This window comes from Carcharhinus amblyrhynchos, chromosome 14, assembly GCF_965287045.1.
Source record: "Carcharhinus amblyrhynchos chromosome 14, sCarAmb.v2.hapA, whole genome shotgun sequence".
Taxonomy (NCBI): domain Eukaryota; kingdom Metazoa; phylum Chordata; class Chondrichthyes; order Carcharhiniformes; family Carcharhinidae; genus Carcharhinus; species Carcharhinus amblyrhynchos.
The window spans coordinates 39,040,065-39,184,243 of NC_137337.1; the positions used below are offsets into that span (position 1 = coordinate 39,040,065).

Genomic DNA, 144,179 nt, shown 5'->3' on the forward strand with positions numbered 1-144,179 from the left:
TTTTCCCCACGAGCTCCGGTTTCCTCCCACAGTCCAAAGATGTGCAGGTTAGGTGGATTGCTATGCTAAATTGACTCTTGGTGTCAGAGGGAATAGCAGGATAAATGCTTGTGATTATGTGGAAAGGGCCTGAGTGGGATTGTTGATAGTGTAGGCTCAATGAGCCAAATGGTCTCCTTCTGTACTGTGGAGATTCAATGGCCAAAACTCTACCACCTCACCCACCTGATCCTGGGATGGGTGATGTTCCCAGAATGGAAATCTCCATTGGCCTTGGTAGGGGGAATGTAAAATCCCGCCCAATGACTCAGAGCTTTGTTTCTCTTATTTTGAATTAACTTCTTGATTCTATTAAGGACTAAGCAGTATTGATGAGTAGAAAAATTATTTGGAGCTAGGTAGGAAATAGCTTTGGCCACAAAACTGCTGAAATCTCCACTATTTTTATGACTTCAAGATAGTTCCTGTAGAGTCCAAGCCATGTAGATGTGGTGAATGACATTGGTATACAACACATGAGCACAGTAGTCCAATACGTTTCTGTTGATTCATAAGAAAGGAGAGAAATGTTGCTGTAGTGACATAAGCTTTATACCTTGCTTCACCTGAACTGTGAAGGGTCTAGCTGCAGGGATTATATTTTGCTGAGCTGGAGGAATCTTTGTTAATCCTCTAAAACTAACATTATGTTTTTGGCATTCATCTGCTTGCCTCAGAAAAACTATAATGTACATTAACGAATCAAACAAATTTTTCCCTGAATTAATTTTGAACTGCAAAACTCAAGTTGTACTTTAATTTGAACACGTCTTACCTTGTGTTTCAACTATGCGTGGTTTATTTTAATGACCACATGAAATATACACTTTGCATTCCAATGCATGCAGGTACATGTCAAATGGAATGCTACACATACTTGTCTTTCAGAAATATGGTCCAACACCCAGACAACAAATTATCCTGAATACCATTCTTGTGTGATGTAATTAAAGATGACATCCAAAGCTACTTGCAGAGAAAATAAGAATGCTGCTTATCAAGACTTTTCCTGGACTTTTAACATAGGTTTGTTATTTCCTCAGCTAGTACTATTTATTTTCACTAATACAATGTGAATTCTAATCCAGTTTATTATAGATGAGAGTGAAGACTGTTTAATGAAAACTATTGTTCAGTTAAGAATCCAATGGGTGGACTTGCCCAGATGTCAACCTCAACTGAAATGCTTGCTATATAGATTTCACCTTCCTCTTTCAGTGCTATAGTGAGAAAGACACTGTTTTCCATTACATTTATTGGCTTTGAGATAGAACTTGATATTGTTACTGTTCACCAATTATAAATGCAATTTATAATGCGGCACATGCTAAGAAACTAATTTTTCATATTAATCCAAATTGAAATCTGATGATTCATCTAGTCTCTATATTATAAAAGCATATAGAGGTACTTGAGAAATGTTGGATATTATTCCATAAATCTTTTAGTACTGAGAACTAATATCCACCAGGAAAGATTCAGATTGGGATTCTTTTCTCAAAAAAAAGCACACTGAAAGGACCTGATAGGGCTCTTTAAAAGCATGGCAGTGTTTAATATGGGTAGACATGGGGAGGCTATTTCCACTTGTGGGTGGTACAGGCTATAAATATAGGGCATTCACTAAAAAACCAATTCAGCAGAAACTTATTCACTTCGATATACTTGCCACCACAAGGGGTAGTTGAGGTGAATGGAAAGGCAGCTAGTTAGACCCGAGAGAAGGCATAGAAAGATATGTTGTTAGGGCTATGGCATAGACTTTTTAGGCTGGATGATCTCCTTCTGACTTGTAAGTTCTGCGTAATCTGTTAAAAATAACATCCATTATTATTTTTAACTCAGATCATTATCACAGCTGTTTAGTGCATATAAGCTATGTCCAGTGTACCTTTTGATTTGATTTAACTTTTACTATTGTCACATGTATTTACAATGAAAAGTATTGTTTCTTTGTGCTCTGCGCTCAAAACATATTGTTCATAAAGAAGGAATGGAGAGAGTGCAGAATGCAGTGTTACAGTCATAGCTAGGGTGTAGAAAAAGATCAACTTAATGCGAGGTAAGTCCATTCAAAAGTCTGACAGCAGCAAGGAAGAAGCTGCTCTTGAGTCGGTTGGTACTTGACCTCAGACTTTTGTATCTTTTTCCCGAAGGAAGAAGGTGGAAGAGAGAATGTCTGGTGTGCGTAGGGTCCTTAATTATACTGGCCGCTTTGCCGAGGCAGCGGGAAGTGGAGACAGAATCAACGGGTGGGAGGCTAGTTTTGCGTGATGGATTGGGCTACATTCATCACCGTTTGTAGTTCCTTGCGGTCTTAGCCAGAGCAAGAGCCACACCAAGCTATGATACACCCAGAAAGAATGCTTTCTATGGTGCATCTATAAAGGTATGTGAGAGTCATAGCTGACATGCTAAATTTCCTTAGTCTTCTAAGAAAGTAGAGGTATTGATGGGCTTTGTTAACTATAGTGTCAGCATGGGAGGACCAGGACAGCCTATTGGTGATTTAGACACCTAAAATCTTGAAGCTCTCGACTCTTTCTACTTCATCCGCATTGATGTAGACAGGGGCCTGTTCTTGTTTATGCTTCCTGAAGTCTTTGACAATCTCCTTCGTTTTGTTGACATTGAGGGAGAGATTATTACCTGACCATGTTTCTGTTGTTTCTCAACATTTATTAGTAATTTTCAATCTTTCATTATACATCATGACAATTTCCTGCTCCACAGATTGAGGTATTAAGGGATATCCAGGGAAATAGGACTTAAAGACATGTTAGCATAAACTTGAAATCAAAGTACAAGGTCTTCTGCAGTAATGAGGAATGGCTGCATTGTCAGATGTGCCCCTTTCTGGATGGGGCATCAAGCCAAGATCCTCAGGTGGACAGAAATCCGATGGCATTATTTTGAAGAAGCGCACGAGAGTCCTTGTTGGTGTCTCAAATGGCTGTGCCTTTCCTATGATACAATAGAGGCTACACTTTAAAGGATAGCCTGAGCTTTAAAATGCACAATTAGAATGCATGTTATTTTTCACTGAGGACTGAATCCACATTTTACTGGGAAACTATTTATGGAGCATTGATTCTACTTTTAATTTGAATAATTTATTTCATTTTAAAATAACAATGAAGGAAAATCTAATTAGTATGAATTCAGTATAAAATAAATACATTTTATTAAGTGACAGATGAAGGACTCGAACCAGTGTTATTGATTGTGACTGGGATCTCATTATACCGTAGTAGTTAAAATGATTGATTACGTGAGGATATATCTCATACAGTCATCCTCCAGATTCCAATACTTACTTTCATCAATAAGGCAATGTTTCTCAGTCTGAATGTTTAGATGTGTTATAACTAAATAGTGATTTTATTTTTCGCCTCTTGAAAAAATGAGCCAGAAACCTTCAACAAAACCTGATTTTAATGGTTTTGATGTGTTCTACATGAATCAGCAACTGCTCACACTATTGGATAAAGAAGTTGTCAACTTATATCCACAGTATAACAAATTTACTAATGTAAAAAAAACTTTATTATTTTTTGTATTCAAACAGAAATGGTTCCTGTCATACTAAATCATTTTTGGCCAGGTCCTTGTTTCCATAATATCAACTGCCATTGTACCAGTTTCCTTCCTTTGTTTCTATCAAGGTTATAAAATGATGGCTCGCCACTGCCTTTTCAAGGGCAATAACGGATGGGCAATAAATGCCCACATCCCAAGAAGGAATGAGAAGTATAAAAATAGTGTCTTATCCCTGGGCCCCAGGTGGTGTTTAAATGGGCTGCATGACTAGCTTTGTACTCAGCCTATTACTTCAGATGTACCCATTTGTACTTCTTAAACCAATATTTTGAAACAGCTGTCCAGAATACTCAGCTTTGGTGGTTATTTTTATATGGATAGTACATACTCCACAAGTAAACAGTACTTTTTAAGTAAAATGGAAATATTGAAGTAAATTTGCTGGCTGCTTCCAGGACTTGCATTTTGTTTTGCATACAGATAGCATATGATGTTACGGGATATTCACTAAAACTTCATTGCAAATAAATGAGACCACATTAGCTATGTAACATGAGGAAAATTATTATTCATCAAATTACTGTTTTGTTCAGAGGAACTAGGCTTTATTAAGCTTCTTTGATTTGACAGATGTTCCTTGTTTCTGATTTGAAAACATTAAATGTCACCACATTTGTGTGTTTTGTTAATATGCAATGTATTCACAAAAACTTTTCTTTGCTTCTGTCATCTAATGTTTATATTCTTAGATCATAAGACATAGAAGCAGAAATAGACCATTCAGCCCATCGAGTCTGAATGGCAGAGATCATGACTTATCAGGCATAATGATCCTCAATTTCACTTTCCTGCCATATCCTTATAACCATTGACATATTTTTAATCAGTAAGTGAATCAATCTTAGCCTTGAACATACTTAACAACCCAGCCCCTACAGTAAAAAATGTCACAGATTCAGTACGCACTTAGAGAAAGAATTCCTCCTCATCTCTGTCTTAAACAGGTGACCTCTTATACTGCGATTATTCCCTTTGGTCTGAGACTCTCCCACATGGGAAAGGGTCGTGAATGAAGCAAAGTCCATCACTCAAACTGGTCTCCCATCCATTGATACAGTCTGAACTTTCTGCTACCTCGGAAAAGCAGCCAGCATAATCAAGGACCCAACACATCCCAGGCATGCTCTCTTCCACCTTCTTCCATTGGGAAAAAGAAAAAAAAAGTATGAGGTCATATACCAACTCACTCAAAAACAGCTTCTTCCCTGCTGCCAACAGACTTTTGAATGGACCTACCTTGCATTAAGTTGGTCTTTCTCTATACCCATGACTGTAACACTATATTCTCCACTCTCTCCTTTTCTTCTCTATGTATGGTATGCTTTGACTGTATGGTGTGCAAGAAACAATACTTTTCATTGTATATTAATGCATGTGACAATAATAAATCAAATTAAATCAAACCACCACCAGCATCAACTCTGTCAAGCCCAATGAGTATTCTATATGCCTCATTAAGGTCACCTCTCATTCTTCTAAACTCCAATGAACACAGACCCAATCTACTCAACCTCTCCATAAAAAATTCCTGAGATCAACCTAGTGAACCTTTTCTGATTGCCACCAATGCTGTATACGTTTCCGTAGATATTCCAGATGCGGTCTAGCTAGTGCATTGTATAGTTTTAGCAAGACATTACTTTTTTCTTACTCCATTCTCTTTGAAATAAATGCCAACATTCCATTTGCCTTCCCTATTACCTACTGAACTGCATGCTGGCTTTTGTGATTTATGCATGAGGACTCCCAAAAACCCTCTGTGCTGCACTTTTCTGTAGTCTGATTCCATTTAAATAACATTCAGCTCCTTCGTTCTTCCTACCAAAATACATAGCACAACATTTTCCTACATTATATTCCATCTACCAAGTTTTTACCTACTCACTTAGTCCCTCTGTAGATTTTTTGGGCAGGATGTTACAACCTCGCTTAAGCGAGGCTCATAAAATCCCATCCAAGGCCAATGGAGAATTCCGTTCTGCAAGCCTTGCCCGCCCCAGCTTTTGTGTCATCACATGCCTTCCCACTTATTTTTGTGTCATCTGCAAACTTGGCAATGGTACAGTCAGTTCCCTTGTTCAAGTCATTAATATAAATAGTGAATAATTGTGGCCCCAACACTGATCCCTGTGGCACTCCACTAATTGCAGGTTGCCATCCTGAAAATGTTCCTCTTATCCCAAATCCCTGTTTGTTAGTCAATTCTATATCCATGATAAAAATCTACCTCAACAAAATGGGCTCTTAGTAGCCTTTGTGTGGTACCTTATTAAATGCTTTTTGAAAATCCAAGTGTATTACTCTGCTGTTTCCCCATTATTTATCTTGCTTGTTATCACCTTAATGCCTTTGAATAGACATTATTTCCCCTTTGTGAAGTTCTGCTTGATCATATCATGTATTTCTAAATGCCTTGCCAATACAATGTTTATAATGCACTCACATTTTATGTATGTCAATTTGCAAATAGTTCAGATTTGCAATATTTATGGTTTTTGACTATGCCTTGAACCAGTTTGCTATAATCTGTCCATGCCATGTAGTGATTGCTCGTTGACTATAATTACTCATGTACTATGATCATTCAACTTTAATTATTCATTTTTTGTACCTTTGAGTACTTCATTCCCAATCAAAAATCCAATTTGGCTCAACCAGAGTCCCCAAAGAGAGACGAAACAACCAACAAGATAGGCTATTCCTCTTGTCTTGGGCCCAATCAAACAGGATTCAAGCTGATAGGATGAGCATACACTGTCTTTCCTGGGTTTGATTTGAGCTCCATCTTAGCCAAAAGGCCAAGATGGCTAAAAATGCTTCAGGTGAAGTCTGAATGTAACCTCATTGGTTTAGATCAGGTGCAGGATCAAAGGCTGAGATCATTCTATTTTGGAGAAAAAAAGTAACAAATAGTTTTAAAATAACTGTCTTTTTCAAAATAGGGAGTAACACAATAAGCATAGTCTTGAATGAACAATCACATTTTTATAGTTATTGCTATCCTATTACCCGCGCAGGACACACAAATAGCTCTAGAAGTAACGTGAAAAACATTTTTCTTTCCAAAAAGGTTACTCATATACTCTGTGGAAATGGAATTTAATCATTCAAAGGGGTCCTCTATACAATTTGCTCTGCATCCCCTTTTTAAGACCTGGAGCCGAAGGGTGGATGCTGCGTTGCGATTGGCTGCGGGCTGGAAGCTGCGCGACCATTGGCTGCGGGGGGGAAAGTTGCGCGACCATTGGCTGCGGGGACCGGGCAATGCAATTGGCTAAGGAGTGGAACCTGCGCTGCAATTGGCTGCGGAGTGGGAGCTGCGCTGTGATTGGCTGCGGGGTTGGAGTTGCGCTGCGATTGGCTGCGGATTGGAGGGGTCGCCTCTGCAATAAAGTGAACGTCAGCCGGCGGCTGTGTGCTGTGTCTCTGCCTTTTGGCGACTGGGGAGGGGAAGGGAAGAGAGTGACAGAAGCTGAGAGCCGTTTCCACTGGCCGCCTGGTGAGTATGTGTCTGTGTGTGGAAAGGCTAAGCGGGGGTGGGGCGGCGGAGGGAAGCGAGTCAGACAGAGCCCATCCTGGGGGGTGGCAGAGTCGGCTTGGAGGGGAGGGGTAGGCCCGGAGCTGAGCCCGGGCCCTTGGTTAGGGAGTGGCTGTGATTTCATGTGGGGCCAGAGGCAGGCAGGCACCCACCCACCCACATTCACCCACTCACTCACCAGGCCTAGGGCTTTTAGTCAGCCCTGACTCGGATCGACGCTCCCTTCATTCCAATGGGAATTGGTTCTGAGGTTTGCGGGGAAGGCTGGTGTGCCGGGGTTTGTTTTTGGGGGAAGTGGCTGAAGTGTTTGCGGCGGTCTGAGAGGATCTGCCTCAGTGGACCGAGAGCTCTCTCTCTTTTCCCCCTACCCTCTCCCGTGTCTCCTGCACAGTTTTCCAGTTCACTTCGCCAGAAGTCGAGCTTCTGAGCACCACCCTGGAATAATACATGTTTTGGCACAGTGTGTATCTCTGCTCTCCTTCCTCGTCCATCTCGCTATGTACACCACACTCACGCAATACCCCTTTTCGCTCCAGCTCTGATTTGAGGAACTATGCAATTCTTCCTTTTTGGGCATCCTGGTGAATGTTTCTACAGTATTGGTGAGCTTGGAGGGATTCGTTGGACTATTGCAGTAAAATCAAAGTTTAAAAAAAAATTCGTTGCAATGCAGTGCACCAAGTCAGTTACCCTATACGAGTTCTTGATGGATGTTCGTTTGTACTTTTACCCAGATAGTAGTCATTTTTATGATCCTGGTTAGAGTGTGGAAACTGCTTGCTTCCTGCGGTACATTATAAACGAGCCTGGTCTTGTATTCACCTGATGTCAGCATATGCACTTCAAGGACTGATTGGTAGATAATGACCATAAATGAAAACTGTGTCCAATTTTCTTCGACCTAATGTAGGGATGCTGGGTTCTGATTTCCAGGAGAAGGAATGCTGAGCGTAGCAAGATGTTGAGGGAGCATAGATAGAGACTGTCGTCTTAGTATGGTGTCATTTGACTTTTTTGTCCAGTAGGTGGGGTAGAAGTTAGATTGGAAGATTTTGCATGCAGATTGATATATGGGGTGAGGTTAATTACACAGCAACATGATGTTACACAGCTTTTTGAGACAAATTGAAGACATGATAGACTGGTCAGGAAAGGGTCTGTGAAAGGTTTGTCGTATGAGGATTGGTTGAGGAGTTTGAGTGTATACTGGATGGAGTTTAGAAGGATGGGAGGGGGGAGAATCTAATTGAAACTTACAAAATACTGAGAGGCCTAGATTGAAAGGATGTGGACAGGATATTTCCACTAGTGGAAGAGACTAGAACTTGAGCACAACCTCAGAGCAAAGGGACGTTGCTTTAAAACTGAGATGAGGAGGAATCTCTTCAGTCAGAGGGTGGTGAATCTGTGGAACTCATTGCCAAACTCCAGCCTGGGCATTGAGTGTCTTTAAGACAGTTCAATAAGGGGATCAAGGGTTATAAGAGAAGGCAGGAGAATGGAGATGAAAATCATATCAGCCATGATTGAATGGTGGAGTAGACTTGAGCCAATGGCCTAATTCTGCTCCTATATCTTATGGAATTATGGTTTTATAGATTAAATCTAGGAATGTCCACATCTGGATTTTTCACTCACTGAATAAACTTAGTGAGCCATTTGTTTCTTTGCACATGTGTGGCTTTCTTTGTTGTGATCCTTGGAGTTTCATCATCTTCTGCTGCTTGATGTTTCTGGCTAGGCCACTGTGGCTTTCCATGCATAGATCTATTCTATTCATCTTAAAATGCAAATTATTGCTTGCAGACACAGTCAAGAATTATCCTGATATCAAGTAAGTTAGCAGTGACAGAGATTTTATATATGTTATTTAACATTGCCGTAAGATGCTTTGCACATGAAAGTCGATTCAGAAGCAGACTAAGCGATAGAGGGAGAGATTGTAGTGGTTGCTAGTCTGAACAAAAGTTAGGTTTAGAAAAGCTTACGGACTGCTGGGGTTCAGACAGGTAATTTGCAAGAGTGGGAGCATTCTTGGGCGAAGAGATGGTGAGGGGCACAAGGTTAGAAGGGTTGGAAAATGTCAGTGTTTTACGGCAGTTACAAAGCTTTTAAATCAAATTGAAGACAGGATAGAGCGGTGAGGTAAGGGGTTGCAGTTGATTAAGTCTGGGAAATTTGAAGGCATTAAGATGAACAGGAAATGTTGGAGTAAGTTGTGCTATAGAGAAGCCAGCGTGAGTTGATGAGAATGGAGCAAATTGGAAATTAAGGGAGGCAGTGGTATTGTCACTGGGTTAGTGATCCAGCGACCCAGTGCAAGATCTGGGGACCCAGGTTCAAATTCAATAAAAATTTGGAATGAAAAAATAGAACGATGGCCATGAAACCCTTGTCGATTGTTGAAGGAATCTACCATCCTTTCCTGGTCTGGCCTACATGTGACTCCAGATCATAGTATTGTGGTTGACTCAAATGCCCTCTGAAATAGAGGGCAGTTAGGGATGGGTGATGAATGCTGGCCCAACTAGAAAGTCCACATCTGTAAATTAGTTAAAAGAAAAAGTGGGATTTGGTTTAGGGCAAAGTAGAGCCAAAAAGATGAAAGAGGGATCAAGATTTTTGGCTTCAATGCTGTTGTTATAGAAGTGGATGGGACGTGGGATTTTAAAATGCTATTTAGGGCTGAACTGTGTAGTTCGGTATTGACAGGGAGTACAATTTGTGCTAGGGCTTAAAACAATGGTTTATGCCTTCTCGATTTAAGTTAGAGGAAACCGTTTCATCCGTGATTTGATGTCAGATAGGTAGTGAATGTTTTGTTGAGCTATTGTCACCATCCATTTTGAAGTTAAACTTATACCTTTTGTCACTATGGGACATGTTCACGAGGACCACAAAAAAGTCAAAGACAGAAACTGGGGATTCTGCAGTTGGCTGAATGGAAGTAGTTTGAATAACCAATGATAGTCTTTTTCTAAATGTATTTGTTGGTTGTGACTGACACCAGGAAGAATTCCTGGTTGTTTGGTGGCACTGAGTTTTCCTTGTAGTGTGGGACAGATGTGACGGGGTGAAAATAGTAGCCCCCTATTTCTGCACGTTATTGATCAACCAATTAAGTTTTTATAAACAGCTTTCATGTTCGTTTTTATCTAGATACTAACCCACAGTTCTTGGATTCCATTTTGTAATTTGCCATGGTGCTCAGCGGAAATTTATTCCGATGGTCAAAAAGGACAGTAGGAGGAGAGGTAATAAGCCGTGGATAACGAAGGAGGTGAAGGAAAGTGTTAAATTAAAAGCGGAGGAATTTAGAGTAGCTAAGAGTAGTGGGCGAGAAGAGGATTGGGAGAGGTTTAAATGTCAACAAAGATTGACAAAGAAGTTGATAAAGAAGGGTAGGAGAAACAATGAAGCTGGGCTAGCGCTTAATATAAAAAAGAGTAGCAAGAGTTTTTATAAATATATAAAAAGGAAGAGGCTGGCTAGGGTGAACGTTGGTCCTTTAGAGGATGAGAAAGGGGACCTGGTGGTAGGGGATGGGGATATGGCTAAGGTATTGAATAACTTTTGTTTCTGTCTTCACGGAGGAGGACGTGAATAATTTGCCGGGTGTTAGCGATGGAAAGGTGGTAGGACTGGAGGGTCTTAATGACATTACTGTTACTAGAGAGGCGGTGCTCGACAGACTGGAGGGGCTGATTGTGGACAAGTCCCCAGGACCGGATGGAATGCATCCGAGGGTTCTGAAAGAAATGGCGGAGGTGATAGTGGATGCCTTGGTGGTTATTTTCCAGACGTCGCTGGATTCCAGGGAAGTGCCGGAGGATTGGAAAACGGCTAATGTTACGCCGTTGTTTAAGAAGGGTGCCAGGCAAAAGGCGGGGAATTATAGGCCGGTTAGTTTAACGTCTGTGGTAGGTAAAATGTTAGAATCTGTCATTAAGGAGGAAATTGCGAGGCATCTTGAAGGGAATTGCTTGATAGAGCAGACGCAGCACGGTTTCATTAAAGGGAAGTCGTGTCTGACAAATTTACTGGAGTTCTATGAGGATGTGTCTAGGGCGGTGGATAGAGGAGAGCCGGTGGATGTGGTCTTTCTGGATTTTCAGAAGGCGTTTGACAAAGTACCTCACAAGAGGTTATTGCAGAAGGTCGAGGGACATGGAGTTGGGGGTAGGGTGTTAGCGTGGATAGAGGATTGGTTGTCAAATAGGAGGCAGAGAGTGGGGGTCAACGGGTGCTATTCGGATTGGCGGATGGTGACTAGTGGAGTGCCCCAGGGGTCGGTGCTGGGGCCTCAGCTTTTTACCATTTATATAGATGATCTGGAGGAGGGAACTGAGTGTAGGGTATCGAAATTTGCTGATGACACCAAGATTGGGGGAAAGGCAAATTGTGCGGAGGGTGTGGAGAGTCTGCAGAAGGATCTAGATAGGCTGGGCGAATGAGCCAGGAACTGGCAAATGGAATTTAATGTTGGCAAGTGTGAGGTGGTCCACTTTGGTAGGAATAATGGTAGGAAGGACTATTACTTACGTGGCGAAAAACTGCAGCAGGCGACGGTGCAGAGGGACCTTGGGGTCCTTGTGCATGAGTCGCAAAAACTCAGCTTGCAGGTGCAGCAGGTGGCCAGGAAGGCGAATGGGATGCTGGCCTTCATAGCGAGGGGGATTGAATATAAAAGTAGGGAGGTCTTGCTGCTGCTGTATAGGGCATTGGTGAGGCCGCAGCTGGAGTACTGTGTGCAGTTTTGGGCGCCGCACCTGCGCAAAGATATTTTGGCCTTGGAGGGAGTGCAGAGGAGGTTTACTAGGCTGATACCGGAGTTGAGGGGGTTGAGCTATGAGGGGAGGCTGAATAAACTAGGCTTGTACTTGTTAGAGTTTAGAAGAATGAGGGGAGATCTCATTGAGACGTATAAAATGATGAATGGGATGGATAGGATAGAGGTGGAGAGACTCTTCCCGCTCAAAAAAGACAGTAGGACTAGGGGGCACAGCCTCAAGATAAAGGGGGGGCGGTTTAGAACGGAGTTGAGGAAGAACTTCTTCACTCAAAGGGTGGTGAATCTCTGGAATTCTCTGCCCGTTGAAGTGGTGGAGGCTACCTCGCTAAATATTTTTAAGACGCGGGTTGATGGGTTTTTGATAAGAGGGGATTAAGGGTTATGGGGAGAGGGCAGGAAAGTGGAACTGAGCCACGACGGATCAGTCATGATCTTATTGAATAGCGGGGCAGGCTCAAAGGGCTAGATGGCCTACTCCTGCTCCTATTTCTTATGTTCTTATGATTTGAATACACAAGGCTGTATGGGTGAAAGGGAATAAGTGAACGTATTACAGGCATGTGAGGCCGCGCCCCCCCCCCCCCCAAAAAAAAGAACTTTGTTTGCTTTCAGATTTCTCCGAGTACAAGGAGAGGAAGGAACAGTTGTGCCAAAAGACCTTTGACCTTTATCTCACTTACGTAAGGAGTAGATGTAAAGTTGAGATTAGGTGAATGATAGCAAGGAGGTGAATGTAGAAGCAAAGCATTCTAGAGAATGACAGATTTCAGTTGAAAGCATAATTGATTTTGAGCCTTCTAGGAAAAGAAATTGCCTAGTCTGGTTTTCATGACTTGAGTCTTGGTTGTGTCTTCAGTTGATTTCTGAATTGCCCAAACATTTGCTGCCGTTCAAGAAGGTAGAGTACCTATGCAGTCTGAAGCCATTGAATGCCAGTGTTACAAATGATGTTTACATTCCAATAATTTTTTTCAATTTTTACTTTGATTCCCACCCTCCATTCCACATAACACCTCCTTTCTCTAATTGAATTCTTGATATATTTACCAAAAGTAGTACCACAATTCAGATGTCCCTACAGCAATAGCTCCATATTTGAGACTTAAAAATTCAGTTTCTGCCAATCAAGTTAAATTCTGTGCAGTCATGTAACCAGCATTCAGTGATATTAATTGCGATCTTGGAAGTTGCACACTTGTTTGTGGATGTTATGAGGTGACCAGAGAGGTGGGAATTAAAATGGAGCATTTAAGCATTGGCAGCTTCTCATACAGTGGCATTTTTAAGTAGAGACAGTTGTCTCCTGATGTTTAGTTTCCCTTCCGCTACTAGAAGTGTTTTATTGTCATTGGCATTTAATCCAAATTAAATGCTGGGCTGGATTTTTGTAAATTTGGAAACTTTACTTAAAGGCATTACAAGTTTGGAAATCCGAATTCTTTTTGCTGCTCCTATAGATTACTTAGTTGAGTCCTTTTATCGTCATCTTGGCCTGTAAGATCTATCTTGCATCACATCTGTTTATTTTGACCAAGTAATCTGCCACTGTAAACTGACAGGTAAGCATACTTAACTCTATACTTTTCCTTTGTACAGTAAGAAGTCTCACAACACGATGTTAAAGTCCAGCAGGTTTATTTGGTGGTACAAGCCCCTCTCATCTGATGAAGGAGCAGTGCTCCGAAAGCGAATGACTTGTGCTACCAAATAAACCTGTTGGACTTTAACCTGGTGTTGTGTGACGACTTACTGTGTTTAGCCCAGTCCAGTGCTGGCATCGCCACATCATGGCCTTTCCTTTGTAACCAGTTTGCCTTTCCATCTGTAATCATAATCAGATGCTCTTTGTTGCATTAGTTAATGGAAAGATCAGTGATTCAAAGAAAGGACACCATGCTTGTTTTTTGGTTTGATTCAGGTGCATAGCAGAACAAACACTGACTTGTGAAATGGGAGACACTGACTTTGAATGTTGAATCTGAATTACAGCTTTGCAACTTGAGTAGGAGTTGGTTAGTTCAGTTGGCCAGAAGACTGGCATGTGGATCAGATTAGACACCAAAAGCACAGGGATCGATATCTCTGCCTGGATCTCCCCATCCTGGCTGTCTTGCTTGGTTAGTAGTAAAAATTCATGGCACCTTACATGATTTGGTGGATAATCACCATGGGCCTGTCTTTGGGCAGCAAACTCAAGAAAATCTTGTGACCACTGTTGTCCTTCTCTATGCACATGTGCACACACCACCATCATATGAATGATGGTTGCTTATCTGCAAATTGAAATGTCTGAATCTCTGCGTTAATTGACAGATACACCCTTTAGAGCAAGGGCAGTTAATTTACCATTGAGGAATTGGAATATACTGGATATTAATTGATTTGGTTTAGAGTAGTGGGGCTCTGGAATATAATACAGGTTGGCATGGAAGGTGCTGATTCACCAATGCAAGTATTGTAATCTTCATAATTGTTGGTTCTTGTGACTTCCTTGGCTACTTCCAGTGACTTGAGTGGAATTTTTCAGGATATATTTTATCCCTTGTTGATCCTGGGTTTTTCTCTTTTTCATTGGCCTTGACAGTATGGTAGCACAGTGGTTAGCACTGCTGCTTCACAGCTCCAGGGACTTGGGTTCGATTCCTGTCTTGGGTCACTGTCTGTGTGGAGTTTGCACATTCTCCTGGTGTCTGTGTGGGTTTCCTCCAGGTGGTCTGGTTTCCTCCCACATTCCAAAGATGTGCAGGTTAGGTTGATTGGCCATGCTAAAATTGCCCCTTAGTGTCCTGAGATGTGTGGGTTAGAGGGATTAGTGGGTAAAATACGTAGGGATGTGGGGGTAGGGCTTGTGGTAGGTGCAGACTCGATGGGCCGAATGGCCTCTTTCTGCACTGTAAGGTTTCTATGATTGACTTTTAAAGGGGTTGCAAGTAAAATTGCCAGTGCTAGAAATCACAAACCAAACAGCAAAAATGTGGAGTATACACAGCAGGCCTTACAGCTTCAGTAAAGAGAGACACAGGTTATTTTAGAGTACTTTAGCTGCTCAAATCAATGCTGCCCTCACGTGACTGAAACCTATTGAATTGAGTCCTGTTCAAAAGCATGTTCCTCCTTCGTGACTCACCGTTTGACGTTTCATGGAAACATAACCCCTGCGAGTGGCAGGACTTACTATAATCTGAGCATTTAGATGCAAAAATAGTTGGTTGACGTTTAACCTGGCTGCAGTAAGAATCCAAGAGTTGACAGTTTGATATAAGGATTCACGTTATTTCATGGTATTGTGTTTTAGAGCACCTGCCCGCTAAGCAGCCTGGTCATCTTTCTTGATGATGCATGAATTTTGTACTATTGAATATTAACCTCAGTAAGCCTCAAACATTACTGCATAGGTGTTTTTAGTATGGTGTTTCTATGAGGAACATACCATCATTGTGGTTGCCAGAATTTGATACATTTTACGAAATGAAATACCTGATTGCTGTGGCGTGATGAAAATTACCTGCAGTTTATTTCTGTGGTAATAAATTGGGCTGTGTGGATTTTAATGAGCATATGGAATTAATGAAATGTTTGCATCATATTTGTGAATCCAATTGTTCTTGTGCAAGATTATTTAAACTTTACTTTAAGCATGTATGTGGTGTGAGATATCATTGCCGTTGAGATACTTGATAAGTCAGCCTCGATGAAGGCTCCATTATAAAACGTCTTGGGTGGTTATACTACCTTGGTGCCTTTGTGTACTATATAAACAATCAGAATTGTTTATGCTGTTTAACAGATGGTCATAAGTTTGAGAATCTTTTGATAAGTGCCATGCTTAACTCTTGGGGCAAGTGCATTACAAATTGGCAGTCAAATCAAGCAGGGCAGGTGAATCTGGATTACAGATTTGTCAGGCAAGACAGTTAATTCAACCTACACATGCTATGGTGAGAATTTGAGAGTTGGCAATTAAGCCTGTGCTCACTCGCTATAAATGTATACAAATTCAATATTAATACATACAACTATAGTATGACTTTTAAACTCACTTCAAGTCCTATAGTTACTTACAGGAAGTGCTGGAGATGTATGTTTCTGAGGATCAGAAAAAGCCAATCACCAATAAAATCTGGATTAAGTTGAACATCGCAAATCTGATATTTGTTATTGAATGCGAGGATGTGGAATGAACAGCCAGATACTTATGGGACAGCTTTAATATAGATGGACAGTACAATAGTTGAGATTCACTATCTGAGAAAATGGAATAAAAATTACAAACAAATTGGAAATAGCTCCACTGTCTTGGGTTGAACAGCATCTATCATGCAAACCCGTCGGCAGACAGATGGGATCAAAGCTTGCAGGACTAGAGGGCATAGCCTCAAGATGGGGGGGGGGGGAGGGGGTAGCATACCTTGGAGTTGATGAGGAACTTCTTCACTCAAAGGGTGGTGAATCTCTGGAATTCTCTGCCCATTGAAGTGGTGGAGGCTACCTAGCTGAATATATTTAAGTCACGGGTAGATAGGTTTCTGATAGACAAGGGAATTAAGGGTTATGGAGAGAAAGTGGAGCTGATCCACTTCAGATCAGCCATGATCTTGTTGAATGACAGGGCAGGCTCAAAGGGCTTGATGGCCTACTCCTGCTCCTATTTCTTATGTTCTTAATTGAAGTTCTAAAAATTTAACTTTTTTAAATTCATTGTTTATGGTGAGTTGGAAGAATGTAGATGAAACAGAACCGAAAGGAAAGAGAATTTGCTATCAATAATAAATGGCTACAATCCTCTAATATCTTTGATCTTTCCTTTATGTCACAGTAATTCACGTTCAGTCAGCATCACTATATATGAACTACTTGCTAACGCTTCAAATTAAAAATGTTTAAATTACTCATGTCTTTGCCTCCTTATGAAAATTTGTTTTAACCATCCCACCCACTTTCTGATCATCTGAATATGACCTTCTGTATGGCCACCTTCACCTCATCATGCCTAGATGTTGCAATTGAAATTCCTTTTTAAACCCAACATCTTGATCCTTCCTTTTACAGACCTTTTCAAAAAATATCCACAGCTTTTTTTGCCATTTTTTTTCCTCTGAAATCCTTATCACATGCAACTTGGTATTGGATACTTAAATAAAACTGACCAAATATCCTCTAGTCATGATTACGTATACACATAGGATTAAGATTGGTTTTTGCAGGTTGAAGTTTGTTTTTTAACTTGTGAATAGTTTGTTGTTTGGTATCTTTGCTTGAAATATTGAAGTGGCTTTAATCTTTTCTGGATACTTCAGGGTTCAGGGTGTAATGGGTGCAATTCAGCTCACTGGCTATTGAGATGTAGGATGAGAGATTTGTCTGTTTGAACTTAAATTTATTGGGAAACAAAATAGTGTTGATGGGGAAGTGAAACAATTAAGCTCAGGATTAGTTATAGGCGAGATGCTAAAGGAGTTGCCATTTGGTGTTTTCAAAAAGCAACATTTTTAGCATTGTTCTCAGCAACTATCAGTACAGAATGAATCATCCAAAATAATGTGTGTGACTAGAGAGACCTTGCTTGCAAGACTTGATCAAACAAAAGATTTAAGCTGCATGCCACATTAGGTGTCAGATTCAAATTCTCTTGAATGCTGCAAGAAGTTCTTTAATATCTTGGGAGGGAAGAAGAAAATGTCTTTTGGAAAGTACAAGAATCCTTGTCACTACAAAAAAACTGACAAAATTGTGAAATGCTTGTCACTTTTAAAGGAAAGGGGCATTGTTTTAGAAGTTCAACAAAAACGATATGCCTGAAGCGCAGATTTCCTATCCTGTTTTGTCACTCTCTGAAATGAAGCATTTAAAATCTTGGATGATCTTCCATTCCCTTTTGGTTTTTCCCATGGCCTTGTGATCCAGAGACCCAGGGTAATGCTCTGGAGACTTGGATTTGAATCCCACCATGGCAGATGGTGAAATTTGAACAAAATAAAACACATCTGGATTTAAAAAGTCTCTCAGTAACCATGAAGCCATTGTCAATTGTTGTAAAAACCTGCCTAGTTAGAGAAGGAAATCTCTCATCCCTACCGGGTCTGGCCTATGTATGACTCCAGATCCACAGCATTGTGGATGAGTCAAATGTCCTATAGATTGGCCTAGCAAGCCACTTGTTTCGAAGGCAATTAGGGATGGGCAATAAATTGTGGTCCAGCCAGTGATACCCACATCCAAAGAATAAATAAACAAAAATGTTACATAGGCTCACCACTATGCTCCATATCAACCATCCTTTTTGGATTTGGGTGATTTTGCAGGCAGTTGCACTTATATTTGCTACTGTAGGCTGGAGACTGGCACTGAAACGTGTTGACTACATCAGTGGCTGAGTTGCACTTGAGCATCAGATTAGTGTCTGAAAATTCTTCATCAGCTCTTGCAATTTAAACTTCAGCATTGTACCAAGGCATCATGAATGTGTGTCGCAACGATCTAAAAGTTTCTGAATGACAAATGAAGAAACTTCGTTGATGTAGGAAGGTATAGGATCAAATCACAAGGCATTAAGTGCTTCTGAGATTCACAGTTGATATTGAAGATCATTATGCAACATTTAGGCCACAGAACGTGATTTCTTGAAAGTTTTCTGTTAATTTCTTTCAGCAGATTTGTAGGTGGACATTGATTCATTAATTGTCAATGATGATTATAAATAGGAGGGTTGTATAGCTTTTGCATAGGCAAGAAATTGAGAGAATGGTGATAATGAGCAAGATGTGGAATGTGATCATGGTGTGAATAGAGACAGCTCGTTTGCATCAGTGAAATAAATTGTAAGAGATTGGATAAAGTAACTAGCTTTTAAAGAATGTTCAGTTGGGTCTTTGAAATGCTTTAACATAGGCTTACAGGAACAAATGAGTCAGATAATACTCGACCTTCCAGCAAGAATTACTGAATCCTAACCACAAGTGGGAAGCTTGGTTTGCTATTTTCTTACAATCTATCTCGCTCACCCACCTGAAGTTTCTCCACTACAAGAATAGACATGAAGAAAAATTGTTACATCACCACAGCTTCCCTGACAGAAATTTGAACTGCACAGCTTTGGGCCCTTTCTGATCTTTATGGCTCAGAATGTAATGCTAGAGGACTTCAGTTTGGTCTTGCCATACTGTTTGCGGTCACTTTGGTAGTGTGTAGTGTGTGTAGTGTTCAACAGTCGCCACTGTTGAACATAGAGGTCCAGGTAGCATGCATTTGTGTTCAAGCATAAGCCAACAATCAATAGTGCAGTAAGAAAGCAGTCTGAGGTATTCTTCTCAGGCGGCCTGAAAAAAGTGTGCTTTACTACATGGGTAACCAGTTCACTCTGGTGAGAAGGTTAAACCCTGAATTTACAATTTGTCAATCAAAGCATATGTCACACTCGTTTCTCCTGATGCTCAAGTTTTTGATCATGCTAACTCTGATTTGACCTTTGTCAATACCACAGCATGTGATGAGTTCAAGATGGTAAGGTGAGTGTAGATGTCCTTGTTGAATGTTAGTCATTCATGGCTTTTCCCTCTTTAGTGCAGAGGACATTGGAAGAAGAAAAGGACCATTCATGTGTTGATTTATATAACTTTTAGTTTCTCTTTTCTGCTCTAGACCACCATTAGCACTGTTATTTATTCTTCTCTCCTACACCACCCAGCTCCACAACAAATGTACTAAGCGCACGGTGCTTCTCATGGTCAAATCAGACCCATAATTGTGAATAATCATAGGTACATTTATATTCTGCTACCCAAATAAAAAAGTGCAATTTGTATGTGTGAAATAAATTGAGGTGCTGTTTCAAACAAATTTAGAGCAGATCCAGGAATACTTTAAATCCCAAATCGGTTTATACTTCACCTCGTATGGAGTTCCTAAAGCTGGTTGTACTTGACCTTGAGGCTTATGTACCAGATGAATAGAGCTGAAATGTTGAAGCAGCTTTACCTTTTGCAAGTAATCCTCTTGGGAGTGTTTTGCTTGCTTTCAGAAACCTGTACTACTTGCCAGTCTTTTATTATATCTAAGATGGCATGTTGAAAGAAATTGTGGAAACTTACTGCTTGAGTCAGCAAACGTGGATTTTAAAAAAAATCTCCTATTCCAGATGGCTAACCTTTCAAAGCTCAATTTTTAAATTGTGCCCACACATTTTTATTTTAAAAAAGGTAAGCTAACATGCTTTAAATGTGGCTTCAAATTATTGAAAAAAATGAAACTTAACACATCATGGCAAACTGTTCTATTTGATTGATATGATGAGCAAAGCTGACCCAGGAAGACCCCATAGTTCTCGCTTCTCCTACTACAATGCCAAAGTTAGACCATCCAGCTAAATTTGCTTGAAGGAGAAATGTTGCAAGGTGAACCATTAAATCTGATGAATCCATTTTTTCCTCTTGCTCTCAGCAGTGTTTTGTTAACTTAAAGTGCTGAGGCCTATTTTTGTGTGAGTGCTGTACTTGATGTTGAGATTATGATATATACATGAATTTCTCGAGGGATAACAGATTTTTCAATTCCTAAATGGTCATCATTCAATTGATGAGGAATCCAATTTATTTGAGGTTTGATTTCACTACAACTATCTGCATGTTTAAGAAATTATTAATGAAATATCATTCACTTAAGAAAATGTAGTTTGATCTACTGATGGATCATTTTGCTCAGAATGGGAGGTATTGACTTTACTGTTTGTATATAATTGACCATTTCTTTTACATCTTTTCTATGGTATATATTTTCCACTTTTGACGTTTGACTAGATATGTCAGCCTGTTTCTTAGTGGATGTTAAGTGCTAGAGGTTGCAGGGAGGTCTGTTAAATTGCTTTGCATGGTAACGACAATGTATAGGAAAGCAGTATTTAGACTTGCATAATCTCATGAAGGTGACAGCAATCAAAACCAATTAAATCAAAGAAAAGCAAGATGGCCAGTTTTTATTTTTGGTATATTGGGGTAACGATGCATGTGCAATTGTTGAATAGCAGCATGGGAATCAGTAAGCATTCTAGTGCCTGAAGTCTACTGAGCTGTGTGAAGTTTGTTTATGAAACTTCGGTCTAATGAGGCACCTTTTAAACATGCTTACATACAGTATTTTGTAGTGAAATGATGCATGCAACTTAGAATAATTGCAGAGAATGATAGTGTGGGTAAACTGTTCTGTAAGAAAATGAAGTGTTATAACTTTCAATGAAATGGCTGCAGATTCTTCAAACAGTGGTACATTTGAACTGTTTGCCAGAATAATCCTGGAAAATGAAAGTCAAGGAATTCTCTGCATTGAAATCCTCAACAAAATCAAGATATGATGAGCAGAGCTGCCCATTCTCACTGATCACCCGGAAAGAACCAACTGTTCTCTTTTTCACCTACTGTCAAAGCATCGGATTGTTAAATTATTCTTTTATTTTGTCTCTGTTCTACCAAGAAGCTCATTCCATCTGTTGATTATGTTGTCAATTGGATTTTTGCCCATTTAACTGTCATGAATAACTTGTGTGGTATCTCAGCCATTCCATTGCCCTTGTCTACTGTATCAACATGACCTTTTCATTCAGTCTTTTTATTATGGTGACTTTGCCCTCTAATGTTTAGTAGGCTTTCTAGCCAATGGCTCCCTCTTGTTAGTGCCCAACACAATCTGATAAAGACTTTCATTGGCTGCTTATCTCTGTGCACTTACTATAAAAAATCTTCTTGCTACTGTACTGCTGCAAACCTGGTCTAACTGCACCATATTTTGCTATTTGTTTTATCCCTGTGTTTTCTTTTTCCATTCTTCCAACCCTGTACTGTGTCCTTCCTATGCAATACCGTTGGTGGCTGAGGCTTCAGCTATCTTGTCCAAAAGTACACACTTCCTCAACATACCGTATTGATGCTATTGATTTTTGTTGCCATTAGTCATGAATGTGCACGATAATCTATACTGAGCTACTTTGAAATAGTTTGCTGCTGGATGTGTAAGATGCCAGAGCTGTTAATTTGGATGAGTACTCGAAGAAAAACCTTTTCTGTGTAATGAATGTGCGCACCTCTGAATAACATACTTCCATTTTGGCCTCTGGATTTAATTTAAGATAACATGACCTGCATTCGGCTTTGGAGATTTTTAAGTATATGATTGGTAAAATTAGCCTTTTGCGGTTTACAAAACAAACTTGTCGCACGAGATGGTTCATTAGATTGCTTCCTGACGTTAAAAGGTTGTCTTGAGATTGTATATAATGAGACTGAGAGTTTAAAAGAACGAGTAGTCACATTGAAATGTTATTTCTTTTAGAATTTGATAGCATAGGTGCCTTGTTTGAATAGGCTGGAAAGTCCAAACTTGGTTAAGTGTCAGCCATTTAGCACAGAGATGCAGTAGAAGGTTGTGAATTCTTGGCATTCCTGACTCAAGAAGGCTGTGTTCACCCAGTTATGGAATATATTCCAAACTGAGATTGATTCAATGTTTTTGGACACTCTGGGTACAGGGAGAAGAAAGAAATTGCAATATAGGCCCAGAGTGTGGAGATGATGCCTTGTTATCCAACTTTGCTAATTCCTGTGAAGTACCTAACATTTTGTTAAGCATACACATTCCCATTCTAGTTGTAGTAGATGATCTGTGATCTTATTGACTGGCAGAGTGGGTTTGAGATATCAGATGGCCTATTCCTGCTCTTATTTCTTGTGACGTTCAGTCTTCCCTCACTGGGAGTTATCTGCAGAGTTCATTTATATTTTCTATCAATTATTTGTAGTTTTTTTCTGGTTTGTTTTCCTAACTTATTTAAAATTGGCACTTATTTAAAATTGTTATTGTTTTCATTGCTGAGCCAATTATTGGATTACACACAGCAGTGAACAATTTGAATCTCTGACTGGTACTAGAAAATCTAAAGCAAATACGTCCATTTAAATATCTCTTTGCAGAAGGAATAATTAATTCTGAGAGTCTGATCAATTAATTTTAACATAAGTTCAGTTACATGTATCCATAAATTGTTGTGGAAATGGTTCTCTCAACACTGATATTTAGACTTGATTAAAATGAAAATGCTTTTTGATGAGCATGAGTTTTAGCATAACTCCAATTTTTCATGAATTGGGATTGTAGTAACATTGTGATGAAGTAGGATTGATTGTATTATGTAAAGCTGAGTTAGAAGTGCACTCAACCACCCAGGACAAAACAGCCTTCCACCATCTTAAGCATTCATTCTGTCCAACACACAGCACACTGTGACAGCATGTGCACCTGCAGCAACGCAGCAAGGTTCCTTTGACAGTACCCTCCAAACCTTTGACTTATACCAGCTAGAAGGACAAAGGCAGCAAATGCTTTGAAATACCATTACCTGAAAATTCCTCTCCAAGCCTAATTTGGAACCATTATCACTATCCCTTTGCTGTCGTTGGGTCAATATCTGGAAACTGTTTGTAGCAGCACTGTGGTTGTACCTAAACCCCATGATCTGCAGTAGTTCAAGAAAGCCATTATCACCACCACCTCGAGGGCAATTGGGATGGGCCTCAGTAGTCTAGCCAGCAAGACCCAAATTATCTGAGCATAAAAAGGAGTTTACCACTTTACAAAACTTGCTGTGAAGAGGAACTTTAAAATGTGTGAACTGATGTGCTGTTTCACTGCTAGCTGCTGATCTGTTATGACAACAGATGTTATAGCTGAGCAAGCCAGTTGCCAGAATAAGGTCTGTCTCGCTGATTATAATTTTTTTATTGCATAGAATTCCCATAACACTTCTTAGAATTTTAAAAATTGGCAACAACCCCCTTAGGCTTTTAATAATAAAAATCCTGCATTATAATTGTTAATTAGTTAATTCAGAAGTCACCTGTTTTTTTTTTTGAAGACTCTTCTGGCTTAGCAATTCAAACTTGCCATAACCTCATTACAAATGTATCAACCTAACACCTTTTAATCTTTCATCTCTTGGCCCTCTCAGACAGCCTGTCGCCAGTAGCCTTCCTCTATTTAATTAACAGGCAAACAGCTTTCTTTACCTATACAGAATACCATTATTATCCCAAAAAAATCTCTCTCCACATCTTTTGCAAGCAAGGGTGAAGCTTAAGTAGTACTGTAGAATGAGGGAAATCTTCACTTACTATCATGAGCAAAAGATTAGAAATTAATTTGTGACTTCTTGGGAAGCAACGTTTTGAAAAAAATTTAAACAGCCTATTTAATATTGTATCCGAATAAGAATCTGTTTGCTCTCGATCTGTTCTCAAATGCTTTTTAGTGCAGCCCAAGTATACTTGTGAAGGTCATATTGGGCTACTAATTCTTGATAAATCAACAGAAGGTTTACTAATCTTAGTTCCTAAGAAATGCATGTAAATCTTGAACTTTTTTTAAAAATAGAAACTTTTTTCTTTTAGATATTGCAGGAGACATAGCCAGCAACCATGGAATTTTATGATTCGCAATACCTCCTCATCATCATCCCAGCAGTGGTGATTGCTATAATTTTTCTGTTCTTCTGGCTGTTTATGAAGGAAACATCATATGATGAAATACTTGCCAAACAAAAACGAGATGTAAAACTTGTTCCAGCAAAAGTTGACAAGAAAAAGAATGAAAAGAAAAAGAATAAGAAGAAAGAGAACCCCAATGGTAACTTGCATGAATCTGATTCAGAGAGTGCAGTGCGAGACTTGGATTTGATGGATACATTGACACCTGATGATGAACCATCCATTCATATTGTGTCGCCTGTAGTTGAAGTTCCAGCTGGATTAAAAGAGAGAAAGAAAAAAGACAAGAAAACATCAAAATCTGTGCCAGAAGAATCTTTTGGGAGGGATTTTGAAGGATCAAAATCTGCAATAAAGAAAAATGAATCCCTGCCAGTTGTCAAGCAGCCTACTCCTCCAGAAATGTCAAGTTCTAAAAGAAAGAGTGGACACAAGAAGCATAAGAATGGTACAGGTAAAAAAAAAAGTGATGTTGCTTTCATATTATCACCAGTTAAATTTGCAGCTTTCTATGTACGAAAGTCTTGTTTAGGATATTGGCTTTGTCTAATTGTGTATTAGTGTGATATTGCAATATATAGCAAATTATAGACTGAATTTGTGTACTTTGTCACAGCCATATAGAAGCAGCCTGCCTTTTCCTACTAAAAGCTGCCCCCTCTTCAAAAACCTACAAGTGAGGAGTGGTGGTTGCTAGAAAGAGAGCAAAGCATTTACTTGGGTATTTGTCTACCTGAATGTTAATTTGCTGTATATACTGATTTGCTTTGGGGTGTAGGGCAAATACTCTTTTTATGGTGTTGACCCAAATTTTGGTGTTGGCAACAAAAATATGGTACCCTCATTAAGGTGTAATGGGTTATGGTATCCCCATCTTGATATGTTTCATTCTGGCACCATTTATAGGGGATCTCTAGCATCTAGGAAAAGGGAAGTAATCAAGCAGGCTGAGCTGCTAATCTGGTTGACTGACTGGATAGATGACTAAAAGATGGTGCACAGGTACAAAAAAGTAACAATTAAGACTAATGGAATTTTTTTTTGCTTTATCTCTCAGGTATTGGATCTAGAAGTGAGGAATTATTTCATTTGTACAGAGCCTACATGCCAACTGAGCACTGGATTCAGTTTTAGCCAGTGAACTGTAGGTCGTTTCCTTTGGAAGGAGTACACCAGGGCTTCGTGTTAAATTGAGGATAATTTGTGTCCTTAGAGGAATTTAGAGGAATAAAGGATGGTCTGATTGAGATCTTTAAAATGCTAACAGAATTCAGTGGGTAGATGCAGAGAAACTACTTCCTGCAGCGAGAGAACCAAGAATAAGTGGGGTGGTTGGGGGGGAAACAATGTAAAATTCAACCTAAGCCATGTAGGAGTGAAATTGGGAATCTCACTTTTATCACACAAGACAGTGGAAGTTTGGAACTGTTATATCTCAAGCAGCAGCAGTTACTGGATTGTCTGAGAAAGATGGAGGTATTTTGGGGAAAAGATATGGAGAGGATAAATTTGAGTTGAAGGTGCTGATTTGATAAAATGGCAACAAGTTCAAGGAGCTGAATGCCCTGCTTTTGTATTGAAGACACAATGTAAAGATAGTCTGACCCAAAATGCTGCTTAACTTCAGTTATTTGTTTGTGCTAGGAGCATCACAAGGATGTGGATGAAAGGGAAGAGAACCACGGTATCTTTTCTCAAAAAAGAACATCTTTGGTTCAAGGAGCTGATTATTTCCTCTTTCAAATAATGTAATCAATGAAGATATTAATTGATATAAATGCCATTTGTATTTGCTTGTGTTTACAAGATTAAGACATTTTAAAACTTTGTGCTAATTTTGTCATCCATTACATCCAGTGGTGGCACAGTGGCTAGCGCTGCTGCCTCACTGCACCCAAGACGTGGGTTCAATTCTGGCCTTGGGTGACTGCCTGTGTGGAGTTTACATGTTCTCTCTGTATCTGCATGGGTTTCCTCTGGGTGCTCTGGTTTCCTACCATACTCCAAAGATGTGCAGGTTAGATAGATTGGCCATGCTAAATTGCCCCATAGTGTTAGTGGGATTAGCAGGGTAAATACATGGGGTTGAGAGGATAGGGCCTGGGTGGGATTGTTGCCAGTACAGGCTCAATGCTCTGAATGGCTGCCTCCTGCATTGTAGGGATTCTATGAATTTTACTTTGTCGTAAGATGTAACCTCAAACAGTCAACACATTCCTTGGATCTAAACAATTAATATTGATATGCCCAGTAGACCGCGAATTAGGTTGAGCTGATACCATTGGCTGACCTAGTCCAGTTGACCATTTACCTATTAGGGCAAAATTTTTGGCCACATCCACAAAACATGCGTCAGTGGTACCAATCACTGCTATGGTTCTTGACCTGTCAGAAATAATTGTTTTTACTGTAAATGAGCTTGGGCAAAAGTGTCAAGGGTAAATTTCATTTGTACCTCAGTTGGTCTGAATTTAGCAGGGGTAGAACATGATTTTCAGTTGTTTCTTTGCAGTGCCTGCATGATGGTACTTCCTCCATGCACTTGAATTGATATTTATGGAAGTACAAGGAAATGAGCAATTTAATAGGTTAAAGCAAAGTGTTACATTTTCAGTATTTGACAAATTCATGTTATGTCTGGTGTCCTCTTTAGTTAATATACCTACCCAAAGTACTAGTTCTGATGCACAAATTTGGAGTAGCTATGTGCAAACAGTGTTCCACACATTGCTAAAACCAGTAACCATGGTAAATGGTTGCATGGTAAAAATGGATTTTTCCAGGCATCTGTTTCTAAGATGTTTCATTTTGCATTGAGGTCTGCTGTTGAAGATGAGTAACAAAAGCAAAGTACGCTTGGAATTATATCGCCCTTTCTTCGCTGTCACTGGTTCAAAATCCTGAAATACACTCTAATGGCATTGTGGGTGTACTTGCACCTTGTGGACTGCAGTGGCTCGCCATCATTTTGAGGGCAATTGGGGACGGTGAACAAATGCTGACGTAGCCAGTAATGTCCAAATCACGTGAAAGAACAAAAAGGCAACTTCAAAAATTTTCTATTATCTATGGGGTGGCAGGCAAAAATGACAAGCTGCAGTGTATTTCATTGCAGGTTTAGAGGTGAGCAATAGTCTGTGTAAATCAGAACACTTGTAATGTAGACTGACTTTCCTAACTCTCGCAAATATCCAATGACAAGGGAAGTGTATTTTCAGTAGAAGCCCTTGTATCGTGGCACATCTTTTGATGAAGCTTGTTGTTAGTTGACTATTGAAAGAATGAATTTATCATATCCCTACAGTAAGGCTAATCTTATAACTTTTGCACTAAAAGCTGTGGACGTTATAAAAATGGGGAATTCTTGCCAGAAATCTTAGTTGTAGTAGTCTCTCCCTTCTGAATATTTTGGCCATGAAGAATGAAGCTTGGAATGAAAATATTCATATGAAGGGGCTAGATAGGGTAGAGGTAGAAAGATTCTTCCTGCTTAGAAAGGATAGCAGAACTAGAGGGCGCAGCCTCAAAATAAATTGGGGGGGGGGGGGGGGGGATGCAGTTAGAATGGAGTTGAGGAGGAACTTCTTCACTCAGAGTGGTGAATCTGTGGAATTCTCTGCCCACTGAAGCGGTGGAGGCTACCTCATTGAATATATTTAAGTCATGGGTGGATAGATTTCTGATCGACAAGGGAATTAAGGGTTATGGGGAGAAAACGGGAAAGTGGAACTGATTCACTTCAGATCAGCCACGATCTTATTGAATGGCGGGGCAGGCTCGAAAGGCTAGATGGCCTACTCCTCCTATTTCTTGTGTTCTTATATTCATGGTTTTGACCTGTGGATGAAATTTGTCCATACAATTCCTCAGTAAGGATGGTAAGCAGATGATAGTCCACCGATGATAGTGTAACTGCAGCATCGGATGGTGTGATTTTGCTTGACCCTGTACATCCTAACTCTAAGTGAAAGGTTTAATTTGAGCAAAAACCTTTAAACCTCATACTTACCATAGAGATTGAACAGTTTGTGTTGTACCACATTAGCTGCACCAATATTTGAGTGAATTCATTGATTTGATATCTTTGAGTTGAATTAAAAAAAATTTTGCTTTATTTTTAGCTGCTACTGTCTCTGAGCAGTTTGATAGCTACCAGATTTATCCAGACAGATTGGAAACTACTGCACATTTTGCAGAGCCGATTGGGGGTGTATCCTCTTTATGGAAACAGGACAGTAAGTTTTATTCAGAGCCAGGATGCTAGAATAAGAATTCATATACACGTCTGTTAGAAGAGTAACTTTGCAATTTTTAAGTACAATTTAATCTAATGAATTTCACATGTTAATTTGTTGCATACAACTGCTTATTTGCTTAAAATGTATTTTTCAGTTAGCTGTTTAGTTTCAAAGTAGTATCAAAAATGACAATCTGTGTGTACTAAAAATGAACCTATTTGAACTATTTTTGCGTACATTTTTGTCAGTTTTTGTATTTGTAAATCCCTTTTTAAAATAGAATTTTTTAAAGCCCAATGCACCTTTCAGTATTCTTAAGGGGTTGAATGCACCTAATGGAAGTGTGATAATTTTCCTCAATCTGGAAAGAAAATTAGATTACTGGATTGTGCAATATGGATTAAAATCCTAGGGTTGCTCTTCCAATTAATCATGTTAGCCAATCAATCAACAAACTTTGATTTGGTTTGTAGATATGAGGTGTATATATTCAAGGAATGCATCCTGGTAATCGTGACAGAAATAGGCCTTGATTCAAATCTAAACTTGAAACCTTTATGTGAGCCTTCCACATGATTCTTTTATGTATGTGGATGGTATTAGTGAGGGGAAGTTGAAGTTGCTAGTATCTGTAGTGCAGCAGTTTCAAGTATAGTGGCTTGGTCACGTGGATGAGGAAGGTCATTGGACCCCTCGGTTCTCTCCCCTTTTGTACCGACAACCAATTGCTGCTTAAATAATTTTGATTTTTGGTTCTATGACTGTGGAAATCCATTTCAAACCTCCATCGTTATTTTTGTGTAAAGAAGGAACTTTCATTAGTTTGAATCTGGTGTTCCTCTGTCCCACTCTCTTAACATTGTATTCTGGATTTACTTTTCCAATTTCTTATTACTCTAATCTCGGTGATTATCTCCTCTGTCACCACTATCCTGGTGTGGAGATGCTGGCATTGGACTGGAGTAAACACAGTGAGAAGTCTCACAGTACCAGGTTAAAGTCCAACAGGTTTATTTGGTAGCAAAAGCTACTAGCTTTCGGAACACTGGCTGCCCCTTCGTCAGGTGAGTGGGAGTTCTAATCGCAAACAGGGCATATAAAGATACAAACTCAATGTACAAAATAATGATTGGAATGCGATTCTTTACAGCTAATCAAGTCTTAAAACTACAGACAATGAGTGGAGAGAGTGTTAAACACAGGTTAAAGAGATATGTATTGCCTCCAGACAGGACAGTTGGTGAGATTTTGCAAGTCCAGGCAAGTCATGGGGGTTACAGATAGTGTGACATGAACCCAAGATCCCAGTTGAGGCCGTCCTCGTGTGGGGAACTTGGCTATCTGTCTCTGTTCAGTGACTCTGCGCTGTCTGCTGTGAAGGCCGCCTTGGAGAACGTTTACCTGAAGATCAGAGGTTGAGTACCCATGATTGCTGAAGTGTTCCCCAACAGGAAGAGAATAGTCTTGCATGGTGATTGTCGAGCAGTGTTCATTCATCCATTTTTGTAGTGTCTGCACAGTCTCCCCAATGTACCAGGCCTTGACATCCTTTCCTGCAGCATATTAAATAGACAACCTTGGCCAAATTGCAAGAGTGTGTACCATGTACCTGGTGGATGGTGTTGTCACATGAGATGATGGCATCTGTGTAGATCTGACACATCTTGCAGAGGTTGCTGTGGTAGGGTTGTGTGGTGTCGTGGTCACCATTCTTCTGAAGGCTGGGTAGTTTGCAACGGATAATGGTCTGTTTGAAGACAGGAAGTGGGAGCGTGGGGATGGTCTTGGCGAAATGAGCATCTTCGTCAATGACATGTTGAAGGCTCTAGAGAAGATGTCATAGCTTCTCTGCTCCAGGGAAGTACTGGGCGGCGAGGGATACTCTGTCCACCGTGTCCTGTGTTTATCTTCTGAGGAAGTCGGTGCAGTTTTTTTCGCTGTGGTGTGTTGGAACTGTTGATCGAGGAGTTGAGCACCATATCTTGCTCTTATGAGGGCATCTTTGTGTCTGGAGGTGTCTGTGGTGATCCTCTGCATCTGAGCAGATCCTGTGTATATGCAGGGCTTGTCTGTTGGGGATGCCTTCTTTGACATGTTTAGGTTGGAAGCTGGGGAAGTGGAGCATCATGAGGTTATCCATGGGCTTGCAGTACAATAATGTGCTGAGGTGGCCATTCTTAATGGAGATGCATGTGTCCAAGAATGCAACAGATTCCAGAGAGTAGTCCTTGGTGAGTCTGGGTGGGATGGAACTACTTGAGCTCATATAGTTGTTTCAGTGATTGTTCACCATGAGTCCAAAGGAAGGAAATGTCTTCAATGTATCTAGTGTATAGCATCAGTTGAAGCTTGTGTGCAGTGAAAAGGTCTTGTTCAAACCTGTGCATGAAGATGTTGGCATACTGAGGTGCGAATTTGGTTCCCATGGCTGTTCTGTGTGACTGGATGAAGAACTGGTTGAAGGTGAAGACATTGTGGTCCAGGATGAAGCAGATGAGTTGTAAAATTGCGTCTGGAAACTGGCAGTTGTCAGCGTTGAGTACTGAGGCAATTGCAGCAATGCTATTGTCGTGGGGTGTAGAGTGCTGAGGCATCAGTTGTGACAAGGAGTGCTCCTGGTTCAACCGCTCCATGTGTGCTGAGTTTCTGTGGGAAGTCCATAGTGTCATGGCAAAAGCTGGGGGTTCTTCATACAATGGGTTCCAGGATGCCCTTGGCGTAGCTAGAGAGGTTCTAGCACAGGGTCCCACCTGTGGGGAACGGCCATGGGGGACCAAATTTGCACCTCAATATGCCAACATCTTCATCTTGTTCACCACACAAGACCTTCAACCAATGCTATACACGATACAGTGATGACATTTTCTTCCTTTTGGAAGTGAACAATCATTGAAACAACTGTATGATGACATCAAGTTCCAACCCACCATCTGACTCACCATGGACTACTCTCCAGAATCTGTTGCATTCTTGGACACACGCATCTTCATCAAGGACGGTCAGCTCAGCACATCACTGTACCGCAAGCCCATGGATAACCTCATGATGCTCCACTTCTCCAGCTTCCACCCTAAAACATGCTAAAGAAGCCATCCCCTATGGACAAACCCTCCATATATGCAGGATCTGTTCAGATCAGGAGGATTGCCACAGACACCTCCCCAGATGCTGAAAGATGCCCTCCATAAGAATAGGATATGGTGCTCGACTCATTGGTTTGATGGTTCTGACAGGCCACAGCCAAAAATCAACTAATCTCAGAAGACAACCGCAGGATGCATTGGACAGAGTACCCTTCGTTCAGTACTTCCCTGGAGCAGAGAAGCTATGACATCTTCTCTGGAGCCTTCAACATGTCCATTGAAGACAAACATCTCGCCAAGGCCATCCCCACACCCCCGCTTCCTGCCTTCAACCAACCGCACAACCTCAAACAGACCATTGTCTGCAGCAAACTACCGAGCCTTCAGGAGAACAGTGACCATGACACCACACAACCCTGCCACAGTAACCTCTGCAAGACATACTGGATCATCTCATGAGAGCACCACCCACCAGGTACACAGTATGTACTCTTGCAACTCGGCCAACGTTGTCTACCTGATGCACAGCAGGAAAGGATGTCCCAAGGCATGGTACGTTGGGGAGACCATGCAGACGCTGTGACAATGGATGAATGTACTCTGCTCGACAATCACCACGCAAGACTGTTCTCTTCCTGTTGGGGAACACTTCAGTGGTCACGGGCATTCGGCCTCAGATCTTCGAGTAAGCATTCTCCAAGGCAGCCTTCATGACACAGTGCAGAATCACTGAGCAGAGACTGATAGCCAAGTTCTGCACACATGAAGACAGCCTCAACCAGGATCTTGGGTTCATGTCACACTATTTGTAACTCCCTGGACTTGCAAAATCTCTCTAACTGTTCTGTCTGGAGACAATACATATCTCTTTAACCTGTGCTTAACGCTCTCTCCACTCATTGTCTGTAGCTTTTAAGACTTGATTAGCTGTAAAGAATTGCATTCCAGTCATAATTCTGTAAATTGAGTTTGTGTCTTTTATATGCCCTGTTTGTGATTAGAACTCCCACTTACCTGATGAAGGGGTAGCTAGTGGTTTTGCTACTGAGTAAACCTGTTGGACTTTAACCTGGTGTTGTGAGTCTACTTACTGTGACCACCTATCCTGGTCAGCCAGGGATGGCACAGTAATTTGCACTGCTGCTTCTCAGCACCATGGACCTGGGTTTGATTCCAGCCTTGGGTGTGGAGTTTGCACATTCTCCTTGTGCCTGCATGGGGTTCTTTTGAATGCTCTGGTTTTGTCTTAAAGTCCAAAGATGTGTAGGTTGGGTGGATTGGCCATGCTAAATTGTCTCTTAATGTTGTAAGACCTGTAGGGGTCAGGGTAAATACTTCGTTATGGGGATAGGATAGGTTGGTGAGCCTAGGTATAGATGCTGTGTCGGACAATTGGTTTAACTTGGACTGAATAACCTCCATCTGCACTCTAGGGGTTCTATGGAAAAGCCCAAGGCTTTCCACTTTTAGCTTCATGTGTGGCTATTTCAGTATCATGTCAGCAGCTGCTATTTTAGCAGTATGTCAGTGGCTTATTTTTACATCTTGTGTGCAATACTTTATTCTTGCTTACATTATATTTCATCAGCCATCACCTCATTTGCATTTTGAAGCATTCTGAAGAAACTAGATCAGTAGCAAGAGATGAGAAGCCATTTTTGTTGATGAAATGACCAACTAATTTTTAACATTTTATGATAACTTCTGCTATTAAGTACTTGGAGCTATAGAAAAGACAAGACCGAGGCCATTCAGTCTGACTCTCCCGGCCAAAGAAGAAAGAAAAAGCAACTAGCTGCCCATTCTAATCCCATCTTCCAGCACCTGATGTGTAACATTGCAGGTTACAACACTTGGTGTAGATCCAGGTACCTTTTTAAAATTGAGGGTTTCTGCCTCCACCACCAAACCAAACTAGGCCTCCAACATTGTATGCCTTGTTGAAGAGTGATTTTCCTATTTTATGTCCACAAGCAGCCTTATAGGAAAACTATTCTGTTGGGTTAGAAAACTCTGTTCTGCATACCACTCAAATCAGCTGCCGTTGAGGTTATGTGGGATTATCATACCTCTCTGAAGTTTCTCTTGGTGTTCAAACGCATGTCAAAGGCTCATTATCAGCTGTAAACTTGAATATTTTTGTAGTTCAGAATAAAAAAAAAAGCACCATTTTCCTCTTGGATGTTGCAAATATAAAATTTGAATCCTTCAACTTTTCCAGATGGGCATGTATGGCCTAGTAATATTTTGACACTTCTTCATTTTGTTGCTATGGGACATTTTTCTAGTTGTAGCAAATATTTCAGATATGCCTGAATTTTTCCACATTGAAAAATGCATTAAAGGGAGAATTTTCAGGAGTTGATGAACTTTCAAGTTTGTGATTTAAATTTGAGATAGTGGAGTTTGCTTTGCATTCATTGTGTCTCATTTTTAGTGAATATTTTGTTGTCATTTCTGGAAAAAGGTCAATGATAGTAATGATTGGACATTTCAGATTGAAATCCAGTATCTAATTGATTTGCTGAGATTCTGGTGAGCAGTTCTTTGTTACCCTTATCCTACTTCATATTTTAAGATTTGCTTTACAATTGGATTCTTGCAGATGAGCCAGCCCAGGATGTTCGCAGTATCAAAGAACACGTTGAATCTGTTCAAACGGTTATCAAGAAACAAGAACCAGTGCTTCTGTTGGTGGAAGCTAAACCACACGAAAGTGGACTTGGGAAAAGAAAAACGGCACCTAAAAAACAAAGAGTAGAACCAGGTCAGTATTCTTGTGTTGGGTATTCTCTTTACTAAAAGAAAATCCACCATTTCAAAGAAATACATCAATTTCCACTTCTGTGTTGCAGTTTCAGCTTCAGTAGAGAATCTCCCATTGAAGTCCACAGTCTACGTTGCTTTAGATAATGCTGAGGGTGGTGGTCATGTTGAAAAGAGGGATATTGTGGTTGATGACAAAGGCCAAGTAATCAGCAGTGGAATGCAAAAGCCTGCTTCCAAGAAACAGAGGAATGAATATGATAAAGGTAATCTGCTATTCATTCTTGTATATTGGCAATGGCTGTAACAATTTCAATTCTTGAGTATGGAATAGTATTTTGGGTACATTGGATACTTTTGGAACAAAAGCTTGTCAGATACACTCCAGCCAACTCTAAGACAATTTATTTTACTGAATGTTGTCTCTGCTTTATCTAGTTACAAAAGTTGCAACAAATCATAAGCATACTATATAATAGTGGAGTCATTTTGGACTCTGGCCTTTAAGGGAGCAGTCGGGGCCCTGCATTAAATGATAATAGTGTTGGCTGTTAACCTGCAATCACTGAAGAGAAGAACGAAGTGTTGATTGGCTTTTTATGTTTAAATCTCTACGACATTGTTTGTAAATGGATTAATCCATGTCATTAACCAAATTGGAAATGATTTTCTGTAACCCTCTGGATCAGTTATTATAGTTGTCAAGCCAGCTGCCTGTAACAGAATATTGTAAATCATTTTGTGACTATCTTTACTACTACGGAAGTGCAAATGCAGTTGAGTTGTTTTTGACTTTAGCCAAGCTTTTCAACGTTTTAACTGTTTCAAGTTGTGCTTGTAATTTGGCTTCATGTTTGATTATTGCTTGTTGAGAGCTTTCAGTTGCTAAATATGGTCACCGAGAGACTTGTATGCTGATCTCAATCAATTTGCTTTAGTGAATAGATTTATGTTTGGGGAAGGGTCACAGTGCATTGAAGGACTGATGTATAGCAGTGATTTTTTTTTTCTTAGTGGTGTCTTTGTGGTGATTAAACCAGAGCTCTTGCTTTCATGCACCTAAGATTTGCTGGAAATATTTGAAAATTTTTTCTGTGTAGTAGGGTTGTGGATTTTGAATATCAGTGTACTGATGTGTAAAAATGTATGCACATGTGGGGTCCATGGACAGGATCTGTAAAGTAATCTAAACACTCAAAACTGGATCAAAATATTCTAAGGGATTGGCAGAATTGATACCATTTACAAACCAAATTTAAATATAAGGACATGTGCTTTGTCATGCAAAACATTTGTGGCAGCATTTCCTCATGATTTTTCATATTTTCTTAAATGATCAGGGGCAGTGTAGTGTAGTTCATAATCTTTGTACCTGGGCCCCAAAGGTCCTTTAGTAGGACCTGTATGTTAGCAGATTGTGTCAAGGACTCTCTATGCTGACACCTGGTGGCTTTGTACTGGAACTGCAAGTTGACTCTAGTGATGGGTTTGCATCTAAAATCACCCAACAGGAATTTAATATTGTACATTATCAATCACCGCACCGTGTCGTCAGTCAAGTAAATGTTGACACTTTTAGATGGGTTTCCCATTGGCAGCTTGAAATTGAACATTTTTTGTGTTTTGAGCAGGGATGATGTGACCCATTCATTGTTTCTGATATATTATGGATGACATTTTGATATTTAAAAATGAGAAATGATGAATATTGAGTAACCAGTGTGCTGCCTCACCTTGAGAGGTATTGTCTCCCTCAGATCAGTCGAGGTTGTTTTAGAGATCACCAAGTGAGCAATTTTTGCCATCACTATCATCTGTCATTTTGAAAAATGAAGAAAATTATCCTGGTGGTGTCAACATCAGTATCTCGATTCTAGTATCCCAACCATTTTGGATTACCTTTCTTTGCTCTGTTGGTTTTTATGTTATTTCAGTCTGCTATCTGTCTTTGAAAGGCAAAGTTGCAAGGGAATCATCCTGTGGAAAAGGGGGAGGGGGTGAGTTGCTTGCCATTTCAGACCTTTTACTTTTTATGAATTTGTGCATGTACCTTGTTGATCATTGTGTAGCCTAAAGGTGTTTGTTTTCATAACTTCCGTTTACTGTAGAGCACGGTATATTTCTGTGCTTTGTGAATGTGAGTCTTGCTGTTCCTAAGTCTAATTCCTACATGACAATCTTTTTTGCCCCTTTTAGAGGAGGTTATGTTGTCAGAATTATGTGTTATTTTAGAACATGAACAGATTTTCATATGTTCCCACGTACTTTCCACGCTGTGTTCATGGAGCTGAAATTGGTCACTCATGAGCATCGTGTTAGTAAAGAGGCTGTTGATTTGTACTTTTCTGTGTTAAGAACTGCCAGTACATCTCAGTCCAGATATGGGGCACTATGCCTAGAATTGCCATCATCTCAGGGTCTATGTAGTTTTCCTTGTTCTTTCATTTTAAACATTTTATCTTTCGCATATGGCATTCACTAGGCTGATACTGGAGATGAGGGGGTTAGACTGTGAAGAGAGACTAAATAGACTGGGTCTGTGCTCGTTGGAGTTTAGAAGGATGAGGGGGTATCTATAGAGACGTATAAGATAATGAAAGGGATGGATAGGGTAGAGGTAGAGAGATTCTTCCTGCTCAAAGGACAGCAGGACTAGAGGGCAAAGCCTCAAGATAAAGGCGGGGGGGGTGCAGTTTAGAACAGAGTTGATGAGAAACTTCTTCACTCAAAGGGTGGTGAATCTCTGGAATTCTCTGCCCATTGAAGTGGTGGAGGCTACCTCACTAAATATATTTAAGACACGGGTAGATAGGTTTTTGACAGACAATGGAATTGAAGGTTATGGGGAGAAAGCGGGAAAGTGGAACTGAGCCACTTCAGATCGGCCATGATCTTATTCAATGGCGGGGCAGGCTCGAAGGGCTAGATGGCCTACTCCTGCTCCTATTCCTTATGTTATGTTCATAAAGAACTAGTTCTTGTCACTGACCCAACAGCCAAGATCTGGACTTACTTAAACAGTTGAAAGTGTCCAATTGATTCTATGCAGTCATTGATCTGGATACCTGCTCCACAATCCCAAGATGGCAAATGCATTGTATCTACCCCCCACCCCCCCCTTTAAGATCTCAGTTCTCCATTTGACATTTCAGCCAAACTCACATCCCATTAAGCTTTCTCTGCCATGCTGAAGTATATTTATGGCATTATCTTGATTTCCTTTCTGGTCCGTTAGTGCTTAAAATGAAGCTTTGTCACAATTTAAAACATTATTCCAATGCAGAAGCACTATCTGATCACCTATTAGTCAATGAAAACTTGTAGGTTTTCTGCTTCACTTCTTCATGCCCTTGTTCCTAATCTGGCTGTTGCAAGTTAACAAATGGTGCACGGTGGCTGCAACCCACAATTGTCTCCTAGTTTCTGCTGGCACCAGTGCCACTATATGTGCAGACAAAAATCTATTTCATCTTTCATGTATTCACTCCATGTGGAAACTGGCAACAGGTATGTGCTGCCAGCTTCACCTGGCTATGTCAAATTTTGTTATGGTTCCACTAAGTGGATGGAAGGTTAACTTATCCTGGTAAATTGGAAATCAATGCATATTGGATTCTAAGCTTCAACAATTTTAACCACAACGTAACTGTGCTCTGCTGAATTTAATTTCTTGATGGCTATTGAGCACATTGGTGATGAAGAACACAGGCCAGTACCTTTTTCAGCTGGCTTGTGCTTTGCTGCCTTTCATTACTGACAGTCCTGTCAACAAAGTATTCCACTTACAAGTAGAAATGTGATGACTTTTTTTTTGCACTAGTTACAGAAGTTTAACCTACTGCCCACGTCTTAAAGTTCATTGTATTCTATTCTAATGTGAATTTGTAGTAGTTAGTGTTTTCAGTCATGGTCTTCAATGTGAATGTTTAATAAATGTAATTTCAAATGTTCAGTTAGTGTTTCAGGAGGTATACAATTGACTAAACGAACTTAAAACTGTGGTGCTGATTATACTTTCTTTTCAGAAAATGCAGATATCAAATTTAAGGATTTTCTCTCTTCTTTGAAAACTATGACATTCACTGAGGAGGAAGCTGTCCATGTTGTCGATATTCTGAAAGAGAAGGCTATGGTACTTCAAGATATTTGGCAGAAAGTAAGTGACTGACTTATTTTCTTGATAAAATTATTTTGGATGCAGTCGCCTAGCCAACAGTATCTACAGTTATTCTACTGTATCTAAGTTCCCCCTTGAATGGTTAGTGCTTTCACCTTCTCGGGAATTGCATGTTCACATGGTGGGAAATGCCTCTTCTCTGTCGTCTTTCCTAAACACACTCTACCTAAAATATTCCATTGCATGCTCAGTATTTAGCCACTGTTTCTTATAGTTCCTAACTGATACTCACTGTGACATCTTATTTCTGCTTCAACTGTGTGTATCTTACAGATTTACCTTCTTTATTCAGGTCCTTGTGTGTGCAGTTTTCTGATCTCCAGTAGTTTTGAATCCAGAAGCAGGCAGCACGGTGGCACAGTGGTTAGCACTGTTACCTCACAGCGCCAGGGACCCAGGTTCGATTCCTGTCTTGGGTCACCTGTCTGTGCAAAGTCTCTATGTTCTGCATGGGTTTCCTCTGGATGCTCCAGTTTCCTCCCACAATCTGAAAGACATGCTAGTTAGGTACATTGGTCATGCTATATTCTCCCTCAGTGTATCCAAATAGACACGAGTGGTGACTGGGGAATTTTACAGTAACTTCGTTGCAGTGTTAATGTAAGCCTACTTGTGACTAATAAATAAATTTTTAACTTTTGACTATCTTTCCCTTTTTACCTTTCGCAATCTGTCTCCTGATTCCTCCCTGTCGTCCTAGGGTATAACATTGTGGTTATTTTACTGCATCAATAATAAAGTGCTCCTGGAAATAAGTTTAAATCTCTCCAGGCCAGCTGGGGAGCTTAAAAATTCACTACTTAACTGAATTGTTGTTAAAGGGGCTTGAAAGGGTGGGAATATGTTTCCCTTGGGTGGAGAATCTAGAACATGCAGTCACATTGAATAAGAGAGAAGTTGTGAATATTTTGAATCTTCTACCCCAGGGATCTATAAATGCTTACTTGCTTTAGCATATTTAAGACAAAAAAACAGATTTTTGACTTTAATGGGTTATGGAATAGTGCAGAAAAGTGGAGTTGATCAGCTGTGATCTTGTTGAATGGCTGAGTAAGCTCAAAGACCTAAATGGCTGACTCTGACTCTTATTTCTTGCATTCTTCATGTTTTTCTCTTCTTAGCACCTGCCCTTCAGTCACATTGTGGGTTGTGATATTCAATCTAATGAAAATACTGAAATACAGTACGGCATGGACTTAGAACTGGAAGCAGCTAGTTACACAGGTCTCTCGTGGTAAGATGAAGCCCACGCTACTGATGTCTCTCGCGTGTGCTCATACCTGCTGAAGGCATCAGTAAATGCATTCAAATAGGAAGATGCTTACTATAACACTTCACCCCACTTAGTTTCAATCCCACTTAAGGAAAGAAATATAATGAAACTTGTCTCAACGATACATCAGCCTTTCATGAGTTTTGCAACCATACTGCAATCTGTGCAGTACCACTGGTGATCCAGTAGAAATTGGTAAGGTTTGTTTCAGTGGAGCTGGACTTGTGGATGCAGAAGTAGGTGGAGTACCTGTGTATGAATGTCCCTCATCCTCTCCTGGAGTAAAGTCCACTCAGTGCTCCTGTACAGTAGGAATCATTTCCTGTCGAATGTCCACAGCAGCATCTCTTTCCAGTGTTATCTAGAACTTCGTTTCCGAGTCATGGTGTAGATGAATGTGATCCTGATATCTGCGAATACCTCTTCCTTTGGTCAATTTCACTGCTAAAGATACTGCACCACTTGGGTTGAGAACTCCAAGAAACCACTGTTGGTTACTGCCAAAATTCCTTACACCAGCAGTCGTTTGGTTTGAAATGTCTCCTGCTTTTCCTGTCTCCTCCTCTCACTTTGACATCGGAATGCAGCAGATCCAGGTGAAACTTTGCTTCCTAGCTATCAATAATTCAGGTGGTGAGAGTCCTAATGTTTGTGGTGTGATACAGTACTGGAACAGAACCTTGCAGCTTGGTTTTCAAAGTATCATCTGCCATTCTCCTCAATCCTTCTTTCCATGTCTGAACAGATTGCTCTGCCAAATCATTTGAAGTTGGATTAAAAAGGCGCAGTACACACAACCTAATCCATTCCTTTGCATAAACTCTTGGAACAAATCTCACACGCAGAGGCTCCCGTGTCCACTTCTTTAATTTATTTCCCATTCACTGTAGCATAGGCTGTGTGTGTGCGCGTCCCTTACCCGCATTAAACATATAGTAAAAGTGCTCTTCCTTCTGCCTGTTCTGAGCTTTCCGGGTGATGTGCAGTTGAGAAGCTTTTTCACATTCCTATTTCCCTGCTCAGCTTTCGACTTGATCTTAGCACCCCTGTGTTTCTTAGCTAAATGACCTTTGTTGTTGCAGCAGTGACTAACAACATCCATAAATTTAAATGATTTGCATAATCTGTCCCTCCCTCACCTGAAACGTTCCATTGCTTTCACCTTTTTGCTTGCAGTCTCTTCCTTTACTTGATGCACAGCACTGGCTTGCACACCACCATAAGCCTTTTAAATATCTTTTGAGTTGCAGGCAGCTATTTCCATGTCCTGAGAAATTTCTAGAGTGGCCTTGAAAATCAGTGTGGCTTCTCCCAACTAACAACTTTGAATGCTGCCCTCTTTAATGCAGCAGATTAGTCTGTCCTGGTGCAACGCTGCTCCAAACTCTGTTCAGAGCTGAAGTAAAGTTAATGTTTTTTAGTCAGAGTAGGCTTACATTGACATTGCAATGGAGTTACTTGGAAATCCCCTAGTTGCCACACTCCGGTGCCTGTTTGGATACGCTGAGGGAGAATTTAGCAATGCACCTAACTAGCACATCTTTTGGACTGAGAGGAAACTGGTGCACCCAGTGGAAACCCATGCAGACTCTGCACAAACAATGACCCAAGCTGGGAACTGAACTTGAATCCCAGGCACTGAGACAGCAGTACTAAGCATTGTGCCACTAATTCACCAGAAAGTTAGATACAGACTGTTCCATATGGAACTTGAAACACTGGGCAATCACTGAGGGATTAGGATTGTGGCTCTTCTGAACAAGTGCTACTAAATTTGCAAATGAAATGTCCCCCAGTTTCTGTTGCTAAATTCCTCACTAGCTTGTAAGTCTTCCCCATGTGTGCGCACCACACCGTACGCCACACGTATGCATAAGGGGTTTTTAGCCTAGTTATTCATCTACCAAGAAAATGCTCAGTTCTTTTCCCCATTCTCTAATGGTCCTTCACAAAGCCAGAGTGCTATTTTTCAATGGTAAACACAAACTTGCTAAACAGAGCCCTCGACTGCCGCTCACATTGCAAACCCAGTTATTCACTCTGCAAATCTTTGCATTGCTGTGCTGAACATCATTTTTCTCAAGATGTGGTAGCTTGGTCAGAAAAAGGTAATGGGAAGCATTGTGATATTCAATCATCTTAAAAATACTGAAATACAGTACAGCATGGATTCAGAACTGGGGGCAGCAAGTTACGCAGGCCCCTCGTGGTAAGACTAAACCCGCAAAATCCTGCGCTACTGATTACATCACTCGCCTGTACTCGTATCCACGAAAACCATCAGTATATACGTTCAAATAGAAGATGTTAACCATAACACACTAATCATCCTGTTTATTTTGGATGACTCTTAATTGCTGCCTTTTTAACTTTGTTCCTAATTATGACTTAAAGTACAGCCTATCTCGCCTACAAGTCCAGCTTATGATAGTGTTCCCAGTGATTTCTGCTTTGTTCGTTTTTCCTTTTGCTGTAGGCATTAAATTAGAATTTGGATGATTTGTTTACGGCAGAATGACCTGGTGCACCTTGCTGAAGCTGGAGTCTGAGCTAGTTTGCTTTAAAATGTTGCTTAGTATTATGTGAAATGCCTATTTAAATTTTTTTTCAAGCGTTCTTTGAATTCTCGAATTCTCTCATTACGGCATCCAAACTTCACTTGGGCAGTCCCAATAACTTGGCCTGTGTGCCCTTTCCTGAACATTGGAAATATTTCTTCTGAGTAAAATTATTTATATACTGGATTTTAAGTACTTTGGTCCTTTTTTTTTTTACAGCTTACCTTGAAGTAGTAATTTGAACTTGTTTCATGTTTTTTTTTCTTAAATTCTTTAAGGAGAAATACAGCTAAAGAACAGAACTTTGTAATCTTGCCTCGTCGGATAAATGCTTTTACCTTTTGGAAATAGTCATGTTGCTGGCCACCAAACTCTGATGTATTTGTTGTTGACCAACGCTTGAACAAATTTTGACCCCACGTGGTCCACTGTTCTGGTTGTTGATGAATTTCAAAGAACATAGTTGATTTTGACTTCGTAGCAACTATAAAACTAGATTTTCAGTTCTCCAATTATTATTTCATATTGCTGTTTATTAATGGAAATGTTTTTGCCATTTTAATTTGGATGCAGTTGCGAAGTGAAGACATCTGCACAAGTAGTGTGACAGATGGGGGAAAAAAAAACTGAGTTGGACATATTTGTATTCAAGACATGAAAATGTTGGAAAAACTACAAAGGGCCTATGCAGTGGCTTTATTGAGCATTTAAAAGATGCTTACAAAAAAAAGCAAAATGCTGTGGATACTGAAAATTTATATAGTAAAAGCTAATAATGCTGGAAACATGGGTTGGATCGATTTTTGTCTGAAAGGCTGTGAACTTCAAGCGTTAATCTGGCTCTCTTGATGTTGCTTGACCTGCTGAGCATTTCCAGCATTTTGTTTTTGGTTATGATGTTTTGGTTTTGAGCATTTTATTTCGATTCACTGCAAAAGCATTGTTTGCATTTGTCATTTATGATGAGGGATATTCTTGATTTCATAATTTCTTGCAGCCTGGAATAAAATGTGATCCAGTTCCTGGGTTACAGCAACAGCTACAAGATAAAGAAAAGTTGCTTCAAGCTTTGCAAGATGAGGTTACTCTCTCAAATGAAAAGTGTAAGCAGTTGAACCAGGTAATACGTTTTGTTACTTAGCTATCACTAATACTTACAGAATTCATTATAAATTGCAGTAGAACATGGTTTTTTAAAAGCTGTGATCGTCTTAATTTCTTTATTTCCATTAGGAGTTAGTGACTGAAAAGCAGAAAGCCAATGTGGTTGAAACCAAGCTAAGGGAACAGCGCACTGCCCTTGAAAAAGAACTAGGGGCATTGCAGAACAAACTGCAAGTTAGCTACCAGGATCATATGAATGAAACTCAGATGCAGGTAATGCAAAAGAATCTGCTCCTCTTATAATCTGTAACCAATTGACCTGGTAAACACTTTTTTTTCCTGTTTATTTGTTATCACCACTGCTATTAACAGATGACCAGCTTTTTTAAGTGTGGGAGGCACAACACAGAAGAAAATATATAGAATCTGGGCTTTTTGCAGTTGGTGCAACAAATGTTCAATCCATTCTTTTATCCCAAGCAGAATTACAATTTCAATTTATTCCTCAATCATTTCTTTACTGTAAAATAGCTCAAATTAGTAACAGTAAACATCCGTTGATTCTAATGTGGTGGAGTTTATATTTTAAAGTGGTTTCATGATTTAAGAAACACGCATTTCACCATTTTCGCCTATCTTTCATGTAGAATTATTGTGCAGCATAAATTTGGAATATTGTCCTGGGACAGCTGGGGCAAAAATCCTTTGTTTATGTACATAGATCTAAAAGTTTGACTTTTGTAAGACATTCACTTGGGATTTTAAAATGAAAGTATACTTCAGTAATGAGGAGCTTAGCTTTTCACCCTTAACTTGAAAAGTAGGAACACATCTTTCCAAGATTAAAGACGAGGAATTGTTTATGGCATGTTTTAAGTGGCTGTTGGACTTTAAGTGAGCAGCGTGCTGAACTGTGCCTTTTAATAGGATGTTACAGCAAAGGTGGTCAGAAAAACAATCACTTAGACTTATTGACAAATCGTGTTTCAGCAAATTAATTGTGCATATCCTCACTGTTAGCTTTTAAAAAGTTAGCATTTGATTTGCTAATTTACACAAATTATTTAGCTTTATAGCCCTCAATGAATAGAATTATTCTGCTAATAGGGGTGGCCAGTGGTACTCAGATGGAGTTGCTGTGCCATCGTGGTAACCTGCTATAAACTTAATTATTGTAATGTACCTTTTTTTTCACTGCTACCAATAGTTACCAGTAAATGCTTGTATGTTGAATATTATAATTGCAGTTTAATCTAAAAACATAGCTTGGTCTTGAGAATTAATGATTTTGACCAATCATGTTGGATTATTTTTTTTCTGATGGCTTTACTCCAGTGCATCTGCAGCATTCTGTGGTGTTTGTAATTTGTGCAAAATCATGTACATATTTTTCATTCTGGACAGGTTTCAGATTCCAGAGGTGAAGAAAGAGTGCTAAGCCTTTGCACTACGCAGACCCCAAGGGGATATTTTTCCTAATACATAGTAAATGCTTAACCTTAGCAGTGCTACAAATGCTACCACTTTAACACAACTATAATTAGTCCAGTGAATTTAACACATTTTAATACTCCCCCAAACTATAACAGTTGGCATACAATAAAAACCATACAGTTCTGTATTTCAGTCTAAAATCTCCAGATCTGTTAAAATATGCATTTTTTGCACTCTTTGCAGCATACCTGTACCTAATCATCTTTATCACATTTTATTATTGAAAGATAGTGTTATCTTTTTATTATGGCTGGGGGAAGTTAATCTACAGATTAATTCTTTGAAAGCATTTTGAAAAAGTGTTCATGGGATGCAAATATCACTGACAAAGACAACATTTGTTGACCATCCCTAAATTGCCCTTGAAGATAGTAGTGGCCTTGAGCTACTGCGGTGAGGTGGCTCCAGGATTTTGACCCAATAATGTTGGAGGAATGGCAATTATAGTTTGTAATCACAGTGGTGTGTGACCTGAAGGGAACCCTGCATGTGGTGGTGCCATGTATTTGCTGCTTGTTCTTATTGGTAGAAGTCATTGGGTTGGAAGCTACTGTCAAAGGAGCCTTTGTAAAACTTTGCAGCACGTTTTGTAAATGGTGCTGCACTACATCGGTTATAGAGGGAGTACTTTTTAAGGTGGTGGAATTGGATGCTGATAAGTAGGCTACTTTGTCCTGGGTAGTATCTAGTTTCTTGACTGTTGGAGCTGCGCACATTCAGGCAAGTAGGAAGTAATATATCATGCCTTGTAGATGGTCGACAGGTTTTGCAAGGTCAGGTGGTGTGTTACTTGCTGCAAAATTCCTAGCCTCTGACCTTGTCGCTAGTCCATTTAAATTTCTGGTTTAATGATAACCCCTCAGAATATTGGTTGAAGATGCAATGGTAGCAAAAATGTTGAATGTTCAGAGCAGATGGTTCGCTTCTCTTTTGTTGGAGATTGTCATGGCCTGGCACTTCTGTGGTGCAAATGTCACTTGGTACTTAGTTGCTCAAGCCTGGTTTCGTCTGGGGTTTTGCTCCACATGGACATAGACTGCTTCAGCATCTGTGGAGTTGAGTGAAATGGAACACTGCAATTATTAGCAAAAATCCCCACTTCTGACTATATGGTGGAGGGAAGGCAGTTGAAACAGCTGAAGACAGTTGGGCCTGGGGCACTTGCCTGAGAACCTCCTGCAGCAATGCCCTGGGACTGAGATGACTGGCCTCCAGCAACCACCTTCCCCTTTTACTTGGTATGCTCCAACCAGTGGCCAACTTTCCTCTGGCTCCTTGATGTCACACCTGGTCAAATGCTGCTTTTTTTTTTGTTGAGGACAGTCACTCTCCCCTCACCTCTGGAACTTTGTTTTAATCATGATTGGGCCAAGCCTTTAATTGAGCCTGTAGACAAATGGTTCTGGCAGAATCCTGCTGTTTTGGAGAGTGACGTTTTGTTAGGAAGCTCTAATAAAAGACTAAGTTGCTATCAATTTTGTTGTTTAATCTCAAATTGGACTTTTTTTGACTGTAGCATATTACTGTGAATGCCTGCAAAGATGAACTAAACATAACCTTTTGTAATTGAGTAACTGAGAAATACTTCCTTCAGTTTCGGCAGCTTCAAGAGCAAACAGAAGCATTGAAACAAGAAAACAGGATCCTGAGAGATGCTGTGAGCAAGGCCCCCAGTCAACTGGAGAGCAAGTGAGTTGTCCTGAACCTAAGAGCTGAAATGTTAAGTGCAAATTAATTATTTTTATTGCTGATCAATTCTGCATTCATTACTGACTGGAGACAGAAATTGCATCCTTGTCCTGCCTGACTAGTTTTACAAGGACAACCAATTTAGTTCACTACTTGCACTGAGGAAACAGGTTGCTGTGTAGGTCGTGTAGTGTGAGAAGAGAAAGCTCCTCTTACATGATGCAGAGAAGTCAGTTCTGATCGAAGAGATCCAGAGAGGAAAAAGTTCGGAAAAACTTTCTATTCCCATTTAAGCTACTTGTTTTTTTTTCCATGACTCTCCTCTCCTACTCTTGAAGGAAGAGTAGATTGTGTGAATCCAGTGTTTCAAGAAAAGATACTAGAAGGTTTGGAATTAACTTGGGCTGATTAAACCGCCTCAGCTGTTTCCCCTTCTGGATGACTAAGAATGATCTTATGTGAAAGATGGTATATTACTTAGTAGTTGTTCTGTACTTCAAAGCCAAGTGCTAGCATATAAATGCCCCTTTTTTGAGCAGAGGGTAAAATACTAGTGATTTTTAAAACTAAGATTTACTGAGCCTCTTAGGTGGTCTACAAAGTAAACACGGTCATCAGCAACATTCGCAAGCCTCTGGTTTAACTGTTATGGCAAGCCCGTTACTGCCCATAGGTGCAGCTCACTCATCTGTTTCCATATTTAAGTGGGGATAGATCAAATTTTATATGAATATGCTGCTAATGACATGATTTTTATTCAGCCACCATACACTGTCTCGGCAATGGTCAGGTGTGGACAGTTTGAGCATTGCTTCTTACCCTTTGCTGTGGAAATGAGGGGTGACAAAAGAAAATAAAGATTTGATTACAGCAACTGATTAGAAAATATCTGCTTTGCAGGCACTAAATTTTGGCTGACCAGGGTCTTTGCACTTGCCAGCCAATTATATAACGCAAGTTGTGAGTTTAACTTTGGTCATCTGCAGTTGACCAGAACTTCACAGTACTTGATATCTTCAAATTTTGACTCTAAGGTACTTCAAAAAAGAAACAAACTCCTACTGTTGCAAGTATTTCAGTTTTGAATCCAGCAGCAAGAAACAAAAACAACTCCAATTTTGAATTGGATAGAATTTTAGTTTTGTGGATGTGGGAAGCAGTGAAACCTGACAACTGAAGCAATGCTTCAAAATAAGGCATCAAAATGTAAAGATGAATGGAAAGACTTAGTGAAAAGACCAATACAGTTGTCAAGTATCAAAGAGCAAATATAGATCAGTTCCAGAAAGTAACAGGAGCATTTTGGTTGCTAGAAGCAAGAAAGTGCATGTTACTTGTAAGGAACTGATTCTTCCAGCTGCTGTAGAAATGTGCAAAGTGATTGAGTGAAGACGCAGTACAGGAGTTGAATACCATACCATTTCCTATTGACAGCCCAACATAGGGCAGCATGATGGCACAGTGGTTAGCATGCTGCCTCACAGTGCCAGGGACCTGGGTTCAATTCCAGCCTTGGGTGACTCCTGTGAGGAATTTGCATTTTCTCCCCCTGTCTGCATGGGTTTCCTCCCACGGCCAAAAGATGTGTGCGAGTTAGGTGGATTAGCCATGCTCAATTACCCCTTAATGTTATGGGGTCTAGCAGGATAAAATGAGTGGGGTTATGGGTGTAGGGTCTGGGTGGGCTTGTGATTGGTGCAGCCTTGATGGGCCAAATGGCCATCTTGTGCACTGCAGGGATTCTATGATTTGTGAATCAGTGTGAAATGTAAATTGACTGACTTCATGAATAGACAGCAGTTTGCAATTTGACTTGATGTGCTACAACACCTATGTTAGTTGTCATAAGTATTAGTTTAAGTTAAGTGGCAATTTGTAGCATTTAAATAGTATTTTACTATTGGCCCGCAAAAGGATGGGGGGCAGCTATCAGCATGTGGGGTTCGGGGTGGGGAGAAGGCAGCACTGCGGGGTCCTGGGTTGGCCAGTGATTAAACTGGCTAGCAAATGGGGAGGCTGACAGTTTGGAGCTGCTGCATGTGCGCAGAGACCCACTAATTTCAGCTTCTCCAATGGGAATAGGCTCCCTGAAATTTAATGATATTCACTCTCCTGGCCTCTGCACAGTGTTGGAGATTGTAGTGTGAACTCCCACTGAAAAAACCAGTGTGATCCACCTGCCCCCCTGGTGAATTCGACACCTTTGGGAGAATTCCACCTAACATTTACATTTTCTCCAGAGATCAAGATGCACTCTGAGGTACTTCAGTTCAGTAGAAACTCCCCCTGTATCCCAAGGGTGAGGAGTTTGTTAGGTGTGTTCAGGAAGGTTTCCTGACACAGTATGTGGATAAGCCTACGAGAGGAGAGGCTGTACTTGACCTGGTACTGGCGAATGAACCAGGACAGGTGACGGATCTCTTGGTAGGAGAGCATCTTGGGAATGGTGATCATAATTCTATCTCCTTCACAATTGCATTGGAACGAGATAGGATCAGGCAGGCTAGGAAGGTGTTTGTCTGGAGTAAGGGGAAATACGAAGACGTCAGGAAGTTAATTGGACAAATAAACTGGAAGGAGGCATTCTTGGGGAAAAGTACAGAAGGAAGGTGGCGGATATTCAAGGAATGTTTGTCTGGAGCTCTGCACGACAACGTTCCGATGAGACAAGGAGGTTTTGGTAGGTCGCGGGAACCGTGGCGCATGAAGGCTGTGGTGAACCTAGTCAGGAGGAAAAGGAAGGTGTACAAAAGGTTCAGGGAGCTAGGAGATGTTAAGGATCTAGAGGAGTATAAGGATTGTAGGAAGGAGCTTAAAAGGGAAATTAGGAGAGCCAGAAGGGGTCATGAGAAGGCCTTGGCGGGTAAGATTGAGGAGAATCCCAAGGCCTTCTATAAATATGTGAAAAGTAAAAGGATGAGAAGAGAAGGGATAGGACCTATAAAAGGTGAAGGGGGAAAGGTCTGTGTGGAACCAGAAGAAATGGCAGAGATGCTTAATGAGTACTTTGCCTCAGTATTCACGGTGGAAACTGATCTGGGAGATTTTGCTACAAGTTTGCAGCAGATGGAAAAGATTGAGTATGTGGATATTAAGGAAAAGGGTGTGTTAGAACTTTTGAATTCTATCAAGATAGATAAGTCGCCGGGACCAGCTGGGATGTACCCCAGGTTACTGAGGGAGGTGATTGCAGAGCCCCTGGCGATGATCTTTGTGTCGTCGATGGAGACGGGAGAGGTTCTGGAGGATTGTGGATGTGGTTCCTATTTTCAAGAAAGGGAACAGAGATAGCCCGGGAAATTACCGACCGGTGAGTCTGACCTCAGTGGTTGGTAAGCTGATGGAGAGGCTTCTGAGGGACAAGATTTATGAGCATTTGGAGAGGTTTAGCATGATCAGAAATAGTCAGCATGGTTTTGTCAAGGGCAGGTCGTGCCTTACGAGCCTAGTTGAGTTCTTCGAAAATGTGACTGAACACATTGACGAAGGAAGAGCAGTGGATGTGGTGTATGTGGACGTCAGCAAGGCGTTTGACAAGGTCTCCCATGCAAGACTACTTGAGAAGGTGAGAGGGCATGGGATCCAAGGAGCTTTGGCCTTGTGGATCCAGAACTGGCTTGCCTGCAGAAGGCAGAGAGTGGTTGTGGATAGGTCTTTTTTTGCATGGAGGTCGGTCACCAGTGGAGTGCCCCAGGGATCTGTTCTAGGACCTTTGCTGTTTGTCATTTTCATAAATGACCTAGATGAGGAAGTGGAGGGATGGGTTAGTAAGTTCGCCGATGACACGAAGGTCGGTGGTGTTGTGGATGGTCTGGAAGGATGTCAGAAGTTGCAGCAGGACATAAATAGGATGCAAGACTGGGCGGAGAAGTGGCAGATGGACTTCAATGCGGATAAATGTGTAGTGGTCCATTTTGGCAGGACCAGTGGGATGAACGAGTACACTATCAAGGGCAGGAGCCTTAGCAGTGTTGAAGAGCAGAAGGATCTTGGGGTCCGGGTCCACAGGACTCTTAAATCGGCCTCGCAGGCGGAGGATGTGGTCAAGAAGGTGTATGGTGTACTGGCCTTCATTAATCGAGGGATTGAGTTTAGGAGTCGGGAGATAATGCTGCAACTTTATAAGTCCCTTGTCAGGCCCTACTTGGAGTACTGTGCGCAGTTCTGGTCGCCTCACTATAGGAAGGACGTAGAAGCTATTGAAAGGGTGCAGAGGAGATTTACAAGGATGTTGCCTGGATTGGGAGGCATGCCTTATGAAGATAGGTTGAGGGAGCTGGGACTCCTCCCTGGAGAGATGAAGGCTGAGAGGCAACCTGATAGAGGTTTATAAAATGTTGAGAGGAATAGATAGGGTGGATTCTCAGAGGCTATTTCCCCGGGTTGAAATGGTTGCTACGAGAGGACACAGATTTAAGGTGCAGGGAAGCAAGTACAGAAGTGATGTTAGGGGTAAGTTTTTCACTCAGAGGGTGGTGAGTGAATGGAATCGGCTGCAGTCGGGGGTGGTGGAGGCGAACTCACTGGGGTCTTTTAAGACTTCTGGATGAGTATATGGGATTGGGGGTTATCAGTAGGTCTATGGATTGGTAGGTATTGATGTGATCGGCGCAACTTGTGGGCTGAAGGGCCTGTTTGTGCTGTAGTGTTCTATGTTCTATGAAAGCAAAATTCTTTACAAACAATATACATGTTGCACTATGCAATGCTTTAATAAAGTTACATACAGTTAGAATTAAACACAGTCCAAGGGGCTTTGCCCAGTTACTAGCTCCTCGGTGTACATTGGCTATAAGGCCTTGTGTGGTGGCCTTTCCTCATTGTGTCTTGGTGGCAGCTGCCCCATGTTTGAGTGCGTCCCTCAGCATGTACTCCTGGACCTTGGAATGTGCCAGTCTGCAACACTTGGAGGACAGTTCTTTGCACCGGAAGATCAGATTTCTGGTTGATCAAAGAGCATCTTTCACTGAGTTGATATGCCTCTAGCAGCACTTGATCATTTCAGTGTGCTTCCCAGGGCACAGCCTGTAGTGCACAGTGCCCTTTGTCACAGAGCTGCTTGGAATGAGCAAATACCACTGCATCTCTCTCCTGACCTTTGCAAAGGCACATTCCACAGGAAGGTGCGCAGCCATCTCCTCCTCCCTGCAGCCATTTGGAGGGTAGCATGTGGTGGTGCAGAGACTTCAGACATGTATGAAAGGTTTGACATGGAGTGCCCTTCTCACCACCAGCAAAGCTAGGTCCTTCTTTCAAAAGCTGTGATGAGGCATTTTGCCAGATGACTCTGACAGACTGCTTATTGCTGCCTCAAAGATACATAGTCAAAAGGAGGTTGTGAAATAAGTGGGCACAATTTTGACAGATTTGTTTTGTTCCTTCAACAAGCTCAAATGATCTTTTCCTACTGCCAATCTGCTGTCACTGATGGTGTATGTTCTCCCCAACGTATTTTCATTCTGCATTAAATTTTGCCCTTAAAGTGAAGGTGTAGAAATTCAGACATTGAATTGCATTGTAAAATGCAAATCTGCCAAAGCAGTGTATGATGTTTGCAAAAATGTCTGTTCTCTGGAATAAATTGTTAACTAGGAAAAATAGTATTTTTTAAGTTGCACAGCATACTGTTTAAAACTGTAAAGCCATTAATTGGTTTATAAATTTGAATGCAGGCAGTCAACGGAACTGAACAAACTGCGTCAGGACTATGCCAGATTAATGAATGAACTAACAGAGAAAACAAATCGCCTTCAACAGGAAGAGGCACAGAAAAAGAGCTTGGAGGTTTCTTGTGAACAGACTGTTCAACAACTTAAGGTATAAAAATGCTTTGTTATGCAAACAGGGTTTGGGTATGAGGACAGTGGCTGCACAGATTATCGGAGAAAATTTCAATTTTGCCAAACTAAAAAATTGAAAGTAAGTGAATAAAAATTTAATTGCATGAACTTGTTGCCTCCCAGCCCCTTTTTTTTTTAAATAGCAATCTCAAATAAGAAACTTTCAGACAGGCATTTAGTATATTAAACATTCTATGCTGCAAGGTGAACCAATAAACTGCTGCAGAATGCAGTTATTTGGGGGTGCTAATTTTGAACCTAGTGATATTACTTGGATTTTATTAATTTGCTTATTTCCTGTAATGAAACAGGAAATGCCAGAAATAATCTGCAAAGAGTAGAGTGTAACTTGAATTATTTCCTAAGCTTTCAATTTATTAACTTTATACGATATTAACTTGTGCAAGGACCTTTTTCTGCATAATCTTTATTGAGATCTGGATTATGAACTATTTGATAGATTGGGTTTAGTCCCTGTACTACTATTTTTGTTAACTCCAGGAAGTAAGGAAAATTCTGTGTCGCTAGTTATGATGACTTCAAATACTATTTAAGCTTGTCTTTTACATCTTGAACCAGAAACTTTTCTGTTGCAGTCTTATACCTCTTGTGCTATTTATGTAGAAATCTTTTTTTCACTCCTATCTATCTCATACTCTGTTCCACTCATTTTGTATGAGACTCATCTCCTGCTCTCTGACCCTCTACATGCTAAATTGCTGCCCACCCAACTCACCCTCCTGGTCTCCATAACAACTGAGTCAACAATGCTGTGTTCAGGTGTTGTTTTACCACTTGCTCTTCAAAAAAGTGCAGCCGAGCATTGATTATCATTGCAAATTACAGCCTCATTTTTAACTTCCAGTTCCCCTCATCCCTAAACATATTCCATCTCTATTATCGAAACTCTCAAATTGGGCTTCCACCCTTGCTACTATAAAAACAGCCTTTATCTAAGTCATAAAAGACAGCCTCTACTGTGACAAAACCATAGTTTCTGTGTCCTTCATACTCCGTCAGCAGTCTCTGACATATTTGCCCCTACCATCCTCATCCAACATCTCTCTACTCCATCTGGGTTAGCCTGCTCTCGCCTGTGTTCATTCTTAGCTATTTAATCGTATCCAGAATGCTGCTTGCAATGGCTTCTCTTTCCACCCCCGCATTGTTACCTCTGGTATTCCCGAGCATCTATCCTTAACAACCAAAAAGTGTTAATTTTCGCATGTATCTGCACACATGACAGCTTTACCTCACTACCACACCTCTTGACTGCTCCACTGTTGCTAAATTATCAGACTAAATCAGTCTTGGATGAACAGGACTTTGATACAGTTCCATCTTCTGCCGAGACCTTTATTTGTGCCTTTGTTACCTTTTACATTTGATTCTTCCAATACACTCGTGACTGATCTCCCACATTCTACACTCAGTAACAGAGGTCATATAAAATTCTACCCATGTCTTAGCTCAGCAAGTTCTGTTATCCTATAATCCCTATGCTCCCTGATCTACATTGGTTCCCATTCAAGCAATGCCTTGATTCACTTAAACAAACATGAGAATTTTATTTCACAAACCCCTTCATGATAGTGCCACTGCCTATCTGTCTCATCTCCTCCAGTCTCATGCTCTCCAATAACGTAAATATGTGCGACGAAGTGCTTAGCACTGCTGTGTCTCAGTGCCGAAAACCCAGGTTTGATTCCACCTTGGGTGACTGTCTGTGTAGTGTTTGCACGTTCTGCCTGTAGCTACATGGGTTTCCTCTGGATGCTCCAGTTTCCTCCAGCAGTCCAAAGATATGTGAATTGGCCATGATAAATTGCCCCTTGTATCCAAAGTAAATGAATGGAGTTAAACAGGGCAGAGGGAAGGGCCTGGGTGGAGTGCCCTTTCAGAAAGTCAGTGTAGACTTGATAGATCAAATAGCCTCATCTGCAGTGTAGGGAGCCAATGATTTTAATATACCTGCACTCTAGTTCTTGCCTCTTCAGTATACCTAAAGTTTTTTACTGCTCCACAAGTGGTGACTACACCTTTTGGTTACCTCAACCCTCCCAACTCTACTTCAATTTTCTCCTCTTAAGACATACCATTTTTTTAAAGAAACCTATCCCTTTGTCCAAACATTTGTTTATGGAGTCATAGTTGTAGAGACTTACAGCATGGAAACAGGCCCTTCAGTCCAATTTGTCCATGCCGTCTTTTTTTTAAAACCCTAAGCTAATCCCAATTGCCCACATTTGGCCTATATCCTTCTATACCCATCATTACCCATCTAACTAATAGTTATTAGACCTAATCTCCTTATGTGACTTGGTGTCCTATTTTGTTCTCCTGTGAAGCTCTTAATTTATAAAGACATTATAATAAAAATTGTATTATCTCTTTTTATTATCCATCCTTTGTAATCTAGTTGTGAATATTGTATAATTCTTTTACAGGAAGTCATTCAACTCCTTGTGACTCTGAAAGACCCATCCATTTCATTCTGTTTGCCTGCGCTATCCAGGTTTCCTGCAAAACTTCCTTTTTTACAAATATTTATCCATTCCATTTTTAACATTTTCTTAATGGTTTCTGCTTCCATTATTACTAGGAAATACCGTGTTGTAATAGGTTACTGCATTAAAGCATATTTCCTAAGCTTCCTCTTAATGTTTTAGTTAAATTCATGCCTTTTCATAATTCAGTGGTCAGTGAGTATAGTTTTCCTGGCTTACCCTTTTATCAAAATCCATTATAGTTTTGAACATTCATCTCCTCTTGAGAATCCTTCTTTATATGTTGACACAGTTTCTCTCCTTTCTCCCCATCTACAAGTCTCTTAATTGGTTGGATTAACTAGTGAATCTCTTCAGTGTCTTCTCAATGGTCTTGTCATCCTTCTTAAAGTAGAATGTCCAGAACAGGATATAGCAATCATCTAGTGGAAACCTAATCAATTATTTCCATATGTATAACATTCTCTTTTTAATATTCAGTGCCCAAGTTGTAAAACCAAGAATGTAAATATGTATTTTTATAACTTTCTTCAAATGGTTCTTTCAGTTATGTAGCTGAACCCCGAAATATTTTCTGCTCCTTTCTTTGAAAAGCAGTTAATATATTCTGTTCTTTATTCATTTCAAAAAGGTGTGCAATGTCGATTTAGCATCCAGCTCTGCTGTCCAACCTAAAGACGATCACTGAAATAGCTATATTTTTAATATTGTATTTTTAATCTGCCATTTACTTAACCAATCAAGGTTCCAAATGTTTTTCTTTGATTCTTAAAGCAAATCTTGTCACTTATGACATGTATTTCGAGTCCCAAGGGCAAGACGTTTTGTGTTGCTTGTTCTTGTTCCATGGAATAAGTTGAGTACTATATTGTGATAAATAATTGGACAAATGTGTCCACTGAAGTTAATCAATCACATCTGACTTTGGCTGAAAAAATCTGACCTAGATATTTATCATTCCTTTCCACTAATTACAAAGTACTGAGCCGTGTAATGTATTTGTCTTATCAAAGGTCTCATTTTTAACAACATCTTGTCTTTATACTTTTAAAATTGCAGGAAACAAGTTTTATGTTAACAGTTTCTGCTTTTATTTTCAGACTCAGCTGCAGGAGGAAGTTGAAAGAAGACAAGAGGATATGCAAAAATATCTCAGGAACATAACTACAGAGCATGAGAAAAGGCTAACAGAAGTTCAGGGAGCAAAACAAGGTAATTGTCTGGGGCAGATATTTGATTGTCTTTAGCAGTATCATTTTTAATCCCTCTTATTCTTTAAATTTTCTCACACCTTGGGAGGCAACTCTGCACCAGTGCAGTTCTCTGGTTGCCAGTCACCATCTTGATTGAATCAGGGCATATAGGTATTTCAGTGATCGTCTTTAGGTTGGACAGCAGAGCTGGATGCTAATCGACATTGCACACTTTTTTTCATGTGAGATGTGCATCAGCAATGTATCTGCCGCAAAAATGTCTTTGGTCTGAAAGCATTTACTATTTAGTCCCTTGTGCACCCATTATAGGTGCAGCAAGTCTGTCAGGTGTAAAGAAGGGGTCCTTTTTCTGCTCCCCATTGTGTGGTAACTGTGTGTGTGTACCACCCAACTATGATGAGCTTTGGATGTTTTGCAGGGGTTAAGTGGGCCAAAGAATATTCATCTGCTGACTCGGCATGTCAATATTTTCTTTGGTGGCTGAGCCCTCCTTAAATTTAGAGAAATTAGTTTGGGTTTTGCATTATGGTTGAATTTCAACTGGAAATGCAATGCCTGATGTTTCTTCTAAATGCTTTTACGATAATCTCTTAAGATGAGAATTGAGCTGCTGTTCCTTATCATAGAATCCCTATAGTGCAGAAGGAAGCCATTCAGTCCATCAAGCCTTCTGTGACAACAGTCCCACCCAAGCCCTATACTTGCATCCCACATATTTACTCTGCTAATCTCCTGATATCCGTGTACCTTCGAGAAGGTAGAAAATCCAGTGATTTGTACCTCCATACTTGGGTGGTTCCCATATTCTGCTGTGGTACCCTATTGTACAACGATGCATTTTTTTCAACACCATGTATCAGATTCTTTTTGTTGTAATATGCGTAGACTTTTGTTTAGGTTTGATCTCTACCAAGTTAAGCTGGTCTTGCTGTTTCCAACAGTGGTGACTTCTTTTCATTGGCTGATGGATTCTACAGGATGTTTATGTACCTTGGGATTTGTACTTTTTTTTAAACATTAGAACAAACTACATTTTCCCTATTCCTTAAAAGGAGCATGTGTTGCATTTTAATATCTATTATTCAGCCAAATAGTGAGTTTTTCTAACTAATCCAAAATATGGGTTTTTTAAAATAAACCCCTTCCAATCAGTTGTTGTCCAAATCCAGTAGTTTAGACAGCAAAGTGTAGGTTAATCAAATTGCACACTTTCAGAAATTCCTATGATTCTAAATTTCTTTGGCCAGTAGTGCATAGTACATTCCTTTTTCACCTAATGTGATATAATGTAAAATCTAGGGAATTATTAACAGCCACTGAAGTACTTTAAGTGTCAGAATGGTGCAACATTTAGAGGAGGTTAGATGACCCTTCATGCTTGTGCTGGCTCTTTGAAGAAGCTATCTGATTAGTTCTGCAACTTTGTAAAATTTTTCCCCTTTTGTAATATTTAGCCAATTCCCTTTTTGAAAGTTGGTATTGAGCTCTACCACTCTTTCAGACGTTATTTAGAGTCATAATTGTATTGTCACCTATTGCGTGGTATTGTACCCATGGTGCAAAGAAGTGCTCTCCAATTAATTCATTAACTTATTTGTGAGTTGATTGGGTAGAGAAGGGCTGGAGAACAATTGGTTTGTTCTACTGCAAGACATTAAGAATATTTATGCAGCTGTTTCTGTATTTCTTAATCCAAACCAAGTTGTCCCTTTTTTAACTTCATGCACATTTTAATTTATATTGCTAGTTCTAGACTTGCCATAATGGCCTGGATTTGTGATCACTGGTGAACGAACAGCTGCAACCATAATATATGGAGTTTTAGTGGACTTTGCTATGACAATGTAACACAGTAACCTCTATCTGGGATCTGTGAACAGTTTGAGCAAGTTCCCTCTTCATGACTCAGTGAAGATTGTTCAATCTGATTGAAGAGTCTAAACCTGAAAGTGAGAGTTAGACTATTTGATTCGTTGTAAAATCATGTGGGAAAAAGTGAAGATGCTGTCCTGTTTCAGTGTATTGTGAACTTCAGCCAATATTTTAATTGTTTAATGGCCACTGCAAATCAAGTGACTTTCAGCATTTCAAGCTCCAGATAGTCCTGTGTATCAGCACATGAGGAATTTTCACATCCCTTTAGAGTGGAGCATCAACAAAACAATCGCAGTGTTCCAGCTGGCATGTCCTTCTGTTTCACTAAGAGTTTTGGTGTTCTGTTTGCTCATGTGTATTAGAAGAACATGAATAGATTCCATTGATCTTCCATGGTTTTATAATGGTCTCTCATTCGAATCAAACTGGGTGAATTTCCTGGTGTTGAAAGACAATGCAATATGTAATCAGTACCACCGTCTTTTGGAAAAGGGCTTTGACCTTGTACAAAAAGCACAATATAGAAGCCACTTTATTTTCTGTGTAGAGTTCCATCAGAGCATTGAGAAGTTTCCTGATTTCCGCATTTAACAAAGTGCGGGTAGAGTGTAAGTTGACTCTATGACACAGCTTTGCCATATCCTTGCCACAAAACCAGGCCACTGTATTCTGTGCACCTGACAATGCTATGTTGTATATCAGTCAACAATGGGAGACAGTGGTTGTTAGTTGTAATATCTGGCGTTCTCTGCTTTAAACATTACTATAGCTATGTAGATACTTAAATTAATGAACTAAACAGATGCGATCGATTGACCATATATTTTAGTTGAAGAGGGTGCTAACAGTTTAACTGTTCAGTTGATAAACTGGGCAGCTAGTGAAACAACCTGACGGTACAGCAAATAATAATAAATGCCTTTTAGCTGGTACGAAGCATTAATTCAAAAGAAAGTGTCTTTTAACTCGTTAATTATGGTTATATTGTAATTTTTTAAAATAGATTTACAAAGTAAACTTCTGGTTGCCGAAAATGAAATTGGTAATAAAACCAAAGAAGTCCAGAGCTTGCACAGTAAATTCACTGATACCATGGTCTCTAAACAACAACTTGAACAAAAGATTATGCAGCTGGTAACGGCAGAACAAAAGCGAGCTACTACAGATGAGGCCCTGAAGAAACAAGTGCAGGTACTGGCAGTCTTCAGTCTAGTGGCAGTGCTGTATTTGAGGTTCTTTTCCTTTCAAATTGGTGTTTTTAGCATTGTATCTCCACTCTTCCCATGCACCCCACTGTACAATATTCAATATTCCAGTTGTTTTTAGTTGTCTAAGGGAGGAATTGAAGTTTGACTTGACCATGAGACTTGGAACAATATTGACCGAGGGTAGAACGTTACTTGGTGCCTTTTGGCTTGATGTGGTGCTTTGTGAGATTGTAATCCTTTGTCCCCGCTTACCCCTAACCTGCACGCAGAACAAATTTTTATTTTTAGCTTGCTTTCATGTTTACTTGGGGTAATTTAACCTTTTTAACTGATGCAAAAGTTGATTTCCATCAAGTGGAATAAGATATGTTACTAAACAGCTGTTTTTGGCAATTAAGTAAATAATGGTGCACTATGTTTAATATGGTATGTACGCAATATACTGTAAGGCATTCATGTTTAACCATTCATCTTGAAATTTGTATAGAATGCTATTGTTTATTTAGGAGAACTTTCCACTAAATTTTAAAAAATCTAGTCCAAAATGAGTCATTCACTTTGAGCACGGAATCTCCCTTTTCATGAGCACCCAGCCCAACACTTGACTACTTAGAAAAAAAATTGAGCAATTGCCAGAGGGAGTAAACATTTTAAACAATTTCTTGTTTTCACAAACTGTGCCATTCTGCTTTTGATTCTGAAGGATTTTAAAAAATAAAGCTGACATGGGAGGAAAAACAAAATCCAACCAAAACTCTCCCATCTTATGGATCAACAGTATTGTGTACACCTCCATATACCTTGTTAAGTATTCAGAAATTTGTAGTCTTCAATATAATTTATCTAAAGATAGACACCTTTACACAAATTTCTAGAATTGACAAGTTGACCTCTTGTGAAATCTCAAAGTTGTGCTTTGGTTTATGATGGAAAACGTGCATTAATAAAACTGTAAATTTTTTTTCTTGCTCACTCTACGCTTTGATGTAGTTAGTTTTCAGCCCTTGTGTATCTCTCATGTCACAGTTGAACGTGAACTGCTGGAGATTCCTATTCCCTTTGTTTTTGACAGTGAATTTAAAGAGTAGGAATGGTGTATGCATTAGTTTAACCCTCGAGTGTCTAATCAAGAAATTTTACAGCAGCAGATTTTAGGAACTTTTTTAATACGGTGTATTTGAAAACAGTCCAACAACGAATGCTACTTCACTTGTGCTCATTCACAAACAGAGGTAAAAAAATAATGCACTGTTACCCCTTTAAGGGGCAAAGAAATAATTTCCCACTTTGTTTTCCATAATCAAGGCAGCATGGTGGCACAGTGGTTAACACTTCTACTTCACGGCAGTTCAATTCTGGCCCAGGATGATTGTATGGAGTTTACGCGTTCTCCCCGTGTCTGTGTGGATTCCCTCTCAGTCCAGAGATGTGTGGGTTAGATTGGTCATGCTAAATTGCCCCTTAGCGTCAGGCTAAATTAGCGGAGTAAGTACTTGGGGCTATGTTTCTGGATGACTGTCCCTCTGGTTAAGATATGCACCTTTGAAACATTTACTTTTTTGGAAAATCAGGATCATTTGTCTGGATATGTGTGATTAATGCCTTTTTTATCTGGAGCGCACTTGCTTGTCCTCCAGACCGGTGAGTTCATTCCATCACTGGCTAATGGAATCTACTCCAGTAGTGTCACCTGATATTCAGTGGCCATTTTGTGGGTGGAATGACTTTTTTAAACCAATACCTTGAGCAGCTTCTCAGTTCAATGTCCGTATTGAAAAAGGTCTGTACTTTAAATTATGAATATGCCATGCTGTGGCATGACACTTGTTTCACCATTCTGCAAGTAAAGTGCTTGCCTGATCTAACCAAAATTCATGGCTTTTGAGGAATTCTGATGCAACTATGCTGGGAACGAGCAGGAGAAGCTTGGTGCCTACTGAAAACTAAAATAAGAATTTGAAAATGCATGTTAATCAGTGCTGGGATTAGCATAATTATGTTCCGAAATGGGGCATTAAAACTGGTTGTGTGTATTTGATTATTTAAGTTTTCTGCATTTTTTTTCTCATTACCTTTTCACCTATTTTTCCTCTTTGCTGTGCATTGTTTAAAATCAAAGGAACTTTTGGACCAGAAACAAGCCATGAGTGTTCAGATACAAAATCTTCATATCCAATTGAAATCACAGGTAAAGTGATCTTTTTGAAGGTATGATTTCAATTTATCAAGATTTAAGAATGAGTTGTCTTTGATACTTTTTAAAAAAAACTTGTAAAACTTTAGACTTGGTAACCTATGCTAAATTCTGCAGATTTGCATGTTCACCTTAATCTTCAATCAATAGTCAACTAACTAGGGCTTTTACGGCTCACTGGAATTGCTTTGTGCTGCTGAGCTAGGAAATTGAAATCATCCAAAGTTGTTGGTCATTATATAAGGAATCCCACAGCACTAGAGGTTGGCCATTTGACCTATCGTGTGTGTTAAATCTGTCAAGTGTTTATGTGGATGTTGGACTTAATGAGGTTACTGAAGCTATGATGCTTCTACAGCTATATGCTGACGTTGATTGCCTAAAATCTTGTTTCATGCGCATGGTACTTGAAAGCTGTTGCCAACCCTGAAACATGAATCTCTGCCTTTAGGAGAGGGAAAGAAAGTTCTTGAGGATGCAGTTGGAATATGCTGCCCGAGTATCTTGCATATTAGAGATATTAACTGACCTTCACCTGCGAAACTTTGACAGTGCCTTACAGAGGGATGTTATTGAAAAAATGTATTGAACCAAGATTTGGGAGTAAACGCTCTATGGTTTTTGGATAAGTTTCTTAATGTTAACATTAAAGAGATGTTCATTTTGCCAGTAGAAATGCTGATGTACTTTGTTTTGTGATTATCGATTAACAGTAAAAAGTATTCTGTCCTGAATGCTGATATCAAAATAAATCTCTGAACTTGCATTTCAAATGGAAAAATCCTATTTGCTCATGGTAATTGTATAGATTGGGTGACTCATTCATAATTCTTTAATTTGGAGAGCCTACATTGCTTGTATATTTTAAAACTCTTAACTTCAGCCTGTAAAATACTTTTTGAGTAGTACAATGTAAATTTTTAAGCCATTTTAAATAGTACATGTATTTGTACATGTATTAGTTCAGTGTTTGCATTTATTTGTTTTTGGCTTGATTGTAGAAAATATGATCAATATTCAGAATTAATTTCATGTTATTAACATTCAATTTTTTAGATTGTGTTCAAAATTACGATCTGCTAAATAATAACCTTTCATCTTTTTACATGTAGACTGCTACAGTATGTTTGGTGGATGAGCTGCAGAAAACGTAAGTTTAAGTAATTCTTATTAATCTTATTTAAAAATAGCATACACAGCTGACCTTTTTTTAATTACAGTGGACCCTGGATTTGCTTGTTAAACCCAGCCAGCAGATAACGGGAACCCAGCAATGAGCAGGGTAGCACAATTCATCCTGCAGGAGGATGCATACCCTTTTGTGGCTAAGTGCAGTTCTCGCCACAAATGTGGGACATATCCAAGTGAAGAGTAGTGTTTGAAATTTTGTGGAATCGGAGAAGTAACAAACTTGGTTGAGACCGCTTCCTTGAAGGCTCACTCAGTGCAAACTTTCCTCCTTCCCTAGCACAGCAATTCAGCCACGAATCATGAAGGACAACAATTTACCATGGCCATTAGTAGGCAGGCTTGCTCTGAACCTATTCCCGGGCTTAACTGATCCCCAGAGACGAAAACCTAATGCAATGCTTCAAGCATTTGAATTACTTCCTCAAACACTTCCTGAGAACCTCGGAGCATTTTGCATTTTAAAAAGAATTAAATGTAAATCTGTTGTGCTCAGCATTGCCCAACTATTTTTTCCTAATCATTTGTAAGTAAATATGCATTTTCAATTGATGTTTACTTTCCTTTCTGCTTTTGTTACCTGTGATTGTTTTCTGTACTGATTTACTATTTATTTGAAAGCTAGAATTAGATCCAAAACCTTTTAACGATTTGACATTAAAATTTGAGTGTCAGCTAGCCTGATGCTTGTCAGTGTGTTGTGATACTGAACTATACAGAGCAGGAAAATCCCAGCTTTAGTTGCTAATGTGTACTTTGTTAATCAATATTAACTGGGGATGGATATTGAGGGGCAGGATGGGTTTGATTGGAATCCTGCTGCAGGAGTCAAATATGGAGAATGGTAACTGGTGTGAGATACTGGATGGTTGGTCCTGTGAAATCAAGTGCCAGTACCTAGGGGGAGGAAGGAAAGATGGTAACCTGGTTATGCTCATCACTCCAACTTGATGGGCCTTTACTTATTCTGGCATTCTTTGGTCTACTGAATGCAAGTCTAGCTGCTGCTGTCGTGAGCAATGTCAGTGAGGTAACCTGATTAATCTGTTGCCTAGCGTTGGATAATTAATGAACCATTAATTTAATCTGTTTCAATTCAAAGGATCGCAGAGAAAGACAAACAAATAAAGTTGATGGAGGAATCTTTAGAAGACAGACATCTTCATGTAACAAGCAAAGAACAAGATATACAAGTAAATATTTCAAAAAACTAGTTTCCTAGTAGGTGTATCTGATCAGTTCAGAGGTGTATCCCTTTGCATACAGAATTATCTTCACTTAACATACATGCAAAATATCATGATTTAATCAAATATCCTTAACCGTGCACCTTCATGTTCCTTTTATGAAGAAAAACAAATGCAAATTGAGAATTGACTTTTTGGTTTTGTTTGAAAGATTAGGGTCATCTTGGTAGAGATTTAACCTGGGACATTGTTCTTAAAAAAAAATGATAATAGTAACTTGATAAATAAGACAAATGATTTCAGATTTATTTCTTATCATTGGTACTTTGTAATCTATTTATCAACTGAGAAATACAGACTTCTAAGCCAGTAAGAAGAAAATGAGGAAGAATTAACACGACCAGTCATGTGCTTTAAGAATTGACTTTTCTTCCTAAAAGTTCTGTCGATTAATTTGGGTTAAATTGGGCAGAGCATTTATTTTTCAGAAAAGCAGTATCCTCCCTGAATATTGTAATATTTGAACAATGTAAGGATATTTCCGGTAATCTATTGGAATTGCTATGCAGAAATGGTGCTTGTACAGTTTACATGCCATTTGTTTCTGTTGTTTAAAGCTACAGATTGATTAAAGTTAGCATGTGAATATAAAATTCTACTTTATAAAAATGTAATCAGCAAACATCAAAAGCATGGGTATCATGATCTGTGGAAGTTAATCTGAGAAACTAATATCCAAAAGGAAATGAACAGTGACTTTAAATAACTTTCATCTGATCAGCCAGCGGGAGGTACTAAATTTACTTCAGACTCCAAATGTTTGAATGCATTTATTTTGATGTGCTTCTTGGTTTTCTGTTCAATACATCATTCCTATGTTGTTATTTTGAGGCTTACTGATTTAACGAATAAGGAAAACACCTGGGGATATTTTATGGTAAAACTACTTCTCCTCTAGCCATCGGGTGACAAATATTTGAGCACTGATTTTTACCCCCTCCCCCAATGTCATCAAAGAAGTCTTTTTTTTAATATATAAAATACTGAACTTCCTGTTTGGGCCCCAAAGAGAGATTATTCTGTCCCATAGAAATAGGAGAATTTACTAATTAAAAGTTGGTTAGGAGGGAAGACATCAGATTTCTGAGGTATTAGAACTGGTTCTGGAGAAAGTGGGATCTTGTGTACAACCTGAATGGATTATACCTGAACAGGACTGGAATGAATATCCCCATGAGGAGGTTTGCTGGTGAGGAGGGTTTAAACTAGATTGGCAGTGGGGAGGGAAAATTCAGATAGGGCTAATTCAGAGCATGGATCGAGAGACAAAAAATCAGCGAGTGATTCGAAAGACAAGACAGTTAAAATTGTGCAACACAAGGATTTTGCAGTTTAGAAATGTATGTAAATGCAAGACATATAGCAGATAAAGCTGATGAGCTGAGGGTGCAGATGGACACTTGGCAGGATGTCTATATAAGAAATAGGGGGAATTAGCTCAAATGGTAGAGCACTCACTTTGCATGTGAGAGGTAGTGGGATCGATGCCCACATTCTCCACTTTGATTTTGGGCCGGCGTGATGACAATGGTTAGCACTGCTACTGCCTAGTGCTAGGGACCTGAGTTCAATTTCAGCCTTGTCACTGTCTGTGTGGAATTTGCATGTTCTCAGTGTCTGCCTGGGTATCCACCAGGTGTTCTGCTTTCCTCTCAGTCCAAAGATATACATGTCAATTTGATTAGCTATGGTAAATTGCCCACTAATGTCAGGGGAATTAGCAGGGAAAATATGTGGAGTTACAGGGATGGGGCCTGGGTGGGATTGTTGTCATTGCAGACTTGATGAGCTGAATGGCCTCCGTCTGCGCTGTAGGGATTCTATGATGATTTTATGAAATCTAGCTTAGAGGGGCAAAATAATGGCAGCCTAACATCCCTGGATGTAGTTTTGAGGCAGGATAGCGAGGGGAATAAAAAAAAGTAGGAGTGTAGTGTTATTGGTGAAGGAATCAATTACAGCTGTGAGGAGGGATGATTATAAATAAATCCTATGAGACCATATTGGTTGAACTCAAATTTTAGAAAGGGGCAGCCACACTGTTAGGAGTGTACTATAGACCCCCAAATAGTGAGATAAAGTAATTGTATAAGCATATTTGAGTGTAATAACAATTGGGCAATGACAGTTGGGGACTTCAGCTACCCTAATATCAACTGGAATAAGAACAGTGTGGAAGATAGAGGGCACACAATTCTTGAATTGCATTCAAGAGAACTACTTTAGCAGATAAGCCTAATGAATGGGTGCAGGTCTAGATTTAGACATGGGAAATTAGGTTGGGCAAGTGGATGAAGTAGCAGTGGAGGACCATTTTGGAGATCATGACCAAAATAGTTTTTTTAGCATCATTACAGAGAAGCTCAAAGAACAGGAGTGCAAGTTCTAATTTGGTGGAAGAGAAATTTTATGAAGCTGGATACAGCTACTTGAAGGACAGTCACTGACAAATCAGTGGGAGGCATTCAAAAATGAGCTTCTACAGCCACTGTGTAGACATGTCCCCCAAGAAGAAAAAGCAAGATACTGCCAAATCTGGAGCCCCTGGTTTTCCAGAAGCATACAGAATAAGATAAAACAGGAAAAGAAAGCTAATGGCAGTCTTGAACGTAATAACGTAAGCAGTCTAGAGGAGTATGGGAGTTTAGAGACAGAAAGCATGAAACTGCAGGCCAGTAAGGAAAACACTGGAATCAATTGTAAAGGAATCTCGATGCTTTCAGGCAGATTCAGCATTTCTTTGTAGAAGTGAAATCATGTTAGATTAATTTTACTGGAGGTATTTGAGGAAGTAACAGGCAATGTAGATAAAGGGGATGTAGTGAGTGTGGTGAACTTGGATTCCTAGTTTCTTTGAAAGATCACTAACAAAAGACCTCTTATTGTAGTGGAAGACATTAGCATTGAAATAGGATTGGTTAGTTAACAGGAGGCAAAGTGGCGCAAAAGGGTCATTTTTGGGTTGATGAGAAGTGGAGTGCCACTGGGATCAGTGTTGGGGCTCGGCTATTTACAATTTACATCATGACTTGGATGATAAGAAAATGGGACCGAATGTGTGGTCACTAAATTTTGTGGTAAGACAAAGGTACGAAAGTAAGTTGTGAAAAGGACACAAGGAGCTTGCAAAGGGATATAGACTGAACAGAAATGTGGCAGATGGAGTGCAGTGTGGGAAAATGTGAACTTGCCACTTTGGCAGGGACAATAAGAAAAAAGCATAATATTATTCATAACTCTGCGGTACAGAGGGATGTAGGTGTCCATGAGTTGAAACATGTTAGTATGCAGGTACCACAAGTCATTAGGAAGGCAAAAGCAATCCTGTTGTATATTGCAAAGTGAATAGAATATAACAGTGGGGATGTTTTCAGTTATATTGGGTATTAGTAAGACAATATCTAGTGTGCTGTTCACAATTCTGGTCTCATTTAAACAAAGACATAATTGTCTTAGAAGCAGTTCAGAGATGGTTTACCTGACTGATTTTTGAGGGGTTAACCTACGAGCAAAGGATGGGCCTGCACCTGTTGGTTTAGATCAGCGGTCCCCAAACACCGATCCAGATGCGGCGTGCTGCGGGCCGTAATTTGGAGACTTCTGTTTTAGAAGGATGAGAGGCAATCTTATTAAAACGTGCAAAGACCCAAGGGGACTTAACAGAGTGGAAGCTGAAAGGATGCTTCTCCTTTTGAGAGAGACTACAACTAATGGACATGGTCAAAGCATAAAACATCTTCCATTTAAGACTGTGTATAAGGTGAAATTGAGAATTTGTGGAGCCCTCTCTTCTACAGAGGGCTTTGGAGGTAGGGTTTCTGAATATTTTTAAGGCTGAGGTTAAATTCTTGATTGATGGGAGTCAAAGGGTATAGGGATAGGAAGGCAAGTGGAATGGAGGCCATAAATCAGATCAGCCATGATTTTATTGAACGACAGAGCAGGCATGAGGGCCGAATAGTTGCCTACTGCTCCCTTATGTTTGTATGAATGTATAATCTATCGCAATGGTCAGCGCTATTATCTTTTCAGATCCTGAATTTGAAACCTTACCTGACTGTATGATGAAAAGGACCTGAGCAAAATTAGTTTCAAACTGTTAATTTGACTCCTTGTAGAGTTGACATTCTTGAGGCTGGGTCGCATTGCAGTGGTGCAAGTGGATTTTGTAATTCGGAGTTGTCTGTAGAATAGTGTATTCTCCCAACGCTTGCCTATCTCATTTGAAAATAATTATTCTATCTCTTTGAAAAGGTATGCTCATAAAATCATACTTCTGTTTTCTTTAATACTTAGAGTTTGCAGAAAGAGAAAAATACTTTGACAGCTGAAGTGCAAAAGTTACAGGTTCAGACATCTGAACAGGTAAGTTTTATGTTAACGAGTTATAATAATTTAGTGTTTCTCCACGTGAGTTTTTTTTGAGTTTATTTAACCTTTGATTTTAGTAATCTGATTTTTGGAACAGTATGGTTGTTATAGCACACTAGACTAGCACTTGGAGTTCGAGTGCGTAGTTAGAAGTGAGAAACCTGAAAAGTCTACTAAAGCTGCCATTTTGTCTGACCCATGGTTCAAGGAAGGGAATCTATCACCCCTTTCCAACTTGAGTTACAATATCAGTGCAGTCGTTGTGGTTTGCTTTTGCTCTTGAAGAGCAATGGTGACCAATAAACAAATGGTTTCATTGCTTACAGCCCCATTATAGATTTTCTGTTCATTGCTGGAGGGTGTGGGGTTTTCATTCCTGTGTTTCGTTTTTCCTATTGCTGAAGGGGCCCTTGAAACAATAGATAAAACTGGAGTTCCTCTTCAGAAAGGGAATAGGTAACCATCAGGAACAGTAAAAGACTCAGGAAGGTCATGCAGGAATTGCCTGTGGCCATCCTCTTCTCAAACAGATATACTGCTTTAGGGGGATGGCCTTTTGGGAAAGCAGCAGCAGTTGTCAAGTTCACAGAACCATGGGTTGCTTGAGGGTTGGAAGGAAACTTATTGGCAGGGCTATAGTGAAAGGGGATTATAAAGCGCGGGAGTATAAAGCAGACACTCACCCGAGGATCCACCTCACTGTTCTCTGGAGCTGTGATTTCGACGAGTGGCTGCCTTTTGGTGAGTGTGCTGCATTGTAATTACTGTATTTTGACTTAATTCTAGTTCGGGAGGGTTTTTGTTTATTTTGGCGCTCCGTAGCGGGAGATAGGCGCGGGGGCTGCTGGGAAGGGAGCGCGGGAGTATAAAAAGAAGGCCAAGGTAGATAGCGGGCAGCGTTGGGAGTGGGCAGCGGAGTGAGGCGGGAAGCAGTGTGAGAGGTAAAAGGGCTTAAGCTCACTGGGCTTGGGCGAACGCAGGCTCGGTAACAGGATTTAATAGGACACCTTAAAAGGGGGCAAACATAATGGCAGGGTCTAGGGTTACACGTGTTCACTGTGTTCGTTGTCATATGTGGACATTTCTGGAGACAGCACATCTCCCGAAAGCCCACATATGCGGGAAATGCCTAGAGGTGCAGAGATTAAGGGTCCGGGTGAGGCAGCTGGAACTGAGGCTGGAGGATATGTTTTTAGTTAGGGAAAATGAGGAAATAATGGATAGGGACAGTAACACTGAGCAGATACCAGGACCTAGGAGGAGAGATGGATGGGTTACAGTTAGGAAGAGCGAAAAGAAAAGGAGTCATGGCACTAGGACCGCCCCGGAGGAATTACCCCGGAATATCAAGGGTGGGGTGACAGCTGGGATAGAGAAGGCAAGGGAGGGAGATCAGAATACCTCGGAGGAAGGGAAGAGTGCAGGGTGTGAGATAGTGGTGGGGGATGGGAGAGTCAAAGGGATTGACAGGCGGTTCTGTGGGCAAAAGCGGGACTCCAGGATGGTAGTCTGCCTCCCTGGAGCAGGGGTACAGGATGTTTCAGAAAGGGTAGAGGGAATTTTGAAGGATGGAGGGACTGAGTCTGATGTGATAGTGCACGTAGGAGAGAAGGATGTAGGAACAAAGTGCAGGGGGGACATACGTAGGCAGTTCAGGGAGTTGGGGGCTAGGCTGAAATGTAGGGCCTCCAGGGTGGCGTTCTCTGGGCTGCTGCCGGTGCCTGGGGCTAGCAGGGCTAGAAATAATGAGATACTCCAACTAAATGCGTGGTTGAAGGATTGGTGTAGGGCAGAGGGTTTTAGATTCGTAGACCACTGGGAAGTCTTTATGAAAGAGGGGCAAATATACAAGAGGGATGGGGTACAGTTAACTGGGAAGGGCGTGCATATCTTAGCTGGAAGGTTAGCTGGAGTGTTTCGGCAGGGTTTAAACTAATATGGAGGGGGGGTGGGGAGGTGGACGGAACTGGGATTGGGGATAGGGTAAGCCCGGAGGGTAGGAAGAAGGATCGGATTGTTTCTGAGGGTCTTCGGTGCATGTGTTTCAATGCTAGGAGTGTGACTGGCAAAACAGATGAACTGAAGGCAATAATGTTCGAAAGGAAGTTGGAAGTGGTGGCGGTGACAGAGACTTGGTTAAAGGAAGGGCAGGACTGGCAGTTGAATGTTCCTGGGTATAAGTGCTTCAGGCGTGATAGGGGTGGGTCGCTGAGAGGTGGGGGAGTGGCGTTGTTAGTTAAGGATTGCATCATAGCAGTGCAGAGGGAGGGAGGTATAGAGGATATAGGAATCGAGTCGCTTTGGGTGGAGTTGAGGAATAGGAAGGGAGATGTTACTATGTTGGGTGTGTACTACAGACCGCCCAACAGCCGGAGGGCTGTGGAAGAAGGGATAAGCAGGGACATTCTAGATAAGTGCAGGAAGAATAGGGTGGTGGTAGTGGGAGATTTTAATCTCCCCGGGGTAGATTGGAAGGTGCCGAGATCAGAGGGTGCTGACGGGGAGGAATTTGTACAGTGTGTAATGGAAGGATCCCTGGAGCAGTATGTGGATAGCCCGACCAGAGAGGGGGCTATACTGGACTTGGTTCTGGGGAATGAGCCTGGGCAGGTGGTTGACGTTGAAGTAGGAGAGCATGTGGCTAACAGTGACCACAACTCTGTCTGGTTTAAGATATTAATGGATAAAGATGAAGCCTGTCCTAAGGGGAGGGTGTTAAACTGGGGGAGGGCTAGATGCAACCGGATTAGGCAGGATCTTAAAGATACGGACTGGGGTAAGCTGTTTGATGGCAGGTCGACGCTGGGTATGTGGGAGTCTCTCAAGGGAAAACTAAAATCTTTGCAGGAAAGACATGTGCCGGTCAAGAGGAAGGATGGGAAGGGTAGGATTAGAGAGCCGTGGGTAACTAGGGATATTGAGGACCTGGTCAGGAGGAAGAGGGAGGCGTACATTAGATCTAGGCATTTGAGGACAGAGATAGCGTTAAAAGAATACAGAGAATGTAGGAGAGAACTTAAAAGGGGCATCAGAAAGGCAAAAAGGGGCCACGAAATGGCTTTGGCGGGTAGGATTAAAGAAAATCCTAAGGCATTTTACTCCTATGTTAGAAACAAAAGGATGGTTAGAGGGAAGATTGGTCCTCTCAGGGACAGAGGAGGGGAACTATGCTTGGAGCCTGGGGGAATGGGGGAGATCTTGAATGAATACTTTGCGTCAGTATTCACGCAGGAGAGGGGCCTGATGTCTGGTGCTGTGCTTGAGGAGTTTGAGGATCCGTTGAGGGAAATAGTCATCACGAGGGAAGAGGTGTTGGGACTTTTAGACAGTATAAAGACGGATAAATCTCCGGGGCCTGATGGCATCTATCCCAGGCTGCTAAGGGAGGTGAGGGGTGAAATTGCTGGGCCTCTGACGCAAATCTTTGTCTCTTCTTTGGACACAAGTGAGGTCCCAGAGGATTGGCGGATTGCAAATGTAGTACCGTTGTTTAAAAAGGGTCAGAGGGATAACCCAGGGAATTATAGGCTGGTGAGCTTGACTTCAGTTATAGGCAAGCTAATGGAGAGGATCCTCAAGGATAGGATGTATGAACATCTGGAGCGCTGCAATCTGATCGGATACGCAGCATGGCTTCGTTACAGGGAGGTCGTGCCTTACGAATCTAGTGGAATTTTTTGAAGAGGTGACAAAAACGGTTGACGAAGGACAAGCCGTTGATGTCGTCTATATGGATTTCAGTAAGGCGTTTGACAAGGTCCCTCATGGTAGGCTGATAGAAAAGGTGAAGGCTCATGGGATACAAGGCCAGGTATGTAGATGGGTGGAGAACTGGCTTGGGAGGAGGAGACAGCGGGTAGTAGTGGAAGGCTCCTTTTCCAATTGGAGGTCTGTCACCAGTGGTGTGCCGCAGGGCTCGGTACTAGGACCTCTTCTATTTGTGGTATATATTAATGACTTGGAAGAGGGGGTAGGTGGTGTGATCAGCAAATTTGCTGATGACACTAAGATGGTTGGATTGGCGGGTACTGAGGAGCAGTGCCTGGCAATGCAACAGGACATAGACAGGCTGGTAGATTGGGCAGATAGATGGCAAATGGAATTTAATCCGGAGAAATGCGAGGTGATGCACTTTGGCCGGAATAATGTGGAGGGGAGTTATACGATAAAAGGTAGAACTATCCAGAGTATAGATACGCAGAGAGACCTGGGGGTGCAAGTGCACAAGTCCCTGAAGGTGTCGGTGCAGGTGCAGAATGTGATGAGGAAAGCGTATGGTATGTTAGCCTTCATAGGAAGAAGTATAGAATATAAGAGTAGGAGTCTGATGTTGCAGTTGTATAGAACGTTGGTTAGGCCTCACTTGGAGTACTGCGTCCAGTTCTGGTCGCCGTACTACCGGAAGGATGTAGAGATCCTGGAGAGAGTGCAGAGGAGATTTACCAGGATGCTGCCTGGTATGGAAGGGCTGTCTTACGAGGAAAGATTGAACGAACTTGGGCTGTTTTCCCTTGAGAGACGTCAGCTGAGGGGGGATCTAATAGAGGTTTATAAGATTATGAAGGGGATAGATAGAGTAAATGGTGGTAAGCTTTTTCCGCTATTAGAAATGGATAGAACGAGGGGTCACGGGCTTAGGGTGAGGGGGGCTAGGTATAAGACAAATATTAGAGGGCAGTTTTTCACGCAAAGGGTAGTGGGGTTGTGGAATGCACTGCCGAGTAAGGTGGTGGAAGCAGGCACGCTAGGGTTGTTTAAGAGTCACTTGGACAGCCACATGAGCGGGCTACATATACGGGGATATAGCAGGCCTTACTAAACATTGTAGGCTTGGGATTACGTTTTTGCCTCAGGGATGTTAGTCTTTGCCTGTTTAATAATGAATTTTTTTGTCTCCACAGGCATTTAAGTCCAGCAAGGGGCATGCATGCGGCAGGTTGTAGTGGGCTGCTCTTGGACGTTGCTTCGGGAGTTGCCTATTGCTTCATGTCGTTAGTGTGCTTAAACTGGACCATCTCGAGGGCAACATGACAGCTCAGAGACTATCTCTGTTGCTGTGCGGACACATGGATTTGGGCCTGTGTCTGTGGGAGTTTGCACGTTCTCCCCGTGGTTGCGTGGGTTTCCTCCGGGTACTCCGGTTTCCTCCCACATCCCAAAGATGTGCTTTTAGGCTGATTGATTGGGTACTAAATTGTCCCTATATTGGACCTCCCTGATCCTCGCACATTAGGCGTAGACTAAAATCATGAATAGGTCACTGAGACAGTGGGATGGTGGCGCGGGCTTGTTGGGCCGAAGGGCCTGTTTCCCGTGCTGTGTTGTTCTTTGTTCTTTGGGATACAATAATTAGAGGCACAAACAGAAGATTCTGTGGCTGCACATGTCAATCAAGGATATTATGTTGCTTCCAGGATGTCAGGGAGCAGCTGTGAGGTGTTCTAAAGAGGGAAGGTAAACAGCCAGTGGTCAAGCTATGCGTTGGTACCAATGACATGGGGAGGGATGAGGGTTTGCAAGCTGAGTACAGGAAGTTAGAAGATAAATTACAGTGCAGGACCTCAAATGTAATAATCTCAGGATTATTCCAGTCCCACTTGCCAGCTATAAAAAGAACAAGAGGAATGATATCTCAAATGATACAGGTGGGTGATAAAGTGACAGGATTTTAACACAAGTGTATTTAGCAAGGTCAAACAGTTATAGGGAGTACACAATAAATGGGAATATACTAAAAGATAGATGAAATGAGAGATCTTGGCACAAAAGTACACAGGTCCCTCAAGCCAGCAGTTCAAGTAGACAGGCTGAGGGGTGGCTTGATGACGTGTGTAAAATTTGAGGGGAAGAGAGAGTGGCAGAGAACTCTAGAACTAGGGGATGTAAATTCAAGATAAGTAGTAGTCGGTGTACAAGGGAAAAGAGGAATTTTTTTGTTTTTGCGCAGAGGGTAGTGGTGTCTGGAATTTGCTGCCTGGTTTAGTGGTGGAAGCAAAAATCCTAAATCTTTTTAAAGTACTTGGATCTGCACCTTTAAGCGCTATGGGCTGGGTGCAGGAAGGTGGGATTAGGAAGGGTATCTGGGTGTTCTTGGGTTGGCACAGACAAGTTGGCCCGAATGGCCTACTTCTTGCTGCAACCATTCTCTGGTTTTACAATTGTCTGTATTATACATTCTATTCCAGAACAGCAAAATGTGGAAATTATAGACTTAATTTTTCTGCATATAAAGTAACTCCTTAAAAGAGAACTTGTCTCGAATGCAATGTGGAATTAAGCACATTACTTTGAAGAAGCAGATTGAGTGAAAAATTTCCTGTAATTATTTGTGATACGTGAACACACCAATCGGTGCAGTCACTCCCTTTTGCATGCTTTGACTTTTCGGAGATTCTTGAGCACCAATTCATAATCATTTTATTTTGTAGGCTTCAGCTTTATGCATGTTGGAACAGATGCAAAAAGGGTGAGTCACTTTTGTTGTTTAGTTTAAACCAGCATTGTTTTGTCACACTTGCATGAGATTGATGTGTCTTTTTAACCAGTCTTCAAGAACGTGATGAAAAAATAAAAACAGTTGAGGAGCTGTTGGAAACTGGACTTATTCAAGTGGCGACCAGAGGGGAAGAAATTGAGGTAGGTCCAGCATTTCAGATTATCCATCACAGAAAGCCACTTTTAGCTGGGATTTAAGAAATCAGGTTTCTTAGTTCCATTTTCCTTTGACCATCCAATTACTCTAACTTCAATGTATCAGTACAGTCGATGGAGTTAGATGGCAGATCAGCAAAGATCTCACAATGGCAAACAGGCTCAGAATTAAAAGGCCTCCTCCGGTTTCCAGGAGCTGACTATTTGCAGGCAAATAAAAGGCTTCCTATCTTTGCCCTGCATTCTTAGCAGAGTTACTAGAAAGCCAGAGACTTGGCTCAACTATTCTTGGCCCAAACTATCAAAGGTTAAAACCAACACGTTTTTCAACATTTTGCTATTGTGAAATGAAATAGCTCAAGTATATTGTATTTCTTGCTATGGTAACCTTGACTTTACTGTAATATGTGATGAAATGGAAGCACTTTTGAATGCACCACACAAGGCAAATGACCCAGAAATTTCTGATTTGTTGTAAATCTGAATTGAACCAATTGAATTCTATATTTTGTATTTTGCACACCATTTTCAAGGACTTGAGGGAAGAAAATAGAACTTTAAAACAAGAGATTCAAGAGCTTCAGATGCGACATGCTGAACAGGTAAGTATAATTTTATTTTTGGACAGTTTCAAATGCGTCAAACTTAAAGCATTAAACAGGCAGATGTTAGTCAAAATAACTGAAATAGCCAATGTTATCCATACTGTTTCACTTGTATGAAGGCACATGGCACAAGTTGTCAATCCTATATTAATAAATGCACAAGAAAAGCTATTAATTGTGAACCAGCCATTTGCAGAATCTCAACTTGTTTCTTGAATCAGAATCTGCCATGAAGTAAATCACTCACTCATTTCAGCTGCTAGTTTTCTTCACCTCAGGCAAGTACACTCAAATTTTATCCGAACGCACAGTAATATAATTGATTTTACAATGGTGCTTTCTTCTTCAAAATATTTTCACTAAATTCATCCCACATCACAGAATAAAAATATACCTAAATAGAGTTTTTTTTAAAGGATGACATAACTACTTAATCTCTCAAAATTCTATGTTTGTGTTTCTGTATGCAATTTTTTTAATGCTAGTGAGGTGGGCAGTATTCTTCAGTTTTATTTATCAGGTGACCTGATGAAGGGACAGAGCCCCGAAAGCTAGTGGCGTTTGCTACCAAAGAAACTGCTGGACTTTAACCTGGTGTTGTGAAACTTCTTGCAGTTTTTTAATAGCAGAGTGTGTTTCCAGATAATATCGAGCAGACATTGTTTGAGTAATGAAATTATCCAGACCCATGATGTAGATGCCAGTTAGCTTTCTAAATCTTGTACGTGAGGGTTTTCTTCCCACCTCGTGCTTTTTCTTTGCCCCATCTTTTCAGCTGCATCAAATTATGGTATTCCTGTAACATGATACCCCCCCCAGATTAAAAATGTGTCCTTAATTTATGGCAACAAAAGTTAATGGTTACATTGTCCACATTTCCTCTACATTACTAAGCTGAATTCAGTTGTGCCTATATAGTGGTCATCCCTGCACATGGAAGGTAATTAGAATTAATGATTGGCATGTTCTGACAGCACTATACCAAAATCATATTTATTGCTATAATGTCAAATAGATTCCAGCAGTTGGTGTTTCAAATTTGGGTTGGTCTTTTAAATGGATTGAACCAGATAATGGTTCATTTTGTGTTATAAACTGTTGCTCTGCAATTTACCTGGGAGCTTTTAACATGCACTTGCCCCAGTTTAAGGTTACTTATATCTCCAAGGCTATATACTGAATGTGCTATCAACTGAGCTATAGCTGAGTCTTTAGGAACTAAATTGTTTCTGTTTGCACTTTTAAGCTAATTTGGGGAATTCGTTTTTGTTTAATCTGCTTTGTGACTTGCTTTGAAATTAAATGAATTTCCTTTATTGCTGTATTTTGTTTGTCCAAGGTGTTTAGGGGTATTAGTTACAGTGAACTAATAGAGTGTCTCTTTTGCTACCTTGAACATCTTAGGTTGCTTCTGCATCCATGGTAGCAGAACTTCAGAAAACGTGAGTATTATGTTATTGAACAGTCACAGTATACTTCAGGTCCTTTTTTTAACACATGCTAATACCTATTTCTTTAATTGCAGAATTAATGAGAAGAATGAAAAAATTGCCTCCATTGAAGGTCTGCTGGATTCACAGTCGTGCGCAATCGAAAACAGCGAGAAAACAATGCAGGTACTCCGTCTTTAACTTTGTTGTTTGAAAAGTGATTTGTCCTAAGCACTTGTTTCTCCTCTCCCTTCTGTCGGTCATCTATTCCTCTCCAATCTACTGTGGTGATTTCTCGCCATATCCTCCCATCTGTTGTTAGGCTGCTGCCACCTTCTTCCGGACAATTCCATCTCCGTTACTCACCTCATCACGTTTTCCCCCTCTTTTTTTTGTTCTTTTTCATTACTTATGTCCATCTCAGCGTCCACGTCTCCTATAAACATCTAGTCATTGTTTCTCTGTTCTGGATGTTGCCCAAGTTTCATCTGTAACATGGCTGTGTTTGCCTTGCCTTTGAGTTTGTTATACTTTGCTATTCATTCTCCACTGTACTTCTTCAATCACTCCAGTCAAAGCTAATCTGTTGCTTCCAACTTCTAACATCACTGACCTCAGACAGTAGTTTGAATGTTCCTGTTCCCCATACAGTGATTGTAATTTTTTTTCAAGTTTAACATGTTATTAATGTAGCACCATTTGTTTAAAAAAAAAAGTGCTTTTGTCTTCAAAGGCTTTAAAAAAGGACAATGAGATGCTCCGAGAGCAAGCATTAAATGTTCAACAGGTAAATTAATTGCCTCAAAGTTTTGTTCTTTGAAATGAAATAGGACCAATAAGATGGATATTAAAGGAGCAATGATGCACTGGAATCTTGCATGAATGATCCACCCTTGTGTCTACTAATGTACTTAAAAATGTGGCAATTTAAGCTGCATTTGGTGATGTAACTTCCAGATAATTTTTTTTGTTTGGGAAGATTGCAATTAAGTGAATTTGCATTTAAGAAAAAAACTTCTCCAAGATACTGACTTTAAATTTTGATGGAACTTCATTCTGAATTCATAGGTTTCTACTTCAGTCAAACTGGAAAATCTTGAGAAAATGTAAGTTTTCTTTTCAGTATGTTGAAACATTAATTAATGAAGAATATCGCTTCTCTGATGTTAGTTTTCTTTTGCCTAAAGAATTGGAATGCAAGAACAAGAAATTAACTCGTTGAAAGCTGCACTGGCAGACAGTAGAGAAGTAGCTGCTGACAAGATGGCTGAAATTCAGGTAACCTGCATTTATTAAGGCAGAACCAGTGGCCACTTTGGCTTCTCAACTTCTTTTGGAGAAAGTAAACTAGAAAGCAGGATAGAACAAATCTCCATCTTTGTTATTCCCTATTGTCCTCAGAATTGAGAGAAGGTGGTGGGCCTATTAACTGGCCCACACTCATTCTAGGGAGAAACTGAGATCATTAAACTTCCAAGCAGAGAGTTTCAGCACAAACCTATGTGGCATCTGACACAGCATGCTGGTTCTCCACTATAGTTCCTCACCACATTAACCTCTTTTGTTTTTAAAAGGTGTTAAAATGTGTCCTCTTTTGATTCTTTCAATCGATAATCTAGAAATCACAACTTGTTTATACTTTTGTTAACTAGATTGTTTATCTATTCTTAACTGAATATTTTAGTCACAATTGTATACTTTACCGCAAGCTTGATTATTATTAATAGCTTTTGGTGCATCTTTGATGTGCTGTAAATTGTCTTTCAGAATGCTTTATTACAAATGAAAACTTATGAAGATTGTAAATATGAACTATTGTATAATTTAATTTTGTTACTTAAACGCATATGCTCTTGATAGTTCAGGCATACTTGCCATTTGCTTGATTTGCCTTTTCCTCTGAGACAGCATTTTTTTGGTCAATCCTGTGTACCTGGAAACAAATGGATTTATTTCAATCCCAGGTACATTTCAGCTTGGGTGTTGAGTATTTACAGTCTATCTTGCTTCAATAACTTCAAAATATTGCAATGGTCCTTGATAGTTCTTGAAATTTGTGTGCATTTTGTTTGGAATTTTTATATTGTTTTTGGCTTTATATTTCCTTTTTTGGTTTTAATAGGATGTTCTGAAGGAAAATAGTGAATTGAAATTGCAGATCCACCAGTTACATTTACAAATCAATGAACAAGTAAGTATTTGGACTCCAAACCCATAATATTCACCTGATTTTGAATTTTCCTTTTGATCAGTATATTCTCACGTCCTGTAGACATGGACCAATTGCAACATTACTATCAAATTAAGTTTAGTATTCACTTTTCTTCTTGTGCCCGTTTCTTGTGTATTTTTCATGACCTTTCCCTATAACCTCGTTTTTGAGATGTGGCTGTTCTTTGTGCTACATCTCGGTCTTGAATGTGACCCTTAAATCTCAGTGGCCAGACTGAAGACAGTACTCTGATTACAATTCTGTGACAAATGTTTTATTTGTACTCTGATTAACGGAATGTAAAGCTATATTGTATAAGTAGACTGAGGAAAAATCTGCCACACCTAATGGAATTATAATTGCTGTATTATAAAAATTAAATACATTTAGAGGTGAGATACTATGTTTTCATTGGTCACCTGAATTGAGTAGCTGAAGAAATATATGTAACCTTTAATTTATGATGTATGTTTTTTCCTCTAATCTTCAGTCTTTGAAACAATTTTTGACCTGGAAGGCTACTCAATTATGAGATTTATAAGATTGCTTTTGGACTGTACTTTTAAAGTGGAGTTGTGTCTGAAGTCTGCCTGCCAGCAGACCTAGGTGGATTGATTAATAGAGATTAACAAAACAGCAGAGGTTGGTTTACTGGGGACAAGATGCAAAGTACTTGTGTTTGGAGACAATGGCAACAGCCTGTGTACAAACAGGCTAAGTCTGCAAAGACCCAGAAGAGTGTTAAAAACATTGGTTTGTAAACAGTTGTGCTTTAAACTGTCCTTTTACTTCCAAGAGTTATCCTCTTGAGGACAGCTAATCGGCATTTCCAAGTGGATTGAGACCCAAGTGATGCATGCTGCCAAGGAAATGGGCTTTAAAAGGGAAAGAATTTCTAAGATATCCATGAAACAGGCACAGTCTGTCCGGGTCTAGGGAGAGAGTGCAAAAGTGCAGCGAGAAGCTAAATGTTTCTGTGGTTCACATACAGGAATGTGGTTAGGGATTTGTGTTTGAATTATAAAAATAAAATTTGTGATGAATTAAAAAGAAGCTGATTCTGTTTGGTTCCTGGAGAATTGAATGTCTACTTAAAGGGCAGTGTAACATGAGCTGCCTGACCTGTTCATGTGAGGGCACACATTTTGATGTCCTTACTACAATGTGGTGTTGAGTAAGTTTCAGAAAGACAAGACGCTAGAAATTTATCTCTACATTGATCAGAACAGCAAAAATGTACATTATGAACAAACTTCAAATGAGAAGTCTGCTTTATTAGCTAGCTTGATGAGAATTTTGACATTCAACAGTTGCTTGAGTGGGTATCAGAGTCGGTCATTGAGCATGAGGTGATGGGAGAATGGTACTCCTGCTCTTTACTCCACTTAGTCTTTTTCTTTATCTTGTGCTCCCCTTCTCTTTTTTTGCCTTCCACTTCCCTCTTTTTTTGCCCTTCCCTTCTTGCTCTTGCACCCTCTCCTTCTCTCACTCTCATCAAATTATGCTTGTTCCATTCTTTGCTTTTATTTGCGAGAATGTGCAAGGGTACAGGGTTAAAAGGAGGCGATGTCATAATGCTTAGTTGGAGAGCTGGTGCAGCCACAATGGGATGAATGGCCACCTTCTTGTAACACCTCAAATTCATTCTCTCCCTTCTCTTTGATCTTCATGCTCTTACACTCCCCTTTTTGTGTGCTATCCCCTCCCACACCACCTAGGAGACAAATATCTGAAGTTTGTTGTTGGCTGATGGCTATGCATTATCCCACAAATACATTGCAGTCTTATATTTTTCCCCAGTTTTTTTCAAACAAAAGTAATAGTGAAGAGAACACCAATTACAGCGAGGGAAAGAGTGGAAATGGAAAGCCAGATGCTGCTTAGAGCAGATTAATCTGTTTCAAGCAGACTAAATTATCATTGCCATAAAATGGGGCATATAAAGGCAGATTACTGGAACTAGGCTAGGAGGTCTTGCTGCAGCTGTATAGGGCATTGGTGAGGCCGCAGCTGGAGTACTGTGTGCAGTTTTGGGCGCCGCACCTGCGCAAAGATATTTTGGCCTTGGAGGGAGTGCAGAGGAGGTTTACTAGGCTGATACCGGAGTTGAGGGGGTTGAGCTATGAGGAGAGGCTGAATAAACTGGGCTTGTACTCGTTAGAGTTTAGAAGAATGAGGGGAGATCTCATTGAGACGTATAAGATATTGAATGGGATGGATAGGATAGAGGTGGAGAGACTCTCCCCACTCAAAAAAGGACAGTAGGACTAGGGGGCACAGCCTCAAGATAAAAGGGGGGCGGTTTAGAACGGAGTTGAGGAGGAACTTCTTCACTCAAAGGGTGGTGAATCTCTGGAATTCTCTGCCTGTTGAAGTGGTGGAGGCTGCCTCGCTAAATATTTTTAAGACGCGGGTTGATGGGTTTTTGATAAGAGAGGGGATTAAGGGTTATGGGGAGAGGGCGGGAAAGTGGAACTGAGCAGCGACAGATCAGCCATGATCTTATTGAATGGCGGGGCAGGCTCGAAGGGCTAGATGGCCTACTCCTATTTCTTATGTTCTTATGTTCACACTGACCCCTGTTGACTGTGGCAAGGTCTGGAAGATATAACAGCTGCAAGGTGAAGGCATGTAAAATCGCCACCTCCAACACACCCCTCCTTGATGAGCTCAATGTATACTCTGCCCATTTTGAGCAAGAGGTCAGCTTCCACCCTGGAAATCCCGGATGAACCTTTTTATCTGGGGTCACTGTTGCAGATGTCAGTGACTTTCTCGAAGGTCAACCCATGGAAAGCGACTGGCCTGGATGGGGTATCTGGACAAGCACTCAGATCCTGCATGTAGGTATTCACAGACATCTTCAACCTCTCTTTACAACAATCTGAGATCCCTATCTGCTTCAAGAAAACAACTATCATCCCACCACCTAAGAAAAAGCAGTATGCCTTAATGACTATCAGCCAGTGGCTCTGACATCCATGATTATGAAGTGCTTCGAAAGGCTAGTAATGGCATAAGTTAATTCCAGTCTCCTGGACTACCTGAATCCACTACAGTTTGCCTACCGCTGCAACAGGTTCACAGCAGACGCCATCTCCCTGGCCCTGCACTCAACCCTGGAACACCCATACAACAAAGACACTTATATCAGACTCCTATTTATTGACTAGAGCTCAGCCTTAAAAACCATAATTCCTATGAAACTCAGCTCAGCTGTGTGGCCTGGGCCTTGGCACCTCCCTCTGCGACTAGATCCTGAACTTCCTAACTCTCAGACCACAATCAGTAAGGGTAGGCAACAAAACCTCCATGATCATCCTCAACACCAGTGCCCTACAAGGCTGTTTTCTCAGCCACCTACTATAATCCTTATACACTTATAATTGTGTGGCCAAATTCCCCTCCAATTTGATTTTCAAGTTTGTTGACTCACCATCGTAGTGGGTTGGATCTCAAACAATGATGCGACAGTACAGGAATGAGAGAGAGAATCTGATAAACTGGTGCAGCAACAATAATCTCTCCCTCAGTGTCAACAAATGAAGGAGATTGTCATCGACTTCAGGAAGCATAGTGGAGAACATGCCCTTGTCTACATCAACAGAGATGAAGTAGAAAGGGCCAGGAGCTTCAAGTTTTTAGGTGTCCAGATCATCATCAACCCCATTGCTGACACAATCGTTAAAGCCCACCAACGCCTTTGCTTTCTCAGAAGACTAAGGAAATTTGGCATCTCAACAAGAACTCTCTCCAACGTTTACAGATGCACCGTAGAAAGCATTCTTTCTGGTAGTGTCACGCTTGGTATGGTTCCTGCTTTGCCCAAAACTGCAAGGAACTACAAAAGGTTGTGAATGTAGCCCAATCCATCAGGCAAATTAGCCTCCTGTTCATTGACTCTGCTACACTTGCAACTCTCTCGGCAAAGCAGCCAACATAATTCAGGATCCTAGACAGCCCAGACATTCTCTCTTCCACCTTCCGTTGGGAAAAAGATTCAAAAGTCTGAGATCAAGTACCAACCGACTCGAGAATAGCTTCTTCCCTGCTGCTGTCAGATTTTTGAATGGGCTTACCTTGCATTAAGTTGATCTTCCTTTGCACCCTAGCTATGACTGTAACACAACATTCTGCACTTTCTCACTTCCCTCCCTATGAACAGTATGCTTTGTATAGCGCGTAAGAAACAATACTTTTCACTATGCTAATACGTGACAAAATCAAAGTTGCAAGTTAAGCTGATAAATTTTGTGGGAGTGTCTTGTATTTCTCATGAAAATGCTATTCTAATGACTGAAGCTTGTGACAAACCAATGCCATCTAATGTATTTAAACTGGTTTAAATCAGAACATAAGAGAAGTTATATTTGAGGTTGATGTATTTTTGATAAAGGAACCAAAGATCTTAAGAGGTATGGGTTTGGCTCAAGACTCGATGTTAGCAAAAGATACGTTTCCCTCCAGAGTTCACTAAATAAAATTATATTGATGGAAATTGTTCACATGTTCCATTGTGTAGAGTGAATTTAAACTGTGCTTTAATCAGTGAGTCTATTAATAGCCAAGGGAACAATCTTGCCAGAGACCTTGTTCTGTGTCCAGGTGTTTCCACAAAATCCATTGTGGGCAAAAGTGAGGATGTATCAGCTAGATCAGTGAACTTTGAATGACATACTTATTTTTAGATCTGTTCCAAAAAACAATGGCTTTACTTGGATGCCTGAAGAGTCAAAAGTTAAAACCTCTGAAATTGAAAAGAAATTGAAGCCTCAGACTTGGCCTCAGCAGAGAGTTAAAACAAGCCGGAAATTGGATCTGCCTGTCTTAAACTTGCCTGAGGAACTGGAATAGAGGTGTCAAAACTGAATACAGCAGCAAAAGAGAGACTGTGTATTAGAGCAAAATGACGACTCAAATGGATGCTGTTTCTGAGCAACTACGAGTATGAATTAGATTCCTAGAAGGAAAACAAATCTTCAAATTGAAGAAACTGTGGCTGTTTGGGAGGAATTGGACAGACCACATGCTGAGTGGGAAGAAGAAAAATATAATGAAGAGTAAGAGCTGATTTTTTAAGGATTTTTTAGATTAGAGCATCGATGTAACCTGAATGACAATCTTAAAAGTGGCAAAGGCGACCCGTAATCTTTCTGTTAAACATTTTGAAAGATGACTTGGATAGTTGGTTAGTTAAGACTTTTTTTCAAATTTAGGAACATACAGCTCTGAAAGTGAATGGAAATCTGAAGGTAAAATTTGACCAAGGTGACACAGACTGATATTGTAAGATTTGGTTTTAAAGAACAAAAGGGCAAACTTTAGCCCAGCTGCTAAAGTTTTCAAGTTTAAGTTACTGGTGTCATTTCTTGAGGAGAATGAATCCTGTGGGAAATTTTCAACTTCTCCATTCATTTGTAAAGAAACAAAACTTGTAATGTTCAAAAGGTTCTAATATCCTGGTCATTGGATAGGCAGAAACTGGAACAAATAATCGGATTCCACTTCAGTGGCTGGGATTCTTTCCTCTTCGACCCCCATGATGGCTTATCATTGCGTGCAGACAACCCACCATTGGCTGGCAGATTCCCCAACAGCATGGCTGATGAGCCATGGAAAATACCATTTGCCTTCTGTGGGACCCAAGAACCCATCGCTTGCCAATGGCAGGCTACAGCTAGGAAATATTTTTCTGGCACTTTATTCTAATGATGTGAATACATCCACAGATTGCTACTTGAGTGTGGCCCAATTCTCAGCTGTGATCACCTGCATCTTCAATGTAGTCCAGAATGTAGTGCATCTCAACTTCCAGAAGGCATTTGATAAAATGCCACAGAATAACTTAACACACATGGTAAGATACCATGGGTTGGGGATAATATATTACCTTGGATAGAGGATTGGTTAATGAACAGAAAGCAGACTGGGGAGGGCGGGTGAAAGTTTTTTTTGGTTGGCAAACCGGTATGCCACATTTACAGTCTGTTTTAATGACTTGGATGCAAGGGTAGAATGTACTATTATAATAGGTGTGAAAGCAAGTTGCAATGAGGAGATAAACTTAAATGGATATGGACAAGTTAGATGGGCTGGAATTTGGCAATTGGAATTTAGCAGTTGGAATTTGATGTTGATAAGTGTGAAGTTATTCATTTTGGTTGGAGGAATTAAAAGGCAACTTATTATCCAAATAGCAAGAAACTTAAACGCTTGGTGCAGAGGAATCTGAATGTTCTTGTGCGTGAATTGCAGAAAACTAGTATGCAGGTACAACAGGTAATAAGGAAAGTAAATGTAATTTTTGGTGTTCATTGCTAATGGAATGGAGTATAAAAGTAGGAAAGTGCTGTTGCAACTCTAGGGCATGGGTGAAACTATTTGGGCTACTGTACAGAGTTTTGGTCCCCTTACTCGGCTCGTTGGGCCGAAGAGCCTGTTTCCCGTGCTGGGTTGTTCTTTGTTGTTCTTTGTACTTGAGGTGGGACAAATGTGTTAGAGGTGGTTCAGAGAAAGTTCACCTAGATTGATTCCAAGGATGAAGAACTTGTCTTGTGAGGAAAGATTGAGCAGTTTAGGTCTATACTTGGAGTTTAGAAGAATGTGAGGAAATTTTAATTGAGGTATAGAAGATGCAAAAGAGGATTGACAGATGTGGATGGGAAGTGAATGTTTTCCCTTGCTGGATATTCTAAAATGAGAAGCCATGGTTTTAGGCTAGGGATGGCAGAGTTAAAACAAGAAATGAGGAGCAATTATTTCAAACAAAGTGTCGTGAGTCTGGAATTCACTACTTAGTGCAGTACATGTTGGAATACTTAAATTTGAGGAGATAAGCTTTTAATTAGTAGTGGGATGAAGGGCTATGGCAAGCAAGCAGGAAGGTGGAGATCAGTTCAGCCATGATCTTATTGAAGTCTTGAGGGATGATTTGCCTGCTCCTCCTAAGTCTTGTGATCTTGGGTGGGATTCTCCCCCAAAATGATTGAGTACCAAATTTGCATAAAAACAGGAGTTTTTTCAGTGGGATTTTCAAAAGGAGCCTCCCAAATTCTGTGCATGTATAATGCTGAAAATCAGTGGGTGGATTGTATTCCTGCTGAAGAGACCGGCAGCATAGTGCTGAATGGGCACTGCCCATGTGCTGATCTGCCTACCTTCCGATTGCTGACCAGCCCCGATCATTGTTGTAAACCCCGCTGGGGTGAAACGTTCCTGGGAGGGTCGACGGGTGGGGAAGAGATGCTGGTGGACCCAGAGACTTCAGCCCCGGGCTTGCTAACATTTAAAATAAGTGTTAACGTAATTAATTCAGCCTTGAGCCGGTTTCTTGCACAGAGCTGACGACGCTGGAAATCCAGTGTCCGGAGACGTTAGAGCAGCACAGTGCACTGCGAGAATAGCCCCCCTGATGTTACTATTTAGTACTTAGGAAGAATTGCCTGGACTAAAGGAAATTGTTATTGGGGGGGATGATTAAAAAAAGCTAATTTTCTGTAATGTTTCATGCATTCTGCAGAATGGTCTGAGTATGTTTGGGGAAAAACAATGCAAGTTTTTAGCCTCTGACAATTGTTTTGTGCTTCAGAGTCATCTATTCCTTATCTTTGGGCATTATGCTTGTAAATATTTTGCCCAAGTTGGGAGTGGGGCGGGAGGGTTGGAGAGAAGAAGAAAGTAACTTCAGATGTATCTGAAACCAAAAGAGAAAATGCTGGAAAATCTCAGGTCTGGCAAAGGATCATCTGGATTCGAAACATCAGCTCTTTTCTCTCCTTACAGATGCTGCCAGATCTGCTGAGATTTCCCAGCATTTTCTCTTTTGGTTTCAGTGTGGGAGTCCTCCCCAGAGGAACACAATCCCCCCTTTCCCTGGTTTCTTCCTACATGTGCAGACTTTTGCAGAAATCACTAAATAATGATCAAGAGCATAAACTGTAGGTTGGAGACTTTGCCAAAATTGATCTATATTGATGCCTTAGATAATGCAATCTCTAATCCTCATCCTGCATTTAGTCACTCAAAGCAAAATGTTTTTCTTTTGCTGAATGGATCATTGCACCTATAAATGTCCTCAACTTCTTTCTTAATATGAAGAATATTATTGTAGAATCCAATTTTGAGATATCTGATTTTGTATTTTTTTTTGAATAGGCGGATTCTGTATCCATGGTGACTAAACTCCAGGAAGCGTAAGTCTTATGTTAAAATAATTTAAGAAAGCCTTTTAAAAATACATGGTTACTTACAGTAAGTTCTACTCCTGCAGTCTTGTTGAGAAGGATAGAGAGATCAATAAAGTTGAAGACCAGTTGGAAAAGGAGCTGCTTAAGTTAGAAAAGAATGAACAAAGATTTCAGGTATTTGAATTTTTCTCATTGATTTACCTATGTCGTGTTGCATTATTTTTATATGTGCAGTGCTGTATGGATTAAAGTGTTGTGCTATTTGGTAGGTCATTTGTCTTGCTATGGTTCATTACTGCCATTGGTATAATGCTATCTGTTTTTCTCATTATGTAAAGAATTTACAAGAAGATCATGACTTGCTTAAGAAACAAGTAGAAAATGCCCAGCTTCAAACAGCAGAGCAGGTAATTAATCTATTATTAAAAAAAATTAGTTTTGGTCTTGATGTTTAGCCAAGTTTTGGGAGGCTTTATAATGCGGCTAGAAGATCAGTGTGTCTCTGCTTGTGACTGTCCCCTCCCTGTTTTGCCATCAGCAGTGAATTCTTACTCATCAAACCCCTATGTTTTGTAATTCTCTGAGCACTTTCAGCAGGCTACATCACTCCCCATTATCAAAAATTGCCTTGAAGTTTTTCTTTGACTATCAGTCACTTTGATTTACTATGGTGTCCTATAATTTCTGTGTGCATTTCACAGCCTTGTGAAGAGCCTTGGGGATGTTTGAAATTTTAGAATTTCATACCAGTTTAGGTTTCTATTACTAGGTCAGTTTCCAATGGGATGAAATATCTGTTTAAATTCTTCCCTTTGAAGATACTGACAAAGGAGATGAGACGTTTACTTGTTCTTTCACAGTAATACCCAGGAAACTGTGTTTTCTACATGGGCGTCACTATAAGGGAGAATGATTGCAGGTCCATTTTAATGAAGTTTGTATATTTGGAATTGACATTGTCAATTTTCTTTAATGCCATCTGTATTATTCTAGTTTATTATTAACTTCTGGGCTCCGCTCTAGAACTTACTTTGCTTAGTTTCAGAAAGTGGTTCTTGATGCAGCATTTTTCTGTTGTCAACATTAGGGATTGCATGCAAGTTAAATTGTCATGAGCTAGAAATACTGGCCCAGAATGTGGGAAAATAAGTTCATACATTTGGCCAGCAACTTCTAGATTAGAGAAGATTCACATGTCATGGAGTTCTTCTTCCTTGCTAAAACTGCAGGCTGATGTGTGCCTCTCCATCTCTCCCCCCGCCCTCTCTCCTCCTCCTCTCCTTCCTCCCCCCCCCCCCCCCCCCCCCCCGCCCTCTCTCCTCCCTCCTCTCCTTTCCCCCCCCCCCGCCCTCTCTCCTCCTCTCCTTTTTCCTCCCCCCCGCCCTCTCTCCTCCTCTCCTTTTCCTCCCCCCCCGCCCTCTCTCTCCTCCTCTCCTTTTCCTCCCCCCCTGCCCTCTCTCTCCTCCTCTCCTTTTCCTCCCCCCCCGCCCTCTCTCTCCTCCTCTCCTTTTCCTCCCCCCCTGCCCCCTCTCTCTCCTCCTCTCCTTTTCCTCCCCCCCTGCCCCCTCTCTCCTCCTCTCCTTTTCCTCCCCCCCCGCCCTCTCTCTCCTCCTCTCCTTTTCCTCCCCCCCCGCCCTCTCTCTCCTCCTCTCCTTTTCCTCCCCCCCGCCCTCTCTCTCCTCCTCTCCTTTTCCTCCCCCCCTGCCCTCTCTCTCCTCCTCTCCTTTTCCTCCCCCCCCGCCCTCTCTCTCCTCCTCTCCTTCCCCCCCCCCCCCCCACTGCCACCGCCGCCCCCCCCCCCCCCCCCCCCCCCCCCCCTTTCTCTCTCTCTCGAGAGAAAGGCACACATCCGCCTGCAGTTGTTAGCAAGGAAGAACAACTCCATGACATGTGAATCTTCTCTACTCTAGAAGTCACTGGCCAAATGTATAAACTTATTTTCCCACATTCTGGGCCAGTATTTCTAGCTCATGACAATTTAACTTGCATGCAATCCCTAATGTTGACAACAGAAAAATGCTGCATCAAGAACCACTTTCTGAAACTAAGCAAAGTAAATTCTAGAGCGGAGCCCAGAAGTTAATAATAAACTAGAATAATACAGATGGCATTAAAGAAAATTGACAATGTCAATTCCAAATATACAAACTTCATTAAATGGACCAGCAATCATTCTCCCTTATAGTGACGCCCATGTAGAAAACGCAGTTTCCTGGGTATTACTGTGAAAGAACAAGTAAACGTCTCACACACAACTGCTTTTGCAGAGACAGCATCATATCCTTTACCTCTTCCTGATTTTCATAGTTAACTACATTTGTATATTAACATTAGTGCAATTGGGTCAGATAACTAACAAATATACATTTACTGATACAAATTTTTGCCATCAACCTTCTTTAAAAAGTGATAAAATATGAAGTTTGATTCTTGGCAGAAAGTGAATTCTTTGACTTTAACAATGTCAAGTTCTAAATGTACACCGCGCTCTCGCAATATAAATCTTTTTTGGTACCTGGTTTGATATTGAATTCATTTTAATTCCCTGCATCCCAGACCTCCTGTTTGTTTTACATAGGAACTAGTTTGTCCCAGTGTTCGCCAAAGTCTCCAATTCCTATCGCCCTCATTGTCACTTTCTGCAACTTTGAGCACAAATGTATTTGAAACCTACACATGAAAACATTTTAATGGGACCTACTCCAATAAAGTTACTGTATTACATTCTTTAAAATGGGCAATAGCATCCAGCTATTTCTGAATGTGTTTTAAGACTAAAGGCTCGTTCATTTTGTATTTGTTTATGAACTTCTTAGAAATCTGAGATCTGTTTTATCTATGTTGTATTAAAATAAGGATAGCAAATGTTTAAATGGTTTGTGATATGGTTTTGCATGTCACGCAGATTAATACTGTTTTAATTTCTTGCTGGAAACTTTGAAGGTCAGATGAATGTATTTTGTTTATTGAACATTGCTCCTTTTTTTTAAACAGTACATTGTAATAATAAAATGTCATTTTAGTTTATAAAAACATTGAGAATTATTTTTTGACCTAGGAAGATTCTCCATACTAGTGAAATTTGAATTTGTATTTTGTGTATTTTTTTTTGCATCTTTAGGTTTCCACTAAAACAAATCTGATAAAGGAATCTCAAATTATGTAAGTATGTTTCAAAATTGTTAATTTTTTAGAAAGTAATGTACAAGTTCCCTGACCTTGATTTTATTTGCAGAATTGAAAGTAAGGAGCAAGAAATTAATAACTTGAAGGCTACACTAACAAATAGCAGAGAAGAAGTTGCTACCTATGTTACAAAATTGCAGGTAATTTAAGTACTGTTCAATGTGACTGCATCTCATTTTATACAAACTTGTAAGGTTATATATCTCAGACTAAACTTTCCTTCACTTTTTTATGAAAAAAGGATCTTCAGCATGAAAATGCAGGACTGAAAATTCAAATTCAACAGTTGCACGATAAAACCAATGAACAGGTAAGGTTTTAGACAAGGTGATGGTAAGCTTTGTGTCTTCCTTGTGGATATTATATTTTTATGAAGTGTTTGAAGTTCAAGGTTCTCAATACTATGAGATTTTCATTTTCCCATTGGCTGTAATCACTGATCAAAATGATTAAACTATTGAAAGGACGAGATCTTTTAATGCTATGGTATCCCAATGCCCAAGGAAGAATGTTTTTCCCTTTCTGGGATACTCCACTCTGCGTGTACGTGCCCAAAATTGACACGCTGATTCAACTTGTACGTATCTGGGCTGATGACCCCAGAGTGCGAATACATCAGCCTATAAGTTCCTGGCTCCCCAAATTTGGGAGAATCCCTCTGGGAAGTTCCAAGCTAAGGGTTCATGTGGCAGTTGTCGAAGTGCTAACTTTACCTCGACAGTTGTACTCCACCAGGAATCATTCGATAATGCGATTTTAAACCGTTAACTTTGGATGGTTTTGCCAGTGTGATGCTAATAGTTGTTCGGAAATGTTTATAGAGTCGTGGACGTTTACAGCATGGAAACAGGCCCTTCGGCCCAACTTGTCCATACCACCCAGTTTTTGCTAAGCTATTCCCAATTTCCTCCATTTGGCCCATATCCCTCACCTGTATCCATCTTACCCATACGATTATCTAAATGCTTTTTAAAAGACAAAGTTGTACCCACCTCTACTTACTACTGCCTCTCGCAATTTGTTCCAGACACTCGCTGCCCTCTGAGTGAAAAAATTGCCCCTTTGGACCCTTCTGTAAAGAAAAGGATCTTTTTGTCAAAAGAAACAAAATCATTTCTACCTTCAGCACAACTACTTTGAAGACCCTGACCCCTTCTCGCAACCTGCATGGAATCTCCACCCACTCCTCCCCAAATCCCATCCGTTTATCTTGGACAATTACCTTTTCCCGGCTTGTTATTTTCAATGGGACCTTTTAAACTTACCTGCTTTATGACAGCTAGTGCTATAATAAAAGGACATGTCCTCTGATACTTTTAGACTCTGACACTGAGCCCAGGGACCCACTATGCTGCTTGGATGTTGTCCAGATAGAACAGTCATGGGTGAAATTTTATACAATTTCAGTGGGCAACCTGATGGTTTGTCACTCTGCAGAAGTTATGGTCCTGTAAGGTCCAGGTGATAAAATTGTACAGTGACTAAACTTGTTTTACATGAATGCAATTTAAAGATATTGTTCATTAAAGCATGAACATCAAGTTACATTGCTTTTATCAAATATTTGTTCTGATATGACAGTTATGTACTCATTGTGACAGTATGTTGTACCTTGTACTACAACTTCAGGTTTCAATTTTAAATCCCTTTTATTGCCTTCAAACAGGACTCTGCACTGTGCAAGAGTGAAGTACTGCTGAATGTGTAAGTGAACCATTAAACTCTTTCTTTCCTGTTTCATCAACTTTTATTTTCCATAAAGATAACTGCACAACTTGGCTGCATTTTGATCAGGCAAAAGCACAACATTGCAGATGTTGGAAATCTGAAGTTCAGTACAACACTGGAAAAACATACTGGGTTTGGCAACATCTGTGGTGATTCAAATAGGTAGGCTCTCTACTCAGGGTAGTAAGAGCGTGGAATGCCCTGCCTGCAGCAGTTGTGGACTTGCCAACTTTAAGGGTGTTCAAATTGTCAGTGGATAGGCATATGGATAACATTTGGAATAGTTTAGGTTAGAGGGCCATTAGATTTGTTCCACTGGTCAGTGCAACATTGAGGGCCGAAGGGCCTGTACTGCGCTGTTATGTTCTATGTTCTAGAACACAAGGCTGCTTTACTGTTTTTCTCCCTACAGTTGCTGCCAGACCATGAATTTTTCCAGTACTTCCCATTTTTAGCTTTTTTCTTTACACCTGGTTTGTTTGTTTCCCATGCAAGTGCAAAATTATTAATAGATGCCTGCAAATTTTGTTTTAATTACATAATGCACAGCTTGATTACACAAATATGTTGTGCTGTTAGGTGCCTAGTCCTGAGAGTTGATGTAAAGAATATACTTGTATAAGGAGCACTTGTTTCAGTACTTAATCAGTTAATTAAATGGGACTACATTGCAGTGAAATTATAAAAGCAATACTTAACAGTACTGAATATGAACAAATATTTGGAGAAGGGTCAACATTCTTTGCCAGCATTTTAATTGTAATTACTTTTAGACTTTCAGAGAAAGACCAGGAGATTGATTCTTTGCACCAAGAAACTGAGTCACTAAAGGCAGCTGTTAATCAGCAAAGAAAGAAAAACAATGTGAGTGTAACTGTAAATAATCTGTGACCATTGCTGGTAATACAGGTCTTGAATATTCCTGACTTGGGAGCTGTTGTTTTTGCCTTCTGAAAGCATGAATTTTAACACGTGACACAATTTGATTCTGTGAATTTCAGGAATTGGCATTATTGCTCGTTGACAGAGGAGTAATACCTGTGGGGTTTTTTTTCTCGCGACTCTTGGGTTAGGGTAAAAGTGCCAGCAATACTATAAAGAATAGCATAGTATCTGGAAATAGCTGAGCAGGGAGTGTGAAGCCTGGTTTTCACTGCTTTTACATTGTAAAAGGGAAGGAGATGAATTGCAAATTTGAAGATTTGCTGAAGATGCTGTCATGCATCTAAGCCATTTAGTTGGACTATTTGCATCTGGAAGGCAAATATCATGGTCGATGATGTTGCCATGCCACCATTTATTAGCATTGACAGTGTGGCACTGGAGGTTTTGATAGCTTCACATCTCTAAGCTCCATAACTGCCAGCATCCTGTCACTTGATGTTGAGATCAAGTGAAAACTGCAGCTGTTATGCTCAAACTGTGTAAGAGTCGAATAGCAGCAACCTGATTGCTGCTATTCTCGGCAATGTATGCTAGGCAAGAGAAAAGGGAAAGCATTTCCACCTTTGCTGTTGCCGGCGTGTCCTGCCAGGCGATGCAAGGTCACTAACTCAAGTCCTGGAGTGTGCTAATTCCATCAGAATACTTAAGATAATGAAATCTACTCATGTTCATCGGATGGATAATAGCCTGTATGGTGAGTATCTTGAGTGATGACTTTGTTGGGCATCCAGGCATTCATTAAGGATATCTCTAAGTGAGATATGAAGATGGTGAACATTGATATTGAGAACTTGGGAAATGGTTGCTCGCAGCCATGACCTCTGGAGGCTGTGATTGTTTGGAAGCGCATTGGAAAAGGTGAGCAGAAACTCCAAGCTCATTTAGCTGAAAAGTGGTTGGTGAATCTTCTCCATGCATTGTCTTCCTCTGCAGAGACTCCCAGACCAGAGTGGGGTATCCGAGTTGTTTACAACCCAATCTACCCTTTCTCACTTTCAACCTTGGCATACAGGCATCTGTACCAATCATCACGATGGACTCTAGAATAAATAACTAAACAGTGCAGGCCTTATTGGGAATTATAGCTGCATGCTGTTCTCTTTGAGCACATGCCAATGATCATCACTTGTAACAAATAGAGCTATAGAAGCTAGTAAAGCAAGCAGTGTGAGTTAGAAAATTGGAATTTGAGTGGTCGTGTTTCCAGTTTCTCTTGTCTGACTGTTCTTGAATATAAAATCCCAAAGTGCATTTAAAATAAAACCAGTTAACACCAAGCCACATGAGCTGAAAGCAGGGTAGGTGACTAGAAGCTTGGTCACGGGTGGGTTTTAAGTTTTTTAAAGGAGAATCATGAAGTGGAGATGTTTTGGAAGGGAATCTAGAGCTTTAGGGCTAGGTGAATTAATTAAAATCGTGAATGCTCAAGAGGCTATAATTAGATGAGTGCTAGTTTCTCGGGATAGTGGAATTGGAGGAGATTCCAGAGATGGGGAAGGGGGAAAACCATGGATTTGAAAATGAGATGAAAAGTTATCAATCAAGACTTTGCTTACAGTATAAGTCACTGAATATAGGGATGATAAGGGACTGGACCTGGTGTGAGTTAAAGGACGAGCATAAGTTTTTAGATCTCCAGCTTTGAGGGTAAAAGGCAGAAGGTGAGTTTGGAGTCTACAGGACATGTATCAGGGTTTCAGCAGCAGACGAGACTGACAGTCCCAGGTGCTGGGTTAAGGGTCATATTGAGTAGGGGAAAAATGAAGAAAAGATCAGTCATTGGGGTCAGTACGGAAGCTAATATTGTTAAAGACTTGAAGTCCTTAATGAGTTTGAGATGAGGAAAATTCTTGGAGCAAGAATGGGAAGATAAGATGATTAGACGCATTAGTGCATGATTAAAGGTGCTAAGTAAGAATGAAGGACTTCACTTTTCGACTGCAGTTCTTGGACCAGCAACTTCTGCAAGGATGGTCTACATCTGAATAAGGAGGTTGGGACAAAACTTGTTAGTGATGAGGTTCTGCAACTAGGAAGGAAGGGGCTGATGGAGGAAATGGAGCCAATCTGTATCACTAAGGGATTATTAGAAAAAGGTGATTGCACAGAAAAATATAGCATGAGATGAAATAGTGGAGCAAAGTCAAATGACTTGGGTTATTAATGGGAAAAAGACTGATAATGGCAGAGGATAACTTAAGATGAAAGACAATCAAATGGAGAAAAACTACCCTATAAAATTAAGAAAAACAATGCAATAGTTTGTGTGCAGAATACATCACAAACTAGAAAAATCTTGAACATGAACAGAAACTTTACTGCAAGCTGGTTGTGGAACTAGGTGTGGGCAGCAGTATTGATGAGAGAATTTGTGGAGCAGAGGTGGTAGAAGAGGAAAGGCCACAAAAGGTGAATATGGATGGAACATAAGGATTTAAAATGACTTGATACATTAACAAGTCTGACTGACCTCTCAATTTCTGCAAGGAGGTAGATACAAATCTATAGTAAAAATGTGTTTTGGGAAGTTTTAACTATCCACATTGGGACAGAGGGGGAGTGAATAAAGACGAGCGATTTCTTAAAAGATATACATATATAGGACCCATATTTGAATCACAAACCTAGAGCAATGGAGTTGTTGAAGCTAGATATGAGAAATTAAATAGAGCAGTTAAATATGGGTGTATTGGCCCCAGTTTATTGGATTTAAAATCCAAATTCTGTAGAACCCATGGTTTAACTTGAGGTAATTAGGGGATACAAAAATGAGTCTAAGAATTGAGGGCCTCTTGTGTGTTGCAAAGCTATGGGATTGATATTTGGTGCCATTTTTGTTCAATGTGTGTATCTGTACTTTGAATAGAGACTGACAAAATGCTTGTGAAGTTTGCAAATGTTTTCAAAATAGGAGATATGATTGATTCTTTTGAAAACTGAAGGATATTGATGAGAAACAAGAATGGGTTAGAAAATGGCGGGTGGAATTCATTGTTACCATTGAGATGATGGTGATCTCTTTTAGGAGCTGCAGTAATCTCGTACCTAATTTGAAGTGGATGCAATGTAGCGGAACAGTTAAAAGATTTGAAATACAAGTTTGTTTGCCCTCGTAATAATGTAGAAGTAGGGTGCTAATGCTCAGTTATACAGGAGACTTGAGTCCACATCTGGAGTACAGAGTGCAGTATTGGTCTCCTTGTAAGGAAGGATGTAAATGCATTAAAAGCAGTTCAGAGAAGGTTTTTAAACTAATACCAGGAGTGGTCAGGTTGTATTGAGGAAAGATTGGACAGGGTCGGCTTGTATCCACTGGAGTTTGGAGGAGTAAGAGCAGCTTGATTGAAACACATAATTTCCATGTCTTGATAAGTTAGACATGGAGGCGGTGTTTCCTCTTGTGGGAGAATCTGGAAATAGGGGGTGGTCAAAGTTTGAAAATAAGAGGTTGCCAATTTAAGACAGATGTGGTGCAGCTTTTTGAGGATAGTGAATCTTTGGAATCCCCTTCATCAGGAATCAGTGTCCTTGAATGTTTTCAAGGCAGAAGTAGATTCTTGGTAAGCAGATTGGATGGGTGGGAGATTGTAGTCAGATCAGTCAAGATCTTGTTGAATGGTGGAGCAGGCTGAAAGGACCAAATGTTCTGCTCCTAACTTGTATGTTCCCAGCATATTAATGACAATGTCTTAAGTTGGTAAGGCTTTAACAAAAAAAACACTAATGAGATCATGAGCTATGGAGTACAAAAACCAAGATGTAATGAACTTAAAATGCTTTGGACCTAAATTGGTGCACAATGTGCAGTATTGGCACCAAGCTGTAGAAAGAATATTGATTTTACTGAGGGTGCAGTATGTTCCCTAAGATGGGTTCTAGTGTGGAAAAACAAAAAAATGAATTAGACTTAAGTTGGAACTGTTTACTAGAAAAACCCATCAGTATGAAGGTAGCATTTATAATTGAAGAGATGAAACTGGCAGAGTGAAGCAGACTGCCTCCAACAGTTCTGTGGTCCAGAAGAAGAAATGTAGATAAAAGACTAAATGCAAGACATGCAGCTGAGGAAGGAAGGAAGGAACCCATTTCCTGAGTTATTTATTGAGGCATGAACTATTAACGTTCAAGGATAAATAGATGACTGACCGTGGATAATGTGGTAGAGAACAAAGCAGTTAAACATATGACCAATTGAGGGTAAGTGCCGACATGGATGGTTTGGCCATATGTTCAAGTTTCATCCTGTAATTTCTATTTATATGTATGATGCCACGTGTAATTAATTTGTGTAGACCAAGAATACTACCTGTTCAATTTCTGGGTTTATTGATTTTAACCAGGACAGTCATAGGGCAACTACAATTGGCAGTGGCATCCTGGATTTGGAAGGGAAATTTCAATTCTGAACACTATCCACGTACTCCTGCCACAGGATCTGGCCCAGCAAGGTTGACTGCCCTCCCAACGCGGTTTACACATAATTATTGGCCACTTTGGAGAGATAATGAAGAGCAGATTGTCTTCTCATGAAGGCTCCACTCTTTCTTTCAGAAGAATGGGGAAAAAGTTGAAGTGGTTTGTTTTCTTGATTGCCATAATCTTGTTTGCATTTAACAGTTTCTAAAAATTCCAGCAGCATTTGGATGACCTTTAATCGCAGAAAAAGTCCTTGCCCACCTTTTTCAGCCAACCCCCTAGTTATGCATTCCGTCACGGGCCTACTGTGTAACCCTTTGGTACTTCTTCCCATCTTGCTGTACTATTCTGTTGTCTTTCTTGAAATAAATCTGTAATGCTGGAAATGTAGAAGTTAGCTGGCTTCTGAAAGGGAAAGGTGGCTGAAATGTTAACGTGTCTTTTTCTAGCATTTTTGCAGTTTTTGTCTTTCTATTCTGTTCTGTATTGCCTTGGATTTAGCTAACATTGGTGTAAAACTTTGAAAATCTGTTTCCCTCATTTTTAACAATTTTTTCCCCAGCTTTGTCTTTCTGACGAATGGTGCAAAGTACTTCATGTGCATTTAGAATTTTTTTACATTTAAAATTCACAATTGTTAATCCCCAGTTTTTTAAGTCTTAATCATTTACAAAATTTCGTGGCTGAACTGAAATAGTTCTTTCTAAAAATAATTAGGAACTTCGGGAGAAAAACTGGAAAGCAATGGAAGCATTGACATCAACTGAAAAAATGTTGCAGGACAAAGTGAACAAGACAGCCAAGGTTGTAATAAATGTGAAAATGTTTACAGTAGATAATTTCTGCTGCAATCTGAAAATCAAAATAACTTTAAATTTTTAAGACACTTGTACCTAACCATTCCACACTGCTTGATCTGCTCCTTTCCTGGATCTTTGATTTTGTGTATGCATGTCTGTTTTGTTGGTCTCGTTTTAAATTTAACGTATAGGATCTTATGCTGTTTTGCTTGCCAGTTTTTGTTTGTTGCCCTCCTTGGGCTCATTCTTCCTTTATCTTTTTTCCTTTTTCCCCATTTTGCCTCCTCTTCTGCCACCCCATCATCCTAAGACAGTCAACTAGTGAGCGTGCTTCCAGGCCTTTGCCAATATTGCTCTGTAACTGGCTGCTTGGAGGTGTATGAAGGATACTCCTGTGCTTTTTGTCCCCTTTCCTCTCACTGGGCAAACATCTCCCCGAAGTACTTCCCCAGTGCACAGCGGAGGAAAGAAAAGGTCAAGGGTGAGATTGGCACCACTGTTATTGTGGCATGGTGTATTGATATACCAGTGTGCTGTGCCACTGCTTGCTTGCTTGCTAGCCACTTCAGCCGCACAAAGTAATGAATTATTAAGTGATCTCAATGTATTTGTCTTTTGAAACAGGAGAAAGACCAACAGGTTGTTGCTGTGCAGTCACTGACTAGAGATGTCCTGAAGAAACTGTTTCCCAGAGTTTTGGTGACTTCTACTTCGGTAATTGTTATTTATTTAACGTGTATAAAACCACATGTGCTTGTCAAACATTCTGACTCCTGCCAAATAGTCCATGCATGTGCAAAAATCTGATATCACTCTTTTGCACTCAACCCAAGCCTGCCAGTACCCCTCTGAGACTGCACAGTGACACTCGTAAGCCTATGTGCATTCCTCCCATGTTCTATAAGTACTGCACGTGCAGTTTGAAACCGGAGAAAATTCATATGCAGGAAAAACTGCAATTAAGTGGATTGCAATCTGGGACTCCAGTTTCCAGCCTATTTGTCTGTTGGGGTTAAGCATGTGACACTGCAATTTGAAATAATTGGTTGAATATAGATAAAGTTTTTTTTCTGTGTAGTGGATTTGATACGCTTGTGCTAACTTTATAGAGCTATTAAGGACAGATTTAAAAAGATGCTGCCACCTAAAACACCACTATGATGATTTGAGCAGCATCAAGTTTAGTCCTGGCCACTGTCTACTTTGTAAGTCGCAATGGCGTCAGGGAGTACACACTCTGTGTATGCACAAAGTTTGCAGCAAACTTTGGCCAAATGAGCAAGAATAATTCAAATCAAAATTTTGGTGTTTTTTTAATTTCTCCTTTTGAGCTTCTTTAGGATATTTTGTTTCTGGCAAATGTACTTTGTACGCTTTGTCAGTTCATAAATGAGATATAATGAAATGCTTTTCTGTCTTGAAACCTTGGTCAGTTTATAAGCACCATCATTAGTTTCCTGTCTTGACCTAGAGTGCAAAATCTACATTGAGGCAAATTCGGGACCGGACTCAAAACTAGCTGCTTTTGTGAAATAAAGTTTTTATAAGGCGTTATTAGGAAAACTGTAGTGTGTTTGACTTCAGTGTGAATTCTGACTTGTGCTTCATAAAACAGAAGAATTAATTTCTCCCCCAGTATGTAAAGCAACTGTTTATGTTTATAGGAATATTCGGAGTGGCTGCAGGAGTTTGAGATTGCAGCACAAAAGACTTTGTCTTCATTGATAGCAGAGGAAAGAAAGGTTTGCATATTTAGAAACTATATTCTGGGAAAAGATAATTTGTATTATAGAAAAATATGCTTTTTTTAAAATCTTTTTCTTTCTTATACACATTACCCCTAAAGATTTCTGGCCAGCATTTGAGTTAGCAAATGGAATTATGTGTGAATGTTCATTGATAGTAGCAAAATTAGTATGACAAATATGAAACTGAATGATGGAAATATTACATTACATTCTTTAGATAAATGTTAAAAGGGGAGATGTGAACGAGCAAATTAGTTCACTGGTATTTGAATTATTTCAACTTTGAAAGCATTTTTAAATAATTTGCCTGACCTTCTGTGTAATATCTGGCGCAGAGATCTTCAATGCCTCCTACCCCATCAGGGGGGAAGAGTTATGAGGTTTGTGCAGAAAAGTCCCTGCTCCTGTTCAATAGATGCTAATTAATAAAGCAGTAAACTCCTGGCAGCTTTTGTCGAGCTCTCTGAACGAAGATTAAGAATGAAGATTATTTCATTAAAAATAGCAACAGAGAGGAACTTGATCATCCGTGTTATCCATAAAATCCTACAGTGCAGAGGTGGTGATTTGGCCTGTAGCATCTGCACCCATCACAATCCCACCCAGGCCCTATCCCCATAACCCTATACATTTACCCTAGCTAATAACCTTGACATTTAGGGGCAATTTAGCATGGCCACACCACCTAACCCACACATCTTTGGCCTACGGAAGGAAACCGGAGCACCTGGAGAAAACCCACACAGGCACAGGGAGGATGTACAAACTCCACATAGACAGTGACCCCAGGAATCAAATCCAGACCCCAGGCATTGTGAGGCGGCAGTGCTAGCCACTGTGCCACCATCTTTTGACCAGAATGAAACTTAATTTGGGGTGCTATAAAATATTGAAACTTTGGTGTGATCCGCACATAGTTTTCAATCACATACTTAAACTCATCAGTGGGCTGCTACTTTTGATTTCTGCTAGGTGAAAATGAAGGACACGTTCAACCCTATCCTTATTACAAAAGATGTAGAAGTAAGGAAGAATGTGTCTTTATTTTGAGGGGGTGGGGGGGTGGTGAAATGGTGGTAGTTATAAACAAATTTCATTTGCCAGTGCCCTTGGAAAGTCTAATGACTTTTACTGTCAGAATTTAGTTTTAAAATTTTCATGGTATGTTGTTCCTGTTTGGCTCTTTGCAGCTTTGGACAGAGTTAACATCACAATCCTCCTTCAGTGTTTTCCCTTCGTTACCAAGCTCTTTGGTACAAGATAGGTACCCCCTTGTTTGGTTTCATAAACTATTGAATTGTAGCCAGAGAATTAAGTCAGCAACACATTCTCTTCCCACTTGCCACCACCATCTTTTGAAGCCTTCGTGTTCCATCCTTGCTGTCTTCCTCTTTTCTGTATGATACTTTCCAGATATTAGGAAGCTCCCCTGTTAACCCTTCTGCTGATGCTTTGTTCATTCAGCATTCAAACTTGGATAAATCTTTGTTTCATTAGCTGAACATTGGAAAGATTGAAGCCATTATATTCCATCAAAAGTCCTATATGTCCTGCACTGATTTAAAAACCCCCAATCATGAAGCTTGCTTCATGAATTTTCTTCTTTCATTTTTAACCTATTGAAAGAATAGATACCAGCTATCCAGCTCCCACTTTTGAGAAAATTCCCCCTAAACACCCCTATCTGCTGACCACCTTATTGTCCTTTTAAAATGCACGTTTTTGAGCATTTAGTCACCCTTTTAATTCTTCCTTCTTTGGCTTGACGTCTGTTTTTCCTCGGATCTATTTGAAGATCTTTAAGATGTCTACCTGTTATTTTGTCATCTAGGTCATGGAACACAAAGAAAAGGAAGGTGAGGAGGTGCATGCAATGTTGCAATTAGAATGTGAAAAGTACAAGACAGTACTGGCTGAAACAGTAAGTTTCATAGTTTTTTTTCCGAGCAGAGTTTGGTCTTAAATATTTTTTCCCTGAAATTAAAATTTCTAATGGTATTACCACAGGAAGGAATTTTGCAGAGGTTGCAAAGCAGCGTTGAAGAGGAAGAAGGCAAATGGAAATTGAAATTGGAAGAATCCCAGAAGGCGTTGATGCAGGTAACCAGCGTATGCATTTATATGCATCATTTGCTAGATTATTCACTGGAGAGAAGAACTAATGAATTGGAGGAAATGTTTAGAGCCACTTCACACACTGAATTTTTTTCCTCGAGTTAAGACTGTAGTACACAATTAATAGGTCAGCCTTCGTGTGACTCTTAGGACAAAGAAAGCAGTGTAGCCAAGAAAGTCAATACAAACCATCAGGCTGTACCATGTAGTTTTCCACATTTCAACTAGAAAAGTCCCCTTCATAAAGCTTTCTCTGGTGCTTTTCCCCATCTGTTGTTGAAAACCTTTTTAAGTATGGCAGCCTTTTAACATCCAGATTCATTTTGCCAATGCATTGCAAATAGATATGTTGATTCCTTGTTTCACAATCTGGGACTTTTTTTTTGGAGGAGGAAGAGGAAACTAGAAGGAAAGTAAATCTTTTCTGACAGGACTATGTGGACCTGAAAATTATCTCTGCATCGCTCTGAATAATCTTATCCATTCTGGTCCTGCTTCCCAAGCTGCTTGCATTTTTCAAAGACCAGTATTATTTTGCTTGCAATCATACAAATGATTGTTTTACTAGAATTAAAGCAAATCATTGGGATAGATTTCAGAAACCCTTAAGAGAATCTGGAAAGCAAAACAATGCTGAGGATTCTGCTCTTTCTTGCTGTGCATGAAATTTCTCTTTTTGATTATGCAAGTAAAAGAGCACTGAAACAATTCTTTAGAAATATGCATTTTCCCTCCTCATTGTTAATGTTCTGTATGTTACAATCCAGATGCAATCATCAACACGCATGTTGGAACAAGAATTGGAAAAGGTGAAACGTGAAAACACAGAAGCTGAAAGTGTAGGTGAATGTTATTATATGCATGAGAAGCAAAAGCAGTCACCTTCATGGGTTTTTTGCATAGGGAGGAATTTTCATTTGTATTGTACTATACAAAGAATCGTGGCTTTACTGGGGGGCAAGGTCTCCAAAGATGGAGATGGAGTTAGTGAGGAAATTGATGACTGCAGAAGTATGTCAGCATATTAAATCAAGCAGTTGAATCTGAAAGAAACTGTAAATGATTTAGAGAATTTATTCTGGGGACAGGTTCAGAAATAAGACAGTGAAATCTGCAGGAGAGAAGCCCAGGTGTGTTTAATTGGAAATTGACATCAGGTTGGAAGTTGCCCCTTGTTGTGACAGGAAAGTAAGTTGGATATCAGAGAAATTTGAGATGTGGTTTGATATTTGGTGATAGGGAATGAGGATTTCCTTTTAAAGTGTGTGGTGTTAAGACAGGTGCTCTGAGAGCAGGTCAGAGTAATAGTTGTCATTAGCGACACAGGCTGGCTACTTGGTACATAGTATAGCCCAATGGTTTAATTGGATGGAAAGATCATCAAGAAGGATAAGAAGGCTGGGTTTTCTACTTTAAAGGAGGCAGTGATTTTTTTTCCCTTATGAATAATGGGAGGGCTGAGTATAATTGTGACTTTTATTGAAAGGGTAATCCAAGCCTCAGACTTTGGATCAAGGCTCAAGACAGTGGCAGAGGAGTAGGAATACAAAAAGACAGTAGCAGATTGAGATAAGAGCTTTTGGGATAGTTTGTCAAGTGGGGAAGTAAAAGATGGAGGTGTAACAGGAAGACTGAAGAACTTGTGGGATGTGTCGACAAAAGAGACCAAATACCTTCAAATGTTTTTGGAGAACTCATTGAGTCTGTATTAAATTAATTGAGTGGTAGAAAGTTTGAGTTACTATTTTGTGGTAACTGCAGGAGAACTTCCAGAATACAGTGGGTGTTTGGAGGTTTGAACAATAAACTCTGAAAATAACTTTCCCTGCCAGAATCCTATCACCAAAGCAATAATAAACAGATGGTAAATTTTAAACCGTGTAGTTGTACCATGTGTCCAGTGAACTAGGGAACAGAATGTCATTGTATGGTGACATATATGTTGCAGAAAAGGTTGGTGCAACGCTTTGAGGTTGACTTCAATAGAACTATTATAAAATTGTCCTCTTTTGAGGCTAGGTATGAGGTTAAGCATTGAGGAAATATAAATGGATAGGCACGTAAATGCAATTGTGACCAATCAAGAGGGTTAGCCTTTTCTGGTTGCAATTTTTTTCAGGGTTTAATTGATCTATGATGGGACTGGCTGGATTTTCTACAATGAGCTGAAATGGATTTGATTGGCCAAAATACCACATTCTGTGCTGTTACTGACCCATTTTAATTAGGGGTCGTCATCTGAAGGGTCCTGACTTAATTGACAGATCATTTGATTTCTTGCCCATTGGGCTCAGTGAGACCTAGACAATTTGTCCTCAATGTTCTCCAGTCTGTGTTTAACATCTGGTTTTCAAGACAAGCCACGTCATGTAATTAAAAATCTATTTTTCTATGAACTGAACTGAGGTGGTTTGGTATTTACCATTCTGAACTGTTATTGGTAAACCACCATAAAATTAATACTGTTAATATTGAAACCAATCTAATGTGCTTTTTGCAGCTTAGAAAACAAAGCAATCACCTTGCATCTGAGTTGGAAAAGGTGGAATCAGAAAGAGCCACTTGTGTAACTGAAGTCAGAGAAGTATGTCTTAACATTCTGACGTTTTTCACAACTTTACAACAGTCCTTACAATTACAACCTATAATTTTAGAAATTAAACAAAACTGAATGGGTGATGGCCTTAGATTTAATTGTGTTTCGAAGTTACTTCCAGTACACAACAATCAGGAAGTTCTGAGCCTTGGCTTAGTGTAAGCATTTACAGTCCCAGGAACAGTTCAGATTGGATTTTAAATTTCATTTCAGTAAACCAAACTGAGTGAGGGCCTTAGATTTTTTTTTAAGTGTTGTGTTTAGAAGTTGCTTCCAGTACACAACAATCAGGAAGCCTTGAGCCTTTACCAATCTCTCAGCCTAATTTAAATATTTACAGCCCCAGGAACAGTTTAAATTGGATTTTAAACTTCATTGCAGCTCAAAGTTCTATTGACTGAGTTACAGAAAAAACTTGATGATTCTTGTGCTGAAGCAATAAAGCAGAATGAAGAACTAAGTTTGGTAAGAAATTCCTTGCAACTATTTTCAAAACCTTGCCAAAAGATGCTTATTAAAAATTATGGCAGCTAATAGAAGTGCCCTGTACTAACTTGCCTCATAATTAATATATCAATAACCAAGTGTCTTAGTCATTTCTAACTTCTAAAATGAGCTTGTCTTCAACCTGTGACATCTATGTAAACTTTTTAATGTTAATAAAATTCGCATCTCTAACATTAATGCATTTAATATAACCAAGATGTAATACAATGTCCGTTTAAACAGAATAGTTTTTGTAATGCAATGAAGAAGATAATTTGGAGAATTTCAACATGAGCTGGAATTTGACAATTAATTTAAGCCTGGGCAGAAAGGAAGTGGCATTTTTCTGGTTCAGTAATTCATTCTAAAACTAAATTTAAGATTTGCATTAGCTCATTCTTTTTTAAAAAGAATTGCGAGATGTGGCTTTAATAAATAGGATTCTGCTTTTGATTGAGGACTTCTCCTTCGGCTTGCTTCCCATTCTGATGTAATTTTTGAAAAGTGTGGATGGAGAGAATCATAGCCAAAAGGCCCCACTTTCAATCGTCTTGCTCATCCTTTTTTAAATTTCTCAGGACCTGGGCGTCACTGGTTCAGCCAGCATTTATTGCCCATCTCTAATTGCCCACGAAAAGGTAGCAGTGAGCTGCTGCAATCTGTGTGCCGATAAACCCACTGTGTGAGGAAGGGAATCTGTCTGATTCTGATCCTGATCCCGATCCCTATTAGGGATGGATAATACAACAGTTCAGTTTTTCTATTTTGATTTACAGTGGGGAATATTAGACAAGGTTTGTACTAGTTTTGCTTTTTGAGAACTCCTACTGAGGTACACAAATGGAACTGTGTTTGTCTTGATTTCCCCTAGTCTGAATAAACTGATACTTGCTGTTTTGGGTCATACAAGAAGAACGGTCCCTCGAAATACTGATTGTTGCTGGGCACCTATTGACCTTAATTCAGCAAGAAGTCAATGCTTGCTGACAGGGTGAAGGACAAAATTGTCAGAAAATAAAACACCACAATTGTGTTTTGTTCGTATTTGCAGCTTAAAACTCAACTAACTGAAACATTAGCGAAACTGAAGACTGAACAGAATGAGGCACAGAATGTGGTTTCCAACCTACATAAGGTAAGATACTATATTTGCTGCATCAAAAACAGTGAATGTAGTTAAGACCAGCCTCCTGTATAAATCTATAAGCATTTTTTTGAGCCTGTCCAATTGTTTATTTTTGCTTTTAAATCGGCAGTTTTTAACTTGTATTCATAGGTTCCTAAACGTAATCTTCAATGCAACTTGAGCATCATTTAAATAAGAACTGATAGGAAATATACAAACAAAGCTCTGTCACTGTTTCATTTCTAGAGGAATAGAGTTTCCCTGTTTTTTCAAATATGTTAAACTTGTGTAGAACATTGGTTAGAGCAGATTTAGGTCTGGAATAAATATTGCAAAATAGAAACTGTGGAGGTGGTTCAAAAAAGATTTGGATAAATGGTACTAAAACTAAAATATTAAAAAAGACTGAGGCTCGATGCTCTTTTCGAAAGATGGGTGATCTAATTGAGGTCACTAAAAATTATGAAGGGGTTTTACAGGGTAGATGTAAATATGATTTTTATGGGAGAGCCCAACACCAGTGGCTATAAATAATCTGGTAAAATGCTCAAGAAAAACCTCTTGGGGTTAAAATGTGGAACTGGTTCTCAGGATACAAGTACTTGAGGCAAATAACTTTCATTCTTTAAGGGGCATATTAATAAGTACATGAGGGAGATGAGCATACAGCTAAGAAGTTTGATAATGTAGAGTAGAAGGCAGGCTCACTTGAAGTGTAAACACTGGCCTATCCATTGGGCTAAGTAGCCTGTTGCTGTTCTATAAATACTCTGTAGGGAGAACATTTATTAACACTACTTGGAAGTGACAAAGGAGAAGAGAAAATTTATAAGAGCACTTCTATTTTTTGTGTCACTGTAGCAGAAACTTCCCTACATTTTAGGTTTTGATTGAGCAGATTGAAAGCATTACTTGACCTGTATAATAGAGCAGACTTAATCTTAACTGTTAATTCACATTCCATAACTGCACCCTTTCCTTTTCAGTATTATTTTTTTAAAAATGGCTTTCTCGTCTATTAAAGTTTTAGAACGTTGTTCTATTTTGCAGGCTCAAGAATCTCTGAATGTTATTCAGGAAGAAATAGCAAGAACCCAAAGAGCTGACAATGCTATAGATAATAGCAACATTTCGGAAGTGAAGGTGTGTATGATTAAAACAAAACAAAAAAACAATTTGCTTAACATACGACAAAAGATAGTCATACAGTTTTGTTTTCCAGTCAGTCAGTATTGTTGATCAAGTTAATATGCAACTAGCCAAGTTGGCTCCTCTTGGAACTGAGTTCAAGTTAAACTTATGCCTTGTGAATTTTCGTTGATGATACTTCACATCAAGATTTATCTATGTCTGATTGTTGCTTGGAACAGGCATTCATTCCTCTGAGCTTTTTATAGACATCAATGCATGTCTGACAGGGAAACTTCCCTAGCCTCAGTTCTGAATTGACATCAGTATCGTTTAATTCTTTGAAAGTCACCATATTCACAAATGAGTAAATTAACTTTATTGATCATTTAAATTATCTGTTTCATATCCTGTGAAGATAACAATAATGCTCTATGAAAAAAAATGACAAGTGAGCAATCTTTGTTCGCACTGAATTGTGTCTTATTTAGGATTGATCTTAAGTGTTTTATAAGTAAGTGGACATTGTGTTTTGTTGCTAATAGTAATCTCAATCAGAATTGTTACAGTGTCGAAGGAGGCCATTTGGCTAGTTGTGGGCAAGAGAATGTAATTGGGAGATTTTGTTGTAATTTGAGACATTTTGGTGATGTTTTAGGACTGGGGAACTGTTGTGCAAGGTTGGTGGATAAATAATTGAAAGATTGCAACTTACAGAGTTGATGAATACTGGAGTTTGTGACTGTCCCAAAGTTTAAAAGTTCCACTGATATTTAGATGTTAACAATAACAGATATGGAGTTTAAGATGCAGTTTTTCTATTATAAATAGTATTGTAGGTTAGCATGTGCAGTTTGATACTTGTAGTTTTAAACAGACATTACTCAGGCATAAGAAATGTGACATTGTGAAATGAAATTCAGTTGATGGCTGGGGAGCACATACATCTGCAGGCAAGAGGAATAGGGGTAAAGTTATCAACTTTGGGAGGCTTGTGAATGAGTGAAATGCCCAATTCATGTGGTGGGATAGAATGGAGAAAGGGAGCTCTGCGAGTGTAGGAGGAGAGGTTTGTTTGGAGGAAAGTAGCTGTCATAGTATAAAGAAAATACAAAAGAACGTAAGAAATATGAGTAGGAGTAGGCCATCTAGCCCTTTGAGCCTGCCCTGCCATTCAATAAGACCATGGCTGATCTGAAGTGGGTCAGTTCCACTTTCCTGCTTTCTCTCCATAACCCTTAAGATAATTCCCTTGCCTGTCAGAAATCTATCTACCTGTGACTTAAATATATTCAGCAAGGTAGCCTCCACTTTCAATGGGCAGTGAATTCCAGAGATTCACCACCCCTTGAGTGAAGAAGTTCCTCCTCAACTCCATTCTAAACTGCCCCTCCCTCCTCATTTTGAGGCTGTGCCCTCTAGTTCTGTTCCCCTTTCTAAGCAGGAAGAATCTCTCTACCTGTACCCTATCTAGCCCCTTTGTTATCTTGTAAGTCTCTAAGATCCCCCCCTCAGCCTTCTAACTCTAATGAGTACAGGCCCAGTCTATTCAATCTCTCTTCATAAGCTAACCCCCTCATCTCTGGTATCAGCCTGCTGAACCTTCTCTGTACTCCCTCCAAGGCCAATATATCCTTATGCAAATAAGAGGACCAAAACGGCACACAGTACTCCAGTTGCGGCCTCACCAGTGCCCTGTACAGTTGCAGCAAGACCTCCTGCTTCTATATTCTATCCCACTCGCTATAAAGGCCAACATTCCATTCGCCGTCTTGATCACCTGCAGACTGGGTTTTTGCGATTTGTGCACAAGGACCCCCAGGTCCCTCTGCACTGTAGCATGCTGCAGCTTTTCACCCTTTAAATAATAATCCCTCCTACTACCAAAGTGGATAACCTCACATTTGCTCTACCAAAGTGGATAACTTCATGTATGAACGATATCACGCAAAACTGCTGAATTCTATCTAAATGTTTGTTTGTTATTTAGTCAGCAAATTGGTTTACTTTTATTCTGTTCAGGCATTAAAGTTCTAATATTTTGAACAGTGCTGTTGTATATACCATTTCTAATGGGAATACTTTGAATGCTACTTAACTTCAAATTGCAGGCAACTTAACTGTAGTCATGAAAATCTTAAAGACTTTTCACTCCAATCTTCAGCTAGTTACACAGCTTCAGATCTGTTGCCATTGATAGGGAATGGTCTGCCTGCACCCATTGTTATTTTCTTAGCCTCTCCTCATGGTCATGGGTGTACACATCCTTTCGATCAGCAAAACATGCTTATGTGAACAAGCTGCTTGCTTATCCCTTTGACCAGAGATTAGTCAGACCAATTGATATGTTACAGGAAATATTTTAATTAAGAACATTTTCACTCTTCACGCCCCTTTTTATATAAAACTGTGGTGTTTGGATAGAAAATCATGCTATGTATTTTGGTGTGGAAATTTGAGGGATTTTGCATAAAACCTTTGGCCTAACAATGGGACAGAGTACCTAATGCAATAAAAGGATAGGAAAAACTAACAATGGATAGTTGACCTTAAATTTTGTGCAACAGGGATTAACTGAGTTTATGCAACTACGTTTTACTCTTATTGTGTTACAATCCAGTCCATGTTACCCTTCTAGGATGTGGATGGACTTCTGTGTTCAGAGCTTAAAAATATAATCAGGAATATTGGATTGGAAGTGAGCTTATTGCATATTTTGTAGTTTACTAAGTTTGTGCTAATTGTCTTTTTTTTTCCTGAACAGTTAGACATCAAGAAAACATCTGTGGATCTTGATCAGAATATAATGCAACTGCAGCAACTAATAAGAACTCTTATTCTTCAGCTCTCAAAAGGAAGGGAAAATTCTCAACATGTTACTTTACAGTTTGAGCAAAAGGTACAAAATAAATACTGAATTCCTTCTGTATTCGGACTTGTTTCCAAGTCTCCCAACTTAATGTTCTCCACAATTGTCACTTCAGCACACCAAAGAGGAGCCAAAATAGTAATTTCCTTTTGTTTTTGGTGCCTGTATGGAGTGGAGGATGAGGGATGGAAAAGAAAATATTAAGTGAATCTATGTTGAATAAGTACCAAGTCAGTAATGTGACCTATAATTTGTAGGGTATCTATACAATATCTGAATGAAATCTTCCAGCATTACTTCAAAGGGTTTAACATATATAAATTCACTAGTATCAGTCAGCATTTATAATTTAATAGTCACAAAGCACTTTCATTGGTTAAAGCTAGTTTTTAATTTAACTGATCAATAATCCAATAAAGTGGACAAACCAAATGGTAAAAGTAGTTTGGCAGACTGATTATTTTAAGATCCAGTATTATGTAATGAATGGTTATTTTATAACAAACAGTCCTCTGGACAAGTTTCAGTACGCTGTATTTCATATTTGTTGCAAGCCCAAAACTAGGGTGTTGAGTTTCAACTTAATCAATTAAGTAAATGAGGGACAAGTTGGTCAAGATAAATCAGATTCAAACACATGGTAAATGAGCAATGGTGAACTCGTAAAGAAATAATACTGGTTAGATTTACATTTTCTTGAGGAATAAATATTCCATAGGGCAGCTGTGGCTAACTAGAGAAAGTAAGGATAGTGTTAGATTAAAAGAAGGGGCTTGCAATATGGCCAAAAAAGAGTAATGGGCTGTAAGATTTTAGAAGTCAGCCAAGGATGAGTAAGCTGTAGATAGAGCGGGAAAACAGTAAATTAACTAGAAACATAAAAACAAATTGTAAGGAATTCTACAGATATGTGAAAAGGAAATGATTAACAAAAGTAAATGCGGGTTAGAGGCAAACAGGTGAAATTAAAGTGGGTGATAAGGAAATGACATGATAAACAGTTGAAGAAACAAAAAACATTATTGGGAATAATGGAGAACTAAGGATCCAATGAGAACAAAAGGAACTAAATTTCATGAGTAGTTTAAAAGGATGGAGAAATTAATGAACCTAAAAACCATCTAATTCCTCTAAATCAAAGCAAAATAATGTGAATGCTGGAGATCTGAAATAAAAGCAAGGTTCTTAAAAAAAAACTCAGCAGGCCTGATAGCATCAGTGGAGTGAAAGAGTTAAGGTTTCAAATCCAATATGACTCCCCTTCAGAACTGGAGATCTTCCAAAGAAGAGTTACATCAGACATTGCTTCTCTCACCACAGATGCTGTGACATACTGAGCTTTTCCAGCACTTCGTTACAAAAACAAATTGTCACTGGATCTGATGACTGTGCATTTGAGGATTTTAAGAGGTGGCGACAGAGACAACAGGAATAATTTTGTTTCCAGAATTGCATTGTCTACAGTGGTCCCTATGGATTTGCAAGTAGCAAATTTAATCCTGCTGGTCAAGCAGGGAGAGAAAAAATGGAACTTGCAGACCAGTCAACCTGCCATCAATAGTAAGAATAATAATGGAATCTGTTGCAAGGTACATGCTGATGTAGCACTTAGAAAATCATAGAGTGAACAGTTCTCTGAAAGGGAAGCAGTGTTTTGCAGATTCTTTTTGATGTTGTAGCTGAAAGTTGGGTTAGGGAGAATGATTTGATGGAGTATATTTTGAATTTTCAAAAGGAGTTCGGTAAGATACCACAAAGTTGTTGCACAAAACTATCGTTCATGAAATTGATAAATTAGTTTGGACTGTGGGTTGGCTGTTGGACAGAATGCAGACTAGGAATAATTGTTTTGTTTTTTTTTTGGTAGGTTGTAACAATTTAGAGTGCCATGAAGCCAGTCCTTGCGCTTCAGCTATTTACAGTCTACATCCAGTGTGTTGGATGAAGGGACTGAATGTATTGTATCATCCAATTTTGCTGACAATACATAGCTAGGTGGGAAAATAAGCAGCAACGAGGGATGCAAAGGTATATAGGCACTCTTGAATGGGCAAGACCAGTGGAGTCTATTGGAAGGAAATGGGAAATTATCCACTTTTTTAGGATAAATGGAAAAGTGTTTTTTTAAAAAAATTAAGTTTGATATTCAGAGGAATTTGGAGCTGTTTGTAGACACAATATAACATGCATATAAAGCATGCAATTAGGACGACAAATTGAATATCATACTTCAGCCCCCTTGCAATAAAGGTTAAGACTAAGGAAATCTTGCTACATTATATAGTGCTTTAGTGAGACCTATAACAATACTATATACTGTTTTGGTCTCTTTACTGAAAGAAGGATACACCCTTTAGAGAGGATACAACAAAGATTCGTTCGATTGATTCCTGAGATTAGTGGTAGTCCTGTGAGGAGAGAGTGCGTATTTTCTAGAGCTTGTAAAAAAAAAAGTGTTCGAATATGTAAACTTTGAAGGGCTTGATAAGGTAGATGTGAAAACTCTTTTGTTTTCCACAACTGGAGAGTTTCAACCTAGGAGTCAATCTCAGGATAAAGAATCAATGAAGTCCTGATCAGAGTCAATGGATGCACAGCATTAACTGTGTTCAACACTGAACTCAGTAGATTTTTGGACTCATTTGAGGGAATCTAGGAAATATTGGGGCTAGCTGGAAAAGTTGATTCAGTTAGATGATCAGCACTGATTTTGTGGACTGCTCAAAGATGTCATTTGTCCTGTTTCTATTTTTTTTTATGGCTTACCTTTGCGTGGTCTTTAGTCTGTTGCAGACTACTTTAGACTTGTACATTTCTTCACCAAATTACAATAATTATAGGTTTTATGAAAGGTAAATCATGTTTGACAAATTTGCTTGAATTCTGAGGACGTAACGGAGAGTAGATAGAGAGGAAACTGTAGCTGTGTTGTATTTAGATTTTTCAAAAGGCATTTGATAAGATGCTGCATAAGAGGCTGGTGCATAAAGTAAAAGCCCATGGAATTGGAGGAAGTGTGTTAGCATGAATTGAAAACTGGCTGTCACATAGAAAACAGGGAGTTGGAATAAATAGATCCTTTTCAGAGTTCAAAGATGTAACTAGTGGAGTACTGTAAGGATCAATTCTTGGCCCACAATTGTTCACCAATTACATTAATAATCTGGAGGAATGTAAGGTTTCCAGATTTGTTTATGATACAAAGATAGGTGGAAGGACATGTTTCAATATTGCGATTCTGCAATGGGATATACATTGGGTGACTGGGCTAAACATAGCAAGTAGAGATTAACTTGGGGAAGTGAGGGGTCATGCATGTTAGGAGCATCAAAGAGCAGATTATCTAAATTGTGAGAGACTTCAGGTGAGTGAAGTATCGAGGGATCTAGGTGTTCTAGTGCATGAATCACCAAAAAGCAAACGGACAAGTCCAACAAATAGTAAAAGGAGCAAATGGCATTTTGGCTATTATTGAAAGGGGTTGGAGTTCAAAAATAGGGAGGTTTTGTTGCAATTGTACAGGGCATGGTTGGGGGCTCATCTGGAATACTGTATGCAGTCTTGGACTGCTTTCCTGAAAAAGGGATATAGTAATATCGGAAGCAATCCGAAAGCGATTTACCAGGCTAATTCCTGGGATGAGGGTTTCCTATCAAGGGAGACTAAAAAGTCTGGTCTATATGGTGTTTAGGAGAGGTGATCTTTCTTCAAGCATGTCAGATCCTGAGGGGGCTTGACAGGGTAGGTGGTGAGAGGTTTTCATTTATGGGAGTCTCGAACAAGGGGACATAGTTACAAGATAAGGGACCAGTCACTTAAAACTGAGGTGCATAGAAACTTCTTATTGCAGTGAGTGATGAATATCTGGAACTCTGATCCTAAGGGAGACTAGATCATTAGAAATAATCAAAGTGGAGGTGATAAATATTTGATAGATCAGAGAATAGGGGACTACAGGAAAATGACAAAGTAGTTGAGGCCAGCATAGATCAGCCATGATTGTATTGAATGGGGGGCAGCATTAATAGGAATTGGGAGTAGGCCACCAGGCCTATTACTTGTATACAGCACACCGGCTTTTCGAATGAGTAGTACACCTAGTAACATTTCCCTGCAACCCTGCACAATTTCGAATAATCCTCCTGAATGTTTCAAGCCTCCACCAGACTATCAGCCAGCACATTCCAGATCTTCACTACATGAAAGTTTCTTCTCACGGCTTTGTTGTTTCTTTTGCCAATTATTTTATTATTGACCCCCCTCAGTCTTGATCTTAACACCAGTGGGAACGGTGTTCCCCTATCTACTCTGTCCAACCACCTCTGATTTTTGAATGACCTCTTTCAAGTTGCCTCTTGACTATTTCCTTATCCGAGTGAAACTGTCCCAACTTCTCCAATCTATCTTTGTAAGTTAAGTTTCTCATCCCTTGGATCGTCCTTGTGAATTGTTATATCTCTAATGACCTCATGTCTTTCCTAAACTGTCACTCAGAACTGGGCACAGCAGTCTGCCAGCTGAGGCTGAACCAGGGTTTTTTCAATCTTAACCTTTCTGAACTAAACTTGTTCCTCCTTCATGTTTACAGCCAAGCCTATCAAGGCAGTCAACTAATGAAGTTTCACATTTGAGCAGTACCTTTTCAAAGGTGTTTAAAATCATCCCTGTATCCCCTCGATTTGTTTTCCCAAAGCAAAAAGAGAATTGTTATGTCATCAATCTTTGCTTCGATTTTTCTTTGGCTTTGAAATTTAACATCTGTTCCGTGCTGCGTTCTGAGTATCACTTTTATTAATTAACAAATGTGACATAATATTTCAAATCATATTTTCGTGGGCTGATATAAATGAAACAATTATTAATCTTTTCAAACATGATTGAAAATAATCTTACCAAAAAAATTCTGTACTCTGGCACTTAACTGAACTTACAAGCAACATTTAACCAGAAAATTTACTTTTTTAAAGCTGTTGCTTTGGCTTGGGACCTTTTTTTTTATTTAATCAATTCTGCCAGATCCATTACATTAGGTTCTCTTGGCAGCCTCTATCAGGGATACACTTTAAAAACATTGTACCCATATACCAGATTTGCTGATGATATAATACAGTCAGTTCATTCCAAGCCATTTATATAGATTGTAAGTTACTAAGGCCCCAACACTGCTTCCTCTGGTACTCCACTGGTTAGTTTGCCAATCTCAAAATGAACTATTTTTCCCAACTGTTGTTTGTGAGCCAATCCTCTCTCCATGCTAATATATCACCCCCAACCTACCTTTGTGGCATCTTATCAAATGCATTTTGGAAATCCAAATCCATTACATCTGCTGGCTCCCCTCTAACCATCCTGCTTGCTACATCCTCAGAACCCCAATAAATTTTGTCAAACATAATTTCCATTTAACAAAACCATGTTGATTCTACTTGATTGTGTTGTGATTCTCCAGTATTTTCTACCATTCCTTCCTTAAGAGTGGATCCCATTGATGGATGCTGGCCAGTCTGTAGCTTACTGCTTTCTGCTGCCTTCCTTTCTTGAATAGTGGTGTTGCATTTGCAATTTTCTAATCCTCTGGGACCTTTCCATAATCAAGGGAATTTTGGAAAATTGCAGACACTTCCTTTTAAGACCATAAGGTGCAGGCCATCAAGTCCTAAGGACTGTCGGTCTTTATTCCTTTTAATTTTGCTTGCATTTTTTTTCTCATTTAACTTCCTTCCATCCTTTTGACTCTTGATTTTCTACTATTCTTGAGATGTTTTCTACTGTGCAGACAGATACAAAATACTTGTTCAAAGTTTCTACCTTTTGCTTGTTTCCCATTATTAATTCCACAGTCTCATTCTCTTTCCTATTTAGCTACATTAAGAGCTTTTACTGTTTCTTGTATTTCTTCCTCAGTTTTTTTTCTCACTCCAACTTCTCCCTCTTTTTTTCTAAAAGGTACTCTTCGCTGTTTTCTTAAAGTTCCTCTCTTCTGACTACCATTAATCTTTGCCACATCGTACATCTTTGAATTTGCCACTGTCCTTAACTTGTTTAACCACAATTGGTGCATTCTTCTTGAGGTGGCATACATTTTTGAGCAAGATATTTCATAACTCCCAATGTCTGCCACTACTTTGCTACTTTACCTTTTAACCTATTTACCCATACATTGTAGCCAGCTGTCTCATATCCTTGTAATTATATTTATTTCAGTTTAAGATGTTAAATTTTTCACCTTCACACAATGTGAAATTCATCATGTAATGAACATTCTTGCCTGACAGATCATTTACTATGAGGCCATTAACTACTCCGGCCTCATTCGACATTGCCAGCTCTAAAATATCTCGTTTCCTACTTGGTTAGTTCCATAATGTATTCTAAGGAATATCCCAGATATGCACTTTTTTGGCAATTTAATTTGGCCAATCTATATTAAGATTAAATTTCCCATGGTTATTGTAGTACCTTACTTACAAGACCCCATTATTTCTTGAATGGTCCACGACTACAGTGTAGGTATTACAAGTAGGGGCTGTAAAACCATTCCATCAGGTACTTATTTCCTTGTTTATCTCCACCCAAAATCTATGGTCCTCCAAACAAAAATCATTTACTACTGTATTAGTCTTATCCTTGATTAACAGAGCTACCTTACCTCATTTTCTTTTCCTTCCCAATTTCCTCAAATGTCAAATACTCATGAATATTCAGAGTCCCAGTAGTGGTCATTTTGCAACCACATCTATATTGGCTTTTCTATACTCATACTTGTAGGTGTAACAGATCACCATCCTGTTACAAATGCCAAGTACATTAAGATTAAAAAAGCTGGTACCTTTCCAGAATCTAGGGAGTTTTGGTAGATCACAATGTGCCCATAATCTCTGCAATCACTTCCTTTAAGACATTACAAGGCAAACCCTCAGCTTCTAGGGGACTTTTCAATCTTTAGGTTTTCTTGCATTTTTTCCTCTGGTGGTGATTTCTCTCATTTTAAGTTCTATCTTTTTACCACTTCCCTACAGTGACCTTACTTGTACACGTATTTGATTTGCTAGTATGCTTGTCCCAGTACAGTTCAGGAGAAGGTCCTCCCAAAAACTTCCTCTTCATTTCTCCCATTACCAATCTTTGAACCACACATTCAGTATGCTCCAGTCATGAGCTGCTATGTGATAATAAGTTAAGCTTTTTTTAAAATGTGGAGAACTTCCTTTTGGAGAATAATTGAAATTGATCTTGACCCAAGTTACTTTTCAACTTCAAAAATGGAATAGTTGGTCTGTTTTGGGTCAGATGGTGAATTTGGCTGCTTTGTGAGCTGCTGATTCTTTTATGCCTAATGAGGACTGCTACCCAAGTTTTTGTTTCTCCTAACCAATAGGGGACTAAGTTTTGGGAGAGGGCCGTGAAAGGATAGGGAATGAAATTTCTTTAGGCTGCTGTGGCCCAAGATGATACATTGATGTTTGGAACAAAGTTAACCCTTGGGTTTGGGAGAAACTGTGTAATCTGTAATTGAGCTGGGAAGACCTGGGGTGGCAATTGACCAGCAGCCTGGCTCACCTATAGAGTCTGGAGTAATAAAACTCAATCTATTAATCATACAGGTGGATTGGCTGGTCGACTGACAGGAAAATTGTCAGTCCTCGGTGCTGATAGGCTGTGGTGTTACTAGCAAAATCGATGTTTTGATACTTCACATCCAGGAAGTCACTGGTTGAGTCTTCTACTTTATTGATGCATGTAAACCAAATTGTCCATTAAAATGTCAAGAAATAATAGATTCTGCTTTTGTTTTTATTTTTAGGCAACTGGAGTGCTGAAGGAAGGAGCTTCTGTTTGAAGATGGTGCTTGGTTTGCACCTTGATTTGCCAAATTAAAGCCTTATTTATGTTTTTCGCCCTTCTTAATTGTCAAACACTGAATAGAGCTTTACTTTTGTGTTTTTTTTTTAAATATTGGATTAAACTACTGATTGAAAAATATTGTAGGCAGCTTGAAAGTTTTTAGTTTTATAAAACATGGTATCCTGTATGTACATTCCTAAATGCAAAGAAATTGTTTAATTTTTTGCTAAATGCCTAAATTTGACTACCAGCAAATATAATTTGGGCAAAACCAGGAGCTAAAAATAATTCTAGCGGCACATTTACTTTTGGGTTTCAAATTAAGACTTTCAGGGTTATTTGCTAACTTTCAGCATTACACACTCCATGTTGTTGCTAGCATAGAAAATCTGAAGAATTTTGTAAGCGCGAGTCTGAATAAAGGGATGCTTGTTTCTCAGCCAGACCAAAGCTTCATTCGGTAAAGCACTACTGTTTTTACTGCTGTGTGGCCTGATGAAATGTTAAAGCAGACAGCAGTACGTCAGTTGATTACATGTCCCCTTTTGAGGGTTGAATAGTAACATTCTACAATAAATGTTGAATATTCAGTTCTTGCTGACTTAATGGTGCAAACTGTTTTTCTGTTAAGTGGGCTTGAAATACAGTTGACCTGTGGTGCGTTGGAGGCATTGTGGCTACATACCCAAGCTGCTAGTTTAAAAAAATGGTTTATAGAGAAAAAGGGTAAACAGTTCAAATTGATGCTGCTTTGATATTTTACTGTTTTCTTTAAGGTAGAATTGAAACTATTTACATTTAAGGAGCTGCCATTTTAATAAAGTTATGAACTGTAAATAAGTCCTATGTATAAATGAGGGAAAAATAAAATCTCCTTTGCATCTTGTCTTCATGAAATGGTTACTTTGTGGCAAACTTCCTTACTGCACTAAAGAATAAAGTCTGAAATTCAACAGCAGAGTTGGGAAATTTATGGTTATCAGAATATAAAGTTGATGCTGTGGATTGCTTGCATTTGGTAGACTGGGATTTACGAGCAATGATATTTAAGTATTAATCTGCACTGAGTGATGAAGGGTTGGAGGAAGACTGGGGTGGAAAGAGGTAAATAGTGGTAACAAAATGTGCAGATGACTGGAAATAGTACATTTTACAACTACTTATTTTGGGATAAATTATAATGGAATAATATCCAACATTTCAAAGCAGCAATGGACAATGTATTCTGATCATTTTTATTTTTAAAATATCAAATTGCTACTCCATTATTAGCTTAATGCCTTTTCAACAGAATTGAGCATTGAAGGAACTTTACGATCAGGATAAACTAAGTGCTATTTGAACACTATCGACTCTAACCACTTTGTATTATAACCTACGCATTAAGTAGGAAACTCAAGTTTGCATGAATGCTACTATTTAAAAAAAGTGAAGATAGATTTGAATAATATCCTAACTTGAAAATATTTACAGAGAAGCATTTGAGTAGGCAAATACTTTTGCTCCTTGAAGTAGTGGAAAATGTCCTGAAACCAAGTATTTCTCTTGCTATGATATAAATATTTTGTTGAGATCTGATATTTTGGATATCCAATGCAGAAAGGATCCTCTTTGGGAGATTTACATGGGTTGGTCTATTTCTGAATTTTACACATCTGAATAGGATTTGTCATCTTTCTCCTAAATTAATATTGTTAACAATTCTGACTCTGCCTCTTGGATTTGATGGCATTTGCCACTCCTGCAAGCTGTATCTGCATTTTGTGTCTCAAGTCTGTGCCAATACTATCCAATATCTAATTCATAACGGTGCAAGCTGGAACACCATGTGATTTGAACTGGATTCACCTGTAAATGGGATATTGTCACTGATCTCATCTCTTACTCCAAATGCTGGAGATAGATAATGTCTTTAAACTTCCATTCTCACACATTCACTCTCCCAGGTTACCCTTCAATGGAAACCTATTTAAAAAAAATCTCCACATACTCAAATTTAGAGAGGATGAGATAAAACTGGTGAACTGTCAAATTAGGTGCAATGTCAAGAAATGTGTATATTAATACAGTGGAGACCATCTCTGGTCTCTTGCAAATTGTGCCATTCTTTCAGCAGATTGAGTTTTATGTGAGGAAGTGGAGGCCAGATTTGGCTATATAAACTGTTAACTGCCTTGGAAGTTAAGCACATGCGAATTTGCTTTCAAAGCAAAAATCTGTTGTTTTGGGAGTTGGTTGTGGCTATCTGCCCAGATTTTGGCACCAAAAGCTCAACCAAAAGGATATCCGTGAAGTTAGTTTTGCAAAGCAAACACAGGGAAGGAGGCTATGCCAGATTTTGCTTATGAAAGGAAAGCTTCATGATTCTGCCACGACATACAATTGGCTGTTGGATAAATCTGTGCTGCTGGTTTCCACTGCATTAATATACATGTTTCTTGACATCGCACCTGATTTGACAGTTCACCACTACTCTTATCCTGTTCCCTCTAAATCAGAAATTTGAGTATGTAGAGATTTTCTTAATAGGTTTCCATTAAAGGGTAACTTGAGAGAGTAAGTGTAAGAACGGAAGTTCAAAAGCATTATCCATCTCCAGCCTTTGGAGTCGGAGATGAGATCAGTAACAATGTCCCATTTACAGAGGGATTTTTTTGCTGGATGTTGATGGAATGCATCCAAGAGAAAGTCTAGAAGGCAGTTTTAGACAGGTGTGTGCTTGAACTGTATTGGAACTTAAAGCTAGTGGGAAGTTGGAAAATTCTTGCTTTGTTTTAGTTCATCAGCCAATCATGATCAGGGTTTGAAGGTATGTTTTCCTATCAAAAGAAGCAATTTGGGTTGGAATGCATTAATTGCAAAGGGGTTCATGAAAATTGAATATCTTAATTTTTCATAATTATCGATCAGTGGATGTGTGTGGACATCACATACCTGAACTTCCAAAAGGTAGTTCATAAGGTTGGCTCTTGAAATTGGTTTGCAGTGCAAGGCCTTCAAAGTAATGGAGGAAGAGTAACTTGGCTGTGTAATTGAATTGGAAGCATTTCAAGTTAATAGTTCTGGACATCATTATCAGTGCCTTTGGTTTGCAGCTCGTACAAGATATGGGGTGCAAATCTGCTTTCTCTGGTGCTGCTGAGTACATGAGGAAATACCAAATGTAGACTAAGATTATGAGGTAAAGAAGTGAAAGTAGTCTTTGAAGTGAGAATAAGGAGTGATGCTACAGTTCTGTGTTGTCTGGATCATGCTCTGTCAATCCAATGCTTGGTCCAGAAGGCATTGAACCACGTGTGGAAGTAAACTACCCATCTCTGTATGCATAAATGGTGATCAGGAATGTATTTTGGTTCTCTCCATAGTCATTTGAAAGGGTCCGTAGTCACAAGTTTAAAAATCACAGGCTGAGAAACAATGGTCTCCTTATTAGAGCTTTCACAGACAGACACCAAGGCCCTTGGTCTGGCAATGCACATATCAGCCATCTAACTGGGAAATGGGACTGATCCCCACACACATGAGCTGATTGGATATAATATTGATTATGATTGTTATATGCTAATTACTTGTAATTGATTTTGAAAACTTTAGCCTTTGTATCTTGGACTATGCCACTGGCTAGCTACAGGGATATGAACTAGCTTCCCAGCGTCCTTGCTTATAGCTTGTATTAAAACACCTGTTTTAAAAAAAACTCTGCTATTTGTCTGGTCATTCAAAAGGTAAAATTGTTATCAATTAAAAGGCTGATATCAAAGCTTGCACAGCTTTGGTGACAAGATGAGATTTCACTCAGACTGGCTAGGTATAGTGGGTGAGTATCAATCATGTCTGATTAATACTCAGTTGAGTGCTGTTGTAAACCCAGCAATAGTAGCCAATTTAATAAGTAAATCTGAGCCTAGAATAAACCAGACAAAAGGAGTTTTTGAGGGTCGACCCTGCAGTGATAAACTGCGATTGTGCAGAGTGGTCAAAAGACTATGGGCCATGGCGATAGTCAAAGAAATATCTCGAGGAATAGGGAGGAGAAACAGCTTGCTCTTAAGTCATTTTGACTAAGCTGCAGTGCAGTTATGAGATCAGTAAAAGTTAAAATGTAACCAATTAATATCCATCTGAAAAAAATTCGACAGTCTTTAAAAAATTTAGAACTTTGCATTGTAGGCTTGAATTTCAGGTGCTGGAAATTAGTTTGAAAATAACTTGCGTTGCTCTATCACAGTAAGAAGCTGGAAGTGATTTATTTAAAATTTGAGCTGTGGCTGTCCTATATTGCATGCTAAGAAAAGTTAACTATTTCAGCAAACAGTTGATTCGATTTTAAATTGCTCAACTCATGCCTATGTTTGTTTATAATGGCAGATTTATGGGAAGCAATTAAACGTGCAAATTTGGAGCGTAGGCTGGAGGCATATGGAATAAGTATGAAAATGTGATGGTCTTAATTTGGTAGGGTTCATTAAAATTTGGGATATTTGGAAAACCTGTGTTGGATTGATCTTGGATCAAAACATCTTGTCAGGTTAAACAATAAATTCCTGATACAGATAGTAGATAAAAGATAATTCTAGAATTACATTGAGAAAGAAATTAGTTATGGGTCCTGAACACAGTTTTGTGCAGTTCTGCCTCCTAGTCTGTGGAAGGACGTTCTTGCTGTTGAGGGAGTCAAATGAAGGTTCACCAGACTGATTCCTGGAATGGTAGGACTGACGTATGAAGAGAGACTGGATGGACTGAGTTTGTACACACTGGAATTTAGAAGAATGAGAGGGGATATCAGAAACGTCAAATCATGATGGGACTGGAACAGGCTAGATGCAAAGAATGTTCAGCATTTCCCCACCATCACAAACAAAGAGTCGCAATCTAAGAGGTAAGCCATTCAGGGCTGAGATGAGAAACAACTTTACTGAGTTGTGAACATGTAGAATACTCTACCACAGAAGCTGTTGGGAACCAGTTCATTGGATATGCTCGAGGGAGCTGGACGTGGCCCTTGTGGCTAAAGTGATCAACGAGTCTGGAGAGAAATCGGGAGTGGGACATTGAAAGTGCATGATCAGCCATGATATTGAATGGTGGTGCAGACTCAAAAGGCTGAATGGCCTATTCCTGAACCTATTTTTTTAAGTTTTTATTAATATTGTTTGGAAGGTGCATTCAACTGGTACCTGTTTATTTCCTTTCCTTGAAGAGGCCAGATTTATCTTGAAGGAAATGAGAAACTTTCTCTTTTAAAAATTGGATACAGCTTTGATTTAATATCTTTTGCAGAACATGACTACAAATAAAATTATTAAAACAGATGTTATCTAGTACAAGAAGGCACTACACTAATATGTATTCACTCATGCAGCTTGAGCTCTGTATATGCCTTTGCAGGGATGCTTTGGGCTGCATTTTGTGGCCAGATTGAAAGCAATGGTGCCAGCTGCTGACACCCAAAAACAACTGTCCACAAAGATCCAGTAATCCCCAGAATATAGTTTTCCCCTTTCTGTGCAGAAAGTGCTATCTGCAAGCCAGAGAAGCAGCCAATCGCATGGAAGTATTATCACAGACAACAAATTGGCCTGTTAAAGTTATTGCTTGTACTTTTAAAATTTCAGATAGTGAAACAAATTCTGATTAGATTAAGATAACAGGTAAAACACACAATTTAAGAAAATGTTGTGATTTTTATTAAAAGGAATCTGATATTCCACAAATATGAATTAGCTCTTTAGAGCAAGTGAGGATGTTAACAGTCATCATCAAATTAGTATGCTGTTTTTTAAAGTTATATCTCATTAAATAAGGTGTACTTTTTTTTAGTTTTTTTTTGTCAGTGAGACTGACAGTGTAAAAGTTAACGTTTTGAATCCACTTAGGGATTACACTCTAGGTGACCTCAACACTGCACTCTTTGGAAGAATTTAGAATTGTTGACAAGAACTTATGCATTTCGGTTATTCTGCGCATGTGCAGACTCCAGGAGCATTTGCTATCATTCTCATTAGAGGAATGCCACAGATACTGACAGTTTTGCCATCAGCACCATTGTAAAATGTAGGCCAATATTTAATATGCAGCAATGAATGTGCTGTGACATCACTCACAGGATGATGGGGTTAGGCTGATAGAAAACAACACATGGCATTATACCACATGGAAAAACAAATAGAATATTTTCTGAGGAACCAATGCAAATATGTCACATGATTGGAGGGGGGATTTATCGTTTCAAGGCTGTGAAAGAGAGTTGAATTTCAGAAATGAACTGATAATGTGATATTTGGCTTTTTCTCATCCCTGTTCTGCCCAACCTGTTTTACTCACAATAACTGCCCCTCCTATGACTACCAATCTCTATTAAAATGTGTTCAGAGCCTCTCGTCACTTTCCCGCACCCAACGGTAAAATGTTACTGAACCAAGAAGCTCCGTTGAGTCTGTGCTAGTATTTTTCTCCACGTCAGCCCCAAGTTTAATCTGTTTTTCTCCACATTAGTCCTGAGTTGATCTCTTATTCCTGCTTATTCTGCATTCCCTTTTAATATCTGTGTTTATTAAGCAACATAGCCTGCAACTTTTTAAACCTTCTAGAAATTGAGTTCTTGAAGCACGTTCACATTTTATGAATAATGTGTAATATGTATATGGTCACTGGTCCATTCACATAGATCATTAAGGTCATTATGTTTTGGTGAATTTTTCTTTACACACCTGATTTCACTGTACAGCCTGCTTGCATAGTGCCTACAGAAGGAATTCATTGACACGAATGGGAGTAATGTTAGTGTGGGGGTGGGAGCACTTATGGCATTTTGGCAAGGGAACAAATTCTACCCACTGATGGATGAGGTTTATACACCTGCACTCTAGAATAGTTTAAAATGTCCACAGCTGACACATTTATTTGATTGATCCACAAGTGAATCAATAACTTTTCTTCCAAGTTCGACCTTGCCTGCAAAGTGTTTTTTTTAGTGTTTTCAGTTGTTCAACAGATATATTCAAGCTTGCACTTTTTTGGTAGCTTGAAGCTGGTTTTATGGAGGCCTGTGAAATATCAAGAATCAAGGTTCCCCTGAAAGAGGAAATATAAAGTAACTCACTAGAAGTTATTATGGATGTACCTATTAAGGTAAGGTGCAGAAGAACCACAAAGTCAGCTTCTTAACTTGAACACTTTATTAAAGGTGTGCACTGTCCTACAGTCAGGACCTAGACTGTTTAACCAATTTCCACCCTGGGGCAAACTAGCCCCACCTCAAGGGTCACATGACCCACACGCCCAAATCTCCAACATACATAAGTAACAAAAGTATTTTTGACTTGTTACAGATAATTCTTTAGCCAACTGGAACATTTTCCACCCTATAAATCAATCAAAAATCTTCAATGACTCCCTAGGTTTGTTTTTGACTTATGGAGGCCTTTCACTGGCCTCAAATACTTTAATGGGCTGGATTGTGTGAAAAACAGCAAAGCAATGGTGTTCACTCGTCACCCCTTAGAAAGCTGCCTACAAAGAACTAATGACTGCCGAGGTATGGGCAGACCCCGTCGGAGGCCCAGAGGCACCTAGGCCACTTCCAGCTTTTCAGGTACCTAGCCACAATAAAACAAATGCATGAAAACAAGACAGGGCCCAAAGAAAATTAGACTATTTGAATATTTGATTTGATTTAACAGATGTTTTTCTGTGCAAATGCACTAATTGTGGAGAAATCTAGCTTTCGTGTAATGTCACAGTTGATATTAAGCATGATGAGACTATTCAAACACTCTTGTCTCATTGTTGAATGGCAATAGTTCTTTACCCATTTCAGCATGTTGAAAATGCACTCACCTGAAGCCAGTGCTGGAGGTAAACTGATAAAAACACGCAAAACAATTGTGATATTAGAAAACATCCCAGACAGTCCAAGCTCGTTTGTTTCTTGAAGCAATTCCTTTGGCTTGCAGTTCAGAGAGCATTTTAATTTGAGGGAATTTATGTTAAAACTATCCATTATAAAGTTACTGTGAACAAATAGTGTAACAACTTCAACTGTGTGCTAGCTCTGCTGCCACAACATATGCCTAATTGTGACACAAAAATAAAACTTTAAAATACCTCCCACCACCTCACCAGCCTCCCCTCCACCTCAATCCCATCTTCACACGTGTCCTGGACCCTCCCTGATCCTGGCTGTCCCTGTACATTGCCATCGCTTCTCATTGTGCTGCCTTCAATGGCGAGCTGCCAGCCTCTGGCTGGCATTTTTCTGGGTGTGGGATTTAGTGCCTCATTGGCATTCAGTATGGTGGATGTCCTCAAAGAAGGTGATGTGGGGTGGCATAGTGGCACAGTGGCTAGCGCTGCTGCCTCAAAGTGCCAGGGACCAGGAATCAATTCCAGGATTGAGTGATTACTCCCTCCTTCACATGCCAGTGGGATAGACTGCACAGACACTGCCTGCTGTACAATACGGAACAGGAAAACTTACTTTCTTTTCCCATGGTGCATAAAAACAAGTCACGAAACTTATCAAACGCTAAAAAATTAAAAAGTGTCCAAATTTGAGGCCCCTTTTGAGTTTGAGGTCCAGGCCAAAGGGGCCTCCCGCCCCCTGCCTAGATGTGGATTTCCTCTTCCTCCCTTAGTTTGAGCCTGGTGCAAAGTTAAGGCAATCTCCTGATGTCCAATAACAGTGTTGGCAGCTAATAGCATTGAAGCATTCTCACAGACAACAAACCAGGAAGTATAAATCACTGAATCTCTTCACTTTTAAATTTAATAGGTAGTGAAATAAACAATTGGGACACACCTACGATTGGACCTAAAATATAACAAACTGTAAAAACAAATTAAAATAATAGAGACAATTGATATTCAACAAATATAAATTCTTCTTTTCAGGGCAAGTGAAGATCTTTAGCAGTAACTAGAAACTTAGTACAACATCAAAAACTCAGTTATTTAACAAGGTGTGTCTTTTTTAAAAGGTTTTTAAAAGGTTTTTAACGATACTAAGGAAATAGAGTATAAGTTGTCTTCAGTTTGCTGATTTCTAATTGCCTTCAGAGGGTGCCCTGCTTTCATCCCTCTAGTGAAATGTAAAATTGCTGTTAGCAACCTCTAGCTTTCCGTATTGAACTTTGTATGTGAGCACTCTAGAAGTTGCTGACGGTTTCAGAGTAGCGATGATGGCAAATGCTGCCAGTTTCATCATCATTACTACCACAAAAAAGTGCTTTCAGCCCAGTGCATACATACTTGAAACTTATTTTCTCTGTGAGGATCTGTTTTTGTGCTTTCATACCATGCCTGCATGTCAGCCCTGTGAGCAATGCTGTATAAATACTGCATGGTAAGTGTACTTTTTCAAAATACATTTCAGTCTTTTCGACACAAGGTGGTGCTGCTGCTCCTCAAAACTCTGAGGTCCATTCCTTCGGATACTAAGTACTGCATAGAAGTTTTATTTATGGGCCTAGGACATATGCTGAGGAACTCCTTGCTGTGATGTCCTGGAGATGAGATTGTGGGAAAATTTCACTCCACATGTTGCTCTTCATTACTCCATTTTCATCCAACTGAAATGAAACAAATCAAAACTTAACCATGGGATAAAATCTCACGTTTATAACATATCTCAGGAAAACTGTCACCTTTTGAGTAAATCATGTTACCTGTGTAACTGTCTTATTGATTGCACTGCCTTTGGTGGATTGTCATCCATTTGAAATAAACTGGAGTTCTAATTGTATCCTAGCAACTGCAGTTTTGTCTTACTCCAGCTGATCTGAAGTTGAAGTCCAGCTGCATGTTGGCCATGAATTCGTAGAGCTCTGGTGAGGCTGTCCACACCTTCAGTCATCTGTACATTTCAGATTTTGTCTACATACTGTCATTGCCTAGCTGGTCCCATATCCATTATTTAATATTGTTGTCTTCAAGTCAAACTCAACACCTGATAGGAATAAGGTGGGGACGAGAACTCAGCCCTGACACACTCCTAGATTAAAGTTGTAAAGTTCAGAAGGCTTTCCATCAACACACACCCACACTGCTTATGTGGGCATAAACCTCTCTGATTCATGCTATGATAGCAGTATGAATAGCTGGAAATTGTAATTGGGCCCATAGACATTTTGTAGTCAGAGTTAAAAGCTTTTTTGACAATTACTGGCATATTGGTGTTGTATGGATGCCACTTACCATGCTGTAAACATCCTTATAGACTACCAATGAGGCACTGAAATGGCCAGCGTTGGGCCTTTCCCAGGATCAAGCGCCCTGGAGGGGAGCCCCCAGAGAGTGCCAGTCTGAGTTGGTTATATTTTTAGATGTTGTACAGGGAGGAGGGTGTTTCTCAGATGGAGGTGAAAGGGCTCATGGCTCTCTTCTTGCTGTATGGAAAGTGTGCCCACCCTCCAAGGTGAGTTTGGGATTTAATCAGGTAGGAAGGTGCCAGCCAGGGATCCCACTTCTGCCAGTGAGAACCTTCATTGAAGTGTTAATGTAAGCCTATTTGTGACAGATAAATAAAACTTTAAAATTCCTCCCACCACCCCACCAGCCTCGCCTTCATCTCAATCCCATTTTCACACATGTCCTGGGTCCGTCCCTGATCCCGGCTCTCTCTGTACATTGCCATCACTCCTCATTGTGCTGCCCTCAATGGAGAGTTGCCAGCCTCCGATTGCCCAGCATTTCTCTGGGCGTGGGATTTAGTGCCTCATTGGCACTGTGTGGCAGATGTCCCCAAAGCAGGTGGCATAATGGCTCAATGGCTAGCGCTGCTGCCTCACAGTGCCAGGGACCAGGATTCAATTCTGGCATTGAGTGATTTTGTGGAGTTTGCACATTCTCCTTGTGTCTGCATGGGTTCCCTCCGGGTGCTCCGGTTTCTTCCTACACTCCAAAAATGTGCAAGTTAGGTTGATTGGCCATGCTAAGTTGCCCCCCTCATGTCCCAAGATGTGTAGTTTAGGGGGGGGTTACGGGCATGGGGTAGGCCTGGGTATGATCTGTCAGTGTCGGTACAGACTCAATGAGCTGAATGGCCTCCCTCTGCACAGTTGGGATTCTGCGATTCTAACGGACGTTGTTTTTCACTGGCTCTCCAGCTGATGGACAGGAACTCCATTGCCTGGATTAAATTCTACCCTTTGTTTCTACATCCCAAGGAAGAAAATCTCCTGCCTAATGATATAATGCTTCCTGACTTAACAGACTGCTGAATGCAGAATATACTGGGATGTGCAGAACAGTCATGGATCAGGAAGTGTAAGTGAAATCATTTAAAAACATATGGAGCAAAAGCAACGTGACTGAAGGGGAAGTGAAGGGGAAACACTCGTCATGCAGACATGGTAAGAAATGGGGAAGTGCTTGTTAAATCAACAGGAAATGAAGAAATGAGAAACTGATGGTGCTCGTTTGGGAGACCCCCCCACCCCGATTGCCTCAGACACAGAGGAAAGTTACAGATATTTTCTGCTCTAGGCAGCTACAACTGAAGTATTTCTGTTGCTGCTGTTCTTAGCAGTTTTCCGCAAATAAAAGTCAGTTTTATTTGACTGTCCCATGACTTTCGGACATGGGAATTCATGTATGATCATCAGTCTGATGTAAAGATTAAAAAGTGTCCAAGTCAAAACTGTAGAAGCCTGATGATAATGTTCACCAAATAATGTACAAAGAGCCTTTAAATGCATTCTCTTCAATAGTTAGAAAATATATATAAACATATGTACATAACACATACACTGTGAATATCCAGTATGCATGATGTAGAAATGTTCAGATCATTAACTAGATTACAATGCACTTGAGGTGAAAGGAGGAAAGTTCAGCGGTGGTGTGAGGGGTAAATTTTTTAGTAAAAAGTCTGACAACACCAGGTTTTAGTCCAACCTATTTATTTGATAATATACTCACAAGCTTTCGGGGTTAGTCCCTTCGTCAGGTGAATTCACCTGACGAAGGGACTAACCCCGAAAGCTTGTGAGTATATTATCAAATAAATAGGTTGGACTAAAACCTGGTGTTGTCAGACTTTTTACTGTGTTTACGCCAGTCCAATGCCGGCATACCCACATCGTAAATTTTTTACCCAGAGAGTGGTAAGTGTCTGGAACGCGCTGCCAGGGGTGGTCGTGGAGGCAGATATGATAGAGGTGTTTAAGGGGCATTTAAATAAGTACATGAATATGCAAGGACTAGAGGGATATGGACCAAGGGCAGGCAGAAGGGATTAATTTAATTTGGTGTTATGTTAGGCACAACACTGTGGGCCGAAGGGCCTGTTCCTGTGCTGTACTGTTCTATGTTGTAAATCATCTTTTAATAAAACATATGTTTCCCTACTGGAGGTTCTCTGTTAGTGTGGTATTGAAACCATTTGGCCTATAAAAGCTTTTCAACAGCCAAATGATATAATGTTTGCCTCGGAAATGTTCCCACAGCCAGCAGGGTCACATATGATATAGCTGCCATTGGTTCAAAGGCTCCTTCATTGGTCAGACAAACCACACTAAAGTTTTATTGAATTTTACTGAGCTTTTTATATACAAGTTTGGGAATGGGGGGTCATGCCTGTTGCCATGGCAACCTGTTACTAAGTTAAAGCTGTTTGTACTTTTAAACAGCAGGAGTCAGAAGGTTTAGCGAAAATGCCTTATTTTTATGTCTGATATTGAATGGGATCAATTGTTTGAAATTCTTGAGATTTAATCTCCAGCTGTGTGATTTGTGCTCAGTTATAAATATTGGGATTAATGGATGTTTTGAAGCCACTGATACAAATTTCTTCAACTATTCAGCTCAACATAGTCAATTTCATGCATTTAACTCTTTAAGTGCTACAACTGGGCACTGTGATAAGCGCCAGCGACCAGTACCAAGTGCACTTATTTCATAGCCTTTGTAGCATGGGTGGGCATGTGGATGCTGGGATGATGCAGATACAGAAGGTGTTGGGAGCATGGGAGTCCTCCTGGAGTGCAGGCAGACATACAGCATGTAAGAACTGCTCAGTTGCTGTCAATAAATATCTATTGTTAGTCCCTGGTTGCCAGTTATTGGAACCCTGTAATTCTACGTGGTCTCAGGACTTGGCGAATGGCACAAGAAGTTTGCCACACTGACCTACTCATGTCTGGTGAAAACTTTGCAGTCAACATGGCGGAATTCAAAAAGGAATGGTGTACCTACTGCAGTACCAGCCTAGCAGACAGATCAAAGAAGGTACAGATGTACACTCTCTTAAATTTCACAGGTCCCAAGGTGGTGAAGAAATTTGAGTCCTTTATTTTTTTAAATGAAGGAAGGGAAGGAGGATCCTGAGATATTGCTGAAAAAGTTCAAGCACATATGCATGCCAGTAAAGAATATCGTACTGGATAGACATGTGTTCAATGCAACCAACCAAAAGCTTGATGATTCTTCTAGAAAGATTCTGGAAAGAAATGTGAGTTTGGCACACTCACTGATGACCTGGTGAGAGATCACATTGTACGCGGAGTCACTGGATCCATTTGTCAGCTCCTCCACCAAGTTGTTCAACATGATCATTGGGTGGCACGGTAGCACAATGGTTAGCACCGCTGCTTCACAGCTCCAGGGTCCCGGGTTTGATTCCTGGCTTGGGTCACTGTGTGGAGTTTACACATTCTCCTCGTGTCTGTGTTGGTTTCCTCCGGGTACTCCGGTTTCCTCCCACAGTCCAAAGATGTGCGGGTTAGGTTTACTGGCCTTGCTAAGAAATTGCCCCTTAGTGTCCAGGGATGCGCAGGTTAGAGGGATTAGTGGTTTTAATATGTAGGGATATGGGGGTAGGGCCTGGGTGGGATTGTGTTTGGTGCAGACTCGATGGGCCGAAGGGCCTCATTCTGCACTGTAGGTTTCTATGATCCTATGATCAAACAGAACTCTTAGCTCCTTCAGTTCCACAGTACTTCAACATTCGAGCACTGTAATCCCATCAGTGACGCCTCACAGTCTGGACTTGGAGCAGCCTGCATCCAGAATGGCAGACCAGTCGCCTTCACATCAAGGGCCCTCACTGGCAGTGAGACTTGTTATGCCTAAGTCAAGAAGGAACTCCTTGTCCGAGTCACTGGTGGCAGAAATTCCATGACTTCATTTCTGATTGTCCTGTAAATGTTGAAATTGATGATGAACCATATTGGACTATTCTTCAAACGCCTCTTCACACTACACCTGTGCAGCTGTACTTTGTTGAGGCTCTTTCCAGAGCCTTCCTACCTATCATCAACCAGGCAGATCACGAGCAGGCTGACCATACAGGTCCTCTCAATTTGTTGAGTCAAAGGACGTAAAGATACCATACAGATGGATCCCACATGCAGGCAACTCCACAACATCATCATTGATAGACTGGCCCAAATCGTCTTCACCACGATTTCCACACATTCCTCTCTGTGCGAGGAACTAATGATACAGGATGGGTTGATACAGCCTGATCAGTGATTCATCATCCCTACCTCTTTGCAGAGCTACTAAACCCAGCAACTCCACCAAAGGCACCCAGGGCTGGAGGCAATCAGATACAGGGCAAAGGAATCTCTAGACTGGCCATCGATGTATGTGGAGAGAGAAGTATACAGGTGTGCACCATGTGATGCACTTAATCAAACCAAGGAATCACTGCACCTACCTGAAGTCCTGGATCTTCAATGGTCATTCATGACAGTGATTTTTTTCAAATGTAGGGCTGAGCAGTACTTGATCCGAGTCGATTCATATTCTGGTTGGTTTGAAATTGACCACCCACCAGACATGAAAGGCAACGTGGTTATAAGCAAAGTTCAAGAGACAATCACCACACATAGCATCCCCCACATAGTGTCTGACAATGCTTGTCAGTTCATTTTCAGAGTTCAGGGACTTTGAGCACATCATGAGTAGTCCTCTGTGTCTGCAGACCAATGGCCTGGTGGAAAGGACGGTGCGTTAAGTCAAGCACTTGGTTGAGAAGTGTGCCTGAGACCACACATGGTCATGTTGCACTTCCCAGCCTGCAAGATATTCCCATCCAGGGTCGGCCATTGGTCATGCAGGGCAAGTTCTCTAGGCGTACCAGGACCATGATTCCCGATGCCAGGTCCCTCTTACAACCAAAGGCTGAAAACAAAGCAAGTGGTGTCCTTCTGAAAGGGAACACGGTGTTACAAATGAAATGCTCACACACTTTGTCCTCTAGAGTTCAGTGAAACAGTCAGATCCAGACCACATACAACCATGACAAACTGGCAATGATACACGGGTCATGTCATACAGCCAAACCGCTATGTGGTTTCCTCAGATGGTGCTCAGTATGTACAAAACTGGTGTCACCCACCACAGGTGTCTGAACCATCACCATCAGCCACCACTGTACCCCAGGCATCCAGTCTGCAATCCAAGCCCTGCACTCCAGTGCAAATGGAGGCCCCTGCAAGCCTTACAACCTCAGGGTACACCACAAGGTTGCCTGATGCCATTCACACTGAAAACACCAACCCGAGGGCATCTCAAGCACAGCTAACTGGTACAATCACACACTTAGTCTGTCAGAGTCAACAAGATCTGAGGTTTGAGGACTATGTGATGAGTTAGTCTACGAATGTACTTAGTTTTAAAAAGGGGGAGAGGAACAAAATGGGCAAGATGTCAGCTCAGTAGCCCAATCAGTATTTTGCACCTTGAAAATAATTGTGTATTGTTAGCCCTGTTTAAGTTCATGTGTAAGTCATTTATTCTTTGCGACTGCTCTTCTACATTGTTACTCCTCAGTACCACAAGTTATTCCAACTTAAATGGGGAAGATGTAGTCCGGATGGTCAGGTGAATGTTGGGACGACATGGGTATGAAAGGAGTTATGTGTTGGGAGCGTGAGAATTCTCCTGGAGCACGGGCAGAGAAACAGCACGTAGGAGCTACTCAGTAACTGTTGTTAGCCCTGGTCACTGGTTATTGGAACCCAATGTTTATAGACTACTAAAAAATAAACCAAAGGTTGTCAGGTCAGCCTCACCAATCATCTAAAGCTGGCTTTTTGATGGAAAGAAGTGTTTGGAATGGTTTCCAACCAATGAAAAGCCAATTTTGCCAAATTTGCATAAATCTTCAAAACATATACTGGGGTCTAGGGCCAAAAACATTAGGTCATGAATATGCAGTGACCGAACCCAGGGACAATGGATGACTATAGTAGAAAGCATAGAAACCCTACAGTACAGAAAGAGGCCATTCAGCCCATCAAGTCTGTACCAGCCACAATCCCACCCAGGTCCTATCCCCTTCTTCCTACATATTTACCCACTAATCCCTCTAACCGATGCCTCTTAGGACACTAAGGGCAATTTTTAGCATGGCCAATCAACCTAACCAGCACATTTTTGGACTGTGGGAAGAAACCGGAGCACCCAGAGGAAACCCATGCAGACACGAGAAGAATGTGCAAACTCCACACAGACAGTGACCCAATCCGGGAATCGAGCCCAGGTCCCTGGACTGTGAAGCAGCAACGCTAACCACTGTGCTACCATGCCGCCCCTGAGGGACGTAGGCAATGTAAGTTACTCCTTGATTAGTAGTCAAAATGAGACACTGCATGTAAGTGTTAGCATTAAAATATTGAGTATTTGATGTTTGAGTATCCTAGTTACTGAACACCAGCGGTTTTAGTATCTTTGATTTTTTTTCCCATAACACCTGAAGGCTGAACACCTGGAGCTGAAAGTAGGAGGTGACCTATCTTCAGTGGGTGATGGGAACCAGGGAAGCATGTTCCAGCTGATGGTTGGAGAGGAAAGGGTTAAAATCAGATACTGATGTAACAGCTGATGTCACATGATTAAGTAACCGCGATCTTGAGGGAAGCACAAGTCAGTCTTGTGGAGAGTTACTGAGATGTACACAGATCTGTAAATAAGCAAGAATGGTTTTATAAATCACACACTAATGTAGCTGTCTTAGAGAGACAGGAAAAACCTAAAGAAAGCATACCTGGACCCCAAACAGTGGCCAGATGATTTGCTGCCATCCTAATTAAGTACAGCAGACCACCTCCGAGAATTGCCGATCCAATCAGAAGGCTGGAAACTTGGCAGCCTCAAAAACGGTCACCTGAATTGGGGATCATTGCTTGGGCCACAGCTTCAGGGAGATGACACTTCACTGGTCAGGCACCCTTGAAGACGACTAAATGGCACTGAGGGAATCAGGCTGGCACCAAAATCCAGAGTGGGGGTAGGGTTGTCATGCAAGGCAGCGCCATTGATGTGGGGTCTGCTGTTACCACCAGGAGACCTCTCTGTGGGTCACAGAGTGCCCAAAAAAAGAGATGCTCAAATAAAGAGGGCGCATACCCTGGGAACCCACTGGGAGGCCATCAGGTTTCACTGACAGCCAGTCTCCCCTATGTCTGCAAAGTGCCTGTGCAGGCAACAGGAGGCCCCTAATTCATCAGATACTTAAATGATTCAGTTAAATTGTGGGCAAGCAGATAACCTGTTAGTTTTAATATGACTGGGAAAGCAGCACGACAGCAGGAGAATGTTGGGCATCCCAGAATCACAGAATTTTATAGCCCAGAAAGAGGTCATTCAGCCCATCATGTCTACTTCAGTTCTCCAAGCAAGCATGATGACTTGGTGCCATTCCCCTGACCTTTATCCCCTGCACTTTCTCTCTGTTTAAATGATAATCTCCTGAATGCCTCGATCGAACCTACGTCCGCTATACCTACAGTCAGCATGTTCCAGTCCCGAAAAACTCGCTGTGCGAAAGAGTTTTCTCACATCGCATTTGCTTCTTTTGGAAATCACTTTAAATCTGTGCCCTGTCATTCCTGATCCTTTTACGAGCAGGAACAGTTTCTCCCTGTCTACTTGGTCTAACCCCTTCATGATTTTGAACGTCTCTATCAAATCTCCTCTTAGCTTTCTTCTCTCCAAGGAGAACAGTCCCAACCTCTCCACTCTATCCTCATAGCTGAAGTTTCCCACTCCTGGAACCATTCTTGCCAAGTCCTCACACTTTCCCAACTTTCCTGCTTCCTAACCCATCTCCAAAGGGCTGGTAAAATTCCAGCCATGATGTGTGAATGGAAAACAAATGAAAATGATGAGTCCAAAATGCTGTGAGTTCTCAGCCTTGCACTTTAATACCTGTTTGCCATGGAGCTGTCACAGTGCAGCGTACTATTCCTTGATTAAATTAAGGTTCCAAAAAGTTGAACAGGTGGTTACTTGGAGATGTCAGGACACTCTCTGCACTGAAGACAAATGACCCCAACCAGAAGGCCCCAAACTGCAGCAGGATGGACATAAAATCCAGCCCATGCAACCAGCCAAAATACTACCAAGCACACTACAGAGATGCTGCTACAACAAATTTATTACTTGGATCTCTTCAAGCAGAGGTACTTGTTTACAGTGCAGTCAAAATGTCTGAGTCATTTCTGCCTACTGCATAATTTTATCATCCAACTATGAGCAACGATGCAGCAAGATAAGGGGGAGGTTCATGATGAGGGAGGACAAGGAGGTAAATGACACGGAGAGAGATGATGTGCGGGAAAGTAGGTTTGCATGAGATCTTACCACTCACCAACTTTGTTTTTCCAATAAAGTTGCAATATGTATGTTAGCATGGGTAGTTAAAATTTAGATTAACTATCTACTGTAATAACGAATTAACAAGGTCGAAGGCATTTTGACGTTAACACGTCTATAGAAGCCATTTTGTATTTTGCATTAGTTCCATAAATTAATCAAATTATTAAATGAAATTATTAATTTGTCATGAATCAGATTATTGTAGAAATATTGAGCCTTGGTTGAGTTATAATTAATGAATTGACAATCATATTAGACTGGATTTTCATTTAAAGCTAGTGAAGTTCAATTATTGTAATTCTCTTTGTGTGAGAAAGTGCAGTTCCAGGCACACAGTTCGAGCAATGAAGCCTTTTGGGTCCTTTATAAAGGTCCCTGATAAAGGCTCATCATGACCTTGTGGAGATTGGCCCAGTGAATCGGGAAATGGTTTGAAATCAGATTAAAAACAGTGTGAAACAACTCCGTTATATTCTTCTCTGGAGTATTAATGTGATTAAGAGCCAATCAATGAAGCCAACAACAGCAAGAGCTGTGGGCGGCATGGCAGCACAGTGGTTAGCACTGCTGCTTCACAGTTCCAGGGACCTGAGTTTGATTGCTGGCTTGGGTCACTGTCTGTATGGAGTTTGCACATTCTCCTCGTGTCTACATGGGTTTCCTCTGGTGCTCTGGTTTCCTCCCACAGTCCAAAGATGTGCGGGTTAGGTTTGATTGGCCATGCTAAAGTTGCGCCTTAGTGTCCTGAGATGCGTAGGTTAGAGGGATTAGTGGGTAACATATGTAAGGATATGGGGATAAAGTCTGCGTGAGAGTGTGGTCGGTGCAGACTTGATGGGCTGAATGGCCTCTTTCTGTACTGTAGGGTTTCTATGATTTTATGATTCTAAGAGCCAATTATTAAATGAGAAAAGGCCTGACTTTGATGTAGGGTGGCAGCCTCCTGGGGTTAAAAGCTGGGGTTCAGTGATGTTTCATGGCTAGCTGAGCACTGAAGACTCTCGAGCAAGAATTACGTGCACATCCCTGCATGTGGGAACATTTCTGAGACAGTGTCTTGAGCGGGTTATGCTTCAATGGATTGATTATCTGGATGAAGCTGTAAAAGTCATTGTCCTGAGGGCAGCACAGTGGTTAGCACTGCTGCCACACAATGCCAGGGGTCCAGGTTGAGTTTTGGCCCAAGGTGACTGCCTGTGTGGAGTTTGCATGTTCTCCCCGTGTTAGCATGGGTTTCCTTTGGGTGCTCCAGTTTCCTCTCACAATCCAAAGATGTGCAGGTTAGGTGGATTGGCTGTGCTAAATTGTCCCTTAGCATCAGGGTAAATAAATATGTGGGATTACATGGATGGACCTGGTAGGGATTGTTGTTGGTGTGGTCTCAATGGGCCAAACGGCTGTAGGGACCCTATGGTTCTATGAATTATTAAGTATATCTTTTATGCTTTAATAAACATTCTATAATTTAGCATCCAAAGGGTCCTGTTTTTGCCTTATTTGGTTCAGTCTTCTATGGACAAAAGTAAACTTATAAAGTCACTTGCGAATCTTTTGGCATATCTGGGTGGTTGAAATCAATAGTGCTACAATTAACAAAATCAGATAATAAATGCTGTAGATCCCAAGGAAACTTCCTTCACTCAATCACTTCTGTCCTTTCAACCTTCTCCCATCATCATGTCTGCCAAAAGCTGTCTATGGATAAATAAAATGATCAAGATTGAGTACTATTTACTGCTAACATGTGAAAGGCCATCCATCTGTGCCTTACCTTGGTGATCCTTTATGACACACATGTCCTACTTAGTGAGTTCAGGTGTGGAAATGTCTTCTGAACAGGGGGAGTAAATATGGTGGCAGTTTCCAATGTGTAATGCAGTCCTTTTGGGATGCTAATGAACTTATCACTTTGAATTCCTAAAGTGAGATGTTTCTACAATAACTTAACCCATCCAGTGACTGGCCATGCCTTCCAGCTCTCTGGCATTGCTCACGTTTTTGAGAGGTCCGACTAGAGTGTGAGGAAATTGGGCCATCTTGAGAGGAAGGAGTATTCTTCCATCCTTTTTTGTTCCACACCCTTGCCAAAGATGACCAGTGGCAAGGTGGAGCCAGAACTCCAAGCTTGGCCTTACTAATCCATTGAAGTGTAGAGGTTGTTAGGAATACCTAATTTTGTGATTCATATATTTTTGGGAGTATAACTTTTTGTTTTGGAGTTGAAATTGTTAAATGGAAGATAAATTAGGTGGTAACCAAACCTCAAATAACTGCATATCAAAGGGTAGCCTTTGTTTGTTTAATATGTTCAAAGTGGGAAAACCTTAAAACAATGGGTGGACTCTGGGTTTCTTGGTGGAGACAGGATGTCTACACTTGTCTCAATAAGAGGTTTAAACTGTTCGTATAGTTTCCCGGAACAAAGGGAAGATTTAGATAATTAGTTTAAATTTTTATCAGGGGCATCACAGGTGTGCAGCACTGCCGTGGGGATATATTGCCGGGAGGTTTTTGTTTGTTTTGGGTTTTTCACTGTATGATTATTCACAGAAGCAGACAGACAGCCTGGGAGCATCTTTGAGACAGGCAGCTGAAGACCGGGTCAGGAGCTGTGAAACAGCTGGAACCAGTACCAGAGAGCTATCAGAAATCAGTAGTGTTTCTGATTAGAAGTCACTGAACAAGAATGCAATGAGGCCCAAATTCCAGGGAATCCACAACTGTGAGGAGTTGGAGGGTTCATCTCCTTGGATGCCAGTGGAAGGACCCCAAGAAATCTTACATCTCAGAGAATAGTGGGAATACTGAGAAGAATCAAAGTCAATTTCTGGAAGCTATGTCATCTGTTGGTTTGGTCCCAGGTGACATGAAGGAACCCTCAAGATCCTCTAAAAGTATTGGGGAACTCTTGGATGGAAGTAAGTATAGAATGGGAAGTGTCCTGTTGAGACTTTGAGATTTCAAGTACAAGTTTTTGTACTTGAAATCTCAAATCTAATGTTAGGTTAGTTGAACTTGCTTTTCTATCTGTTTATCATGTGGTATAGTTCTGTACTAATAACTGAGAATTCAAATGTTCTTTTAACAAGTTACCAATCATTACCAAGACCATAACAAGGTTTATGGAACAGAAGGAAGATATCCAATATATTGTGGTTATATTGGCTCTTCATGAGAGCTTGCCAGAACTTATCCCACTGTCTTGCACTTTCCCTGCAGCCCCTATACCTTTCTCTGATTCTAATGGTTATCCACTGCTCCCTTAGAGGGGCAGTAGTCTCTAATTAGTCCCTGTGGTAAAACAATCCATGCTCTTAACTCGCTGTATAAAGGTGGTTCTCTTTAATCCTGTATTTATGAAGCAGTTTTAATTGATAACCACTCATCACAGATTCCCCAAACATTTTTCAAAACTCGTCATAATTTTAAAAACTTCTTTATACATTGGCCAAACTTTTGTATTTGTTCACATGCATTCTTGCTTTTCAATAGAGAAAGGTCATGTTGCAATAAAAGGAAGTCTGTCGTCTGTGCTCTCATCTTTTACACTGTGATTTTAATAGATTTGGCTTATTTGTTAAATCTGGTTTGACACTTAGGGCTAGTGGCGGTGGGGAGTGGGGTGGAAATACACTGTTTCCTGCCAATGCAGTGCAAGATGGCTACCAATACTCATCTATCCATGTGCCCTGGTCTGCGGATGTGCAGATATCCGGTAACATGCACATATCAGTTTACCCAGCACAACGTTTTCTGCCTGGGATATTGCAGCATGTTCTTAGCTTGTGTGTTCCATGGATCCCACCCATCACTTGTTCAACAGGTTGCTTGAAATATCTAGCTCACAAGCATTTTATTGACATGTGGGAGAAAGTGTTAGTTTCTTATGAGGAGTGGCAGGGACAATCCAGAATCATTTCTGAACACGGATGCCTCAGCTCACTTCTGTTGCTTTGCAATTTATAAGCATGGTGAACATATGTTGCTAAATATTCAATGATCCAAAAACTTCAGTCAAGACAGGAAAGAAAACTTGCAGTAGTGTTCTGAGCTAATTCTAGCAGTTTAATGAAATGGGACCATTCTGCCTCAAAACACCTGCATATTCTGTCAAATTCTTAAACCTCTTCAACTTAAGAAGGGATACTGAATTAATTACATTGTGAAACTAAATATGATTTTGCAAAGTACTGACAGCCACTTTATTTTGATGTATAGTATGTAGTTCTTGAAAGTAAATAAGCTGGGTTCATGTTGCACATTGCCCCAAAAAGATGGTTGCCATTAATATAACTGTACATACACAGCTTTGGTGCCAAACAAAAAAAAATCATCTTTTCATTCTTGGTTTTGACAGTCAAAAAAATACCTAACCACCTCCTCCCTTAATTGATTGACAGGCACTCCATTTTGAAATTGAAATGAACAACTTCTGTTTGGAAGGAATAATGCAGAGAGGAGCTATGTGATAAAAGGTAGACAGATTAGGAGTATAGACATACAGAGGGACCTGGGAGTGCAGGTTCACAAATCCATGAAGGTTGCGTCACAAGTGGAGAAGGTTGTTAGGAAGGCTTATGGAATGTTAGCCTTTATAGGAAGGGGTATAGAGTATAAAAGCTGCCGTCTAATGCTTCAGTTGTATAGAACGTTGGTTAGACCGCATTTGGAGTACTGCGTCCAGTTCTGGTCACCTTACTACCGGAAGGACGTGGAGTCTCTGGAAAGGGTGCAGAGGAGGTTTACCAGGATGTTGCCTGGCATGGAGGGGCTGGGTTACGAGGAAAGGTTGGAGAAACTGGGACTATTCTCCTTGGAAAGACGGAGATTGAGGGGGGACATGATAGAGGTATATAAGATACTGAAGGGAATAGATACAGTTAATAGTGAGAGACTGCTCCCTAGATTGGGTACAAACACGAGAGGTCATGATTTAAGGGTGAGGGGGGAGAGGTATAATTTGGAAGTGAGAGGAAGGTTCTTTACACAGAGAGTTGTGGGGGTATGGAACGCGCCACCGAGTAGGGTGGTGGAGGCAGGAATGTTGGACTCGTTTAAGGTTCAGTTAGATAGACACATGAGTGAAACGAGTATGGAGGGTTATGGTAGGGGCTCTTAAATAAGGTCAGAACCTCAGGAGACACCGGAAAAGCAGGCTTGTAAGATTGACGTTTTTGTCTTTTTATTCCGCAGGTGGAGGTCCACCTCGTGTCAAACGAGGGGCATGCACACGGTGGGTCGTGCGTGGGCTGCTCTTGGAAGTTCTGGGAGTGGCCTAGTACTTCGTGTCAGTGTGTGTGCTTGATCCTGGACCGGTAGACGGGCGCCACAACAGCTCGGTGACTAGCACTGCTAGCTGTGCAGATACATGGATTTGGGCCTGTGTCTGTGGGAGTTTGCGCATTCTCCCTGTGGTTGCGTGGGTTTCCTCCGGGCGCTCCGGTTTCCTCCCACACCCCAAAGATGTGCTCTTAGGCTGAGTGGTTTTACCAAATTGACACTATTCTCCCCTGAATCTGGCTAAGTCAGGGGTTCTATTCGTAGACACGCAGGGTAGAATAGGTGTAGGGTGATGCGGCGGCGCGGGCTCGTTGGGGTTGTTCTTTGTTCTTTACTTCCCAGACAGCAGCCTATTCTTTGGACGGTTATAGTTATCATCAATACTTTTAGAGTTTTTGAGTTTTAGATGCTAATGTGTTACAGCACAGTAGATATTCCATTCATCTGAGAATGACAGTATCAAGAATGTATAATAGCAGATCGTCCCTTTGATCTGGTTTGTTCTGTTGACGCAATCTAATATCATTACAAATAATAAAATTTTTAAAAATCACTTGGCAGAATGCATTTTTTTTAGTAGCAATGAAAGGAAGGCTTTACTAGAAGGTGAGAGATGTTTTTCCCCAGGAATGTAAACTATTCTCTATTGATATTGCATGAAAACTGAAGACTTTACACAGTAGATGGGTAAGTGACTGTATAGGATACATTGGGGCACAGAGGTGGCATAGTTGATCTGAGGGGTGCAGAGGATACATTTGGGCATAGGGATGACATGGGCAATCTGAAGGGTCCTGGGCTGTACTGGTGGATAGAGGGTGAGAGAGGTGACGAATGAGATTTATGGTGTTTTTAATACTGTTGGAAATTGAGATGTTGTATTGGAGAACAAACATGGTCCCGCCTCTACATGCACACTTCTTACATATTCCAGCACAGCTTGCAAACCACTCTCAAACCCAAAATCAGTGTGAAACGATGTAAAGTCACACACGTGCACGAGTATGCAGCTTGTGAGCTGTGAAAGTCCATAGGTTGGGATTTCCTGAGCCCAGTAATCTTATTAAATGAATGTTGAAGGGGACGCTACATCTGGGATCTTGGAGGAAAGGAATTGTGGTGAAAAGAGAATGAAAATCCTAGGAAGGAGAATGAACATTGCAATGGTTTTTGAAGTGGAAGAATTTATTTCCTTTATTGCTTTTTTAAATTTAAAATCTGAGTTGTTAAGTAATAAATCTATTCACCATTTTTAAAGTAAAATGTTTCCCACAATGCATAAAGTGAATTGGAGTGAGGTAGTATTGGGAATTGGGCATGTCCAATCTCACAAGAATCTTTGCAATATTGTTTGGAGGCTAGGAATTCAAAACTTTTCACCAACTCCGCAGAATTGACCCTTGTGTTTTGATTCTGCAGAATTTTTTTTGGGATCAATCTTCCTTTAATAATTCTAAAAAAAATCTATAGCAAGATGATAGGACTAGTGGGATGAATCGGCCTAAAAATTCAAGTCGTAACCCTTAACATGCTAGCTCTTAACTTACCTCACGTCCTGCTTGCTGTTTTCCATCTGCCTTCTCGACCCTCCCACTCACTGCCTGCCCCCCACCCAAGACAGGCAGGGCAACTGGGTAGGCAGGTGAAGGGTCAGTGGGCAGAGGGTCAACAAGCCCACTACAGCAAAGACAAGGGCTGA

General features: G+C 40.2%; 1 protein-coding gene across 7 annotated transcripts; it reads left to right on the forward strand.

Annotated features, from left to right (window-relative positions):
* Nucleotides 1-1,045: 1,045 nt before the first annotated feature.
* Nucleotides 1,046-119,477, forward strand: ktn1 (kinectin 1). 7 transcript variants are annotated; one of them, XM_080202749.1, is made up of 45 exons: nt 1,046-1,065; nt 24,398-24,947; nt 28,615-28,728; nt 34,420-34,581; nt 34,670-34,846; nt 38,606-38,736; nt 43,586-43,708; nt 43,822-43,965; nt 46,781-46,875; nt 52,548-52,692; nt 56,323-56,434; nt 59,315-59,502; nt 61,639-61,707; nt 62,826-62,863; nt 64,004-64,094; nt 68,445-68,513; nt 74,948-74,985; nt 75,065-75,155; nt 75,704-75,772; nt 77,180-77,217; nt 77,301-77,391; nt 77,939-77,992; nt 78,274-78,311; nt 78,393-78,483; nt 79,328-79,396; nt 87,572-87,609; nt 87,687-87,777; nt 87,942-88,010; nt 90,725-90,765; nt 90,839-90,929; nt 91,031-91,099; nt 92,456-92,493; nt 93,291-93,381; nt 98,596-98,682; nt 99,303-99,392; nt 100,343-100,420; nt 102,258-102,347; nt 102,434-102,526; nt 103,309-103,380; nt 105,042-105,125; nt 105,519-105,602; nt 106,675-106,758; nt 107,800-107,892; nt 110,642-110,776; nt 118,551-119,477. In XM_080202749.1, the coding sequence occupies exons 2-45, from the start codon at nt 24,425-24,427 to the stop codon at nt 118,584-118,586; spliced, it is 4,314 nt and encodes a 1,437-aa protein (XP_080058875.1). In that variant the 5' UTR covers nt 1,046-1,065; nt 24,398-24,424; the 3' UTR covers nt 118,587-119,477. The 7 variants fall into 7 exon arrangements, with proteins under 7 accessions (XP_080058875.1, XP_080058873.1, XP_080058876.1 ...); XM_080202747.1 differs by lacking the exon at nt 1,046-1,065 and adding an exon at nt 7,027-7,138; XM_080202748.1 differs by lacking the exon at nt 1,046-1,065 and adding an exon at nt 7,595-7,779.
* The last annotated feature ends 24,702 nt before the right edge of the window (nt 119,478-144,179 follow it).

Excerpts from the sequence above, each read along its gene's own strand:
- ktn1 (XM_080202749.1), top strand. The coding sequence starts at position 24,425 with ATGGAATTTTATGATTCGCAATACCTCCTCATCATCATCCCAGCAGTG. Across the intron at positions 79,397-87,571 it reads ATTTACAAATCAATGAACAA|GCGGATTCTGTATCCATGGT; the intron begins GTAAGTATTTGG and ends TTTTTTGAATAG. Across the intron at positions 103,381-105,041 it reads AAAACACAGAAGCTGAAAGT|CTTAGAAAACAAAGCAATCA; the intron begins GTAGGTGAATGT and ends TGCTTTTTGCAG.